Here is a 130231-nt window from a genome sequence, read left to right as displayed (position 1 = left end):
TATAATAAGAATAGACTTAGTTAGATTCATTTAGCCGGAATTTAGCTAAGTGCAACTAAACCTAAATTAATAGAACATTTTAGTGGGAGAAAAATGGTATATATGATATATCAATTTTTATTTTTGCTTTCACGTCCCTAAGAGTTCACACGTGAGATCCATACTCGGCTTTGTGTCGCCCTGGGCGCGGCCTCCTTTCGGAAAGTGTTTGTATGGGTCAATAACAAGGTGAATAGGGGAAATGTTCATAGTAAGTGGGAGAAGGACGCGTGTCAACGTATCCTACGGTCTCCTCCATTAGGTTGCACCGTGAGATTTCTATGATCCGCCTGCGTGTCGTCCTGGAGCGACCATCCCTTCGGAGGGTTTGATCATATAAGTCGGAACATCGCAAACTCCAGAAATGGATAGGATTTCTTAGGTTAATCTTCAACAGTTGTCTTTCCTAAACGGTAGCCTGTTGAAGCGTACCTCTGGGATCTGAAAATGGTAGGGTCACACTTACGGGATGAATTAAGTTAGTTAATGAATCCTTGATCGAACAACGATAGCTAAGAACTATAGGAATAAGAGTTATTCTGGTATTAGTAATTAGTTGAGATTGTCTCAATTCAGAAGAAGAGTAATTGATCACCCTTCGGTGATTTTTGTTCTAAACTTCTGAAGTATCGTTGCAAAAACTAAATCATTAGTTTTATTAGGGTTCTTTGATTGTTTGTTTTTGCTGAATTGATTGGATCGTTTTATGTAATGGGTTAAGACAAAGATAACTAATATGGTCAATCGTTTGCTATTTCAGCATGTCTTCCTCAATTATTGCATTGCTTAAAAAAGATCAATTAACCGGTGAAAATTATGCGACGTGGAAATCGAAACTGAATATGATTTTAGTTATCGTTGATCTAAGCTTCGTCTTAATGGAGGAATGTCCTCCTTTCCCCACTAAACATGCATCCCAAAGTGTTAGGGATGCATATGACCGTTGGACAAAGGCCAATGACAAGGCTCGCCTCCACATCTTGGCTAGTATGTCTGACATACTAAGCAAGAAACATGAGATCATGGTCACTGCACGTCAGATCATGGACTCTCTTAGAGAGATGTTTGGACAACCGTCCATTCAGATCAAACAAGAGGCAAATGTTGCCCATTCTAAGAGGAGGTTTGTACCTTCACCTTCTGGATCTGAGAAAATTCAAAAGAGGAAAGAAGGGAAAGGGAAAGGTCCTACTATTGCTGTTGAGGACAAAGGGAAGGCTAAGGTAGCCATCAAGAGGAAATGTTTTCACTGCAATGTTCATGAGCATTGGAAAACAAATTGCCCTAAGTACCTTGTTAAGAAGAAAGAAAAGGAAGGTAAATATGATTTACTTGTCTTGGAAACATGTTTAGTGGAAAATGACCAAAATGCCTGGATACTTGATTCAGGGGCCACTAACCATGTTTGTTCTTCTTTACAAGAAACTAGTTCCTTCAAGCAGCTTGAGGACAGTGAGATGACACTCAAGGTTGGAACGGGAGATGTCATTTCAGCTCGTGCAGTGGGAGATGCTAAGTTGTTTTTCGGAAATAAATTCATGTTTTTGGAAAACTTGTACATAGTTCCTAAAATTAAAAGGAACTTAGTTTCCGTTTCTTGTCTTATTGAACATATGTACTCAATTAATTTTTCTATGAATGAAGCGTTCATTTATAATAATGGTGTACATATTTGTTCAGCTAAGCTTGAAAACAACTTGTATGTATTAAGACCTAATGAAGCAAAAGCAGTTTTAAATCATGAGATGTTTAGAACTGCTAATACTCAAAATAAAAGGCAAAGAATTTCTCCAAATAACAATACCTATCTTTGGCATTTAAGATTAGGTCACATAAATCTCGATCGGATCGGGAGATTGGTAAAGAATGGACTTCTAAACAAGTTAAAAGATGTTTCATTACCTCCATGTGAATCTTGTCTTGAAGGTAAAATGACAAAGAGACCTTTTACTGGAAAAGGTTATAGAGCCAAAGAGCCTTTAGAACTTATACATTCAGACCTCTGTGGTCCGATGAATGTAAAAGCTAGAGGGGGTTTTGAATACTTCATCTCTTTTATAGATGATTATTCTAGGTATGGTTATTTATACTTAATGGAGCATAAGTCTGAAGCTCTTGAAAAGTTCAAGGAGTATAAGACTGAAGTTGAAAATCTATTAAGTAAAAAGATTAAAATACTTCGATCTGATCGAGGTGGAGAGTACATGGATTTGAGATTTCAGGACTATATGATAGAACATGGAATCCAATCCCAACTCTCAGCACCTGGTACACCTCAACAAAATGGTGTATCAGAGAGGAGAAATAGAACCTTGTTAGACATGGTTCGTTCAATGATGAGTTACGCTCAATTGCCTAGCTCGTTTTGGGGGTATGCAGTAGAGACTGCAGTTCATATCTTGAACAATGTTCCCTCGAAGAGTGTTTCTGAAACACCTTTCGAGCTATGGAGAGGACGTAAACCTAGTTTAAGTCATTTCAGAATTTGGGGTTGTCCAGCACACGTATTAGTGACAAATCCCAAGAAGTTGGAACCTCGTTCAAGGTTATGCCAATTTGTTGGTTACCCTAAAGAGACGAGAGGTGGTCTATTCTTTGATCCACAAGAAAATAGAGTGTTTGTATCGACAAATGCTACTTTCTTGGAAGAAGACCACATGAGAAATCATAAACCACGAAGCAAATTAGTATTAAGTGAAGCTACTGATAAATCAACAAGGGTTGTTGATGAAGTTGGTCCCTCATCAAGGGTTGATGAAACCACCACATCAGGTCAATCTCATCCTTCTCAATCGTTGAGAATGCCTCGACGCAGTGGGAGGGTTGTATCACAACCTAACCGCTATTTGGGTTTAACTGAAACTCAAGTTGTCATACCAGATGATGGTGTTGAGGATCCATTGTCCTATAAACAGGCAATGAATGATGTAGATAAGGACCAATGGGTCAAAGCCATGGACCTTGAAATGGAGTCTATGTACTTCAATTCAGTGTGGGAGCTTGTAGATCTACCTGAAGGGGTAAAACCTATAGGGTGCAAATGGATCTATAAGAGAAAGAGAGATTCAGCTGGGAAGGTACAGACCTTTAAAGCTAGACTTGTGGCAAAAGGGTATACCCAAAGGGAAGGGGTTGACTATGAGGAAACTTTCTCTCCTGTTGCTATGTTAAAGTCTATAAGGATTCTCTTGTCCATCGCCACATTTTATGATTATGAAATATGGCAAATGGATGTCAAGACTGCTTTTCTGAATGGAAATCTTGAAGAGAGTATCTTTATGTCTCAGCCCGAGGGGTTCATAACCCAAGGTCAAGAGCAAAAAGTTTGCAAGCTGAATCGATCCATTTATGGGTTGAAACAAGCATCAAGATCTTGGAACATTAGGTTTGATACTGCAATCAAATCCTATGGTTTTGACCAGAATGTTGATGAACCTTGTGTATATAAGAAAATCAACAAAGGAAAAGTAGCTTTCTTAGTACTTTATGTGGACGATATCCTCCTCATTGGGAATGATGTGGGTTACCTTACTGACGTTAAAGCTTGGCTAGCAGCCCAATTCCAAATGAAAGATTTAGGAGAGGCACAATATGTTCTTGGGATCCAAATCATAAGGGATCGTAAGAACAAAACGCTAGCACTGTCTCAAGCAACCTATATCGACAAATTGTTGGTTCGATATTCGATGCAGAACTCTAAGAAGGGTTTATTACCTTTCAGGCATGGAGTTCACTTGTCTAAGGAACAGAGTCCTAAGACACCTCAAGAAGTTGAGGATATGAGACGTATTCCCTATGCCTCAGCTGTGGGCAGCTTAATGTATGCTATGCTCTGCACTAGGCCAGACATTTGTTATGCAGTGGGAATAGTCAGTAGGTATCAGTCCAACCCAGGGTTAGACCATTGGACGGCGGTTAAAATTGTTCTCAAGTATCTTAGGAGAACGAGAGACTACATGCTTGTGTATGGAGCTAAGGATTTGATCCTTACAGGATACACTGATTCTGATTTCCAAACCGATAAGGATTCTAGGAAATCCACATCGGGATCAGTGTTCACCCTAAATGGGGGAGCTGTAGTATGGCGTAGCATCAAGCAAGGATGCATTGCAGACTCTACAATGGAGGCTGAATACGTCGCTGCTTGTGAAGCAGCAAAAGAAGCAGTTTGGCTTAGGAAGTTCCTACATGATTTGGAAGTTGTTCCAAATATGAACTTGCCCATCACTCTATATTGTGATAACAGTGGGGCAGTAGCCAATTCTAAAGAACCTCGCAGCCATAAACGAGGGAAACACATAGAGAGGAAGTATCATCTGATACGGGAGATTGTGCAACGAGGGGATGTGATCGTCACTAAGATCGCTTCGGAGCACAACATTGCTGATCCATTTACGAAGACTCTCACGGCTAAAGTGTTCGAGGGTCATCTAGAAAGTCTAGGTCTACGAGATATGTACATTAGGTAACCTAGGGCAAGTGGGAGATGTGTAATGGGTATGATGATGCCCTAGTTTATTGTATTTGTATATATACGTTTTATGTAATATACTTGTACATTTTACCATTTCCAATGTTTGAGGATTACTCTACTATGTACATCCCATAAGGACTAGAGTTTTAGTCCAAGTGGGAGTTTGTTGGGTTTTATGTCCTAAAACTCGTAGATAGTAAATATAATCAATTGACCGTCATTAATAAAGTATTTTATTATTTAATTTCAATAAGTGTTATTGATTATTTTATTAGTTTTGTCTTAATAACCCAAATCCAATAAACTAACATCCTAAGCTGTTTGATGAGTCTTGAACAGTATGTAGAGACATACAGGGATTAATGTTCAAGATCAGCTTAAAGAGTCTATAGTATAGGGTTAAGGTTGGGTACCTTATCCTGTTAACACTATGGATACGGCTCACTTTGTATTTGATACAGACACATTGATCAAATGCGTTCATGTATGTGACATGCGAGTGAGGGTATCCTATGCAATGAGTTTGCATAAGACTGGACCACGAAATAGTAATCACTAGATGTAACTCCGTTAACTAGTTGGATTGCTATTTCATTAGGATGACCTAGGTAACTTAGTCTTAATCCTGAGTGTATTATGAACTCCTGTTTGCGAGGGATTGTCCTTTGATTTATACGAGTGAGAGTGGCCAGATTGCCGACTCAATATTCTTATCATTTTGGGGACAATACCGAGTGGAGAGCTGGGAACATAATCACACAAGATGGAATTCACTCATTCCCACCTTTAGGGTAAGTAGATAAGTGTTCCCTTAAATGGTGTCTCCGAGACTTGAACAAAGGGCCCTACCCTCTCAATGGCACGAGAGAGGTTTCTGTTTAGTGGTTGGACCATAAACAGGTTGTTCATTAGAGGAGCACTGGTATTTAAGGACCAGAGGTAACCCAGGGGTAAAACGGTAATTTGACCCAGCTGGAGTTACGAACACTTGTGAAGGACTAACTTACTGGTATTGGTCTATATCCGTGGACACAGAAATATATCTACAGTGAGAAGAGTTCAGCTGTGAGTCTTTAGTGGAGTGTACACACAGTTAACGAATATTGATTAATGTGGTTAATGAGTTTAGCCAATTAATCTCATATCGTTGTAGCTTCTGATCTGTAGGTCCATTAGGTCCCCTTCCTAGCTCATAAAGAGTAATGAGATTTATTTATATTGGTTGTAATTTGAAATGTTCAAATTTACTTTGGGAATTAATATAATGTATATTGATACATTATAATATAAAGTTTATATTTTAATTAGACTTTATTATATAAATTTAATTTTGGATATGATTCAAAATTAAATTATGAGAGAATAAAATATTTGAATAAGTTCAAATATCAGTTTAATGTGAATTAGATTCATATTAAAACTATAAGTTAAAATTTAATGTGTATATGATACATATTAAAACTATAAGTTATGAGAGAAATTTATATTTGAATATGATTCAAATTATGGATTAAATTAAATATAACATATTTAATTTAGAAATTAATTAATTGGAGAATTAATTAATAGTTTTGTTTAATTTGATTTAATTAAATTTGATTTAATTAAATTAATTAAATTAAAACTATAGGTTATGTGAGAGATATTCATTTAAATATGATTTAAATGAAATATTAATTAAATATGATTTAATTATTTAATTATTTATTTAATTAATATAATTAATATAATTAATTAATTAATTAATATTAATTTAATATTAATTTATTAAATTAATAAGGAACGTGGGTGGTTTTCCCACGTTCCCAATTATTCTCTCTAACTTCCCTCTTCTTCCGACTGAAGAAGAGGGAATTTTTTGCGTAACAAATTTTCTCTAAAACGGGAGAGAGTTCTGCGAAGAAGTCTATCCATTCTCTCTAAAAAAAAATCTCTTCATTCCCTTATTCCAATTTTTGGTTCCCACAAACCATCTCAATCAGAGAATAGGAAGGTTTTCAAGTGGTGGTGCCCCAAAAATTTGGTGATTGGCAGATTCAGAGTCGTCAACGAGCGTAAGTTTTATTCTCTGTAATTTTTTAAAGCATGTTTAATCAATATTTTTTGCCAATGTATTGGTATTTTTAAGGTTCTAATTAAAATTGAGTTTCTGTATATTTTCCGCTGTAAAGGGTTTTCATCCTTTCAGCCCTCACCTATGCAAACTAAGGATAATACTGTTGGAACAAAAGTTCATAGTTAGCTCAAGATTAAGATTAAGCTACCTAGGTAATCATAATCGAAATAGTCAGTTTATATAGTCAACGTTGTTATAATTTAAATGTGACTATTCATGGTTCCAGTCTTATGCAAACTCTTTACCCTCTCCCATGTCCTTACATGAACGATTCAGGATCACATTGTTTGTACTAACTACATAGTAGGTTGCATCCATAATGTTCCCAAAATAAGACACCCAACCTTATTCATACACTATAGACCGTTTGAGCTATAAACTCCAACTTGATCCACATTTATGTCTCTACATAAAGTTCAAGTATACACTAAATGGCCTCGGGACCTTAGTTAATTGGATTCAAGATTATAGTATTCTATTTTCACTAATAAGTCCTCAATAACCACTTTATTGAATAGAATATAATTTTAACTACAAACTACAAGTTTTAGGACATAAATTCCAACAATAGTAGTATATGTTTGGTGTGTAAATTATTTTAGTTTGATAATGAAATAATAAAAATTGTAGTAAACAAGATGATGGAAAAACAAAGCACTAGAGACATGTAGCAACGGAATTTAAAGGATCATGCTTTACCCTATATGCATCTAAACGATTTAGAAGTTAACATGCATCTACTAAGCGATGAACTTAAACGAAAAGCCAAAAGGTAAACGATGTTCTTATCTTTGTAGTTCTGAACTTCTTTAATCCAACGCTTCTTTTCCTGAATATCACGAACAAGGACAACCACCAAGCTGACCTACTATGCTTAGGACCAAGAACAGAGTTGTGGGACTCGGTTATGCGAGAGAAATTTAGAGAGAGATGGGAGCGTATCGTCTAGGTTTTTTTTTTTTTATAGATTAACATCGTCTCTTTTTCATTTGGTAATGAGTAGTTTTTATATGAAATTTACGTGCAAATTGCATGTAAATTATTTCATATATAATCAACACCTAATCAAATCATTAACTCTTAATGAAATTAGTGTCTTTTAATTCATAATTGGCTACCACATCACCCACTAGCATTTAGTGTTTAAGAAATTAGTTAAAGGGGTATTTTTGTCATTTGACCAATCTTAAGTCAAAGTCAAACTTTGACTTTTCTTAGTCAAAAGTCAATTTTTTGACTTTTTACTATTTTACCCGTCTTGACTAATTCTAACCTCCCGAGTATGAATCCGCATTCATTTTTCTAAAATTCAAATCATATTTGAACATATATCCGGTCAAAGTTTTCTTTTCAAAACAAAAATCAACATGTTGACTTTTACAACTTTGACTGCTTTAAAACTTTCTAAGCTTCTAAATATGAATCTATATTCGTATTTATTTAAATCATATTTAAACACAAAACTTAAAGTTTATATCTTCCAACTTATATCTAATATATATTTGTCGGTTTCTCTCTCTTTTCTTAATTCGAACAATTCGAATTACTTCAACATACTTGTTCTTAGTTGAATCCATATGAGCTAGTAGGGGAACCTAATTGACCAATAGATCATGGGCTCCAACGATTCGAGATTAACTGGCTAAACTTTTTTAGACCAAAATTAATCAACATTCGTTAACTAAAGAGTCATTCTACTAAAAACTCTTAGTTGCACTCCCCTCACTATAGATATATTTCTGTCCACCTGATATAACCATGATGGGCAAGTCGATCCTTCACAGGTTGTTCGTAATCTCGGCTGGTTCAAAATACTGTTTTACCCCCGAGACTACATCTTGTTCCTTAAGACCCACTGATTCATTATTGAACAATTGGTTTAAGGTCCAACCTAATAAACCTGAATCCTTCTTGGGCCAATGAGAAGGTGGAGCCCCTTGTTCAAGACTTGGATTCAGTCCTTAAGGGAACAACCTATCTACTATCCCAGAAGTGGGTAGGAGTGAATTCCATCTTGCACCCTATGTCCCTAGCTATCCATTCGGTCTTACCCCTAAAATTGGAGGCTTATTGGGCCAGCGATGTTGAGCTACCCTCACCTATGCAGATCTAAAGATACTATCGAATGAACAGAAGTTCATAGTTAGCTCAAGATTAAGATCAAGTTACCTAGGTCATCATAAATGAAATAGTCAGTTTATAGTTTATGGTGTTATAACTAAAAGTGACAATTTCGTGGTTCCAGTCTTATGCAAACCATTTACATAGGACGCCCCCACTCCCATGTCTCTACATGAACGATTCAAGATTACATCGTTTGTACTAACTACAGAGTGAGCCACATCCACAGTGTTTAACCAGAATAAAGCGCCCAACCTTATTCATACACTATAGACCATTTGGGTTATTAACTTGAACTTAATCCATGTTTATGTCTCTACATATGACAAACTTAGTAAAATAGCCTCGGGACATTAATTTATTGGTTTTAAGATTATAGTATTCAATAATAAATTATATTGAATCAAATAACAAAGTACGAGTTTTAGGACACAAATTCCAACACAAGAAAATAGTGATGAATGTAAAATAGTAAAAATTATGGCAAATAATGGAGTTTTTAAATAGTGTTTACTATAGTTAATTTTGGACTTTTAAACAATACTTACACTAGCCAGACGTGATTATCATAATCGTAGTTAGTCTTTGCCTCACTCCTACTTGGTTAGATTTAAACTCTGTATTTTAAAAATTGTAAACAATTTAGTCACTAAACTTTAACGAGTAGTAATTTAGTTTGAAATTTGAAACGATTTATAATATAAGCAAGTTAGTATTGATAGGACATAGATTAAATCTTTACAAAGTTAAAAGTGTAGAGCTAAATCGCTATCAATAAAATTTTAAAGCTTATAATATAAATACTATATTAGTTTAGTTAAGTTCATGTTAGTATGAAACGCATGTATATATGTGGTTAATTTGACGTTAAAAAATAACAATTAGAAGTATTAAGAGATATTTTACTTTTTTCTTTTTTAACGAAAGAGATATAACAACACGTGGAATTCCACTATACGGACACACCTTTAGTTCAATGGGCCTCAATGGCTGGAAAATGAATGGAAAGACTCAAATTGTGAGTTAGTGGGCCTTGAAAATGGACCATGGGCCTTAATGGTGGCTTCTACCTAGTCCATAACAACCGCCTTCTTCAAGAAAGATCGCCGACGGCAAATTCAGAATAATTATCAAACACAATACTTTCAATTTAATACGTTTCTTTCAAACTATACAAAGCCCTAATTCCTGCAACCCTTATGACTTTTCAAAGCTACCACCAACACAATAATCTACTAATTTCTTCATCTTCATCATCATCATCATCTTCTTCTTTTTCTTCTTCTTCTTCTTCCCTCGACCTGCTAAGCATTCCCAGAAACTCAACATCATCGTTTCGTTTACCCTCTTGGCCGTTGGGATGAAGACGCGGTTCAACTGATTTCCTCCCATTTTGTTGGAATTTGGATTGGTTTATGACCCCAATCCCAACTCATTGTTGTTATTTGTTTTGGTTGACTTCCAGGTTGTTTTCTGATTTTTCTGCGAATTTTGAACTCGGTTTTCGTTTTGCAATGGCTACCGAGGCGACTGAAGCCACGACTAAGTTCCAAAGTCCGGATTTCCGTCCGGTACCGTCGCCTCCAGATTTCCATCCCGAGATTGTGGTGTCAGCTCATGATGGTCTTCGGTTCTGGCAGTTCATGATTGCCGGTTCAATCGCTGGTTCTGCTGAACATATGGCTATGTTCCCGATCGATACCGTCAAGACCCATATGCAAGCACTTGGTTCTTGTCCAATTAAATCTGTTGGAGTTCGACAAGCCCTTCGGTCAATTTTGAAATCAGAGGGACCTGCTGGGTTTTATCGTGGTATTGGTGCTATGGGTCTTGGAGCTGGACCAGCACATGCTGTGTATTTTACAGTTTACGAGAATTGTAAGAAGTTTTTCTCTGGTGGGGATCCTAATAATTCTCTTGCTCATGCTGCTTCTGGGGTCTGTGCAACGGTGGCGAGTGATGCTGTGTTCACACCGATGGATATGGTTAAACAGAGGCTGCAGTTGAGTAATAATCCCTACAAGGGAGTTTTGGATTGTATCAGAAAGGTTCTTAGAGATGAGGGGTTTAAAGCATTTTATGCATCATATAGAACTACGGTGTTGATGAATGCACCATTTACCGCTGTGCATTTTGCTACTTATGAAGCTGCAAAGAGAGGTTTGATGGAGGTTTCCCCAGAAAGTGTGAATGATGAACAGTGGATTGTTCATGCGACGGCTGGAGCTGTTGCTGGAGCTTCAGCTGCGTTTGTTACAACGCCGCTCGATGTGGTTAAGACTCAATTACAATGCCAGGTACCCCATTTAATGATTTGGTTGTAGCTTCTGCTAATTTTGCGAGAAGATTTTAAGAATAGGAGATAAAGTGTTTCTAGAGCAAGATTAAGGTCACGGACATCCCCTATAAAAATATATTTTAAATTTGAATGTACTTGTTGAGCCAAGGTTCCTTTTTGCTTGAGTGATTAGTAAAAAAGCGAAACTGCTAGTACCTGGCATCAAACTGTTATGTTAATAAACGTCCTTTTAAAAATGCTTATAATTAGAGGCCTCTAAGGGGCAGTCTCATTGGCTAAGGTTTTGTAGTCTCTTGAGTCTTGAGTTACAACTAACCAGAGGTTGCACGTTCAAATCCTCAAGTGAGCTGAACAAGGAAAGCCTTTGATGTCTCTAATTGATAGACCTTAAGCTAGGTGTTGACGAAAAGGGAAAGTGCTTAAAATTAAAATACTTTGCTCTTATTTTCAAAGCTTTGTGGAAATTATATTTTAATCATTTTTTGGTGGGATATTGCGAGTGTTCGGGCATATTTCTGTGCACCTAGACTTTTCTCATGTGGCGACCTTATTATAATTGGTTGCAAAAGTAACTTGTATAGATCCTAGGTAGTTGGCCATATCCCTTCTAAGTTCTCTGCATGACTTGTATTAAACACTAGACCAATCTATAAACATTTTGTTAAACAAATTATCAAGGGAACAAATTCCTCATTGTTCCCCTTCCAAATCCTCACCCTTCTAATTGTCCAAGAAACTCATCACAATTATTTTTTTGTGACCCCAACCTACACCGAGACCATATGATTTTTTTTTTGTTTGTTGAAAGGGTGCCCCATGAGCATGTATGTGAGAATTCTTTGAATGTCGTATGGTAGAGGCCAAAGGGGTTGACCAGCCAAAGGAGATGGTGATTTATTTCCTTCCGAAATTGATTAACATAATCACAGTGAAAGAAGAGATGGTTGCGGGTCTCATAATCTGAGAAGCAAAGGTGGCAGCATTGGGGCGAATGGGCAGTGTGTGCAGGTGGTGCCTCTGGATTTTATTGTTTGTGTTGATAGTGTTGTGTCCAATTTCCCACCAAAAGAATTTGACCTTTTTGGGTAGAAGTCAGTCCAAATTGCATTGAAGAGGGAAGAGTTTGTTTCCTGTCCATTTGTATCCAAATCCGTTGCCAATGATTTGGATGAAAAGTTCCCATTTTTGTCGAGGTTCCAAGTCCATTTGTCTCTAGAAGTAGTAGGAGTGACGGTAGAAAGAAGATCCATCAAAGCCAGCCAATCTTCAAATTCCCCCTCTTGTAAGTTTCTCCTATAAGAGATGTTCCATCCATGATTCTCTTCCCAAAAGTTGCTCAGAGTAGCCAATTTATCCGTAGTCAGATGTACAGGCGAGGAAATAGGGTAGAGAGGGGGGCATTACCAATCCGACAATCATTCCAAAAGGAGGTGTTATTTCCATTCCCCACATTGATTGTGATTCTATCCTTTATGAGATCAAGGTGTTAAAGGATGGGTCTCCATGGACCTTTGATTGTATCTGTGAAAGATGTATTGGGTCAATGGAAGTGAGAAATTGCACCATATTTGGCTATAATGATCTGTTTCCAGAAAGCATTTTCCTCATGGTGATATCACCGAGTCCACTTTGAAAGGAGTGCCTTGTTTTTGTGTTCAATGCTTTGAATTTCTTAACCCTCCGTGGGAATGAGGTTTAATAATCTTGTCCCATTTGATGTTGTGAGAGCCACCTTTCCACACCAATGACCTGTATAACTTTTCAATATTATATTAAATTTGTATTCACCTACTTACTTAAGCTTTTGGGTTGAATTGATGATTTAAGATGGTATTAGAGCAGGTGGCCTGTGGAGGTTCTGTGTTCAAACACTTGCAACATTATTTCCTTCCCCATTTAATATTGATTTCCATGTGTTGGGTCTTTCGTGACATTTCAAGCCCACAAGTGAGGAGGATTGTTAGATATTATATTACATTTGCCTTCACCTACTAGTTTAAGCTTTTGGGTTGAATTGGTGATTTAAGATACCTTATTCGTGCTTTCTTATGAACAATTTGGAAAGAAAGAAACAATATTTTCAAAGAAAAAGAAAGGTCATGTGATGCAATATGGGAACTTACTATCTACCTAGACATGACTTGGTGTAAATGTACTTCTCTTTTTTATGCATTCTATTTTACTTCTCTTATAACCAATTGGAGAAATATATTGCAACTCCTTTGGTCTTGGACTCTTGCCCCCTGTGTACTTTCATACATCTCATAAAAAAAAAAAAAAAAAATTCAAGACTAGGAGGTTGTCAGGGATGGATTGGGGAATCCATTTCCCAACCCCAACTCACCTTATCTATCTGTATGGATCTCTGAAGGTTTTATGAACTGAAGCTGATTGTGTACTAAGTTTCTACTTGCAATTGTTATCTTCAAAACCACAAAATCGTCGTGCTGAAATTTGTTTATATGCTCTACCTGAGTTTTTAGGTGTTCTGAGTTAAACAACATTCACTACTCTTATGTGTTCAATTATAGGAACTGCTGTATTCAGATATCAAACATCTTAACATTCACTGCCCTCAGCGTGTTCAATTTTGGATGTGTTAATTTAAATTATCTTGCTATAAACAATGTTATGGGGAGATTATAATTGAAATATGTTTGGATATATAAAACCTTTGTCTCGTATTTTGGATTCAATTGGACCATGTTTGCTTAGCACATTCTCTTAGGAATTTTCCGTTTCTCTTTTATTGAGTAGTGGACTTCTTTTATAGCTTCTGTCTTCCTGGTTTTCTCTTGGATAAGAACAACCCCTACATATGTGACTTCTTTTATAACAGATACATGCTTTTCTTACACCCAAAACAAAATATTGTTGTTTTCCTTCTTTACCTTCAAATGTTATGGAGGTATCTGTTTAATTGGTTAGTCATGGAAAACTTGAAAACTGCTAATATAGTAAACTCTGCTACGGAGTACATGTGAATTGAAAGGTGAATAGCAGTATATTTCTTTTTGTACCACCATAGAAAAGTTAAGATGCATTGTCGATACATGAACGTTCAAAGGATACGTGATCAGATGAAGTTTTGAATATCTCAAACACATGGAATGTATCGAAAATTGTATGCTAATTTATGTGCTGCCTCCCCTAGATCCATAGCTGAATGTATAAGTGAGAACCTAACCTTAATTTTCACATTTATGGATGACGCACAGGGTGTTTGTGGATGCGACAGATTCAAAAGTGGGTCAATCAGGGACGTAATTCGAACAATACTCAAGAAGGATGGATACAGAGGGCTAATGAGGGGATGGGTTCCAAGGATGCTCTTTCATGCCCCGGCTGCAGCTATTTGCTGGTCGACATACGAAGCATTAAAATCCTTCTTCCACGATCTCAATGGCGGCAGCAGCGACAACGGAACCTGAAAATAGGAAGCAGAGAGGAGGAGAGAAAATATTCTTTCTTTTTTGCATTAGTTGAAACAAAGAGACAGCTTTCTTTTTGGAGCTGCAGAGAATTTTGGCAGGAGGGATTGTCTCAAAAATAGAAAAAATGCACATGCTACCACTTGAAGTCAAAGGAGTACACACACCAAAGTTAAATTATAATTTGTATTCTACACGTTGGTGATGGGTTTTTAATAATGGTAATATATGAAATTTTGATCTGTTTCTCTTTACTTTGTTTTTATGGTTGTGTTGGCATTAGAACAATTGTACTACTGTTTTGTTTTAGAGTCGGCCTTCATTGATTTCATTTTTATTAGATATTAGATTCCTGATAGTTAGTGAAAACTAACTTCCATTAATGTTCCGATTAGATTTTTAAGTAAAACTGCAGAGATGATCTCCGATGGTAACTCCGATCTAGAGCAGAGCACACAAAAACACAGCCTAAGCTCCTTGTGAAAAGAGAGCATCACAAGAAGCTAAAATATGAACATTATTCACTGAAGAAATCAGTGGAATTACAACTAAAAAATTATAGCATTCCTTATCTTTTCAATGGACCATAAGGTGGTACTCACAAACAACACTTCGGATGTCAAGCCAATCCTCATCGCTGTCGTAGCTCTATTTTCTTACCCTCTTAAAAATCTGTCAATTTCTTCAAGTTCTCGGTACAAAATCCTTGTGAGTTGAAATTAAGAACCTTTTTGTTATGGTAATTTCTAATTATTTAGTATTAATTCGATAGGACAATGTTGATATATTTTGTAAATATTTTGATTTATTTTGTTATTTTTAGAAATGCTCCAATAAAGTTACTAAAATATTGATGGTGTTTGGACGATTCTTTTCAATTTTTCTGGTTCATATTTATTCTCAATTTTTCTGGTTCATATTTATTCTCTATTTCTCCCGGAAAACCCAAAAACTACCCCATAGAATCGCAGTCACATTCAGAAGACAACCCCCCCACCCCAACAGAAGCTTGAGAACTTTTTTTTCCTTCTAAACCCAACCAGAACACTACATCAAATTTTGCTTCAAAAAAAAAAAAAAAACCTTCCTATTTCGGCCAAGAGCCACGAAATCAAACACTACATCAAAAAAGAAACAGAATATCTCAAGTAATCCAAGAAAAATCAATAGAAAAAGAGACAATAAGACATTTAAATCATTAGCATTTGAAGATTGAAAGATGAGCAGCAAACAAGCAGAAACAAATTTCTTAGGTAGTCGTAGAAATTCTAAAATTATATACCTCAGAGAGAGAAAAAGGAAAAGGCAGAGTTTTGTTAATTATAATTTTTAACAATCACATAATCAATAAGCACCAGTGGTCTAGTGGTAGAATAGTACCCTGCCACGGTACAGACCCGGGTTCGATTCCCGGCTGGTGCAATTATTGTGAACCATGCTATGATGAAAAAATTAACGCTCTTCGTGATGGCTGGGTCTTTCACACCCGTCTGACTATATAAGACGATAATAAAGCGTTCCTGAGCTTTGGGTTTCTCTTTTTCTTTTCTTTTTTCTTTTTTTGTAATTTTTGAAAAATATTTTATGCAATTATACAATTATATAATATACTTATTATATGATATGAATTTGATAATTCTCTTTTTCACAGTTAGTTTGTTTGTTGGTCAAACCAACTAAAATGGAATAGTTTACACAAATATATTACGGAAATTGATGTTTTCTCTAATTTATTTTTCATTTTATGTTTTTGAGACGCCGCTTCTAAAACATTACCCTAAAATTCGATCCTATCTTGAGTTTTTTTTTATTAGATTGTATGTTCATTTGTTTTGTTGACCTGTTTTCTAAATGTTGTATGATATTCTTTTTTCTCCTTTTAAAAAGTCCTATAAATTTCTTGTTAGTTTCAATGAGTGGTTATAGTAATATTTTTTTTATCCATTAATTATCTACTACTTGAAAATTGTTCGAGGATTGAGTTGAAGGATGTGATATTTTTAGGTCTAATTGAAAATTTTAAACCGTAAATTTTCACAATCTAAACTTCTAAAAATTGGGTTGAATTGGTTGATGAATTAATTTGACAGTGCTATATACCTATCAAAAATATTTTGAAAAACAAAACTCTTTTAAGTTATAGTGGAAATGTAAATTAAAGCAAGCACAACATCAATTTGAAACTTGAGTATTGCAATCACTAATTTTAATAAAATCAAAATTTGGATAGGTTTGAAATTTTATGTTCTAAAACTCGTAGTTGTAATCCTATTCTATTCAATAAAGTCATTATTGAGAAATCGAATACTATAATCTTAAATCCAATAAACTAAGATCTCAAGGCTATTTTGAAGTAAAGTTGAACTTTATGTAGAAACATAAATATAGATTAAGTTCGAGTAAATAGCCTAAATAGTCTATAGTATATGAATAAAGATTGGGCGCCTTATTCAAAGATCTTATGGATGCGGCCCGCTTTGTAATTAATACAAACGATGTAATCCTGAATCGTTCATGTAGAGACATAAAATTAGGAGCATCTTATGTAAAAGGTTTACATAAGACAGAATCATGAAATAGTCACTTTTACGTTATAACGCCATTTACTGTTTAAAACAGACTATCTCAATTATTAATGACCTAGGTAACTTAATCTTAATCTTGAGCTAACTGTGAACTCCGGTTCACACGAGATTATCCTTAGATCTGCATAGGTGAAGGCAACTCATTAGCGTTGGCTCAATAAGCCTCCTATTTTAGAGGTAAGATCGGGTGGATAGTTGGAAACATATGGTGTAAGACGGAATTCACTCTTACCCGCTTTAGGGTTAGTAGATTGTTCCCTTAAAGACTGAATCCAAGTCTTGAACAAAGGGGCCCCACCCTCTCATTGGCCCGAGAGTGATTCGGCTTATAGGTTGAACCTTAAAACCAATTGTTCGATAGTGGATCAGTGAAACTTAAAGAAAAAGATGTAATCTTAGGGGTAAAACGGTACTTTTGTCTCATTTAAGCTTACGAACAACCTGTGAAGGATTAACTTACTAATCATGGTTATATCAAATGGACAGAAATATATAGTGAGGGGAGTGCAACTACGAGACTTTAGTGGAATGACCTGTTAGTTAACGAATATTGATTAGCTCGGTATAAAAAAATTTAGCCAGTTAATCTCGGATCGTTGGAGCCCATGATCTATAGGTTCATTACGTTTTCCTGCTAACTCATATGGAATAATCTTATAATAGTATGATGGAATGAGTTGAATTGTTTGAAATAGGAAAGGAGAGAGAAACCGACAAGTATATGTGATATCATCGTCAGTTTTTAGATTACTAATAGAGCTTTATGCTTAAATGGGATTTAAATATTAAAGATATAAATGTGGATTCATACTCGGAAACTCGAAAAAGATGGAAATAGTCAAAGTTGTAAAAAGTCAAAATGTTGATTTTTCACTTTTGAAAACTCAAACTTTGATCGTCAATATATTCAAATGTGATTTGAATCTTGATAAAATAAATGCGGATTCATGCTTGGAAGGTCAAAATTAGTCAAGACGGACAAAATTGTAAAAAGTTAAAATGTTGACTTTTTTGGTTTCAAAAGTCAAAGTTTGACTTTGACCAAATGACAATTTTACCCTTTGACCAAAGTTAGTGGAAAAATTTAATATTTATTTGAATAAACCCACTAACTATAGTGGGCTAGGTGTTCGCACACCATGAAGACATTAAGCCCACTAATGGTTAGTAGGTTATGTGTTGTTAGCCTATGTGTTTGCATGCACATGCAAGCATGTGAATTCTCTATAAATTGGGTTCTTGAGGCATTAAGGTTGGGGCTTGACATTTTTTCTAAAGAAAAAAATTAGGCTGCTGTCTTTTTTATAAATTTTTTTAAAAAATAAAAACCCAACCAATTTTTCCATATTTATTTTCCATATTCTTTCTCTCTGTCGGTTTCCTTCATCCAATAGGTCCCACAACCCAGTTCTGAGTCTGGAGGATAGTAGGTTAATCTTAGTGGTGGTTTATGTTGGAATTTATGTCCTAAAACTCATACTTTGTTATTTGATTCAATAAAATTTATTATTGAATGCTCTAATCTTAAAACCAATAAATTAAGGTCCCGAGGCTATTTTACTGAGTTTGTCAATACACTTGAACTTTATGTAGAGACATAAACTTGGATTAAGTTCGAGTTAATAGCTCAAATAGTCTATAGTGTATGAATAAAGTTGGGCACCTTATTCTGGAAAAACACTATGGATGTTGCCCGCTCCGTAGTTAGTACAAACGATGCAATCCTGAATCATTTATGTAGAAACATGGGAGTGGGACATCCTATGTAAATGGTTTGCATAAGACTGGAACCACGAAATAGTCACTTTTAGTTATAACGCCGTAAACTATATAAATTAACTATTTCAATTATGATGACCTAGGTAATTTGATCTTAATCCTGAGCTAACTATGAACTTCTGTTCATTTCGTATCCTTAGATCTGCATAGGTGAGGGCAGCTCATCATCGCTGGCCCAATAAGTCTCCCATTTCAGGGATAAGACCGAGTGGATAGCTAGGGACATAGGGTGCAAGACGGAATTCACTCCTATCCACTTCTAGGATAGTAGATAGGTTGTTCCCTTAAGGATTGAATCCAAGTTTTGAACAAGGGGCCCCACCTTCTCATTGGCCCGAGAAGGATTTAGGTTTATAGGTTGGACCTTAAACCAATTATTCAATAATGGATCAGTGGGTCTTAAGGAGCAAGATGTAATCTTGGGGGTAAAATCGTATTTCAGCTATATCAGGTGGACAGAAATATATCTATAGTGAGGGGAATGCAACTATGAGTTTTTAGTGGAATGACTCATTAGTTTACGAATGTTGATTAAGCTTGGTCTAAAAGAGTTTAGCCAATTAATCTTGAATCGTTGGAGCCCATGATCTATAGTTCCATTAGGTTCCCCTACTGGCTCATATGGATTCAACTAAGAACAATATGTTGGAATAATTCGAATTGTTCGAATTAAGAAAAGAGAGAGAAACCGACAAGTATATAAGATATAAGTCGGTAGATATAAACTTTAAGCTTTGTGTTTAAATATGATTTAAATAATTATGAATATAGATTCATATTTAAAAGCTTGGAAAGTTTTGAAACGGTCAAAGTTGTAAAAGTTAACATGTTGACTTTTGACTTTGAAAACAAAACTTTGACCGGATTTATATTCAAATATGATTTGAATTTTAGAAAAATGAATGTGGATTTATACTCGAGAGGTTAGAATTAGTCAAGACGGGTAAAATAGTAAAAAGTCAAAAGTTGACTTTTGACTAAGAAAAGTCAAAGTTTGACTTTGACTTAAATTGATCAAAATGACCAAATTGTTCTTTGACTAAATATATTTTCTACTAAACGTTAGTGGGAAATGTGGCAGATTGTAATGCAATTAGAAGCCATTAATTCCATTAATAGTTAATGGATTAATTAGGTGTTGAGTTTATACGAAATAAATTGCATGCAAATTGCATGTAATTTTTCTATTTATACTTCTCATTTCAGAATGAGAAATGATGATGATTCTCATATAAAAAAAAACTCTAAAGGATTCATCTACATCCTTCTTTCTCTCTAAAAGATTTCCTTCATAGAAACGAGTTCCACATCTCAGTTCTTAGTCATGAGATTAGTAGGTCAACTTAATGGTTGTCTTTTGCATGTGATCTTTAGGCAGACAAGAAGCTTTGGAGCAAAAGAAGAAGTTGAGAACTACAAAGGTAAGCTCATCGTTTACCTTTTTTCTCTCATCGTTTAGGTCTTTCATTTAGTAATTGCAAGTTAATTTCTAAATCGTTTAGATGCATATAGAGTAAAGCATGATCCTTTTCTTCCGCTGCTGCATGCTTTTTGATGTTTTTCCCTTCAGTTCAAGCATCAATCGGAGCTTCGAACATATGTTTTTCTTAAAAAACCTACATTTAATCTTATTTCGGTTTAGAGTTTATTGTTAATTAATTGCAATTATGGTAGAATTTCGGTCTTTCTTCCACCTTGCTCATTTAATCTCTATCACAATAAAATTAAGGATTTTTTTTCTTAAATATAACAAACCAGTAAAATATTTACACTGTATAGAAAAATTCTGAAAATGAAAAAATTTCATCGGCCTACAATGAAAAATATAAAAAATGCTTCAGTCAACACGCGATTAATCGGTTATACGCGTGCACGAGTAATCTTCTTCTAAACATCGTGTACTACAGTCATGATACACGATCGTGCAGTTCTTTTTTAATGATGGAGAAAAAGACTTCAAATTTAATAATAGTGTTGGCCATGCTAAACAATCGTATTAATAATAGAAAACGACAATGTTGATTATGGTAAGCAATCGTGTAGTCCAATATAAATGATCGTAAAAAACTTCAAATCTAATGATCGTGTTGACCATGTTAAATGATCGTGTTGACTATATTAAGTATCGTTTAGACCATATTAACACGATCATGTAGTTCTTTTTGAACGATAAGAAAAAAACTTCAAATTTAAATGATCATGTTGACCATGATAAATGAGTGTTGACAATGGTAAGCGATAATTTAGATCATGTCAAAATGATATTTAAACGATCTTGATATTCTTGAACATGAGGAAGATGAAGCAGCTTCAAAGATTTTTTGTCAAAAATGGTGAAGATGAAATAGAGGATTTAAATAGAAGAATAAATAGTTTGAAAATATAAGAAATAAAATTTGGTAGAGGAGATGAATAAATCTGGAAGAGAAGATAAATAGATTGCAAAGAAGAAGAAGAAATAGAAGTAACGAATCATCTGGGATATTGAAAGGAAAGTCTGACTCCAACCTTTGAAGGCCCTCGACTCACCCTATCAAAAGGAAAGTCATAAAGATTGCGGGAGCGCAAATCAAACGTAGTAGGATCAAATTTGGATGAAAATGGACATTAATGAACAAGGCCCAACTGTCTTCCACCTCCCCTATTATCATCATCCTGATTGATAAAGGATCAAAGATCATTGAATTCAGGGTTCAAAGATCATTGAATAAAGAGCTTTCTTTCGGGGATCGACGACATAGGGGGTTGTATTTGATCTTGAATAGGTCTTGTTTGTCCCTATAAAAATTATAAAAATATTTTACTTGACTTCATGGAATTTTGTTTTTTTATGTAGGTCGTAAATATTTTTTAATTTTATTATATATTTATGTAAATTATCTTTTGATCCATTCATATATTATATTATTAATCATATTTCAGTGGATTGGTTTGGGTTAGATGAGTTGGTTGAATTGAATAGATCAAAAAACCTAAGAACTCCAACCAAGTTAAAGGAAAAAAAGGAACTCAAACAAACTTAAAATTAGTTTTTCAACTCATCCCATAATGTATACTGACATGATTTTCCTCCTCCCAGTGGAAAAATCATTTCCTTTTTTGTTTTTTACCTGAATTGTTGAAATTGAAAATAAGTTCGATATAAAAATAAAAAAAAATTAGATATAAAAAATTGGAATGTAGTTATTTAAATAATTCAAAAATAGATTTATCAAATTAAATTACTAATATTTCCTTTCATAATCATTTTAGTTTTTAAAATTAAACATATAGACGTTAATTTTACTTCTAAATTTCATTTACTTTGTTTCAAAAATCAAGTTAAATTTTTAAAACTAAAAAAATGTATTTTCGAAAAACAGATTTTTGTTTCCATCCAAAAATTGAATCGTTATTGTATTTGAGAAATTAAGATGCAAAACATTGTAAAAAAATGGGGAGAATATAGCTAGATTTAGTTCTAAAAAAACCTAAAACCAAAAACCAAAATAGAAATGGTTAACTTTGGGAGAGAGATTTCTTTTTGTCTTTCACGTAGAAAGTACAATGAACCTAATTTTAAAACTTATGATGCAAGTTGGTTATTTAAGCTAGCTAGCTTTTCGAACTCTCGAGTCTCTTTTGAAACACCTACTAATATATCAACATAATTGGATGTAACAAATTAAGTAAAAGTCGCATACAACACTAAAGGCTAATCTATTACCAAAGTACTAAAAAACTTTCATTTCAATTAAGTTTTGGGTTAATGCCTATAGTACACTTGTTTATATGAATTGCCCACTTGGGATTTTGATCAATTTCTAAGTTATGTTTTGTTTCTATTAAAGTGATGTGTCAAACTTAAGTGGCATAGTTCCCCGCCACGATACAGACTTGGGTTTGATGATTCCTAGTTGGTGCAATTTTTTTTTTCATACTTATCTACTTATCTCATTAAGTGTCACCAATATAAAGTTTATGCACATCTTGAGCAGGATTTTTTTTTTTAAGATAATGAGTAAAGAAGAAAGGTGTTGATGTTGTATGCAACAAGAAGACAAAGGTGAATGACATCCACGAAAACAAATGGGATGCACTCAAATATTTATGTACCTCATAAATGTTAGCCTATGTATCGATTATGCTACAATTTATGTGTCTAGATTTCCTAAGGACAAGCAAAATTTATAGTAGATTTGGGACCATGCACCTTATGTCTTCTATATCAAATCAATTATGCATTCCACCTACCCATTTCTCTTTTGTTATCAAGATCATTTTCGAAGAAAATTATCATCATTTGAAACTTTAGACAATATGTCCATGCTTGAAAAGGCACTTGCATGTCCTTCACTCATTTCATTTCATGCTGCTGCTGCCACTTCTTTCTTTTTGTAACAAAGGATACAATAATGTTGCTAACAATCTTGTGGACATTCAAATCTCATATACTTTGGTCATTTAATAGTTGGTACTCAATCACTTCACGTTATGTCAGTTGAACTATATATGCTCATTTTAACTTTAAATAATATATATCTAGCCTGTGGATATACCCACAATTAATTTCAAGCCATGCAAGTTAAGCAAAGACTAAAATGATTGATAGTAACAAAATATAATTTGATGGTATACTTAGTTGATGCCTTTTCTCACTGACATGTGTAGTTGTTGTGAGAGTTGATAGTAACATTTGTTGATTGCTTGTTTTTTACCTCAGAAAAGTATACATAACTTAGACAACTAAATAATATCAACTCTAAAAAATTAAGCAATTTTGTTACTCTTTTACTCACCCTCACTTCTACTCCTTGGGAAAGGAAGATTGAAGATGACAGACACACATTTGAATCACACACAACTTGACAAAGTTGGACAAAGTTTGAGTTTGGTTCCCTTCTGTAGTTAAAAGTTTTTGGGAGTGTGTTAGGTTTTAGAATCTCAAAAGAATGGAAATTGAAGTTCCCAAATACCAAAAAAGTAGAAGAAAAAGTGGGGATTTGGTTGGTTTAGAATGTAGAAGAGAGGAGAGAAGAATTTTAGAATGAATTGAGTCTGGTGGAATTTAAGGACATATCTGACAAGCAAAAAAGTGGAGGATTCCCAATGAAAAGTGTGAGCTGTATTGTATAAGTTTTTAAGGTCACTTACCCCTTCTTGTTATTATTATTATTATTCAAACTTTACAACACGCTGTTTAAAGGGCACCCTGATCCGCATCTGTCGCTTCCATGTTTTCCCCTCTTTTCTTATTGTTACTACCCATCTCTTTCTAGTTCCTACTCCCTCATTCAATATCGGTCAATCTTTTGACATTTTCACGTGTTCTTGTATTTGACATCTACATTTTTATATTTTATAAAAATCTAATAAACATTAAAGTAACTAACAAAGTTTGATTAATGTAAATATTGTTAGGAGTGCATTCCAGAATTTTATAATGAAGGGTGAAAACCAAAGTACAACAAACCAACCTCTTCCATATTTTCGGCTGTAATCTTTGGTCCATGTTTTTATACTAATTTTAAAAGTTTTTAATAACATGAATTGATCATAAAATATAAAATCATATGATATTTATCACTAAGGTAAATAAAGCTTGCTATCATTAATACAATCGATAATAGAAATTATCATGGATCGAATGTTATCAATGATTCAAAGGTATCATTGTTAGCATGCTAATTCTATCTCTTTCCTTTATCAATTTATGCTAAAACAAACAACCACAATGTCTTTTCGTAGAAACGTTACCTTGATATCATCTATAGTATCTTATTAGGAATATCACTTATATTGACAATATCTTAATATTGTTTATCACTAATAATTAAATACTTTTAGTAGATGCTATCTATGACACCCTTCTACTGTTAATAACATCACTGATAGAAGATATCTGTGATATCAACCGATAGCATATTTATCAAATTGAAAGTTAGTATGCACTTCAGTAACTATCATTGATAGAAGCTATTGCTGATAGTTGTTGTGAATGATATCACTTAATAGTACTTCTCAAATTAAAAGCTGTCGTTGATAGCTGATATATCAATAATATCGATGATACCTAATATCAATGATAACTTTCAATTTTGAGAAAATTGAGAAGGAGCACTCGTAATGGTGACAAATAGAAAGTTAACACTGATAGTAACTATCAATGATATTCTTTAAATGTAACAAATGATAGCATGTTTCCCAAATTGAAAGTTAGTCTACACTTTAGTGACTATCAATGATATAGATGCTATTGTTGATAATCGCTATCAACGATATCAATTGAATAGCACATTTCTTGAATTAAAAGTTACCATTGATAGCTACTATTATTGAAAGCAATTATCAACGATAGCATTCAATTTTGAGAAAATCGAAAAGAAATACTTGTAATAGTGGCAAATAGAAAGTTGTCACTGATTGTAGCTATTAATGATAGTTTTCAACGTGTGAAAATTGGAAAAAAAAATATGTGAAACAATCATTTTTCAATTTGAAATCTATCAGTGATAGCTGATAGCTACTATCAGCAATAATTTTTAATTTGAGAAATTCGGGAAGAAGCGTCCAAAGTGGTGGCTCGATGTAGGTGTTTTAGTCTTTTACCTCATTTTTGTGCTATTTATGCAATTATTTTATCATCGTGCTAAATATACAATTGTTTTTGTTTTTGTTTTTGCTTTTTTTATTTATGCACCCAACCTCTTTGGTTTTTAATTTTTTTAAAATAGGCGTGTTTAGCAATTAATTCATTTTTTTAAAACAAGAATTGTTTTTTAAATTATGAAAGGAAACTAAGGATGAGAAAAAAAACTCTGTTTTTAAATTAGTTACCAACCATATATGATTTTTGTTTTTTATGAAAGGATTTCGAAAGAGAAAAAATACTGAAATAATAGTTACCAAATTAGGCCTCAAATTTTTTTTTTTAAAAAAACTTATGAAACACTTTTAGTCTCTAAACTTTAATGGAAGTAACAATTTAGTCTTAAACTTTGGTTTGTAACGATTTAATTCATGTACTTTCAAATTTGTAACATTTTAGTCCCTAACATAAATAATTAAAATTCATCAAAATTTGATGTCAATTTTTATCATAAAATTGTATTTTGTAGAATTCTCGAGTCCTTAATTAGTAGTTTATCGATTTATTTAAGCAAGAAATATCACTAAATTTTTCATCATCATTTCTACACAATAGGAACTAAATCGTTATGTTTTAGAGAGCTCAAAAGTAGTAAAGTTTAAGGATTAAATTGTTATAAAATTGAGATTTCGGGAACTATACGTTGGAAAAATTTGAGAATATCGATCAAAAGGTAATTATTGTGTCATGACGAACCACTGCTCTGAAAGCAATTTCGGTTGACTGTGGTGCTAATCGTGATGTTAGTTGCTCCTCAAGGTTAACGCAGCTTCCCAGTATAGACGTGCACTCGTCGGAACAGGGAATAGAAATAGAATTCAGGGCCTCTTGGTAAGTTTTAGGATCCTCATCTATTAAAAACAAATTCGTGAAGTTATAGTCAATTTCATCGCGCATTTCTACTATAAAGGTGTTTAGAAAATTTGGACCAAAACGTTTTTCAGTTCTCTGTCTTTTACTTCTCCTAGGTTCTAATTCACATCCTACGTTCGAAGTATTAACAGTTTCAGAAACATGTGTTTCACTAACAATTAAAGAGTTTTCAGGATCATGCATACTTCTAGATAGGCAAGGAACAGACAGAGATTGCTTTAACGGAAACACATGTTCAAAGAATTCTGCATCCTTAGATTCATTTATAGTTTTATCATTTAAACATATAAACTTATATGTAGCACTATTTTGAGCATAATCGATAAATATGCAGTCAAAGATTTTAGACCCTACCGTAGATTTCTTCAATGCAGGAAATGGTACCTTAGCCAAGCATCCTCAGACCTTCAAGTAGAAGAGATTTGGTGCATGTCATTTCCAGAGTTCGTAGGAAGTTTTGTCTAGTCTTTTGTGGGAAACCTTGTTAAGAACAAAACACGTAGACAAAATAGCTTCCCCCACATGTTATCAGATAGACCAGAGCTTAACAACATGACATTCATCATTTCTGTAAGTGTTATATTTTCCGTTCTACTATACCATTTTGTTGTAGTGAGTAAGGAGTAGTAAATTCATGAATAATACCATTTGAATCACAAAATTCTTTAAGAGTTTTATCAGAATACTCACCACCTTTATCTGATCTTAATCTCTTTACCTTTTTTCCTAATTGGTTTTCAGTTTCTGCCTTAAATTTTAAAAATGTACTACCAGCTTCATCTTTTTTTTTTCTTTATCAAGTAGATTTTAGTAAATCTAGAGAAATCATCAACAAAAGATACTTAGTAATTGTTATTACCTCTACTAGTAGTGTTTTTAAAAACGACTAGATCACAGTGAATTAATTCTAATAGATGAGTACTTATAGATTCAACTGGTTTGAAAGGTTTCTTATAGAACTTACTTTCTACACAAACAGGACATTTATCAGTTTCATGCGATTCAGAAGTATTAATAAGTCTTAAGTCTTTAAGCTTCCTAATTGATGCAAAGTTCACATGCCCTAGTCTACCATGCCATAAATCAATAGATTTAACTATGTAGGCAAAACTAGAAACATTGCATTCATGGAAACAGTATTAAGTACAAATAGACCATTGGACATATACCCCTTATCGACAAATTCTCCATTTTTGGTGAGGGCAACCTTGTCACCTTCTAGTGCAATCTTAAGACCTGCCCGATTCAACAGACTCCCAAAAACCAAGTTCCTATGTAGGGAAGAGACATACAAAACATTACTAAGAGATAAAGTTTTTCTAGATGTTAATTTTAAAATAACCTTTCCTTTCCCGATTACTTCTGCAGTAGCTGAGTTTTCCATGAATACGTATTCTCCTTCTGCAATATTTTCATAGTCATGGAGAAGTTCTCAATTGGTGCAAAAGTGTCTCGAGGCTCTAGTATCGAGAATCCAGTCAGTCTTGTTTTCTATCAAGTTGACCTCCACAACAGCTGTTATGACCTCGTCGCCTTGTTCTGCAAGATTGGCTTGAGGTCTTGGTTTCTGGTTTGGTCTCCCTTTCCTTTGGTTGAATTGGTATGACGTGTCATTTCTTTCAGCACACATAACAGACTAGCTTCTGCTTCTTGATTTCTCCCTCAAGAGCCTTAAATTGTCTCTTTTCTGAGTTTTTCCCATTATGCCCTTTATCCTGCTTCGTCCTGTCTCTGTTTACAGCAGAAGATTCAACTACATTAGCTTTAACTGAATTTAAATTTTTAGAGGCTAACTTATCTTTCAGTCTGTTGGCTTCTTTTGTACGCAGGTGATTGATTAGTTTCTGAAGTTTCAAATCCTTCTTCTTGTGCTTCAGGACGGAGGAAACTTCTCGAGCAGGACATTTGCTTGAACTATTTCACAAATCTTCATGCCTTCAGATAGAACATTCGCCACCAGGTTTTCGTACCCAAGTATTTGTTCCACAACTGACTTGTCGTCTGTCATCTGGAACTGCAGCCACTTTCCAACAACATATTATTTCCGTCCAGCATCATCTCCTTCATACCAAGATTCCAGGGTGCTCCAGATGTCCTTGGAAGATTTTTGAGTTACGAACAGGTCGAATATCGAGTCTGACATGTGGTTCAACAGATACCCATGAACAGTTTTATTGTCCTTTGCATACTTCTCAGGATCAATCACTTGGTCCTTCTTTACTTGTTTAGCGGCATTAGCAGACGGTCCCTGGATGATTATGGATCAAAAGGTGCTAGAGTGGTAGCTAGAGGATCAGACGACAAATCGGTGGTAAGAACATAGTCAACTTTTAGCTGCTCAAAAAAGATCAACAGGTTTTAGGACCAACGGTGGTAGTTCGTTCCGTCTAGTGGCTCTAGCTTGGATAATTCGGGTAGAACTTTGTTAGAGGTCTTGATTGACGTTGATTTGCTTTCAAATTGTTGGAAAATTTGAGAAAATCGATCAAAAGGTAATTACTGTGCCCGTGACGAACAACTGTGCTCATAACATCGAAGAAGAGAGAATTGGAAGAATGTTTTTAGTGTGTTGAAACCAAATGTGAATTCTGTCCAATTTATAGAGAGGCGCGCTTGTTACCTGGAAACAAAAGTGTAAGGGATAAAAAGGTAAATGACAAGGTTATACTATCACCACCAACTTAGTTTAAAGTTCTAATTGAAGATTTAAATATATATACCCACTTTCCAATTCGAAGATTAGCAATGCGGGACAAACAACATAACTTTGTTATTTGGGCCAAAGCCCACAAGTCATTTCTAACACAATCATTATTACAAACGAAAGTTTATGGACTAAATTGTTAAATTGTTACTTCTATGGAAGTTTAAGAACTAAAATTGATTTTCATATACAAAAAAAGGGATAATCGTGAAAATAGCAAATATGAGGATAAAAAAAAGAAAAATAACAAATTGTTATATTATTTTGATTTATGGCAAAACTAACTGCCATAAATATTTTTCCATTTTTTTGGCCCGAAATTACCCCTCCACTGATGACAATTGCCATATACAAATACAGTATATTTGTTGAGATCAAAAATCAAACAAAATATCACATATCACGAATACAGTGTATTTGTAAACACACTCACTTATGATAATTATTAACTAAATAAAAAAATTGTTATATTGTTCCAACAATCCTAAACATATGTCATTAGTTTCAACATCCCCTAATTATCACGATAAAAATCAACAAATTAACGAAAAATAACTTCAAATATTCAATTTTAATTTTTTATTTTCCGAATGATAGATTCAAAATTGAATCCCTTCTTAAAATCATGCCAAAGATAGTGCAATAATTAATTATTATGATAAAAATTAAGAAATTAACGAAAAATAAATTCAAATATTCAATTTTTTATTTTTATAATTATAGATTCAAAATTGAATCCCTCCTCAAAATCATGCCAAAGATAATGCAATAATGAATTATTAGGTTAAAAATTAAGAAATTAACGAAAAATAAATTCAAAGATTCAATTTTTTATTTTTCGAATTATAGATTCAAAATTGAATCTCCGCCGCTTTTAACCGATCATTTGTTCTTGTTCTAACCTCTTCCTTCTCCTTTTTCATCTTTATATTCTCTAAAATTTATAAGAACAATATATATTTATAAGCACACAACAAATCCCACTTAATCTTCCTAAAATAAAGAGCATATATGTTCACATTTTATGCCTTTTATTTTAGGAAGATTAAAATAAACAAATAAAATATAAAATATACATTCAATTGTATCTATAAATTTAACATTTAAGTGGAAAAAAAAATTTTAGTACTCTATTTTCAAAATAGAAGAACACACTAGTCAAGAGAAGAACATCGAAAACAGATGTAAAGAATGTTACAACATGGGACAAATCTAAAGAAGAAAATAGAATAACTCACCGATTTGAAAACAAACAGAAGATTAAAAATTGAAGGTATTGAAAACGGCGAAGCAAACCTGAAGATGAAAAACTTGAAGATTGAAGATTCAGATGAAGATTCGAAAACTCGAAATAATATAGCAAACCTGAAAAATAATGTTGAATTTGAAGCGGATTATCCTGAAGGGAAACAAAAGGAAACAAACGGTTGAATACAAACGTTTGCATACCTGAACGAAGGCCAAAAGAAAACGGTGGAAAGCGATCTTAAGAGTCAACCGAAATGGAGGAAAGAACGGAGATGGCCGCACGAACGAAAGTTTGAAGCAACAGAGATGTTAATTGAAGATTTGAAAGAACAAAGATATGAAGGAACAAAGATATGAAAGAAAGAAGATGGCACAAGAAAAATCTGGGGTTTTCAAAAGTGAAGAAGTAAATGCAGAAGATGTGAGGTGGTTGCATGCAGAAGATGTGGTATGTTGTAGTAGATGATTTATTTTCTTTTCGGGGAAGGGGGAAATTAGAATATTTAAGTGTGGGTGCATAGTTTGTATTAATTATAGGATATTTATGGATTCTGTTAGAATTGTATTTAGAAATCACATTTGTCAATTAGGTAGAAACGTTTAAGGCATTGTTCTCTCATTTATTATTTAAAAATTATTTATTTTGCTATTTTGTCAATTTAAAAATAAAATTATCATTTATCCAAAATAGACCCCTAATTTTACTATTCTCTAGTTAGCCTTAAAAAAAAATTAGATTGAATTGGATCAATATGAATTTTTAAGGAAAACGTTAAAAAAAAAAAAAAAAATCAATCCAAGTAAACTCAAAATTAAAACTAAATATAATCTAACCTTTAGAATTTAGTTAGTCTGGGAAGTCTGAGGTATTTAGATTTTCCTCAAGTCATTTGAATACAGTGTAATGTACTTCATAAGTAAATGTGATTTTGCAATTAAACTTACAATGTTAAATAACTTCACAAGCAGACAGAACACTATTCAATCAAGATTTTATTATTATTTGCTTGGAAGAAATCCTTCGAGCTTTATTAAAGATTTTTAAAAAAAAAACAACAAAAATTTCAAAGTCATTCCTCTATAAATTGAAATTAGTGACATTATATAAAAGTCAAATTAACACAATAAACCAACAATAATCCTAAAAACCTAAAATAATAATCTAGAGAGTTCCTGACAAAATAATTAATAAATCTCTTAATGCTTTCATTTCATTCACAAGTGGGAAAAATGGAAACTCTGAAAGAAATGGCTAAGAGATTGACATAATTGGAAACCATTAACAACAATATATGATGATGATTTAGGAAAAAAGATATTGTTCATTCTTATATATATAATATAAAGATATTATTCAATATTAGGTCCCATGCAACACTATAATATGAATGTAGAAACATTTTCTATAAGCATTTTTTTTTCGTGTAAAGGTATTCTACAAGGACCTACCTTGAGGAATCTCTACTTCAAGTGGAGATAGTGACAAAAAAAAAAAAAAAAAAACTTAACCCAAATAATGCATTATTTGATTCTGATTTTTTTACAATAAAATTATCATTAAGATATTCAAGGTGTTGAGTACTCAATTTTATAGATATATTTAATAAAAATATTTCATAAAATGTCAAGATCATATAGATATTTATGAACATATTTATAAATGGTAAATTTTATCTCTATGATTTGAAAAGTATTAAAATTTAAAGATTATATTGATAAAAAATTTAGTAATAATAAAAAAATATTTATGAGATTTTATCAAATAGTAAATTGTAAATTTTACAATTATAAGAATTAAATTTAAATGTGTAGTTAGACCTTGTGAAAAAATGATATAAATACATAGAATTTGTAAAAAGTATTTAAATTATCCTTTCTAAGAGATTAAACTTTTTTTTATTATTAATTTTTGGTTTAACGTTTATAAAATTTTATTATATTAAGTATATTTCTCTAGATATATTGAAAATGTCGTTTTATATTTCATCTTGTGATGGACTTTATGAAAATATGGGAATCTCTTGACATACCAATGAAAATGTAAAACAAGACATCGATATATATAAATCAAGATTATTATTAGATATATGATTAGTACATTATTAATTAGTTAAGAGAATTTTTTTTTTTTTTAAACAATGGCTTAGAAAATTCTATAAACATATATATGGAGATGGAATCAAAGACGTATATTATATATAGTCTTAATGTGGATATTTATATAATTAGGCTATATAAAGCTCATTCACTTTCTATTTCTTCTCATCTCTTCTCTTTCATTGGTTTGAACGGATGAAAAAGAGTAAAAAGAAAAGATAAAGAATGACATTTTGTGCTCTCTAGCTAGTGTTAGGCCACTATCAAACCCTCAAAGAGGAATGTGACACTTGATAAAGACCTATTTAACAAAGTGGGATTTATATTCATAATACCATTTTAACTTTGGTATATAAATATAATTTGTGTTCTTTCTTCCTACCCTCTCAACATTGAATTCAATGTAATAATTATTATCCATTATCGTTTTTTCTTTATTATAACCTAAATATTGTTGGAAAATGGATATATAAAAACTAAATAACACTCATCAATTGATTGCACTTCAACTATGAATACAACAATCACAATACATATACAATTGTATATGATATAGTATATATTGAAACTTTAAGAGTAAGTTAGCTGGATAGTATAAATAACAAGGTTTAGAAACTAAAACAACTAAAAAGATCTCAAGATCTTGACGTCAATGATAGTCAAAGAACTTTTTTCTTATAAGCATTGTCCTGAAGAAAATTATTCATACCATACGGTCGGGTTGCACAAGCTCTCAACAAAATACAATAACTAATTGGGATAGAACTGCAATTTCAAACTATCAGAATCAAATAGAACTCCGGTAATATATATCCACTCCCAATTGAACTTAAGATCAATAGAAAAGAAAAAAAAAATGAGAGAACTGATCTTCAAATTAAAATGAGATACAATAAATGAGAAAACAAATTGTTCTTTATATATAGTCTAATAACATAGTAGCTCTTCAAAATACAAAATAAATTCAAATAATATAAAATTGAAATATTTGTTAAATATAATTCAAATGAGTTGTTACCTGGTCAAATTCAAACAACACTCATCAAATGATGAACTACGAATTTAACTTTCATATGTGTAAAAATTGAAGATGAAACATCATCTATCTTTATAGTTTCAATCCAATTAATTTGAAAGTTTTAAAAACCAATTCATTCTAATCTAAATATTAAATACATCCGATATTCACTTTGCTTTCCCAACATTATAAATATTCGGTAACAATATTTTACCATTCAACGAATTTCTCCTTCCATCTCACTGAGTCTATGGAAAAATATATTTTGTAAGTTTTGAAATTGAAGGTATAAGTTAAAGAGATTAAAACGCTCTTGTTGATTCATATCAAATGCTTGATGAAGGTTATTGAATAACATACGTCATATCGAATCCTACTAATAATAGGTGGTGTTGTAGCACAATAAAAACTTCCATGTATTAGAACAATTGTCGACCACCACATGACCTATTGGTCTATTATTTGCCTATCAAAAAGCTATATCTCATCTCATTCTAGATTGTGTAGATTTAAACTTTAGTAATTTTTATATGATATATCTTTCTTAGAAGTCAATGTATAAAAATTCAAACCTACAATAATCCATAAGAACAATACTTGTGAGACAATTGAAAGAACGCTTGAGAATTGATCTATAACCCCAAATCTTTCGAAATATATGTTGAGTTTAATTGCTTACAGATGGCCCCAATTATACGTGTGTAATAATATATTACAGTTGAATATATGGATGTGATATCACAATAACAAAACTTGGATAATTGCTTCTAATCCACCCAATGAAATATAGATAAGTACAAAGCACTTTCAAAAAAAAAAACCTCTTTTTATTTAATTTTCTTTCTGATCTTTACTAAAGACTTAAATAATTTACTTATCTCTTTTATTCTTAATCTTTGATATGAATTTTTATATTTTTTTTTATGAGATTCTATCTCAAAATCAAAATCAATTGACAATATAAAAGTAGTCCATCTATCCTTTGTTTTCATAATGTAGGATTGTCAACATCTCAATATCCTTTGAGTAGTTGTAATTTTTCGAGTGATGTCTTTCGTTGAATAATCGTGACTTTTCGAGTGTAGGTGTGTCCATTTGAAAGACGGTAAATGTGATTTTTAGAATGCAATTAATCCTTGATGGAGCAATAGTACTGCTCTTCGAAATAGAATGCAATAGATAGATACATCTATTTGGGGTAGAATTGGTTACACATATTCAATTGGTAGGGTGTGAATTGATTCTTTCAATATATATGTGAGAGATGTCCGTGTAAAAGAAAAACAAAATAAATAATACTTATATTTTTCTACTTAAAAAATAATTTCATGAGATGGAAGGTTTAGAGAAAATGAAAGAAAAAAAAAAAGTTAAATTGAATGAAATTAGTATCTAAAACAACCAAACATGCATAATTTTTTTACTTTACAGTAGATGTACAATAAAAATTGGTTGCGAATAGAAAAAAAAAAAGAATTAAAACTATCTTCACTTCTAATGAAAGAAAATTACTGTATGACAGATTTTATTAATGGTATTTGGATAAATGATATAAATAATAAAGTTAGAAAAACTATTTACAAAAATATTATTATTTTCAAACTAATTAAAAAAATAATGCTAGTTTTTCATCTCTTTTTCGTGGTTGGTGTGTTTTTATCTCTCCTTCTTTAATTCCCTTCTTTTTCTCTTCCTCTCTCCTTAGGCCAGTCTTGAAGACTGCCCACTTCTCTTTTTTTCTTTTCATTTTTATATAATGTTTTATTTCTTTCTTTTATTTGAATTTTATTTTTCTTTTCTAAAATTTAAATTCTTATTTTTTTAAATTTAATATTAATTTATTTTTCTCTCACGATAAATTATGTTTATGTTAATTTTTCAAGTTATGAAAATTTATCACTATAATTCATTTGTTTTGTATTAATTAAAGGTCGTAAATTTTTAGTAATCAATTAAGATTGGAAAATAATTAAATATAAAGTATAATGTCTAATACAATAATTAAACAATTTTTATTCAATGAAAAAAACAATCAAAGTGTTCCACAATCGGGACGTCGCCAATTTTTAGCCGGTTATCGTCGTCGACTCTGTACCCTTTGTTGGCATCATCATTATCATAATTATCACTATTTGGAACAATTCCTAATAGTAGTTTTACAACTCCTACATATCAATGACCCAAGCATGTTCTAGATATATGCAACGATAACAAGGGGGACAGGAAGAACATATGCTATATGTATGATGTACCTATTGTACATGTACCAATTCAAAGAAGACGTGTTCGAGTGCAAGAGCCCGATGAATTGGAAGAAGTGGCTCTTGTGACACCAACACAAAGCGTATAAACACAAATACATACAAAGAATTAAATATATATACATTACTTTCACATTCAACTTTCTTCTTTTGTTATTTATATTCTACCAATAGTTTAAAAAAAAAAACCAAACTTTGAGAACTAAAAAAAAGTAGCTTTCAAATAATGTTTTTTTTTTTAATTTGGTTTTGAATTCAATCATTGTATCTAAGAAATATGCAAATCATTATAAGACACATAAACAAAATAGACTTAATTTTAAAAACAAAAACAAAAAACAAAATAGTTACCAAACGGATATTAGATATTAATAAATTATCACCATGAACATATGACGAGAGGATCTTAATTAAAGATGTCTCACAAAAGTAACAAATGGTATTAAAACATCCAAATAGACAATACCATAAGAAAGACACAAAATATATCATAAAGAATATTGACAGCTAGAATATATGCAAATTTATCTTACATCTAATCTAATCCATCAATCTAAAACCCTAATCAATGCTCTACAACGAGAAAAGAGAAATTGGTCATTCTATAGACAACCACTTTAGGTAATACTTAGCTATACAACTAATCAATGTGTTAGTTTTTTTTAGAACCGACTCATCATCTTCATAATGAATATTTGTACTACGAAGTGCCTGTAGCAGTACCCGAGCAACCAAATGAGCAACAACAACAAGATAATCAGAAAGGACTAGAGCAACGAAGGATACAAAATCGACGACAACAACCAACTAAAAATCGACGACGTTCCGATTGTGGAACACTTTAATTGTTTTTTCATTGAATGAAAATTGTTTAATTATTATATTAGACATTATACTTTATATTTAATTATTTTCCAATCTTAATTGATTACTAAAAATTTACGACTTTCAATTAATATAAAACAAATGAATTATAGTAGTAAATCTTCATAAATTGAAAAATTAACATAAACATAATTTGAAAAATTAAAAAACTTTCATCGAGGTATAAGTATTTTTTTTTTTTTTTTGTTAAAAATAGATTTATCGTGAAAGAAAAGGATAAATTAATACTACATTTAAAAAAATAAAAATTTAAATTTTAAAAAAGAAAAATGAAATTCAAATAAAAGAAAGAAATAAAACATTATATATATAAAAAAAAAAAAAAAAGAAAGAAGTGGGCGAGTTTAGGAGAGAGGGAGAGAAAAAAAAGAAAAGAAGTGAAAGAAGGAGAGATAAAAACACAACAACAAAAAAAGAGAGATGAAAAAAAGCATTATTTTTTTAATTAATTTGAAGATAACAATATTTTTGTAAATACTTTTTCTAACTGCATTATTTATATCATTTATCTGGTTTCATAAATGTATAATAAATTATATATAATAAAAAATATTATATCATATAAAAAATTAAATAAAACTAAACAATTTCACGTGAGTTACACTCGTTTCATAATTGGTTAATGAAAACAAATAAAACTAAACAATTTTATGTGCGTTGCACTCAGTTTTATAATTGGTTAATGGTACCATATATTGTAAAACGGTCTTCCATTTTATGATTAAGCTTCTTACACAAACAAATTATTCTTCTTTTTTTTTTCGTTAGATTAAACTATTCCACTTTCTTTCTCGAACTGTTGATGCTTCAACTTTCTTTTTATTCCAAAACTTTAATTCTCAAACATTTTCAATCTAGTTATAATTATACCTTTTCTCACTACCTTTTTTGTTTGCCTTTTCTATAACCTAAAAGAAATTAAAATCCTTTGCAATCTATTAAAAAAAAGCTCAAGTTTAAAGCTCCACTATCGTTTTCTTTAATAAATATATTCTCGTCTTAGGTCTTATATGAATGGTACGTATATTAACATATGAAAAATATTATTGGAATTGAAATTAATTAATTAATTAACTAATAATAAAAGGAGAATTAAATTAGAATAATATATAGTTTAATTATTAGGATGGTCATTGCAGTGCCAAGCATGATCATTGTACAACATTGGTTGTAAGTGAGATATGTGGATCCTATATAGCTATAATTATTATTAGTGAGATTTGTTTTATATAATATAGTTCTAATTGGCCCATACCTCTTACATTTTAAAATTTTGAAATAGTGAATTCTATGCTATTGGGTGGAACAAATGTGAAGGTTAATTATGTAAGGAAAAGACATGACCATGTATATATAATTGAAAGTGAATAAATAAATCTGTCCATTATAATATATGGTTTTTATGTGATTTAAACCATATGTTTAGTGTGTTTCTTAACTTATATTTTTTTATTTTATAAGGATTTAAATTTATGGATATATATATATATCTTATTTTATGTCAGTTGAACTATACTTATATTTATTTTTTATATATATTGGTTTAGTAGTGAACTTTAAGAAATTTTATTTTTTAGGATTTCTTTATTTAGAGAGGATGAATCTAAATATTGCTTTTAAAATTGAGTTGACGAACCATCTAATTAAAGGTGTGTTTTGGAGGGTTTTGAAATAGTATAATTTACTTATACATATAATGTTCAAATCTCAATCTTCCAAATGAGTTTAATACGTCCAAAATCAATTAATATGTAATCTTATACTTCTAAACATTAATTTTATACCATCAAAACTAATTTTGAACAATTACATACATATTTTACCAAAGATATATAGATTATTAAATGATTTTTTTTTGGAGAAATATCATAAATTTAATTAAAATGACCAAAATAAACAAAATTCTAACAAATTTAAACTAAAACGTAAAAAGTTCAAATCTAAAACTAAATAAAACATTTACTATATATATGTATCAACCATCATATTTAGTGGATACTTTGGAAATTAACATACGTTCTTTTAACCTACAGCTCAAAAGTAATTTAATATTAACTTTTACCCATTAAATGCATCTTTTTCCTACAATAATTCCTCATTTTTTTAATCATAAAATTGAAAAATACTTAGATGCATTCGGGTATCACTCATTTTTGTCCATTCCATCAAATCTTGTCATGTGACAAATGACAAGATTTGTCTTTGAAATGGTGATATTCGAGATGCACCAAATATTAACGATCAAAACTATTTTGATATAGGATTTAAAACATGTTTCATAGTTATTTTGAAATGACAAAAGTAATTTTAACTATGGTAGACTCATCACCCCTAAACATATCTTTTATAAACATAATTTATTCATGTCCATAGTTAATTGTGTGTTTTTTAAAAGTTGTTTATACGATTTGATTACAATACTTAAAGAAGCAATTTTCTAGTAATTAAACTATAGCTTATATCATTAATTACTTTTCAAGTTACCCAATTCATACTTTTCCATTCTAATTTGTAACCAAAATCGAAATCCTCAAAGATGACAAGTATACTAAAAATAGAATTAAAAATAATAATAACATATTTAAACCTAACTTAACAATCAAGAGTAATGATGTAACCTTTAATAAATTTGTTAAAAAGCTACCGAATAAAAAAAAAAAGTTTGGATTTCTAATTAAGGTAGCCGAAGTGGAGAGAGAGAGAGGAATAATAAAGTATTTATAATTTGAGATTGGAAAATTAGTAATTCTAGAACGTTGAATAAAGTAAAATTTGATTTATTTTTACATATAATAAAATGTTATAGGAGAATAAAACAAAAAAAAAAACACTAATAAATTTTTGTCTGTATATTAGTTGGTGGATCATCGGTACATAATGACATTTTACTATATACATGTATAGATTCTTTGAACAATTTTATCATTTAAAACAATTTAAGGTAAACTTTTACGTTTATTTTTATTTAATTTACAAATTTTATTCCGTGTTTAAACTTTTGATTTTGTGTTAAATAAAGATAAATTTGTTTCATTTTCTACTCCGACCTTTAATGTGCGTCCAATAAATTATTGGAGTCTCAATTATATATATAAAGTTTATAGATATTGGTATTAGACATAAAATTTAAAATATAAGGATAATATAATTAGATACAAAATTTGAAATATAAAGATACTGGTATAAGTTTGTGAGTCTAATACTTCAAATGTTAAACTTATAATTTGTTTGAAAAAAAATTTGTACGAATACAAATACTTTTATGTCTGGTTATCATAATTTAGATCGTCTTTTATTTTAATTTAATTTAACTAGTGAAAAAAAAAGGAGTGTAATGCAATTGATATTAAGATTATTAAGTAATGATGAATAATTTTGACAAATGAAAGAGATTCCAAAAAGCGTAACTCTCCATTAACGCATTGATGTTGGGTTAGTGAAGAGCATTCAATTGACATTTGGTGCCCATAAAGTCCTTTGACCCGCCATAAAGTTTCTTCCCCTTAATTATATATAATATATTTATTTATTATTCTTTCATCTAACCGTCACAAATCTGTCTCCCCTATATCCAACGGCTCACATTTCTCCTCCTCCTCCTCTCGTATTTGTATTACACCTCCACTTTTCCCCTTTTTGCTTCTCCCAATGCCCTCAACGAATCAATATCGTAGTCGGCAGCGTATTCCCACAACAATTCAAATTATTTAAACAACTTTCAAATATTAATATTATTTTAATTCATATACTACTTACCTCCTCAACTTTTCATTTAGTTCTCAAAGTTTTTATCTAGTTCATGTATTTTCTTTTTCAATTATCTAATCGATTCAGTATATATAATTTAAAGCTTGTAGTATTCAGTTTTTATTTTAAAAATTAATTTTACAATTTACTAAGATAAGCTAATTAAATATTTTTTACAAAATGTATAGTTTAAATTAATATCGAATTTTAAAGATTATTTTACGTTAGAAATTAAATTATTACAAATTTGATAATACAAAAACTAGAACTAGAATGTTACACGTTAAAATTTATGAACTAAATTGTCACACAATTTAAAGTAAGAGACTAAATCATGATAAAACTAAAGCAAAAGGCGACAATTTTTTTTTTCTCTTTAAATTTAGGATTTATTAAAAGGGTTCTAAAAATTTGAATAAGTTCCCATTTAAAATTTGTTATACTTTTCTTTACCAATTCAGATTGTGAAACCAAACTTGTTAATTCAGAATGCACAATTCAGAATAAATCAGAGAATAATAAAAGAACAAGAACGCAGCGATATATAGTGGTTCGACCAATTTGGTCTACATCCACTTTGAGAACCAGTTTGGAGGATTTTATTTCGAGCAAATGTGAGGAACAATTACAGAAATTTACAATTCAACAATCTGTAATTAAGAGACAAACTCAAAATATACCATCAACCAAGAATGAGAGACCCGCTGTATTGAACCCCAGAAAGACAACACTGACCGTTTACCACTGCCTGTAAACCGACGCTGCTCGTCGGAATAAAACCAGAAAACCGACGCTGAAGAGACCCGAGAGTTTGCCCACGTCGTCAACCCGACGCTGTCTACCGGAATGAACCCGAAAAACCGACCAACGGCGCTGAAAGAATCGAAAGGACCGACGCCGTAGACCGCCGAAACCACGCGAAGAACTGACGCTGACTCGTCACGGTGAAGGCCGACCTGTTGTCGGAAAAGTCACGCCGCCGAAGTCCTTCCGCCGTGCCTGTGCAGATCAATCTTCCGCCGTCACTCTCTCTCTCTCTCTTTCTGTATATCAAAAACGGCTGCCCCTTTTTCTTGTCTTCTTCTTTTTGTTCTTTTCTTGTTAACCTAAAAGAAAAGAAAAAAATTGATATAATTTCAATTATGCCATTAGGCATAATTACCCATCTGCCCTCAATGTTTAATAGAAAGAAAAAAAAAAACCCCATTATTTAACCTCTTAAATAATTTGTCAATTTTCACAAATCTCCCTCTTGACAAACTATTTAAGGCACCAAACTGATTCTTCAAACTCCCTATCATCCAGATTTAACATTCAGCTCATCTAATAGGTATTTAAACCTATGAGCTGAAAGAGCTTTAGTTAGCATGTCTGACAAATTCTCAACTGTATGAACTTTGACCAGTTCCACGTCTTTCTGAGCAATGACGTTTCTTATGTAATGAAATTTGACATCGATATGCTTAGATCGTTCATGATGAGAAGGATTCTTCGCAAGATGAATAGCACTCTGGCTATCACAATGAATGATAGGAATAAACTCCTGCGATAACAACTCACCAACAATTCTTTTCAACCATACTGCTTCCTTAACTGCTTCACCAAGAGAAATATATTCTGACTCCGTAGTCGACAAAGCAACAACTGGCTGTAGGTTAACTTTCCAACTGACAACATTACCATATAAACGAAAAATGTGACCTGATAAGGACCTTCTTTTATCAAGGTCTGCAGCATAGTCAGCGTCTGTGAAACCTTCTAACAGTGTTGATTTATCACAATCCCTGCTATAACACAATGATACACTGGCACTACCTTTCAAATATCGTAATACCCATTTAACAGCTTTCCAATGTTCCTTCCCAGGATTTGACATAAATCTACTGATCATACTCATAGCATAACCCAAGTCAGGTCTAGTACAAATCATCAGATACATAATACTCCCAACAGCATTACAATATGGAATATTAGACATCTCTATCCTTTCTTGTTTAGTAACAGGACATTGTGACGAAGAAAGTCTAAAGTGAGATGCTAAAGGTGTTGAAACTGCCTTGCTACCAGACATATTATACTTTTCAAGCAGTTTGATCACATAACTCTCCTGCGAGATGGTTAACAAACCTTTCTCTTTATCTCTCTTTACATCCATGCCTAGAATTCTCTTTAGTTCACCTAAATCTTTCATTTCAAACTCATTACTCAACTGTTTCTTGAGTTCACATATTTCAGCATAATCCTTAGACACTAGTATCATATCATCTACATACAACAGTAGATAGATGTACGTACCTTTTTGAGATTGTTTCCAGTAAACACAAGCATCATATGAGTTTCTGTGGAATCCCTGCTTTAGAATGAAAGTATCAAACCTGATGTACCACTGTCTTGGGGATTGTTTTAATCCATAGAGGGACTTGTGAAGTCGACAAACCATGTCTTCCTTACCCTTCACCTCATAGCCCTTAGGTTGAGCCATGTAGATCACTTCCTCCAATTCTCCATGAAGAAATGCTGTGGTGACGTCCATCTGTTCAATAAACATGTCAAAGTGAACAGCAATAGATAAAATTAATCTGATAGACGAATGCCTCACCACTGGAGAGAAAATCTCATGAAAATCAACTCCCTCCTTCTGAGTGTAGCCCTTGGCTACCAACCTAGCCTTATATCTAGGCTTACTGTTACCTCCTGTACCTGGCTTAATTTTGTAAATCCATTTTGATTGAATAAGTTTCTGATTAGGAGGCTTTGGAACCAATGACCATGTCTGATTCTTATGCAAAGAGAACAATTCTTCTTCCATGGCATCCTTCCATTGTTTCTTTGAATCAGATACAATTGCCTCTTCAAAGGTAAGAGGCTCTGCTTCAATACTGTCAGCTGCACAAGTGAGAGCATAAGCAACTAAGTCAGCATAACCATACCTTATAGGTGCATGTCTTTCCCTCTGAACTCTGTCACGGGTAAGCTGATAATTCTGTAGGTCATTGTTACTTGAGCTTTCTTCAATAAAAGCTCCCTCATCAATCAAAATCCTCTCCTGTTGAGATTGGATACCATCAAATTCAGACTGTTGTGTATCCTCTATTTCTGAAACCAGTGGCGGCTGATTATCTAAGTCAATTGATGGTCGTACTTCTGAAGCAATTCTAACTTCTGTCACAACATGATCACCCGTCTGTTGTTTCTGCTGCTCTTTAACACAGTAAGGCATTTCAGTCTCATTAAAGGTTACATCTCTACTGATAATGCATTTATTCATCCCTTTTTCAATGCACCAAAGTTTATAACCTTTGACACCCTGAGGATACCCAATAAACATGCATTTCAGTGCCCTCTTGTTCAATTTTCCATCTTTAACATGAGCATAAGCTGTGCATCCAAACACTCTAAGATGTTCTAAACTTGGAGCCTTACCTGTCCAGACCTCCTGAGGAGTCTTTAAGTTTAAAGCGGTAGAAGGACTCCTATTAATGAGATAACACGCTGTTTGGGCAGCTTCTCCCCAAAATTTCAATGGTAAAGAAGCATTAGTCAAGAGACACCTTGTACGTTCCATGATAGTTCTGTTAAACCTTTCAGCCAAACCATTTTGTTGTGGAGTGTATGTAACAGTAAAGTGCCTCGTGATTCCCTCAGATTTGCAAAACTTGTTGAATTTGTTATTTACAAACTCTAAGCCATTATCTGTCCTCAGATACTTAACCTTCCTACCTGTTTGGTTCTCAACCTGCTTCTTCCATTCAAGGAATTTTCCAAAGGCTTCATCCTTTTGTTTCAATGGATAAATCCATACTTTTCTTGAGAAATCATCAATGATAGAGATAAAGTATCTCGAACCTCCCATAGAGACCTCTTTCGTAGGACCCCACAAATCTGAGTGAACATAATCCAAAATACCTTTGGTTGTGTGCTTCCCTTTCCCAAACTTTACTCTGGTAGACTTTCCCATTATACAGTGTTCACAAAATGGGAGTTCAACATTCTTAACTCCTCCTAGCAAACCTTGTTGGGATAGAGCTTGTAAGCCTCTTTCACTCACATGAGCTAGCCTTTTATGCCATAACATAGACATATCTGTAATTTTACCTGACGCGATAGCAGCACTGCCTGAAACTGTAGTACCTTCCAACACATATAGACCATGTCTTAAAGTTCCCCTCAGTTTAACTAGAGAACCTTTGGTAACTTTCATAACTCCATTTTCAGATTTTATGGTACAACCTGATCTATCTAATTCCCCAAGGGATATTAGATTACGTTTAAGTTTTGGAACATACCGCACATTGGTAAGAATTCTTACCATCCCATCATGTGTTGCAATTTGCACTGAACCAGTTCCTTTTACATCGCATGTACCATTGTCACCCAATAAGACCTTTCCCCCATCAACTTTCTGAAAGTTAGTCAGAAAATCCCGATGAGGAGTCATATGAAAGGTACACCCTGAATCCATGATCCAAGCATCCTGTATATCTCTGTGAGACACCATCAAAACCTCTGCAGACTCATACCCAGTCTCTGCTGAATCATACCCATCAGTGATCTCTGCTGAATTATACCCATCAGTAACATTCGCTTCACTGGTTGATGCTTCTCTGCTCTTATTCAAAGGGCAATTTTTCTTAAAGTGTCCTTCTTTATGACAAAGGAAACACTTTCTAGATTTTCCCTTGGATTTTGATCTGAAACTCCTCTCTTTACCTTTCCAGCTCTTTTTCTCACTCCTCCCTCTGGCCATTAGTAACTCGCCATCTTTGCGTTCTTTCTTGATCTCGAGATTTCTAGTTTTCAAGGCATCCAACACTATACTCATGGTCAATGAATCCCGACCATATTTAATAGCAGCCTTAACCTCTCGATATGTTTCTGGTAGTGAATTTAAAAGAATCACTGCTTGATTCTCATCCGACATCTTTTCACCAATGTTATTGAGATCAACTACAATCTTCTGAAATTCATCCAGATTCTCTTCTAAACTTTTACTTTGGTCCATTTTATATCCAAAGAACTTCTCCTTTATATATATTTTATTTGGCAATGACTTGGTCAAATAAAGGCTCTCCAGCTTTTTCCACAACTCCCCTGTAGTAGTAGCCTCATCCACTAGCCTAAGAACTTCATCTGACAGATACAGAAGAATAGTCGAATAGGCCATTTCATCCATATCTCTTTTTTCACTTTCTGTAATATTATCTGGAAGTCTCTCTTCATCTAAGATCTTTGCTACTTTATGTTGAACCAAAATAGCTCTAATCTTTTTTCTCCAAAGAGCAAAATCTCCATGTCCATTAAACTTAGACACTTCAAATCGTGTAGAAGCCATCTTTACAGAAAAGAAATTTAACCAAGATATGCCAACTTCGAACTACTACTCAAAACCCAAATTTCCTTTTGGATCGAACGGAGCTCTGATACCACTTGTTATACTTTTCTTTACCAATTCAGATTGTGAAACCAAACTTGTTAATTCAGAATGCACAATTCAGAATAAATCAGAGAATAATAAAAGAACAAGAACGCAGCGATATATAGTGGTTCGACCAATTTGGTCTACATCCACTTTGAGAACCAGTTTGGAGGATTTTATTTCGAGCAAATGTGAGGAACAATTACAGAAATTTACAATTCAACAATCTGTAATTAAGAGACAAACTCAAAATATACCATCAACCAAGAATGAGAGACCCGCTGTATTGAACCCCAGAAAGACAACACTGACCGTTTACCACTGCCTGTAAACCGACGCTGCTCGTCGGAATAAAACCAGAAAACCGACGCTGAAGAGACCCGAGAGTTTGCCCACGTCGTCAACCCGACGCTGTCTACCGGAATGAACCCGAAAAACCGACCAACGGCGCTGAAAGAATCGAAAGGACCGACGCCGTAGACCGCCGAAACCACGCGAAGAACTGACGCTGACTCGTCACGGTGAAGGCCGACCTGTTGTCGGAAAAGTCACGCCGCCGAAGTCCTTCCGCCGCGCCTGTGCAGATCAATCTTCCGCCGTCACTCTCTCTCTCTCTCTTTCTGTATATCAAAAACGGCTGCCCCTTTTTCTTGTCTTCTTCTTTTTGTTCTTTTCTTGTTAACCTAAAAGAAAAGAAAAAAATTGATATAATTTCAATTATGCCATTAGGCATAATTACCCATCTGCCCTCAATGTTTAATAGAAAGAAAAAAAAAAACCCCATTATTTAACCTCTTAAATAATTTGTCAATTTTCACAAAATTGTTTTAAAAATTTATTTGACGTTATTATTTTAAATTTTGGATTTGATATTTTGGACCGTCTTTGCACCCACTATTATTATTATTGTTGTTGTTATTAATATTAATAATAATTGAAATGGTATGAACTCTACAACTATCAACTAACTGGCTAAAATTATTTGTTTTTTGTTCTTATAAATATGGCTCATCCCTTTGCTCTTTTCTTTCATAGCTCCTTTTGGGGTTTCATCTCGGGCGCCGATCCAATGCTTCCCCAGCCGGCACCGGAGAATCTGTAAAGCTCAGGAGGGATAGCGCCACCAAATATAAGAAAGATTACCCGAATATATTCATTTTCGTCGCCCTGCTTTCCGGCGCTATCTATCCTGAGTTTCATGGCTTCTTCTTGCTCTTTTTCTAAATATATATCTCCTTTTTTAACTTCGTCGTTTCTCCTATCCCAGGTATTTAATTTGTCTTCTTCTTTTTTCCTCTTTTTTCTATTACTTCTTCTATGGCTGTAAAATAATATATGGAATTATATATAATATATATTTCTTTAAAACCATCGAAATTATATTTTGAACTGACTACTTTATGGGGGAAGATGTGTTGGGTAAATTTGAGAGCTTGTTTTTCTTTATTTATTTTATTTCTGTTTTCTTTTCCAGCATTGACTGGAAATATATTTTCAGGCCATTTTTGTTCAGGTTTAGATGACTGTAAGTTGCTAATTTTTAGACATTAAGATGGGAAAAAACTGGGGAGAAAAATACAATTTTTTTTTTCTCTAAAAACGGGTGAAGAAAAATGGAAGTTTCTTTTGTTTTCTTTTAATGTAGGCCATTAGAGAGGACACGTGTAGGGTTGGATGGGAACGAAGGATTGATGTTCAAACATTAGGGCATAGGGGGAAGTAGTGTGTCAAGGGGACATATTAACATAAATTTTGCAGTAAAAATAGAATAAATTAAATTAAGAACCCTATAATCTTCTAATTAAGTTTGTAGTAATTTAATGTAATGCTGATATAATATATATATATATATATATGTTTATTAAATTTGATCTATTTGTCAAATATAGGTTTTTTGCCCTCTTTTTTAGGGTTTTGAATAGTGTAAAATATAGACACTCATTATTTTGTTGGAAGCAATTAAAAGAAATAATATATAAAGTTGGATTTAATTAGTAAGGAATAAAAGGGAAATTAGGAAGTTTGGACATTTAATCATATATATAGAGTGAGAATTTGCCAATTATTAGAACATAATAAAAAATTGAAAAGAAATATAACACAAGATGGGATTGACTTGTACAAAATGAATAAAAAATGTAGCACTAAGAAAGAGAGACCAAATATGAAGAAGAAGAAGAAGAAGAAGGTGCCTGATCAATAAATAGAGTTGTCCCAAAGGGGTAAGATTGCCTTATATATAATAATAATAATAATAAATAAATAAATAATATAAGCATTGGTTTATCTTTCTTTTTTTATTATTATTATTATTTTATTTTTTATTTTTTTTATTTTTTTGGGATTTTGGATTAGAGTAGGAAAAGGAGGTTATTCTTTTATTAGGTGGGATGAGATTAGCATTTATTCCTAAAAAATTTAATAGTTAATATTGATAAGGAAATTTGGTGCTAACATCGTAGAGGAGAAACTTGCACTGTATGGTACTACTTAGTTACACTAGCACTCCAACGACTTTAAGTCATTAATAGTTTAGAGAGTTAGAGAAATAAAGAATGTTGGATGTATTTCAATGTATATCTCCAAATCACGAGCTCCTCTCTTAACTTTATTACATAGAAATAAGTATTTCTTTTTGTAAGAATCATTCACTAATTAAATTATTGGATAATCAATCAATTTGTTACTAACCGTTAAGAATTGTTTGATTTGCTTCCCAAACATATGCAAAAGTAAAACACTTTGGCATAATTTTTATTTTCACAGAGTGACCTTAGCTCCTATCAAGCTTCATATGGATGACTTAATTGGCCAGCCTCCATACTTATAGATTATGTTTTCTGATCTCATGACTGACCTATAGTGAATCAATCTTTTTGGAGTCTACAAAAATTTCCTTTTTTTTCAGGTTATCACTAAGCATTTGATTTTTATGGCTCTTGTGGATCATATCATACGAATTTATTAAATTAGACACTAAACTTGGTTAATTATTATATCCTTTATTCAATTTTTACTAATTTTAATTATAGTAATAAGTCAATGTAAAAGTCTGTGTAAATTGACTGGCCATCTCAATTGTATCAAATAAGAAAAGTTCAATCAATGGACAAATGTGTCAAAACTAAGAAACTTTAACAAAAGTGAGGTTTAATATTGTTTTTCTTTGAAATCTTAGGCATAATTGTGTATTATAATGTTTATAATTAAATTGAAAATTTATATTTATTCAAATTAATTTAATTAGACGTGTACAATTAATAATTCTAAATTTCTTTTTTCAACCAAAAAAATATTTGTGGAAATTATGTATAATATATATTACTCTCTTGCATGTACATTTGGATTCACTGTGAGTAAAATGAAAAAGAAGAATATCACTAAGTATGAATTTTTTTTTTTTTGTTTTATTTATTATTCTAACTCATTTATTCTTATATCACACCTTTTGAAATAGTTATTAATAGAATATTAATATTAGAAATAAACGAACTTCTTGAATAAGTGATATTTTTGTATACACTTCAGATGTTTTGCATTTATATGATCTATACAATGTATATACACAATTTATCAGAAAAATTTCAAAGATTGTTCTTAATGAGTGAAGTAAAACCCTCAGTATAATTTGATTTTCAAAAGAATAATATTATTAATAATAAATTTATAATCCAAAGAAAAAAAATTAGATCAATAATTTTCCTCAAAAAAAATATACCAATAACATAATTAATAATAAACTAATTTTCCCAAAATTTAAAAAATTAGAAAATTATAGTATAATAGATGGATCATATTTGATATTACACAATGTGATTCCGTGGCAGACTAAGAACTTTATGTTAGAGCATAAGTTGGCTTAAACTACAACTTCCATCTTTGAACTTCTCGTTTTATATTTATTTGGTACTTGCATTTTGAATCTAATCGATTCTTAAAATGAATTTTGATATATGCAATTTATTTGTGTGTTTAATAAGTCTTCATTATCTTCCGTATTTAAAATAATAATAATAGTAATAATAATAATAATAATAATAATAATGCATTTATCTTATATAAAATTGAAAATTTGAAATTTTAATTAAATATAAAGATAAATTTTATGTTTAAAATAGCCAACTTAAGTTGGAAGGACCTATTAGTATTAGATATGATATATTGAGGGGAATTATAATCTTTTGGCAAAAAAAATCTGTTGTTCAAGGTTTTTGTGGGTAGATTGTTTCGCTTGCCATAAGAGAAATTATAGGTTGCAGCTTGTTTTCAAATAGTTGCGAACTGTTCATAAATGGATTGCACGTTTAAGTATTGATGGTCAAATCACTACTTAAATTCTATATTGGTGAACTAATTGACAAGAATCCTTTATTAAATTATATAACTGTTTTGTTCTTTAACATGTTTGGTCTCCAAGTTTGATATAGTCATATTTGTAATTTTTGTTATAATATTAATATTTTGATTGGGATTATAGTAAATTGATCAACTTATTTATAAATATAGTAAAATATATATTAAAAAAAAAAAGACATTGTCAAACCATTAGATTTTAAATAATTTCTCTAAATGGAGGCTTGATTTCCAAAATTAAATTCTAATAACATTATTTAACGTGTCATTTCCAAAAGGAGCATTATAATAATGTCGACAAATTAATATCAAGCAAACCCATCAAAATTAATTATAACAGTTATTTAATTTGTTTTTCTTACAGTAAATAAAGTTAATTTAGATGTGTTCAGGTTTTTCTATTTACATTTATATAATTAAAAAAATTATCAAAAATATAACCTTTCATAAAATATTTATAGTTTGATAAATGCTGTATTTTAGTGATTTTATTCTAGATGGTCGAACGTTTTTTATTTAAAAAACCCCTTATAATTATATAACTAATATGGATTGCATTCCATTTTAAACATTAATTTGAATTTATTTATTTTTATAATCTTAATTACACAATTAACTACCATTACTTTAAAAAATGAAGATTTCTGATAAACTATTTCATGGAGTACTTTAAATCCGACTTATATAATTTAATATAATATACATTTGTGACTCACAATAAATAATATCATCCAAAGAAAATTTTCAGTAGAAATAAATCACTTAATAAATTTAATTTAATATGTTGAATATTTATAGCGAAATATAGTGAAAATTTAATGCATTTTGAAATATAAAAATTGAATTTAAACTATCAAATTAGGATGTTGTTTTATGTACAAATATAACATGTATGTAAGTTATCTTTGTTGTTTATTCAATTTCAATGAGTTAGGTTTGATTTTAGTCAAATAATAATAAAATTGAGTTAAATTTGACAAATGTCTCAACTTTTGTATTTATTTGATTTAATTTTATATTTTAGATAGTAACTAAGTTGATAGCCTATAATTAAATAGTAACTTGTTCCTTCATTTGTAGAATCGGGTTCCAAAATCGAAAAGTTATCTCCATTCATTATATTCATTTTATCTCTCTCTTTCTTTTGTTCTTGTGTTGAGTTGAGAGCAAATATCCAAGAGTTCTATTAGATTCGAGTAGTTCAAGGTTGTAAGTTTACTTAAGTTAGTCATTGTATCCCACCGTGATTATTGCAGTGTGGTTGTAATCTCGTGCAAAGCGAATAATTGTCTTTAGAACAGTGCTTATCAAAAGCGTACATCAACTACAATTTGAGGCATTGTAAAGGTTTTGAAGTTCTTTCAAGTATTTGTTTGTTTTCATATATCTAAAGTCTTATTACATCGTCTCACTTAAGTGTATGTTTGTATTCAATTGAGTTGTTTAGTTCATTATATTCAACCTTTTTCCCAAAAAAATATAAATATATTTTAAAAGGTTAAATTAATTAGATACACAGACAATTATAATATACATTTTTTAGAGAAAAAAAAAAACTTGTACTAACCATCCTTAGGTTAGAGTTTCATTTTCATTGTAAAAAAAAATAACTGAAAAGGAAATGAAGATCAACGAGAATAAGATAAAATTGACATATATTTGCATGAAATACATTCTTTCAATATTGGATGATAGAAATTAATTATTCTCATATAAAATATGATAAAAACTCTATGTTATATGGTCAATATAAAAGACTATTTCAGTTGACATGAGATACAAATTCGTTCCCAGTTAAAATGCTGCCACAAGAAGTAAAATAGTTCTTTAGTAAATTTTAATTTTAAAAAACTAATTATGATATTCGATAAATCAGTACTAAATTTGTAAATCATTTTAGTTATTTTATATATCATATTATATTTTATCATTTATTATCGCATATATTTATTTGAAAGTATATGTCTTTTGAATTGCAACTAAGTTTTTTCATCTAAATAATTTGATAATTTTTTAAACATAATTGTAACATGAAATTTGAAGCAAATTAATTAATATGGATCGATAAATTAAGGATGAACACGAAAATGTACTAAATTTTTAGGGGGCGTTTGGGCGGCGAATTAACACTGTGGGATTAGGGTTACTTAACCCTAACCCGCGTTTGGTAATCGGGTTATGGAAACCCTAGTTTTAAGGTTTCCATAAACCCGATTTTATCTCTTCCCCTTCCAAATTAAATCTACCGAAAACCCTTCTTCAACCCGTGTTTACGCTCTCCTCAATCGTCTTCAACTTCTCTTCGATTCTCTGCTCTCACTTTGATTCTCTTCTTCTTTCAATTCCGATTTCGTTTCTTATTCTCCCTATTCTCTTCCATTTTCAATTTGCGTCGATTCTTTGAACAGAAGTTCGGCCGGTATGATTAAATAAATCTGATTTTTCTTTTCGTTCTCCTCTGTCTTCCTTTCCTTTCTTCCTTCCTTCAGTTCTTCAGGTTTGCTTCTAATTTCTCTTGAATTTGTTTGTTAAACGTTCTTCGTCACCCTCTATTTCTGCCAATTTTGGTTGACGGGTGTTATTTTGCAGTAGAAATACGAGGAGAATTTTGTGTTTTAGGGTTTTTTTTTAATTAAAAAGTTACTTTACGTTTACTAGGATGGAGTTCAATTGTTGTTACTGCTTTATTGTTTATTCTATATTTATGGTGAGTTCTCATTCCTCTTCTACTCGATTTATTCTATTTTGTTTCTCTTTTGAATATGTTATTTTCCATGTTTGTTTCTCCCGAATTGTATGAATGCTTAGTTTAATGTATTTAGGTGTATGTTAAGCTCAGGGGTTTTTTACTTTATACTCTCTTAAATGATGGATTTGTATTTTGGTAGAATAATTGATACATTTCAATCCTTTGTTTACATTTAAAGGTATGGTTGTCTTTTTGGGTTGTGTTTTTCGATTTAATTTTTCTTTGAAGGAATGTTTGATGATTGAGAATCATGTGAACGATATTTTGGGAGATGGGTATTGTAAGAAATTAGTGGCAGACTATGTTTTATAACGTGGGTTGAGAATAAAGGGGATTCTTGTTTCATTCTCCAATTTTTAAATAAAAAGTTGGAGCCCTGCAGTGAAATTTGAATGGAATTATGCACAAAAAACGTCAAACATTGAAGTTATTCACATTCAAACACATGCTGGCGCTTATTGATTTCGGAGAATTGCAAACAAATGGAATGTTCTTAATTATGTTTAGGCTTTCCAAGTGTAGAAGATACCGTTTGCTGATTTTGTTGTTTTGCTATACTCCCTTTCTTATTAATTTAATGTTAGTTTTTGTTTCAATGTCTGTGGCCTTGAAAAGGCGTATCGGGTTGTTAACTCTAGAGTTGTTGAAATGGGATGTTTTGTTTTTGTATCTACAAGTTCTTTAAAACGATATTGATTTACTGAAATCCTCTTGCTGAGTTAAAGAAGAGGGAGCACAAACTCAAGCGTCTTGTGCAATCACCCAACTCCTTCATGGTATTCTTTTTCTTCTATTTCCTTTCCATGTCATTTCTTGTGACTGTTCAAATTTTGCACATCAATCTAGTGTCGTATCACCAAGTTCTCTTTGTTCAGTAGTTAATGTTTCTGTTTTTTTGTCTTAATTTCTATAATATTATGAGATCCTTACAATACTGCTTTAATTGTCATATGTTGACAATTTGAAGGACGTCAAGTGCCAAGGATGTTTCAACATGTAAGTTCCATCACTTATCACTAGTTTGATATATTTGCAACTCTTTTGGATTCTACTTGAAGATGATGTGGATTGAAATTTCTGATGATAATTGTTTTTGTCAACAAAATGCAGTACCACTGTCTTCAGCCACTCTCAAATTGTTGTGGTATGCGGTAACTGTCAAACAGTCTTATCCCAGCCAACAGAAGGACGTGCTAGACTCACCGAGTCGTGTTCTTTTAGGAGAAAGGGTGATTGATGATGCGGTGGATGGCTTCCTTCCTTCCTTCAATAGGCCAACTTAGTTTTTTCTTTTTTTAAACTGTGGATAATATCTTGATATATCAAAAGCAAGTGGGAGGTTATCATAGAAATACCCATCTGGTCGCTGTGTGTACTGAACTTTTAACTGCATTTAGTAAAAGCTTAACTTTCTTTTATCCACTCTTTATTGTGCACTATTTTAATTTGCATGAGAATCTATCAATGGTCAACTGTATGCGTATGTTTTCTGTTTTTTCCTTCTACGTTTAAAAATGTTTAGGCGAATAGTAATAATTCGAACATTATGGCGTTCAACTGCTACATAAGAAGTAAAAACAAATGTACGACGCTATCGCTAATTACAAATATACGCAATAAGTAGTTTGTAATTGTAAACAATGACTTTGAATAAAATTGCTACAATTTGTTAACAAATTATTTCGAAATTTGTCAATTGTTTTTAATAATTTAATAACATTACACATAGAAAAGAACAATATGCAATAAGAGGGGTTCGACGTATTTAAAAAATTAATAAGTAAAAAAAATTAATATTTATAACCCTACGCAAATAACGCTTCTCCCAAACATATCTTATCATAGACTCCCCATAAACCTACCCACATAATCCTTCCCTCAAACACATCTTATTCATAATCCTATAATAACCCTTTCCACATAACTCTTCCCTCAAACACCTCTTATCATAAAACTATATTTCTTAACTCTTCCCCCAAGCAAGGGTTATGATAAAACTAGGTTTATTATAACACTAGTTTTATCATAATACTAACTCTTTCATAATTCAATCCTTCCCCTAAATGCACTATTAGGAATTATGCAAAAACTTCAATCTTAAAAATGAGAGGTTTGATATCTTATTTCACAACTGTTGTACTAAGAAAAGATCATCAACTAAAGAGCTACGCTTCCTTTATTACTCACTTAATCACTACATGCATGGATCCCAAATAGACTGAAACAGATACGAGAAAAGTAATTTATAAATAGTTAATATTTGTAAAAAAAAAGTACTATTTAGTAAATTACAAATGTAGCCTCAAAACCTTTACATTGGTATCAAAGACCTTGTGTTTTTGTTTCATTCAAAATGTTTTATACCTAACATAAATAGTTATTTATTCTTATAAATTTATAATGGAAGTAAAAGTAATTTAACGTTGGAGAATATGGGAGAAGTATATTATATTTATGTATAGGTGAGTAATTAAAAGTATAAAGTAAAGAAAAGAAAGTTGGTGGTGGGTAAAAATTGAATTTGAGTAATAGTGGGGTTAAATTTCATTAAATTTTTGGAGGCACATTTAATTAATTTCTGGCACGTATCAGCCGCCTTCTTTTCAGGCCAACGGTCTGGCCCATGGGCCCATTGCACTCTTCAAACTTCGATGGGCCCTATTACCTATTTTGTGGGCCGTTCATCCTTAACTAGGTTTAGTGAAATTGAGACTATGTCCAAAAATGTTTAGTTTTTAATGAAAAGATGTCTCATCGGTCAGTAGTCATTTATTTTGTGTCTGCCCACTCCTACTCCTTGATCATAATTGGAAGGTTTTATGGAAGGTATAGATAGATAAGGCATCTCTAAAAACTCTCTTTTCAAATTTCAAACAACGGGTCACTAAGAAAAAATAACAAAGAGAAAGTTCTTTAATGACAATGGAAAGAAGAGACATAACTTATAAACTATTTGTGATCATTACTCTTTCTTTAAATTGGTTATTTTTTAAAATACTAATTTACGAAACAAAGGAACTCTATATATTTGAACATGTATAGCTAATTGGTAAAAAAATATTATTTGACCTTGATTCTTATTGGGTTTACATTAATGCCATTTAACTTCCAGCTCTTCCTTGCAATTACAAGGGTAACATGTAGACCTTGTTTTTGGTATGAGCTTTAGTTGGTATTTCTATATATTTTTTTAAAAATAATTAACCATTTCAATGTTTATTTCCTACCATTTTTTCATTGATAGAGTTTATAAAAGCGCAAAACATGATTTATTTTAAAAAAATATTATTTATGTTAGGAAAATTTATCGACATCTAATAAAACCTATAAAATTAGTCATTTTTTAAATATTTCAGGTTTGTCTTTCTATCTTTTTTTTTCTTTCTCGCGATAAAATCGTATTCTTCATTATGCGATTTCTTTCTTCGTCTTTCTTCTTTTCTGCGACTTTTTTTCATAATCCTTCTTATTTTTCAATTTTTTTACGTCGTTAAATCTTTCCATCATCTTTCTTCTTTTTTGATTTTGGGATTTCATTCAATGTCTTTTTTTTTTTTATTCTTTTTTACGTCGTTTAATATTTTTTTCGTCTTTCTTCTTTTCTTTTTTTTTTTTTGCATCGTTTGAATTTTAATAACCAAATCTAAACGACCGTGTAAAAAAATAGCAAATCTTATAAAAAATCTTGAAAAAAATCATTAAACAATCGTGTAAAAAAATAAATCATCAACAAATCTAAATAATCGTGTACCAAAAGAATTTTAAAAATCATTTACCAAAATCTAAAAAATCGTTTAGCCAAATTTAAACGATCGTGTAATAAATCTAAACGATCTTATACAAAAATAAATGATTTTATAGCAAAAGAATTTTAAAAAATCCTTTAGTCAAATCTAAAAGTCCGATCAAATCTAAATGATCGTGTAACCAAATTTAAACCTAACCAAATTAAACGATCGTGTAACAAAATTAAACGGTATAATTGAAAAAATAAATTGGAGCCATATCTAAATGATCGTGTACCAAACAATAGTCAAATCCAAATCTAAACGATCGTGTAACCAATTTTAAACGTAACCAAATTAAACGATCGTGTAACAAAATTAAACGACGGAATTGAAAAATAAATTGTAGCATATCTAATCGTGTACTAAACAATAGCCAAATCTAAATGATCGCAAATATATTGCGCGTGTTGTTGACGGCATAGTTGATGGAGTATTTTTCATATTTTATACAGAGAGCCTCTAGATTTTTTCCATTTTTTGAATTGTTCTAAATACTTCGCCACTTTTTTATATTTTTGAGAATACCCATTTATGTTTTACAAAATTATACAATTGTTATTTGTAATACATATCGGTATTTCTAAATGTTTTGTTTTTATTTGATATAATTATGTATTTTTAGTCCCATATAATTCGAGGATTTAAAATTTAAAATTAAAAAATTTGATACAATAAAAACATAATAACATAAAATAGTACATAAATTCTCTAGAAATTAAATAGGCTCAAACTATAAATTTCATAAAATAAATAGGTTAATAAATTTATAAATATTTTATAAAAATTATTGTAAATGTGGAAAAAGTTTAAAAGTTGTAAAAGTTCAGATTTATGAAATAATATATATTGTCATATTTTATAATAGATAAATAAAAAATTTTGTTATATTTTAGGAGCAATGAAGTTTATTTTATTATATTTAATAAATATTAAACTTTACAATTTTGTTAGAGTTAAACTCGATATAATCTCTAATGTTTAAATTTAAATAGGTTTTGTGAATTTGACATAAACTTTTTTGTGTTGTAAAGTGAGTTTCGTTCAGCTGCATCGATTGTTACTAACAAAAATTAAATTGAATTTTATTTAATACCAACCCATTTTAGAACGGTGTAGTAATAGCGGTTTAACTCCACGGTAGACTTTGGCACTCGGCCGCCGTAGGCGTAACTTTCCAGTTTAAATAACGCCGGTCGCCGGAGTTGAGAAAACTGAACATTCACCGGAACTCTATCGACTCAAATTCCGCCACTCTTCTTCTTCTCCGAGTCGTAGGGTTTGGAACTTCCTCTCTTTCGCTCATTTCAGTTTAGTTCTCACACTTTACATTACGGTCGAATACATACATACATACCTGTATTCGTAACACTGCTCAAAATCTAATTATGCGAAACATAGGGTTTTTTTTTTTCTTGCTGCGACTCTACTTTTGTGATTTCTTATTGTATTATTTCTTATGAGAATTCTCTACCTGTTTCATTGCTCTAATTTTAAATCGATTCGTCTTTTCCATTCAAGGATCTGAGTGTGCGATTGTAACTAGCGATGGATGATGATTCTACGAATCCATTCCGACGTATGTCTAGCCGTACTCGGAAGGTTGCTCCTAAGATGGTTGCTGCCCTAGCCAGCAGCGACAACCGTACGCAGGTTTGTTTGGTGAACTAGATTTTGCTTCTTTGTTGTGAGTTATTGGTGCTGTAATTGATTAGTTTAAGGCTGTACTCTATATTTACGATGTACGTTTTTAATCTTGGTTTTTCTGCTCTTCAGGCAGCACTTGCTCGTCTCGAAGCATTGGAAAATGACAATGCGGGAATGGAAGTAGTCGAAAACATTGACGATGAGGATGCTTCTCTCGATGATGATGATCAAGGTTATTCATTCATCTTTTTTCCACTTTGGCCTTTTTCTTGTAGGGTGCTCTCTTCAATTACATCCATCAAATGTTAGACATCTAATATTTTCTCATTTTTTTTCTGTTGTACTGCTTACTCCAATCATCTAATTCAATGTGAAAGCAAGCCAGAATTGCTTTTGGTCCTTCGATTTTTGTTATTTATTAATCCTATAGACTTTGGTGTATGCTCGAGAAAACTTCCATCTTCTCCATCCTTAGAAATTCTGTGAAAAAAAAGGCCAAGATGGCCAGCATCAAAACTCAGATATCGCATTGGCCATGGAGTTTTTAGTACTCGTTAATTGCCCGAATTTCTGCAATGGTACCTGGATTACTAATCAGCGACTAAGGGTGAGATATTCCAGGTTCATTCCTATGTATTTTTCTAGGGATTTTACAGTTCCTGAGTGTTGGGGTGATAATGGAGAAGGATGCAAGCTGCATTCGGCAATGCAGCTTTCAGAACTAGAATTTGGTGATTGGGTTAAGCTTTCTGTTAAAACTCTTCCCCTGCACTCAGAAAAACCCAACAACAATGTAGAAACTGCCTGTAGCTTTTTATTTATATAACCAATAGAGTTCACAAGAAAAGATCAAACAGAAATGAAGATCATAGCAACAAGCTGAGAAATAAGGAAAAACAACAGCAAAGGTTCTCCAGCAATTCGAGAAGCTGGCGTTCTCCCTAAAAGCTTCCGCAGCAGCTTTTCATACCAAAAACAAGATGCCTCACCAATCCCTAAAAACATTCCTTAAATACCTTCTTTCCCTTGGTGGGACCTACCCCCCAAATATTCTTTTCATTTACTTTTCTCATTTATTTTTCTGGGCCAAGCTGTCTTCTTGGACATTCTTTTTTCTTTCCTTACGCTTGTAGGTGTGTATGATAGGGGGTCTAACAATACCGTCGGGCTCGATACTCACCTTGTCCTCAAGGTGAAGTGAAGGATATTGCTGGTTCATAGCGTAAACGGACTCCCACATCGCTTCACTGACATGTAGTCCCTTCCATTTCACTAACCATTCGTTAGCTCCCATTTCACTGTTCCAGCGGACACCCAATACTGCTTCAGGTTCAACTTGCAGCTCAAATTCTTCAATCAATGCTGGTGCAAGTGCTGTACTTGCTGTGTTTTTCCCAATTTCAATTTCAGCTGTGAAATATGAAACACATTGTGTATCATTGCCTCGGGTGGGAGGTCCAAACGGTAAGCTACTTCCCCAATCTCTTCAATTATGCGATATGGCCCATAGAACTTTGGAGCTAGCTTCTCACAACATTTCCTCGCTAAAGACTGCTGTCTATAAGGTCGCAATTTCAAATAAACCTTGTCTCCTACTTGGAATTTCAATTCACGGTGGTGGAGATCAGCTTGCTTTTTCATCTTATTTTGGGCCGTCAATAGATTCTCCTTCAAGGCACTAATCACCAAGTCTCTCCTTCAGCAATTGCTCGACACTATTGTTATTAGTTTTCCTGTCACCATATAGAACCAGTGGAGGTGGTTGGCGGCCATAAACTATTTGGAATGGGTTTGTTCTTGCTGATGAGTGAAAAGTGATGTTGTACCATAATTCCACCCATGGTGTACACTTGTGCCACTTTGTTGGCTGTTCGTTGCAAAAGCAACGTAAATAAGTTTCGAGGCAACGGTTTACCCGCTCAGTCTGTCCATCTGTTTGAGGATGAAAGGTTGTACTCCTCTTCACCGATGTTCCTATGGCTGTAAATAATTCCTTTCAAAAGTGACTCAAGAAAATCTTGTTGCGGTCAATGACAATTGAGTTCGGTATTCCATGCTTACTAATGATCTCTTCAACGAATTTTTCAGCCACTTGTTTCGCGGTGAATGGGTGTTTCAAGGTAATGAAGTGCGCCATTTTACTCAACCGATCAACTACGACCATGATACTATCAAAACCCCCCACCTTAGGTAACCCCTCTATGAAATCCATGGTCCAGTCTTCAAGGATTAGGTTGGCAATGGTAATGGTTGTAATAGTCCAGCAGGGGAGAGTGCTTCAGTTTTATTCCTTTGACATATTTCGCACTGTTCAACATAATTTTTTACATCATTCTTCATGCCAACCCAATGTATTTCTCCATTCATACGCTTGTAGGTTCTGAGAAAACCCAAATAGCCCCCCAACACCAAGTCATGGAAAGTATGAAGCTACGCAGGAATAAGAGAAGAGTTCTTGGACAACACTAACCGCCCTTTGTAGAGTAATATGCCCGACACCCATTAGTAGTTGGCTTTCCCTTCTGGATTTTCCTTTAGAATTTTAATTATCTCCTCTAGTTCTTCATCTCTTTCCACCTCTGCCATCACCATTTCAACATCCAGCAACCTGGGGGACCTTAAAGTATTTAATTCAGCGGAATGGTTCACTCGAGATAAGGCGTCTGCGGTTTTGTTCTACAATCCGGGTTGATACAAAATTTCAAAATCATACCTCAGTAATTTAGTTAACCATCTCTAAAATTAGGGCTAGACCTCCCTTTGTTCAACCAAAAAGCCTTCTGATCTGAAAGTACTGTAAATTTCCTTTCCAACAAGTAATGTCACCATTTCTGAACAGCCATCACCACTGCCATCAGTTTCCTTTCATAAATGGGTTTTGCTTGTGCTTAAGGGGATAATTTCTGGTTGAAATATGCTATCGGCCTGCTGTTCTGAGATAAAATTGCCCCCAAACCTATCCCTGAAGCGTCTATTTCAATGGTGAAAGGTAGGGAAAAATCCGGAAGTGCTAGAACAAGTACTGAGATCATTGCTTGTTTTAGTGATTCAGAGGCTTCTGTGGCATCATCACTCCAGTGGAATCCATTTTTCTGCAGTTACATGGTCAGTGGAGCTGCAATATTCCTATAGTCCTTGACGAATCTCCAATAATACCCCGTTAGACCGAGAAATCCCCTCAATTTAGAAATATTATTCAGTTGGAGCCAATTTACCATTGCTTTTACCTTCTCACCATCAGCTTCTACTCCTTTTTCTGATATCCAATAGCCCAAATAATTGAATCGAGAATGTCCGATTACGCATTTCTTTTCGTTAGCAAACAACTGATTGTCTTTCATCACATTAAACACTACTCCCAAATGCCTTTCATGTTCCGTGATGTCCTTGTTGTAAACCAATATGTCATCGTAGAAGACTAGCACAAACCGCCTTAGGAAGGGTCTGAAAATTTGGTTCATGAGAGATTGAAAGGTTGTCGGAGCGTTGGTCAATCCGAAGGACATAACCAAGAATTCTTATTGTCCTTTGTGGGTGCGAAACGTCGTTTTCTCAATGTCCTCCTTCATTTGAATTTGATAGTAACCCGAGCACAAATCCAATTTCGAAAAAACCTCAGCACTGTGTGACTCATCCAGTAGTTCTTCGATTACAGAATGGGAAATTTATCGACAATAGTTACCTGATTCAACTTACAATAATCAACGCAGAATCGCCACCCTCCATCTCGTTTCTTTACTAGTAAAATTGGATTGGAATACGGACTTTGACTTGGACTGATATTTCCCGCTTGAAGCATTTCCGGTACCAACTTTTCTATCTCCTCCTTCTGTATGTATCCATACTTGTAGGGACGAACATTTATGGGCTTCTGTCCGTCTAGAGTCAATATTCGATGATCCACGATTCTTCTCGAAGGTAACCCATTCGGCATCTCAAATAAGCTCATGTACCTTTTCAACAAATTAATAATCATTGGCAATTTCGATTCCTCCCCTTCTTCCTCTCTTTCGTTGTCCTCGATGTCTACATCGATTTTAACGTTATGGAATTCCAGCAAAAATCCCTGATCCTCTTCTTCCCACGTTTTGGAGATCGTTTTTTAGAACACTCTGTCATTGTGAGTGACAGGTCCCCTTTTAATACCACTTGCGCCTTTCCTGCCATGAACATCATTGTCATCGAAGGCTAGTGAATCCCCATAGATCCGGTAGTGCTCAACCATTGCATACCCAGAACCAAATCAATTCTGCCCAATTCAATCACTAAGAAATCTACCATGATTGTTAATTCCGGAAGTTTAACCTCAACTCTCTTGCATATCCCTTTCCCTTCCAACACGGTTCGATCGCCGATGGTTACTTTGAATTTATTTTTCCCTTCCAACTGTAAGTTTAACTCCTCAACTACTCCTTGATGGATGAAGTTGTGTGTTGCGCCGCTGTCGATGTGAATTATTACCTCTCTACCTCTCACTGTGCCTCGCAACTTCATTGTACCCTTCAAAGTGAAACCCAAAATAGTCTGAAGCGAAATTTCGGTCTCTCCCTTGACTTCTAAGGTTTCGAACTCCACCACTTATGGCTCAACTTCTTCCTTTTCGTTCGCGCCTTCCAATTCTTCTTCTTCATTCGCGATAAAGAACATGAGCTCACAGTTCACTTTAACCTTGCATCGGTGCCCTGCCGAATATTTGTCGTTACACTAGAAGCACAACCCCTTGTCCAGCCTTGCTCGGAACTCACTGTTCGATAAACACTTCATCGATGGCTCTCCCTTCACGTAGTTTCCTTTTATCGGGATTGAAATCTGTTTCACCGCAAAATCATTGCGTTTTCACTTATTTTTTTTTTCCATATTTACCGTTGCTTGTTTTCCACTATGTGCTTGGGCCTTCGCCACAACTGGCCCACGACCTCTCCATTCATTTAGGCCAATTTTATGGCCAGATCACGATCACTCACTATTTGGGCTCCACGCAATATGCGTATGATCTGTCTTGCTTAATCCGTATGAGATGGGTCCCCAAACTACCTTCACCGGGAGCCTTGAAGTGTTCGAACATCCTCCTCTTGAGGTCTTCCCACGATAACACCTTCTTCCGATTATTACTCCAGCGGAACCAATCCACCTCGTCCTGACCAAAACTGACGACGGCTACCTTCACTTCTCCTTATCAGCCAACTCATTGATGTCGAAATAGTGTTCGGCCCTATAAACCCATGATTCCAGATTCTCTCCATTGAAGACAAGTATCGTTTCTTGTATTTACTTTTGTCTGATGAATCTCCGGCGAAACTCGATGTCATGTCTGTCTCTTCGATTTTTCCCTTCCCTTTCAGTCCAGATCCATCCGAGGCACACGATTCTTCCCTATGTTTAGCATGACTACTCTCCTTAACTTCTTCAACAGATTCTCTATGCTCTTAAGTAAACTGAGCATCATTTCCTTCAACTCCTTGATTTCCTTCTCATTCGTTTCCAATCTATCCTCCCACTCTTTCTGTGCCATAGCTCGTGTCTTCTCCAGGATGTTTGTGGCTCTGATACCATTTTGTTAAGACTCTTCCTCTACACTCAGAAAAACCCAACAACAATGAAGATCATAGCAACAAGCTGAGAAATAAGGAAAAACAACAGCAAAGGTTCTCCAGCAATTTGAGAAGCTGGTGTTCTCCCAAAAAGCCTCCACAGCAGCTTTTCATACCAAAAACGAGATGGCTCACCAATCCCTAAAAACATTCCTTAAATACCTCCTTTTCCCTGGTGGGACCTACCCCCCAAATATTCTTTTCATTTACGTTTCTCATTTATTTTTCTGGGCCGAGCTGTCTTCTTGGACATTCTTTTCTCTTTCCTTACGCTTGTAGGTGTGTATGATAAGGGGTTTAACACTTTTTTTCTGCAAATTCTTGCCCACCTACTTGGCAAGAAGATAGGTGGAGAAATAATTTACAAGACTCTGGTGATATGTTTCAGCTGATATTAATTCTTAATTCTTGGACAAGTTTCAGCTGATATTCGCTTTTCTTATTAGTCTGAACTGGTGAGTTTTGTGTACGATTGGTGCTGAAAAGACCAAGATCATGTTTTTCCAAGGGGTGGATAATTATGTGGCACGGGAGTGTGGTTTGAGTTTGTGTCTTTCTCAAAATTCCTACGACAATATCACCAAGCCAACTGTTGTGTAGTCATCCTATTTGGTGAAAAGCCAAGTTGGTGTGGGCTAATTGATGTCAACGCTATCCCATAGGATTTTGGGAAGGAATAATCCATAGGACTTTCAGAGGGAAGTGTCATAATTTTGAGGAGATTTGATATTTCATCAGTTTTTGTCTCCGCAAACTCCAATCAAATTATTTGAAGCTGTTCTCTCTTTCTTGTCGAACCCAGTTGCTGTTGTTTGTAGGCTGTACATGCTTCAAATTCGGTTGATATATCATCTCTTTCATCCCTCCTTTTTTACTCTTGTGTTTAGTTTCGTATAGAGAAACCACTTCAAAATGAAATTAATTTCCAAGGAATAATAGAACCTGTCAACTTCAATTCTGTTTTTTTTGCGTCCACAATATACTTGCATTGATTCAAACAGATTGAATTATACTCTTCTATACCTTAGAGTGTTGTTTGGTATTTAGCGTCAGTAATCTTGACCCCCTTTATAACCACAATGCAGCATACATAAAGCGGCAATCAAAGGGCACTAAACGGAAAACTAGACAAGCAAAAGCACTTGAAGCTAAGAAAGCTCCCAAGACTTTCATGGAGCTTCTGCACGAGGTTTGTACCAAAGCTCTTCTACTTCGTGGCCTTACTACATTGCAATAAAAGAAGTTTGTTTTGATGTTGAGCTACAATAAAAACAGGCAAATTTGGAGTCATTGCCTCCACATGTTCCATCATACTTCAAGGCGGCCGTTGGACCTCCAAGCTCTACCTCACGCCGGCATTTTTGCACAGTTTGTGGTTTTGCTGCGAGCTACACGTGCATAAGGTGTGGAATCCGATTTTGTTCATCTCGTTGTCAGAATATACATAACGACACTCGTTGTTTGAAATTTGTTGCCTAATAGGTTGATAGTGATAGGCGGGTGGATAAAATCACCCAAATTTTGTAGGTTATATTGTACTCACTACTCAAATCTCTGTAAATTACAATGTAGTCTTAATACTCATTTTTTTCTCACGGCTGGGCCTAACTCCTAACAGTTTCCCAATGTTCTATTAAAATGAAAAGTTGGGAACAAAAATCTGAATTCTTCTTTTCAATATCCATCTTTGATTCTAATTATCATTTTAAAACAGAAACAGAAACTTTGCAACATTTTACAAGTCTTCCAAAAATAGATATGAAAATTTCGAATGAAAGCCGATTTCATTGCGATCTTTACTTGAACGTCTTCGAGTACTAAAGCTTCATAAATGTATTCTTTCTAAAAGATGAATTTTGCCAATAGCATCATCAACTACTCCCTTCTTCGGGGGACTTTCTTGATTGCTAAAATTTGATGACCCCATGAAATTTAATTATTATTATAAAGCTCAAGAAGGGTACTCTTCCCCAACATGTTGCGTTATCTATATTCTTCCGCAACAATATCTAGATGAAACAAGCAGCTGAAGGTAACCGCTTATGAGAAATTATTCGACGTTGTCGCAATTTGACTTTCAAATGTGTACCATTGAATGTGGGAGAAAAGCAGATTACTTCAGATTTATATCCAATGGTTATGGACCAATTTTAGGTAAACATAACAAAAAAAAAAAAAAAAAGGCGTATTTGGTCCAGTGTAGCCAATGACTTTCTTCTTGATATATTAGCTCCTCTTCTTTCTCTTCCTTGACCAATGCTTCGACGGGTGAGGGTAGGCTGCAGATTGAATATGGAAAGAAGTGCTTAGATATTCGACCAATGTCAAGCAACCCTCAACTTCTGAGAAGGCCACTCTCTTCGAACATTCTAATCACTTTCATGCTTCAAATGCAAATTCGCGTTCAAGTTTTGTTTAAGAATTCATGGTTGGCTAACTTTTGTTTGTTTGGTCACGATGATTCATAGCCACCTGCTTTCAAATTGTTCCAGACGCATTATTTGGTAATATTAAGAACTAAAATATAATTTTAGGAATTCAGATAATAACCTTTGCTCAGTCCAGTCATTGGCATTTTGCAATCTTTTTCTATACAAAATTAGTAACGGATATCCTGCTTCCGATCTCTTACGAGCTGAAACCAAAACCAATTGACAAACAAATTGAAACTTACAAAATTAAGCTTCGAATCTCAAAATCTGTACCAAAAAGCTATCAATCAAATCTAAAACTCCCCTCAAATATAAAGCAAGAAAAAATTGTTTATTTGGTTTCAGCTCCTATCAAACTGGATGATCGACAGAAATTCTTTGTACCAGCAGTCAATTACATCAACCACCTGCTTGTTGTTGCTGAGCAAAATCTTGAATGGAAAACATAATTCAACTCATCGTTCAATATTCTTCCGGGGACGAAAATTTTGGCTGAATGCAACCAGAGAGATGTGGCATTGATCGGAAATGGTCACCACCTTCAGACTTGAGATATTTGTTGTTTCAATTTCTGAAGTGATTTGAATTTTGATTCACAAATTTTTATAAACTCATTTAACATTACATGTTTTCCCGTAATTAGCTTCCTTGCAACGTCTACAGTATTCCAAGACTTCAATGTTTCGGTAATCCTATGACCAAGTTCTGTACTGTTCATGGACGATGTCAAATTTTCGAGCGTGCGGAAAACTTGTCCAGGCCCATCATTTTTTCCATTGTTTTGAATTGATGAAAGTATGGCTTCTAATTTACCTTCCTCCGATTGGTTGACAAGCCCTTTTAACCACTCCAGCAAGACCTCTAGAGTAGTACACAAAGATTGTGTCGAATCCCGTACTGCGAGAAATAGAGGAGAAGAGAATAGCTCAGCAGCTGATCCTGTTTTCTTCTTTCTTTTACCAGATGGAAGAGAAGATCGAACGCAGGCCTGGAGTACAAGGCCATGCCAAGCTAATGGCTCCGAGACCACCTGCACAAGGGTGCGCATACTATTGTCGTAAGGAGTGAAGATTATGGATTCCAAGGATCCAACTGCTTCCGAGATGTACTTTTCCAGAAGAGAATTGACAATATGCCAGGTACGAGACTGATATCCATCAGCGTTTTTTCCTCCTAGCTCATCAGAACACAAGGTCCATGCATTTAGAAACACAGCAAAATTAAACCATTCAACCAAATTGTGGCCAAAATCCTGCAAAATGGAATTCACAAAATGATTAATACGAAATTAACAAAACAAGCAACATCCATCAGCCCATGACAAGATGCATACTTTAGGCATTAACGCCTAATGCTTCTAAACCTGAAGTGAAGACTCAGAAAAATTAAAGACGTGATATGCTTATTAAAATTTAACATCTTACATAAACTTAACTCTACAACCCAAATATTAACAAAACAAGCAATCAAAAACCAAGAGTCACATAAGCCATCAACTTGAATATTTGCAGATAAGTTGTTGTTTTCATCAACGTCTCAGCGTACACAAAGCAGGCTTAGTAGCTCAAGAACTACCTTACAAAATTATATTGGTGCAACTATGAATTCTCCAACTATGAATTCTCATGTCTAACGGCAAACAGGAACATACCTTGTAGGAACTTAGTCCGTTGGAAACTGCTGTAACCAGTTCAACTGCATCCTCAAAAGTAGAATCCAACATTTTTGCATAGCTCTCAAGCAGAAGTTTTAGCTCAGTGGAGATTTTAAGATCAGATAGGGAACCATCGATCTCAAAGTTCTCCTTGATTGAGGTTGAAACACTCTGAATAGAAAGGTAAAGCAAGCGAGGAAGAAGGGATCTCCTCTCCACATTTCTCCTAACACCGACTTCCAGATTTCGGTTCTACATCAGTTTATAAAAGTGAGAAAAAGTCATAATTATGGTCTATGGTATACGTTCATTTTTGTTAGTTTCACATGTTCTTAAAGTTAGAGATGCAGAACAAGGATAGGGGAAGAAAGCAAAAGAAAACCAAAAAGCTGGAGAAAAACAAGTTGGGGCAAGAATTTCCCAGCACAAGTCAGTCGAGATAATCAAACAAAGGAATACCAATAAAGAAACATGGGAGTTCCTTACCAAGTTCTCTTTTGGACAATAGAAAATTCCTTCATAAGGACCTGAGAACAAATAATACCAGTCACCACAATCCAAGAAAATACTATAAGACACAAAAACAGAATATACAATTCTGATGTCATCAGAAAGGAAATAAAAAATTAGAAAAAATAAAAATAAAAAGATCAGTGGGATTGCTTCTAAAATACGTTTTACAAAATTATGAGATTAAGATGGAACATAAATATTCAAGCCTAACGGAATATTGTGTTGCTTCTCCGGGAATCACAACCTGTAATCAAATTTCAGATTATAACAGCCAACAAGCCTTTATTCCTGAATCAACCAAATTTACCGATGAACCTATCCCCAGAAATTTACCATCAAATTATGCACCGTGTTATATTCTAAGAAAGGGACAAAACTACAGTATAGTGCTCATTAGCCTATTGACATGTCTAAACTTAAATAAAAGATAAAAAAATATCAACCTAAGAGATAGTTTTTTTCTGATGTTGGAGTCCACCACGGACGAGACTCAAAATCTTCATTGAATTTCAGAGGTTTAGAGGGGATCTCCTTAGAAAGCTCAACCAAGTGAATCCCGGATTTCAGGTTCTCAAGAGTGGCCTAAAAGAAAGATGAAATCTTTAATCGTAACTCTCAAACACATTAAGACTAAATAAATTTTATATATAAGATGGCATGACTCGTGGAAGCACTACCTCCTCTTCTTCAATGCTATGTGCATGTTGCTTTAACTGTAAAACTGCTTCTTCAACTCTTGCAACTAGATATTGACTAGAGTGTTGCAACCGTTCTTTAAATTGAACAAATTCAATAACCTGAAGTACACAATAGAGAGAGATCTTTACATAACAGACACTAATACTGGATGAAGCGAAGACGAAGCATACAATGACTATTTATATTTTGTACTATGTGCAAAGGCCACGACCAAGAGCAAGACAGCAAGGTTCCAAAAGAAAAATCAGTTTAAATCAATTTTATCCCACAAACTTGGGAATTGAGTGAATGTCAAAACAGATCATCATAATAGATTCTATTTAGTTTTATTTCCTTACATACATTGTACTATTAAGTGTACAGTGTACCATTGGTGACATTTCTTATCTGCACAAGCTGACAAGAGAAGGTTCAAAATGCCAAAAAATAATAGCATCTAGCTCAAAGAAAATATAGGAAAACACCAAAAACATTGCAACAAGTACATTCTTAAGCATGCAAAACACAGGGAAAGCACATTGTACTAATATACTTGAGTAAATATCAATAGAGAAAACTGCCGTAGGTCTCGCTTGCCAAGTTTTTGCAATAAAATCAATGTGAGTTTTACTTACTTTTGAATAACTTCTATGGCGATACGCAACAAATGTAAGCTCAGCAGACTCCCTGAAGTGGTCATCCATAAACTTCAAGTAGTCCTTCAAAAGATTGCTTAGATCTACCCAAAGAGGAGATGCTAACATTTGGGGTAACATGTGGTGGGAAACAGTTTCCACCAGAATATTTTTTACATCCAACAATTTATACCTAGAAGAAGAAATACGGTCAACTCTCTACCTAGCATAGCTAAACAAAGAGGAACTGGATATATATATGTATAAAAAAAAAAAGCACTGTATTATTGTATGCACTGTTTAAAAGAGGTTTTTCCTCTTAACGAGGTGAGGGGAGGTGTAAGCCTCAGTTTTAATTAGAAACTTTCCGCAAGTTGTAGATGTGAATGGATTCGTGTATTGCAAAACATTATAATTACGTAGAAGTTTTTAACATCACTATTCTCATCACTGAGGATTCACTTGTTGCATGAACTTGGCTTCAATGCTTTAAAGTCTAAGTTGCAAAAATATTAATAGTTCAAAAATTATCAACTCAAAACTTTATATTTTTGAAAAAGAGGTAAATTAATCTTATTTTCTGGTCAATATACAAGCCGAGGAAACTTAAGGTCTAGTGCATTTTCACACATGCAAGTCTCCTCCATGTTGGACCAAAAAGTCTCCTCAATGTGCTTTCCTCACAAATGCAAGTCTCCTCCATGAGGAAAGGCATAAGCCTCAATCCTTCTAAACTATTAATCAGATGATTATAACTTGGTAACAAATGTGATACTGACCATTCAAAAGCAGACGAAAGGGCACCTAAATAGGAATACACGTGCAACAATAAGATCTTGTACTGCCAAACATATCTGCCAAAAATGAGAATTAGATTTACAATTAGATAAGAGAACTAGAATCTGCCAATACATCAGCTCATACTGTGTGTGAGAGAGTGTGTGTGATATGAACCGACCAAGCATCAAATTATTAATTAGATTTTATTTAATAATTGCGATGTAATTTTAATGTTTCCCGATTTGATCTTTTGTGATAACATTTAAGTAGGATAAATTTAATATTTTCACAATGCATTAGGGTTTTATTGGGAGGCTATTTAAGCCTTGCCTTTAGATTGTTTCAAAGTAATTTTTTGGACAATTGATGTTTAGGGTATTTTCAATTAATAAAAGTATTCTGATAGATGACAGAGCCTCACCACCACCTTCTGCAATTCGCAGGGTTGCATGTCAAAACATTTAGGTAAGTCTGATCACCTTACTTGTGGAGTGTTCGAACTTGGGAGAGGAATTAGTTATCCTTATCTCTTGGTTTTCAGTCAAAAGGTAATTTATTTCTAATCCATTCCCTTGGGTTGTTGTCAAATTGATTTGAGGGTTTTAGAATTTGATATTAGGGATACACCAATTGGGTTTCTAATTTTCAAATCCTAGAGTTTTCATATAGGAGAGAGGGAGAGAGAAAGCCCATAAGAATGCATAATCATTATCCTAGTAATTGTAATTGTAAGTAATACCCATGCGTAGGGCCAGTGTTAGTATTAACTTCAATATGGGTCCTTTCCTTGTTGCCCTGACGTGTTACTTACATATTAAAATGAAAACATTCCCCTTAGATTTCTTTCAACTGTGGCAGCTGGTTCATAGTGCACTTTAGAACCCAACCCTAACAATTATTTTATTGGACAAAAACAATATTTGGATGTATGGTTTATCAATTTTAAAAAACATAAATACAGTTATAATATGCCTGATACTTATTAGGAAGCCATATCAATGGTGAAGGCAAATGCATATATATCTTCACAGAATGATTCAACTTGTTGCCTCTCATGGAAACCTTCATTGTGGTCGTTCGTACATATATACATATGCATCCATGTGTGTATGTATGAATGAATATAACAATAGATTTTCAGGGAAATCTCTTATTGTGATAGATTTTTGGATTCGGCTCTTACTAATGCTTTGATTAGTATAAATTTGGGTCCTATAATCTTCTTTTGCACACTATAGTCTATCTTTTTTTCTTCTCCATTGAAGAGATTTCTTGTAATCACCTATAAGTGCGTGGGTTTTCCCTTTTTCATTCATTCAATGAAATGTTTCTTTATTCCAAAAAAAAAATGTATGTATGAATGAATGAATTATGATAAAAGCTTTATTAGTAGATTCAAATAATAAGAATATCAAACCTTCTGATGGTCAAGCCCCACTCCAACACCAGAATAGCCTCTATAATGTAGCCACATTTTTGTGTACGCCAAAAGAGCTACACCATTGTAAAACCAATATGTATTAACAATATAGAATATAGTAAACACAATAGAGTAGCTCAACTAAAAGGGTTGATGGCATGGTGATAAATGGTAAGTGGCCATGGGGTTCCCTTGGGCCACCTTACCAAAATTAAAAGGGTCGAAGAAATTATTTCTAAAAATTTCTGTTGAGCATAAAGTGGCTGGCGAGATTCTAGGTATCCAAAGTACGAAAACGAAAAAAAAAAAAAAAAAAAAGAGTACTCTTATTTAGAAAAGAAAGCTGATCCATATCTTTGATAAATTATATTAGTTTTGCACAATATATTGGTAATTATCCGATATCACTTCATACATTACTAAATAATATGAACATATAAACAAACCTCAACCAGCAGATTGCATATCAGTGATAAAAGCTCTTCCCCATGCATACTTTCTTGAGGATCTAAATCTTTTGAAAGTGGGAGGTTTTCACAGTAGATCTCTGCCATCTGTACTACACAACGCTCAAGTTCTGGGGATGAAAAGCATTATATGTCAATTTTTTTGACATAAAATACAACTCCATGATAAAGTTTGCATCAGAAACATGTTACGTGACATACGAAATGGGCCAGATTTTCAAGCGATTCAACATTCTACTACCGTAAAGTACTTCGGATTCATTGAAGAAATGACATGATATTAGACAAATTAAAGCTAACAACTTCTCTCAAGTCTTTTTATGAATTATCTTTTCATAATTCTACATTGTTAGTGTACCACTGTAGCTCCTAGTGCATTGCTTGTAGGCCTCATCATATAAATACATAACACAGAGATCACAAGAATCAATGGATTGAAATCAGAGGACGCACCAGAGACTGGAAGATGGAACATATTTCCACTCAGAACTTGAAGTTTTAAAAGTGTTATTGACTGCCCGAGAGCCTTAGTTGAGATGATAGACGTGGAGGGAGTGATGTTCTTTAACTTCTCAAGTAATTCAGTCTTCTTATCAGGAGCCAACACCTCAAGGAACATTCCAACATCAGAAGGGAAGCAGGCTAGGTGACCAAATCTGAGAACAGATACAAAACATCATTTGTACATGAATAAAAACCATGATATCATTCATGGATGGAATTAAAAAATAATCGGTAATCCTATGAACTCCTTTTACTCTCTGTGAGTGTGAGCCCCATCACTGGGTAATTTATAAGCTCTCTCGATAAAAGTGCCGTTTCTTAACTCCCCCCCCCCCCCCCAAAAAAAAAAAAAAAAGAAGAAGAAAAAAATCCTATAACCTCATGAGTAATTTTGACTAAATGGTTGAAATTTCACTATCCCTAGGTTGGTTAACTTTTTCCTTCACGAGTCATGACACATAAAAAGCAATATTTTGCCATTTAAGTTATTGATATCGTTCCCACAAAAGCAGTTTTTTATTCTTTCTTTCTTTCTTTTTTTCCTGAAACAATGATTAAAGAACAGCCTCAAGGTCAAGGAGTCAAACTCGCATACTTGCTTGAACTGAACAGAGGACGTCAAATTTAGAATTATAATATCAGTTGCAAACTTGCAATATATAAGATTGAAGATCATGTTAAATTCTTTATATCTTAAAAGGATCTAAAAATAAGTTGTAACAAAAAGCAGCCCCCCATCAAGAGAGATGCAGTCAAGTTGAACAAAGACCTAATAAACACACAAAAAATGAAAAGAAAAAAAAAACCTAAAAAAAAAACAATAGAATTTGAAATTTGAACTCTGGAAGTCAAATGTAAAATGTACCTGACATAATAATCAGTAAGAGCCCCCAAGAACTTTTCATCATCACCCTTGCCATGCATGTGCTTTCTCCGTTCAATTTCAAGATTGGCCAAGAATGGACCCCTTAATAATTTATTGTTACTATCTTCTTGTAATCTTTGTATAAAAGCCGATGCAATTGATATACGGGAGTCAAACTGCATCACCAAATTTGATAAATCGAATCAGAAAGAAAGTAGAGCTGCCTACTCTTAAAGCAACATCAATACAATAAGCAGAGAACTTCAGAGAGTAGATAAAGTACCAATTCGTCCGCCAAAGGTGAAATCTTGCAAAGCACCTTTTTTGGTGGATGAATTGAATCGACACCCTGCTCAGTGCACCAGTTACTATCATCCTCCAGCAGACAGCCGAGATAGTGTAGGAAGCACTCCCAATCATCAGGGCTGTCAAACAGACGAGTAATCATTATGGGTGGTAAATGTAAGTAACAGCAATATATCTATAAAAAAAAATTCAGTACAGCAATATCGTGGTAAACCAACACTAGCATTCGTATATGCGGATAGGTACATACAAAAGAATAAACCTGGTTAGGGTTGGGAGGTGTTAACTGAGAATTTAGCACCACGTTTAGAATGCTATGATGGTCTGACAATAATTGGCATCAAATATACTTAAAATGATTAGGACAATAATTGGATGACCAATGAAAAGCAAAATAATTGCTATCCAAAAATAGAGACAAAAGGAAGAACACAAGGTCTCCATGGAAACCCTAGTACCGGAAGAAAAAACACGATATAGATGTTTATGATCTTATGATGATAATAAAGGTACAAGGGAGAAATATTTATAGGCAACACGAGGCTAATTAAAATAATAAAAATTAGGGCAAAGTAAATCTAAACTACCCCTGGGCTTTCAACATGACCGAAACCCACTATCTCTAGCACTCCCCCTCAGTTGGGACGTAAATGTCAAAAAAACCCAACTTGATAACACATGAATCAAAGTTTTGTCTGAGGAGCCCTTTTGTGAGTATATTAGCAATCTGTTGACTCGAGGATATGTAAGGAATGCAGATACTACCACTATCCAATCACTCTTTGATAAAGTATCTGTCAATCTCCATATGTTTGGTTCTGTCATGTGGGACCAAGTTATTGACAAGGCTGCTTTGTAATCGAAGAATAGTCTCATAAGCACCTCATGGTCTTGACAAAGATCAAACAACACCTTCTAGAGCCAGATTTCTTTATAAAATCTCAAACTCATAGCCTTGTATTCGGCTTTAGCACGGTTTCAAACCACAACTCCATGCTTCTTACTTCTTCAACTAACAAGATTGTCCCACACAAATGACAAAAGTGCAGCATAGATTTTCTATCAACAATAGATCCTACCCTGTCAGAGTCAGTATAGGCCTCAAATAAATCTTTTGTCAGTCTTCCTAAACCTCAACCCTTTTCTAGAAGTTGCTTTTAAATACCACATAATTATGTTGATTACCTTCATGTGGTCTTCATAAGGAGCCTATATGACCTGACTGACAATACTTACAGCATAGGAGATGTCAAGCCTAGTGTGAGACAGTGTTGATATTTCTATTTATCAACAGGAAACCTATCACCTGAATTTCCAAGTTTGGCATTGAAATCAATGGCCATATCAGCAGGACGACATCTCATTATACCTATCTCAACTAATAAATCAAGGGTGTACACTTTCTCTAGAACACACTGATGTCCTCTCTGAATCTAGCAACCTCCATCCCAAGGAAGTATTTCAGATTCCCCAAGTCTTTAATTTCAAACTCATCCCCCATCTTTCTTCTTAGTTGGATGATCTCAACGGTGTCATCCCCAGATAGCACGACAATATCATCAACCTAGATAATCAATACTGTAATTTTGCCAGTCTTGGAGATTTTTGTGAACAAAGTGTGATCGAAGTGCCCTTGATTGTATCCCTAAGACTTGATGAAAGTTGTAAACCCGTCAAACCAAGCTTTGGGTGATTTACTAGTACAAAGACTTCTGAAGCTTGCAAGCCTGATCATCAAACTGAGCTTCAAATCCTGGAGGAGGACTCATATACACTTCCTCTTCTAAATCTTCATTCAAGAAGGCATTCTTAACATCAAGTTGATGGGGTCAGTCTTTATTTACAACAACTGACAACAAGACTCTAAGAAGGTGTTTGGCCCACGAGTTTGGCATTTGACCATGTTTGAACACTTAGAATACAATTACTGAGATTGAGAAACCAAACCTATGAATTTGGAATATGTTCTTTTTTATTGAATGTCATATGTTTTATAAAAAATTTCACTTGAACATCTTATCAATGATCATTGATGACCATTGGCAACAAACATTAGCCAACGATCAACCATGATCACTGATCATGATCGATCGACGGTCACAACGACCGATCGTCTTAACCATTGATTATCAATCATCTTGATCGTTGGTGACCTATAACTTTAGTGTTTTCAAGTGAAGATCTTGATTGACGACGACCGATCATTATCGTTAATTATCGACGTCATGTCGATTAACAAACAGTTGTAGTGATGGTAAATGACCAATAGCCATGACCCTTGGTGACCGATTGTCGTGATGGTCAGCAACCAACCAATCGTCTTAAACATTGGCGACCATTGATCGTCTTCACATTGATCGTCTTCACCATTGATCGACGACCGTCTTCACCAAGACTTCCTACACTCTTTCCCGTGAGTTTAAAAAGTAAACACTATTCAAACCCATGGATTACCTTTTTTTCTAATTCAATCTAGAAAATTTGTTAGCCAACTCCGAACACCACCCTGGTGACCTTTATCAACAAACCACTGGGGTCATTTATGAAAACGCCACCAACTTTGACAACTACTGCAAACCTTGAAAGATTAAGAAAAATGCAGTTTTGAAAAACTTATTTTTAGAGTCATTTCAAATACACCTTTGATTTAATCACAATAATATTTTTTAAAATACACATTTTTTCATTGTTTTATTTTCTTTTCTTCTAAATTTTTTTTAATAATTATTATTATTAGATCATCCTTTTAGATTATCTCTTTCCTTTTCTTTGTTTAAAATTAATTTTTCCTTCATTTTAAGAGATTTGTTTATTTTGTTATATTTTTCTAGGTGAAAATTGATGACCTATCTATCGTGATCTATTCTCAAGTATAAATCAAATATCAACAAATCAGTAATATAGATGAAATTGTAAATATATATCACATACACCATAGTTTCTTTTTAGTTTAACAACATTTTTCATTTTTTTTGTTAGTCAATTTAATAAGACTTATTTGGATTGACTTAAGAAAAAAAATGTTTTTAAAAAAACTCAATTTTATTTATACTCTTTTGATAAAAGTGGTTTAAAAATACATTGATAAGAAGGCAACTATAACTATGGCTAAATGTAACTCTACCTGACTTTCGCTTTTGAAGGATCCTTTTGGTTGTGCTTATTTTGAAACCTACTAGACCCTTTTTAATATTGCTTAACTGGAACTTTCGTAAACCCCATTTGAGTATGAGACTTGTTATATTTTGTAAATGGTTTGTAATATTTCTAATTAGACTATTCAGGTTAATGCAATTGTAATCAAAATTATTGTTATTAAATGTTAAAATTTCTCATTTTTACACTATTGACATGAAAATCAACATAGTTAAGAAATTGAATTAGAGGTACAAAATAAGGAAAAAAATCAATTAAAAATTTGATGCATGAAAAATTTAAGATGTACAATTAAAAAAAATAAAAATAAATAGATTAACCAAATCCAGGAATTCAAAACCAACACCCCAAACACAAGCATCAGAAATTCAGATTTCCAAATCTTGCACCCTAAACACAGACGTTTGTAATTTTCAGGCATCAAAACCCCATCAAATAAGCCCACAAGCTTTTAATTCCCATACATTTGATTGTGAACCTACGCACCAAACCCCTAACAGTGTTTAACTTTGCAAAAAGGGAAAAAGTCTCAAAATAGTCAACCACATAGGTCTGAATGAACCCTTTTGCAACTATCCTGGCCTTATGTCTGTCAAGGGTACCATCTGCTTCGTACTTGAGTGCAAACACTCATTTTCATCCCACAATCTTGTGTCCCTTGGGGAGTGTGCAGAGATCCAAGGTCTTGTTCTTTTCCAGGGCTCTCATTTCTTCCATGACAACAATCTTCCACTCAAAGCACTCTAAGGCAAGGTGGATATTCTTGGGTATTGTAATAGAGTTAAGGCTGGCAATGAAGGCTCCGAACTAGGGTAAAAGATTCTCGTACAAAACATAATTAGAGATGGAGTGTTTTGTATAGGACCTGGTACCTTTCCTTAGTGCAATAGAGATCAATGGATGGATCATACTTATTGATGTTTCCTGAATGATCTAGCTTGGTTATATTTTCAGTAATTTTTGCAATGACCTCATTTTCATCAATCTTGTCCTCTCTATCTTTGATGACTTCTCAACACTGCCCTTTTCAACCATATTTTCATGGACAATTGTCTCAAATCCATCATTCTCATTTACCTTAATGTGGACTCCATCTCAGACCTTCACTGATCTTGTTATTAATATGTGAGTTAATAGAATTAGTCATATCTTGATCTCGTAAAAGTTCAGAATTTTGGACCAGAGACGACTGAATAGCAGGAGACCCAACTTCCTTTATGAGATTCCTCCTATTGTATGTTTTTCCGAGAACTTGATTCATAGGTTAGACTATACTGTGGGGAATTAGGTCAAGTAAGGTAACCACGATAGGTCAGGTAGACTTCAAAGGAACCACATAGTTAGACTCTTCACTCTCACTCACACTCTCCCCCTGAAGTAGGCCAACGGAAAAGAAAGGACGATCTTCAAGAAAGGTGACATCCATGGTAACCGTGAAACTTTTTTAGCCCCGATGATGCAAAGAATACCCAACAAACATGCAAGCTTGTGTACGAGGAGAGAATTTAGTTTGGTCAGGGTCATAGTTATTAACATAGATTTGTGCACCCGAACACTCGAAGTGGAACATCAGAGATGAGATAGGTGGAGGGGTAGGATTCCTTGAGACAGTCTAAGGGTGTTTGGAGGTGTAGGACATGGGAATGCATTCGGTTGAAGAGATGAGTCGCAGTGAGAATGGCATCGCCTCATAGATTAGAAGGAAGGGAAGTAGACAACATAAGAGAACGAGCAACTTCCAAAAGGTGATGGTTCTTTCGCTAGGCAACTCCATCTTTTTTGGGGGTGTAAGCACAGAAACGTTGGTGAATAATTCCTTTGACGACAGAAACTCGTTAAGGGTGTCGTTTTGAAACTTTCGTAGGATTGCAATATTTGTATTGGATTGCGTTTCTACAATGTGATAGAAATCCTAGAATGTGGAAGTGATTTTGGATTTGACGGAGATAAGGAAAAGTCAAGTAAGACGGGTATGGTCATAAATCCAACTTAGGGTTCGGACCAGCAAGAAAAACATAAATCTTGTCAACCTCCTCAATCTTTGAGTACTGTATGCAGCATGCCATTGTTGGGACAATGCCAAATAATTTTTCTACATAGCTATGCCATCGCTCAACAACTCCATTTTTCTTTAGTTAGATTCATCGTCCCATGTTTGTGTTTGTGAACCTGTTTTTGCATAGTGTAAAAACGAAAGGCATTTTGACGCTTGCAATACAATTTTTTGGCCATGTCCCAAACATCCTTAACAATTACAACATACAGTAAGAGCTTGCCGATCTGTGGTTCCATACTGTTAATCAATAAGGACAGAATAAGATAATCCTCCCCTTTCCAGTACCATTCCTGAGGGTCTCCTGGTGGAAGACGAGGTATCTCACCTGTCAGAAAGCCAAACTTGTGGTGTCCTTCAAGAATCATTTTGATAGACTGGGACCACAAAAACTACTTTTGGCCATTCAGCTTTTCCCCTGAAAAATATCCTATAGACCGTGCCATTATATTAGGCATATAAGAAAAGGATAAAGAGGGGAACGATGTTACCAAATTCTTAGAATATATCAATGGGGTTGTATGAAGGCCAAGACTAGGGTTGGTAGAAGTGGGCTCCTAATGTTGCTTCAATCGCTACAATTTGTTGCCCAAGCATGTCCAATTGTTGTTGGGATATTCCCAGAGAGGAAGCCTGTACGTGAGGATTTGACTGTGTCGAAGACTCACCACCTCAAAAGTTGAATGGATTGACGATGGCGAGTGTAGAAGCAAAGGTGGCGCATGAGGATTGATGGCGGCGCATGCAAGATATGCAATATCTGATTGCGATTGGATTTGGTCTGGTTGTAGCACATGTGCCTCCCATGCGACTGAGGAAGGAGGCTGGCTGGAGAGTTGCAGCTGAAGGGTGGTGGTGGCTGGACCTCTTGCGGCGGAAGGTAGAGGGAGTTCAGAAAAACCAGTAACCCGACCAACCCAGATTACCTAACCCAAACCATAAGGATTGGGTTAAATTTTGTGTTGGGTTAGAACATTGGAGGAAGAAAAAAAGTTAAGCCGAGTAGTGCAAGTAAGGGGTCGGGTTGATTCGGCCCAACCCGATTATGTATATAATATAACTAAGAACTAAAAATTAAGAGAAAACCTCCTTTTGAATGGAGGTTGTAGACTTGGAATTTGAATGTATAACATATATATGTCACCTTACACCTTGAATGACAATTTGTTCACCTTGCATATATTGAAAAACAATATGAAAAATTGTCTAAATTGTAAGAGAAAAAAAACCAACCTGTCAACCCAAATTTTTTGGGTTGGGTTAGTTTGACCATTGCATATTCAACCAATAGGGTTCATTCTTTGCCAACCCGAATACTTTGGGTTGGTCCATATTTTCCTCTAACCCGGTCCAACCCGGCTTATGTACAACCCTAGCTGGAGGAGGAAGTTCGCCAAAGTGCTACGACGGAAGAGAAGGGTTGGTCTGCAGGTTCTATATGTGGCGAAATAGATCCTTCATAGTGAAGTTGATCCGAGCATCGACGGCAATGACAACAACAGCACTGATCCTAGTGGTTGTCTCCCCCGTTTGAGTTCCATCAAGTGTCAAGTCGTCTAGGATTTCATTGATATCTCGCTTTGATACCATATCGGAAAATCAAGACGAAGAAAGAACACAAGGTCTACGTGGAAACTCTGGTACAGGGAGAAAAACCGCGGCATAGATGTTTCTTATTACCACGATATAGTTGTTTCTTATTATTTTCTGAAGATAATAAAGGTACAAAGGGTAAATATTTATAGGCAACCCGAGCCTAATTAAAATAATAAAAAATTAGAATTTAAACTACCATTGAACTTCCAACATGATCCAAGCCCACTATTTCTAACAATTGTCATACTTAGATGAGATTTAGTAGTATAGTATATTACGATGAGGATTAATAAAATCAGATAACATAAGGGTTCTACAATCTAGGACATGACAAAACTAAACCACACAATAAGTAAGACCAAGAGATGGGAGAAACACATGAATAGACCAATTTTGGTGTCTACAAACTATCATCTTCATCATCGAATATTTCCATAATCAGATTTTATCCAACACGCAAAGCTTTAAGTTCAAACAACAACAAAAGAAGTGAAAACACAAAACAAAACTCCGTTTTTCATTTTTGGGATCTATGAACTACCATCACCACAGTATTTCCCTTATTAGGTTTGATCAAAACATGCTGATTTGGAAGCATACCGTAACTCTAAGATTTTTTGAAATATATTGGCAGCATCTGCAAAATCACCTGCCCGAGCAAGAAGCCTCCCCTGTCAACTTGAAGCCAAAGTGCACTAATACAAATGAGCTCATTACTTTATATTCATTACCTACTTGCATAGATTGCTAATCTTAAGATAATAAGGGGTTTCCTTGATTGAATAATGGGGAAAAAGACACTGTGGTGGTTGGTGAGCTGCATTCACTTCATAAACCTTACCGCTTCAACGAAAACCAAGATCAAGACACATACGTAAATACATCACAGGGAAAGGGGGGAAAGGGGGGCAAATCAAAATGTGTCAAAATGTATTCCCGTATTTCTTCATCACCATCTTCTTGCAATGAATATAAGGGGAACATAGAAAAAAAAATACCAGACTCCCATCTATTGTAGCGAATGTATATTCTGCAATACTAGACTAAGCATAATCAGCCACAATCAATTTTTTTTAAGTGAGTTATCAAATTAAACAAAAAGTTGCCATATTACTGACTAACACTGAATAGAACTTATAATCATACAAAACATTTTCTTTGGAAGTGAAAATAACTGCTTGAGACCCTTGTCTACAACTGATTCATTTTTTTCTTTTTTTTTCTTTTGTGGGGTGGGGTGGGGGGTAGGACTACAACAGATAGTTAACTGGTAGTATTGTTCTCATATTATTTTGTTGCTTAAGGAGGTTGATGGAGAAAAGCTTTAGAAAATACCTGTATGCGAAGTCTATCAACTTCAACCGTTAATAACGAACCCAATTTCCCAGTGAGAACTTCCAAGGCATCTCCATACTTGGCTTGTTGTTCCAATATTGAAATGTAGACCATAATAGCTACAAGGATGAATGAGCATTAATATGGATGTAAATCACTTTTGACTGTAAAGAAGGAACTTCCGTGCTAGCTATTAGTATTACACAAGAATGGGAAAAAAAATATATTGCACCTTCAGGTTCGTGTAAGCTATGGGAGGCAATATGCTTTTTGAGTAAACCCTCAGCTAATAACAACAGCTTTTCGCCACCATTACCACAAAGCACCTGCAGGAATTTCAGTAACTGCAGCATAAGTAAATTGCTTACAGATGCCATAATCAAGATCTAAGAAAGCCATAATCAAGATCTAAGAAAGCCATAATCAAGATCTAAGGATCAACTTCGCTTACTTGAGCGAATGATCGTGTTAATCTCAATGTAGTAACTGTAGAACAATCTATTTTTTTTTATGAAAACAACAACTATCAGTAAAAATGAAAGAATACAATGGGATACAAAAATAGTCAGCCCAACAAAACCACCCCATTAAAAAAAGGGGGACCAACTAAGTAAAATATTGACTATGGAATATTTACAAAAGTTCTTTGAAATCGAAGCCAAAGAGACAAAATCTCAATATGCCCCTCTCTCTACCCCGAAACACCCTAGGATAGAAGATTATATTGACTGAAACAAAGTGTGAACACTTTAATACAGCAGTCAATAGTATACCTCATATGTTTTAACTATAACAACTAACAAGGTTTTTAATGTCACAAAATTGCAATGCTTCAAGAAGTCAACACACTCAGTATTCTTGGGGCTTTGACAAAAGAATCAGTAGAGTACTGATCCGTGAATTAACCTGGAAGCTCCAGCGTCCAAGAAACTAAAGTTTTAAGCCAGCTCCCAGGAAAAATAATCCGTGATAAGGAATGTGGGTTGAAGTATATGACCCCACCTAATGTGAAGCGATGAATTTCTAATTTCCTTTCTATTTCCTCAGTAAGAATAATCATATGCAATAGTCTGATCATGTATTCCACAGCCATGTACGTGTAAAATATCCTAAATCTTCCAAATGTACCCCCCGACAACATATCTCTACAATTTGTTCGTGAATTTGTCCAGAATTCATTCACACTTTCTGGTTTTCTGCCCCTTATTTATTAGTGTCATTTCTATTTTATAAGGAATAAGGATTAGGCTTTTTCTATTTTATTGAATAGAAGTAACAAACAGCCAGTAGAACCTGCAATTGGATGCTACAAACTGCCCAAAGCAAAAATCTTTCTTCACCTCCAAGTTTATACATCTTGATGGCCGTCTGTGAAAGTAGAGAAGGAAAAGGTAAAATCAATTTTAGAAAAAGAACAACAAACTTAATATGAGCGAAAGGAGCACTCTGGTTGTTCAAGCATCAATAAAAAAAATGATGTCGACAAATAAACCAACATACAAATAAACTTTGGGGTTTGGAAAAGGTTGCAAGTGTGGGACAAGAACCTGCTGCTGTTTAACAAACGAATACTCGCGAAGATAGCAGTTGAAAAGCCCCGTCATCAGGTCAAGGTGATTTGGAAATTTTCCACATGCATATTCATAACAGCTAGTTGCCAAGTCCACTGATTGCACGTAGAACAATGAGATAACTCACAGTGAAGAACATGAAACCATGGATATACATCAACTGAATTAGGTGAATTCTACTAACTGTGGTCAAGTCGCTGGAAAACAATTTGTAACGTGCTCAGAGTAAGATCATCCATCAGGATAGAATCATTAGTATACAATAGCTCTTTGGCACTTAAACAGACAGATAACGCTTCCTCGGCCTTTCCCATTCTTTCCAAAACCATCGCTTTAAGTGCCTGAAAAAATAAATTCAAGTAGCTCCATTACCTTCGAACCTACTCGATAACAAAAGATTCATCCATGGCCTCACATTCTATATTTCTAGTGCAGTAAGGAGTCCAATCAAGGAAACCTACAATCTCCTACATACTAAAGAACCTTAACAAGAATACTTAAAGAAGCAGCCTAAAATTCTTATCAGAGTGTTCATTTCTCGTATTGTGGCAGCAGAAATAGTAGAAATAAGTAGCTTCCTAAGCTGTAGACGTAATCCAACGTACGTATTGAAACAATGCTAGTTACAGGCAGAAATGGAAACAAAAAGAAGGATAAAACCGCTGAATATGCTTAGAGCTATCGAGAAATGTCAAACAAGAAGAAAGCAAGAAATAACCATTAAGATACAAAGAAGTTAAAATCAGAGGGATTCAGAATCAGGTACAGAAAAAGAAGGGTTGTATTTCGTTACCAGAGCGTAAGGCGCATTCGGATACTTAGAAAGAAGAGTTGTTACAGCTTTGAGAGCATTCTTAAACTGCCTTGAATCTATAGCGTCCCATATCGGACGGACACGCCGCTCCGGCAACCCGCCGGCCAAACCGAACTTGGAGGCCATTGAGAAAGGCGCGAAGAAAGGGGAATGCGATGATCTACAGCGGAAATTGAGTGGAGTAAGGGAATCTTGTTTGTTGTTGCAGCAGAATTGAGTTGAAACTTGGAAGTTGGAGAAGAATCGAGCAGGGGTTGGTTAATGGTAAACCTATTTTGAGCGTTTGGATTTGGAAGTAGAGTTTTAAGAAGAGTGGCGCCGCGCCGATAGAATAAAATTATTCCAACAAAACGATATACCTCTCGGTATCCATTGGCCGCTCCAATTTGGTTTGTTGGGTCACCCTTAACCATACCCGACCCGCCAAACCTTGGCCCATCTATAGTTTCCTTTCCTATTGATCTTGGAGATGTGAAATACACACTTTCGTCTTTGATTTTAAATCAATTACTTCTCTTCTACCCATGTTTGTAACCTTAGAATTTGGTTGCAAATATCGTTTTGAAAACATACCTCTAATCATTCTATTGTTTCTTCCAACTCATCCCATCCCATTTAATTGACCATGCACTCGACGTGCACAAATAAAAAGTAAATAAATCAATTAATCTAAAATATCATAAAATAGTATTGGGCCGTATGGAAGTTTTTTTATTTCTTACCAAAGAAATTGTGTTGCGATGATGGTATTAGACAAATACGGGAAGAGGTAGCAAAACATAAAGTGAATATTATTGTTCGGAATGAAATCTTGGAAATTGGAGAAGTATGGAGATATACTACTAAAATAGGGTAAGAAAAGCAAAATAAAACGAATGTTTATAAAGAGCAACAAAGTTATATTTTTATTCTTCCACAAGTATCCAAACAAAAGCATTAGTTTTTTAGATTTTTTTAGTATGTGTTTCTTCTTATAAATTATGTAAATTCATTCAAAAATTCAAAATTAAGGATGTTTTAACATTTTGCTCTATTCAACAAAATAAGAGAAAATATATGAAAGTTGGTTAAAACAGAATTGTATAAATAGAGATATGATAAAAAGACAACATTAACGCTTGTGCAACAAAAGTTAATCATATACGGATTAATATAATTTTATTTTAGCTAAATACGTTTTTCGTATTTTCTTTCAACCACATGTTTTTAAATCAAAAAGCATTGTAGAAATCTTGGTGGGCTCAATTAGTTTAAACTTTTTTTTTTTTTCATTTTGAGGTATAATTTTGAATCAAGAATGTATGTTTTTGATTGTGTATGAAAATGATATTAAGAAAAGTATGAGAATAAATCATTCTTATATTTCATTTATAAAATTGATCAAGAAAACTCTATAAAGATTTAATACATTAATTATTGACTAATAATAAACCTAATTGAAAAAAAAATTAATTATTTAACAATCAAATAACAAAATCAATTAAATTATTAACTACCTATGTTTGTAAAATGAGTAATATGAAAGGATAAATTTGATGGATTTATATAATTAGGATGTATTATCAATCAAATAATTAATAAATTCTAATTAATTAATGAAAAACTAATTATAAGATTATTAAGAAATATTAATGATAATGATGACTAACTAACCATCAATATAATAAATTAATTAATAGTATTAATGGACTAGTTTTTTTACCGTTTATTTAAAAATAAATATAAGTATATATGTATATATAAACTAACTTATTAAATTAAAATAAAAAGTAAGTATATATTAAATTGTTAAATTTAATTTTGATGAATTATTTTAAAATAATTAATTTTAATAATATATAAAGTAAAAAAATAAAAAAAAATATTAAAAGAGAAAAGAGAAAAAAGAAAATCGATCGTTTTAAACTAATATAGTTAATAGGTATAAATGATATATGAGAACTAAACTACAAAATTTTGTACATAATAGAATAGTGTCATATGCCTCATTCCCATCCCAATTCCCTTGCAAGAATGTGAGATAACTTTATTCATCGATCCATTTCATCATGTCATGCAACATTGACAAGTTTCGTTGATTACAAAGAAAGACAAAAGCCCAGTCAATTAGAACTTGAAACAAAAACTGCACCTATTATGGTTAGCTCTATAAATATATTGAAGAAAAGAAGAAATCCAGCAGATCAGGGAGATAGCAAACTCTAGTTTTCTAAATCAGAAGTAAACTCCTGCAATTCTAATTTAGACGATCGGCAAATTGCTTGAGAAGCGATTCGGTGATGAACTTGTAAGCTGCTTCAGTGGGATGAATGCTATCCCAAAACATAAATTTTGATGGGTTTTCACATATTGTACTTGTTTTACTGTTACACAGAGGTCCTGCTTCTGCCATCCCGGTACCACAGCAGCCTACGTTAACGTGCTCAAACCCTGTTCGACAAAATGCCCCAATGAGAAAATTCAGGTAAACATGTGATTCGATTAAATGATTTATTGGCTTACCGTAATTGTGAGGATTATTGACCATGTCGATGAGGGGAGTGTAAATGTCAGCATATAGAATTGTGCTTCCAGGAAGCTGTGGCTGTAAATTGCTCAGCAGATGTGCAAGCTTCTGATTGTAGGCTTTGGAATCTGAGTTTTGTTCTTCCAAACATTTTCGATCTAGGGGGTTTTGAAATGCTATGCTCTCTTGAATGGGAAGGCAACCAACTGGAGGAAGCCCAGCTACCACCATAGTGCGACATCCAAGTTGGTAAATTTCCTGTCCAATTTTCGAACAAAAGATCAGTTAAAAAGTGTCCTATATTCATGGGTTTGGTGGTACAAATTATAAAGAAACGTGTTTAAACTAACAATCTAACCTTTTTCTTCGTCTATGAAGCACAAACACTTCATTTTGGGCAAAGTGTTCATATCAAACACATACATGTCCGGACATGCTTCGGGAACGTGTCCGACAAGCAAATTTCTGTGTCCTATTATTTTATTTATTTATTTAATTTCATATATGTGGGATATATTTAGGATACCAACTTTTCATGTAGACTCAAGTTTAAAACTCAAATCAATAATATGTTAAATTTAAGGGAACCCCATTTCTTTTAACCAAAAAAAGAAAATTAAGTTAGAAACCTAAACATTTGATCTCCTCTAATTATTAATCAACTTGGCATTTTATGATATTTTAAGTGGAGTGCAGTTAGTATTTTAAGCTAAATTTATATACATGCTAAAAAAGCAACAATAGAAAAGTCGTGTCCATGTTTGTGCATCCTAGTTCTTCATTATTATGTCAAATATTGATTTAGAACTATGGAGAGTGCATATTATATAGCTTACCTTGATCAAGCTTTGTAGTCTGTCCTGTAGAAAATCTTGGTAACCACTAATATTATACTGTAGCTGCCTCGTGGGAAGGTCGTAGAAATTGATGTTTACGTCATTGGTTCCTGCACTAATAATAACCAAAGCACTATTAAGGATCTTCCTACTTTCATCCACGCCTACAATCCCTTGAAGCCTTCGGATGTAATTCTTGAACATATCAATTTGCTTCATCACAGGAATTACATTGGATACAGAGGCTGTGAGTTCGTCGAAGCCCGAGCCAGCAGATGCAAAACTGACTCCGGTTTTCACATTGTCGTCCGACAATTTAGTATCTAAAAATGGAGGAACAAGCTCTTTTATCCCTAACTTAGAGGCCACCATATCAGGAATGAGTTTTCCATCGCTGAACCTTCCGGTAGCAACATGGCCAGGAAAATCTGCGCCATATGGAGAGTAATTGGCCTTAAAAATTGTGGAAATGAAGTTGTTATTTCCCGTATCTACTGTGGAATCACCAAATATGAGAATAGAGGGAAATGATCGAGTAATTTTTGGCTCTAAAGCAGTGCATGGTTTGCTAAGAAATAGCAGCCAAATCATGTGGAGTGATAGAGCAGCAATATGGTAAGTTGCTCTTGCCATTATTGGTGTTCTTCAAGTTCTTGTGTTTGATATATTCATGTTTGCACATTGGTTGATGTATTTATAGTGTTTGAAGGACATAAGACTAAGCTCATTATGATTTTTACAAAGAAGCTTTTGAAACGAATTAATTCTTTTACTAAAAGGCTGAGTTATTGAATAACTGCTAACCATTTATGGGATTTTAAAGCCAATGTTTGAACGTAGGTTATTGGTTGAAGCAGTTATGTTTATTTGGATTTTATGTTTTTTTTTCACTACTGATTTGATTTTATTTGTTAATTCTACGTTGCTAGCTCTAAATATTTCATTCGACGTGGACAGTGTTTTTTTTCCTGTTTAGGTTGCACCAATCTCTCAACACCAAAACATTGTCAACAAAGCCTTATTTCATTATGACTTTCATACACACCTTTTAAGTGATTTAAGATGGATATAGAAGATAAGGTGCGTAGAACTAGGATGTTCTTAAAATATTGTTTTCATCTCGCACCCATGTCAGAACTTTCAAACTTAAAATATCTAATTCCAAATTAATTTTACGTTCTAGGTGATGTTTTTGTGGTTTTGTACTTGTTTTAAAGTGTTTGTTACTTTAGTGTGATGTATCTTACACCCAGCTCACAACTTTCGAATATAAAATAATTACTTACGACCCTAAATCAATTTTATACTTGATTTAGATGATCTTAGGTAGTTTTATTGTCTATGTTTAGGTTTTATTCATCTCGAAATTTCAAAACTCGAAATACTCAACTCCAAATCTATTATATACTTGTTTTAGGTGATTTAGGATGACTTTACACATGTTTTACGGGGTATTTCAAATTTGTACATTGCGAGGTACTTACGAAATATTAGGGTTTGTGAGATTAAAAAAATGGCAATAACAAACTTCATCGAACACGTTGTCAAATCACCTAAAACAAGTATAAAATTAATTTAGAGTTGGGTATTTCAAATTTAGACATTGCAACATATTTGCAAAATTAAAAATATAGCTTAAAGAACTCCTCGAACACGTTATAAAATCACCTTAAATCTCATAAAAAAATTATATAATTGATTTGAGGTTAGGTTTTCAAGTTTGGACATTGTTAGAATTTGCTAGATGTGTATGCAAAGATGCATGCGAGATGTTTGTGAGATTGAAAATATAGCTAAAAAAAATTCATCAAACATGTTACAAAATCACCTAAAACAAGTATACAATTAATTTGGAGTTGAGTATTTTAAGTTTGAATGACGCGAGATTTTGTGTGATGGGTGCGAGATTAAAAAAATAGCTAAAAATCTCCGTCAAACATGTTGTAAAATCACCTAAACCAAGTATAAAATTAATTTGGAGTTAGTATTTCTAATTTGGACATTGTGAGATATTTGTGAGATGTGTGCGAGATACAAAAACTGTAACTAAAAAAATCCCTAAAGCATGTGTAGAAATACCTTAAATAACTTTAAACAAGTATATGATTGATTTGGGATCGAACATTTGAAATTTAAAAGTTATGAAATGTTTGCAAGATATAAAAACAGTAGCTAAAAACTCCATAAAACATGCGTAGAAGCAACCTTAAATCACATAAATCAAATATATGACCGATTTGAACATTTGAAATTTGAGAGTTTTAGGAAATGTTTGCGAGATAAAGTAACTAAGAACTTCCTAAAACATGTGTAGAAGCACCATAAATTACATCAAACAAGTATATAATTGATTTGGAATTAAACACGTGAAGTTTGAAAATTGTAAGGTGATTGCGAGATGAACTAAAGTATTAAAAAATTTTCTAAAAATATAAGTTAAACAAACGCTAATAGCTTGAAACAATAATAAAATTGATTTTGAGATAGATATATGAGATTTATATGTTTCACCACAAGAAAAAACATGTAAAAGAGCCTATTTCTCTTAATTTCCCAACTAAAATTGGAGTTTGATAACCTAAAAGTTCTACTAAAGACAGACACGTTTATGGATTATGTCCACCATCTTATCTTATTTCACGCAATTAGAAAAACACATGCGATGCAACTATTTCCCTTCAATTTGAACTTCGAGCTCTCAATCTATAGACTATGACTGAAAAGAAATATTGCGAATACAATGAAGAACAAATTAAATAAAAACATTTAAGCCTTTAGAGCCCAGAACACTGAGCTCAAAATCCTTCACTTGATCCGATTCAATTCAACCTATCGGAAAATTGGTTGAGAAGCGACTCTGTGACAAACTTGTAGGTTGCTTCACTCGGATGTATGCTATCCCAAAACATATATTTTGATGGGTCTTCACACGTTGGAATTACTTTATTACATAGAGGTCCTGCTTCAACCAATCCAGTTCCACAGCAACCAATGTTCGTCTGCTCAAAACCTGTTCGACCAATTGCCCCAATCAAATTTCAGGTTAATTGAATCGATTTTCTTTTCATAACTTGAGATTTTCCTTAAATTTTTTTACTAGCTTACCATATTTTTTAGGATTATTGATCATGTCCATGAGAGGAGTGTAAATGTCAGCATACAAAAGAGTGCTTCCTGGGAGTTGTGGTTGTAAACTACCTAACAACTTTGAAAGTTTCTGATTGTAGGCTTCGGCATCTTTGTTTTGGTATTCCAAACATCTTCGATTTAGAGGAATCGGGGATGATATGGTCTCTTGAATGGGAAGACAACCAATTGGAGGGAGGCCAGCAACCACTATAGTGCGACATCCAAGCTGGTAAATTTCCTGTCATTGTAAGACAGAGTTAAACAAGTGTTTTTTTCAAGTAGGAAGTAGTTGATAAGTTTATTAGAAAAAATCCAACTATGAAGGTTATAAAGCATTTCAAGAATAGGATAATCCTATTCTTGAAAAGCTTACCAAACTGAGGATGTGGAACTTATTATTGAAGCATGATTGATTATTGTGTCTAAGGCAAAGTTATAAACAATATTATATTATCTTTCAACTTTCCCGAACTATTTTAAGTCATTGTCATACCATTTTAAAGCCATGTGATGTCCAACTTGTAAAGAATTTCTAGTTTTAAAATGTTAATGTGAGGTCAAATATAAAGTTGCAACTTTTGAAAAAATAAAGATATTTTTGAAACCAACAACGGGTATTTTTTTTTATAAGTAGAATTTATTGATTAAGATTAATGAATGGATATTGTATATCATTTACCTTGATCAAGCTTTGTAGCCTATTCTGTAGAAATTCTTGGTAACCGCTAATATTGTATTGCAATTGCCTGGTTGGGATATCGTAGAAATTGTAGGTTAAGTCATTGGTTCCTACACTAATGACGGTCAAAGCACTGCCAATAATCCTCTTACTTTCATCTACACCTACAATTCTTTGAAGCCTTTGAATGTAATTCTTGAACATGTCAATTTGTTTCATCGTAGGAATGACTTTGGATATAGCAGCTGTCAGATCATCGACTCCCGTACCGGCAGATGCAAAACTGACTCCTGTTTTGACATCATCATCCGACAGTTTAGGATCCAAAAATGGAGGAACGAGCTCCTTTATCCCCAACTTAGATGCCACCATGTCAGGAATGAGTTTTCCATCACTAAACCTTCCGGTGGCAACATGACCAGGGAAGTCTTTTCCATATGGCCAGTAATTAGCCTTGAAAATAGTGGGGATGAAGTTGTTATTCCCAGTATCAACTGTCGAATCACCGAATATGAGAATGGCGGGAAAAGATCGAGAAGTTTTAGGTGCTAGCGCACTGCATGGTTTGCTAAGTAATAGCAACCAAATTATGTGGATCGATAGAGCAGTAATGAGGTAATTAGCTCGTGCCATTACAGGTATTGTTCAAAACTCTTGTGGTTCTTTGGTATTCATCTTTGCCAAATTTGTGCATGAATTTATAGGGGCTGATGAACGTTACACAAATCATGTTAGTGTTTTTGCATTTATTTTACAAAAAGAAACTGTTCCAAGGAAGAAGGCTTTGTATTTTGATGAGTTATTGTACATAGAGAGAGTGAATTGTTTATGCCTTTATCACCTCCAAAACGCCAAGAATTGAAAGCCAAGTGTTTGAATGAACGTATGAAAGTAATTGGCAGGAATAATTATGCTTACTCTTGTTTTATATCTTAATTTCCTAAACAATTTTTTTCTAAAAAAACTGACTCCTCTTGTTAGTCTCTTATGGGGTTGTAATTTTTATCGAATGCTCTGACAAAGTTTTTGTTATTATCTTTTGCAGTGTTGAAAAAAATTGAACTTCTAATCTCTTAGACCAAATTTCTAGCTAGATGGTTGGACTCAGAGTGAGTTTACCGCAGGTTAAGGGAGACTTGAGCTCCATTCAATTTCAATGTGATTTTATAAGTATAAAACAAAGTCAAATTAATAATTAAAATGGATGTTTGGCTTAGAGCTAGAGGGTAGGATGTTCTGAACATAATGTCCTAGGATGCACTTTTCTCATGTGCTCCCCATCTCTCCACCATTTTTGTATGGTGGAGAGATTGAAAGTACTTGAGATGATACATCCAAGTTTTTTTTGATCGTTTTTTAGCTTTTAAAATACAGATGTTTGATTTATTGAGCATGCAATTCTTTTAAATTCTTTTCTTGTTTTGTTATATTATGTTGTTGATCATATGCATATTTCTTAAAGTTTATGCCCCAGACATTTTAAAATTTATGTTATCCATAAGACACGATTAGTTCTTACAATATGTACGGTGAAAAATTGAACCTTAAACTTAAAGTTATCGTATATAGTTCATACTTGATGTTAGAATCTATATTCATTTTGGTCTTTATAACACAAAACTGAAAGTTGGTTTTTAAATTTTTAATTAATGTTTTTTACTCATTTCAATATTTTTATTAAGATTTTAATTATGCTCTGGAGAGAAGAAAATCTAGATCACCACAATTATTTCTACTACTATAATTTTTTGCGGAGAGAAGCTATGCCAAAAGAAATTATAAATCAATGGGAAAAAAACACATTAATCAATTGAACAGTTTACATAAAATATGAATTAATTTGTGCAGTTTTCCTTTGAAAAAAAAATGAAGATACCCTAGGATAAAAGAAAATTATTGTAAATGATAAAACTAATAAAAATATTTTAAAAAATATAGCAAAATCTTATATTTTATCAATGACAAACATAATAGATATTGTCAAAAGTCTATCAATTTCTATTAATGTTTTTAAGCCTTCTAATATATCATCTGATTATTGCATATATAAAGCAATCAATTAGCTACTGGGGCATAAATATCAACGATCTCTCACTTACACTAAAGCTTATCTTTGCATGATTTTAAGTAATAATGGTGGTTTAAATATAGATTATTTTATTAATCTTCTTTTTTCATGCTCTTTTTGAACTTGCTAATTTGTTATTCAATGTTTCTTATTAAATTCAAATTACTTATTTCAAATATATATATATATATATATATATATATATATATATATATATATATATATATATATATATATATATATATATATATATAACGTTGCATTAATCGTGTTTAAAAAGTCTTTTAAACCAAAACATGTTCATTTGATTAAATAACATTAATTAAATTACAATTTTTATTAATATTAGTTTGATATCTATAATTGGATGTTCATTTGATTAAAAAAATAAAGCACAAACTAACATGATTTTGAGAGTGTCACACGTGTATGATATTTTATAAAACATCAAATTACCATATTTTATAAAACATCATATTACCATGTTCCTTTTTTAACTTTCAAAATAACTATATTATTATTTTTATTGGTTAAATCTCAATCAAAATAAGTCTAATTGTCCTAATCTCGATCCTTAATAATTTGAAAATTAAAATTAGTTTTAATATTATATCTTAATCTATTTTTGAAATTTAAGTTTTTAACTCACAGTCAATCTTTTTATTGGTTTTTCCCTTATTCTATTCTGATTTTAAGAAATTAAAGTCTTTCCCAATTCTGTCTACATTTTATTAATTAAATAATTTAAATAATTTAAAAAAAAATCAGCTAAAATATTCCCTGTTGTGCTTCAACCACGAGTCTTTAAAAATGCAAGATGTAGGCATGAAAACCGAAGATTAAAGATGGAAGATGGAAATGAGTGTTTGCGTAATCCAAGACGAAATTGTAACTTGAAGATGAAATTGTACTTTCATACTAAACCTTCAAATGGAACGGTAAACCTCCAAAAGGATAGAGATTAGAGTTTGCCTACTTTAAGGTAGAAAGATTAGGGATTTTCCACTTGAAGAAGATGAAAATGGAACTATAATTTAGAAACTTCACGATGAATAATGAAAGATGGAGAATCGAAAAAGAAAATGGAAAACGAAAAAGAATACCAATTCTGAAAAATAAAGATGAAGGGTTCTAAATTTGATTAGACAAGTTGTAAGGGTAGTTATGTTTCAGAATTTATTAAAATGTAATTATGTTTTATTAGCCTTTAGAAGGTAGTTGCATTCTCCGTATATAAGAGTATTTTGGGTTTTTGCAAATTCCTCTCTATTGTATTTTTTATTTGTTTTACCATTTTGAAAGAAAAAAAACAAACAGTTTAACCTTGACTCAAACACCAAGTCGAAGGCGCAACTTCCAACAAACAGACCTTCTTTCATTCTACCAATCCGACTTATGTACCGCTATTGTGAGGCAAATGAAGTCCTTGGACCAACAAGAAATTGAGTTCACAATTACAAATTTGTCAACTCCTCGACTCAAACACCGGGTTAGAGGACCTTCTAAGTTCAACACATCTTAGTTTTTTCGTTTGGAAGCGGGTAAAGGTTGACCAAAATATACCGTCAAGAATCAACTGCAAGCAGAAGAACATAGAGAACTTAGTTGAGCATCTGTCTTTCCTTCTTCTCTAAAAGATCTGAAAGGGGCAGAACCCAATATACAAGCTCGTTCCGCTGCTATCTAGCATTCATGCCCGCGTTTGACTGTCGTTTGAATGCACATACAATTAGGGTCACTTCACCATTGACTTACAAATAAATTATGTAAAGGCGGAGAGCAGATTCTAGATTGTATCAGTAGCATTGGCTCAACTGAGCTTCCGGAAAAATCTCAATGATTTCTTCTTTGCAAGAGACATACCTGTGGTTGGCCCTTGGTTGCAACTTTCCCATGCAAACAAATGATCCCCTACCATCATCCCCAATATTTCAGAACCTCGTCTTCCAGATTTCAACTGATATTAACACGAATAAAGATCAGAAACAATACCTGAGCCTGACCAAATAAGCAAATAAATTGTTGAGCAAACAACAGGTACAACCGGGAGCATCCATGACGTGCAAAAAGCATGAATTATGATATCCAGCAACAGGAACTAAATGAATGCAAATCTCAGTGACTAGTGGCAAATACAGGGGATACTAAGGCATCATTTGATAATCATTTAGTCTTTTGAATTTTATGTTCATTTTCTCCCGAATTCCATACCATGTTTTTCACTTTCCTTAATGAAACATTTGAGTTCTTACTAAAAATCTAAAAACAAAAACAAATTTTCAAAAACTACTTTATTTTAGTTTTTGGAAGCATTAGTAGAAAGTGGACTACACAACATGTAGATTTAAGGGTGAAAGAAGAGTTAGAAACTTAATTTTCAAAATAAAATAATTATTAAACAGGACCTAAACATTTTACTAAAAGATGGTTATCTACTCAAAATTTAGAATTAAAAACATATTAAAAAAAAAAACCCAAAAAGAGAACCACTAGTTCCAAAGAATGGCAGCTCTAACCAACGAAGACAATTTTAATAGGCAACCATGATAGTGTAAAATAAAATAGTAAAGAAGAAAATTTAATTGAAAACTTACTTTCTGCAGTGCAGAACAATGAATGGCACAAATATTGAAGGTAAGAGAAAAAAGTGTTTGATGCTGCCTTCATATTGTTAGCCACGGCACAAATTCGTATCTAGATGGAATATACTATATGTTAATATATATTCCATCTCAAAACCAATTGACAATTAAAAGAGCAACTCATATATCTTATATAGATTACGAGTACCTTTCATTTTTCCTCGAACATATGTCACATGGAATGACGGTCTCATGAATGATGTTCTGATATAATTTTGGCAAGCTCTCAGCGAGAACACATTGCTGAGGAGTGAGTAATACGTAACCTGAAACAACAAATTGTTAAACAGGGTATTACAATTAGAGAAATTCTGTGCCAGAAACATCACAAGGCACAGATGAATCCCATGATTCTTTTAATCATCATGAAAAGGTTAATCCACAACGAGCTGACTCAAACCATTTCTTCAAAAAATCGTATTGAAAAAGAATTGGACTGCGAGGTCTTAAAAAGACATCTGAACTCTTAGTCAAATTCCAAAAACAAAAGCTACTTTCTTTGGTCATAAAAAAATTGGCTAGGGTTTACCAAATGGGTAACTAGCCAAAGAGATTCATAGGTGAATGCAACGATTGTAGGTTAAAAAAAATTGATGATTGATCATTGTTCATTCAACCAAGGAAAAATGTTCAACTATCCTATGCAGGAAATGATGGTTCTTCAATTGATTTAGATTAAAAGAAATAAAGAAATTCAAACCTTTTTGTTTTTCCAATTCTCCGGCTTGCAAGAGGATCAACTGTATGAAAATAAATGGCACAAGTTTTGCATCAACGCCAAGCTGTGAAGAGTCTAAATTGTTGGAATCTGAAAGTAACATCGAAGCTGTCGTTCATGGCTAGCAATGATAAATGGCCAAGAAAAAAATAACTTGATTACCATAATCTATACCATCTAAAGTTTTCTATTTTTTCTTTAGAGCATCGAGTCTACGATAGTATGCCCTCTTTTTAATCTTCGTTATCCTCTTCGCCTTCCCTGACTCGATAAGTTGTTTTACTTTTTCAAGCTTCTCTTTCCTACCTTCTAAATCCGCTTCTATGACCTTATCTCTCTTTTCATCAGGGAGTAAAGCCAATCTAGAGAATTTCTTAGGCCTCACAAATCCCAATCTTCCAGTTATGTCCTTGAATGCAGGAACAAGACCTCGTCTTATGAAGCATCCATCGATGACCTTCATCGAATTAAATTCTGGGAGAGCTGGGGCATCTTTCAACTCAAGGTCCAAACAAAAAGAGGAGTCTTTTAGCCACATCCTGAGAGAGTGAGCTTTTGCTATAAGAAGACCGCTACGAGTTCTACAAGGTAGAAAAGGAGAACCCATCTCCCATAGACATACTTTCAGTGTGCTATTGAGTGAAATCATGTTATATTCTGCTGTTCCAGTGATCAGAACAACTGATTTTGGAGATTCTGGAAAACCTTGCAATGATGCATCCTGCAATAACATGGTAGACATTATAAAGTGTTCATTAAATAAATTTAATTGAGTTGGCATAACATGGCAAATACCTAGAAGGCCGTTGCATAAATTTTGTCAAAAAAAAAAAAAAAAAAAAAAGAAAGAAAGAAGCGTCTAATTTACACCCTTAGCCCTAATTTAACACCACATCCCACTTGGCCTGTCTATTCCAAAGTCCATTCAGCCCATTACGCTTCAACATTCTACGATGTCAATAACAATTACTTGTGCAAGTATATAGAAGCATAATGACTAAATTTATTTTTTTGGATCAGAATAGAATAAATTTATTATTTAGATTACAATGACTAATAAGAATTGGAATACAATACATTTAAAGTTGAAATTCCCACCACCCTCTTCCTCCACCTCATATGCACTTCGTATATTCACTTAATGGAAAAAATAGTTTGAATCCGATCCCAAATAAGTTTAAGTGATCATGATCACACTAGTGTATATAAAAGGTCTAGAATTATAAAAAGTCTTTTTCTGAACTATTGGAAAGGTCGAAATATCAGTAACTCTATATCGTAAATTCATAAAATTAAATAAAACAAAGGCAAAATTGCAATTCAGCTAACAGTTTCAATTGACGTAGAGGTAGCTTAATGTGGAAATTATTTGCCACGGCATAGTAAAAGAACTAGCCTGCATATGGTCAAGCCATAAAGTCAGAGCAACAAGGGCTGAACCAGCAGACAGCTTTCTAAAATCAGCACCCCAGTCCTTGTCAGCTACCCTGCATTATTAGACTAGAACATAAGAAGGTAACATATAATGATATAAGTAACAAACCAATTATACCAATCTCACAATATGGCTACAATAAGGCTAAAAACCTAATATGAAGTAAGGGTTCACATTCACTCATCTAAACACCATGGTCACCCATGATTGGGCTAGTGGCGCCTAAAGTCACCACATGACATTGTAACTCCAACCCAGGAAGAGGCATTGATTGTCAAGTGCAAAAGCCAACCAGAGTGCAAAAGTCTCAATCCATCGACATAATGACACTTTTTCGAATCTTGGAACAAATGAATAACTAGTTGTACACAGTAGAAAAAGGTTTAGTAGTAATATAAATTCTTAGAATCCATCCATCTTTGCAGGGGAGCCACCACCAACAGCAGGCTGCCTCAAATCGATCGGCCCACTTGACTTTTTTGATGACGAATGCACTCCAAGCCATTATAATAGATGCTATACTTATTAATAAACTGCCCATTTTCACAGTTACAAGGTTTTATATCCATGGGTATCCAAGCTAGCTTTACACGTACCTCAACTAATCTCACTGGACAATCTCTTTGACCCTACAACATTTAGGTGTCAAGGAAATTTGTAGGAAATTAATTCCTAGGTAGGTCGCTTCCATGGATTGAACCTTGACCTCTTAGTCATTTATTAAGACTATGTTTCTTTTTTACCACTAGGTCAATCCATGAAGGTTAAGGACATAGAAATGGTGGACAAACTATAAAAATATCCTTTCTGTCTCATAATTACATGTGTACACCACCTTTCCCAACTTATTTACCCTATTGGCTCCTACTTTTCTCCAAGAATAAGTAAATAGTATAGATTCAATCAATTTGGTTGAGCAATTCTGTAAAGTGATATACAGGAAAATTCAGATTTTAGCTTGAATGGTGACAATAGTAGATTTGGTCCATTTGGAGGAAAAGCTGAATTTCTCAGAACAACTTATTTGTAGGCATAATAAATGTGATAGAAAAAAAAAAAACTGGAACAAATTAGTATATACCTGAATATATCCTGTCGGTATATAGATCTCTTGATTGCCAACTGAAAAACCCATGATGCAGTTGCTCGAAGTTCAAATGCCCACAGCAGATCCTCTAAAGCATTGACGAAGTTAAATGCTGCATCATCATCTTCCAAAGCTCCAAGTTTCTCTAGAAACTGGTCAACCTCCAGAATCAGTGTCCCCGACTTTTGTGTCAAGAGCCTACAAGAGAAGCTCACCTTGAAATGGTTATTAACGAGAAATACTTGACAGCATTATATTAAAAGAGACCTGAAACATTGTCTTGCTTTAACAATAGAAAGATCACTGAGTACCTGATTGGAAGATCGAATCCTGTATCTTGCAATGCATTTAAAATGATAATGGCTTCACTTGAACTTTCAGACAAACTTGCGGCCCTTATAAAGCACGTCCATATTCTATAATCGGGCTCTATACCATCTGCTTTCATTGCCATCAGTTTCTGGATTCCACCGCTGTAATCTCTGTTTCTGAGATAGGCATCAATTACTGAACTATATGGTAATGTATCAAGATCCATGCCAGTAGCTTTCAGATCATTGAGAACCTTTTCAGCTTCCTTAGGGTGGCCAGAACTGCCATAGGAAACCATTAACAAGTGCATAGTGGCAACAGTGGGATCTATTCCAGACTCTTTCATCATGACAAGTAAGCTTTCCGCTTTCAAATGATTTCCTGTATTTCTGAACATCTTCATCATTACATGATAAAAAAACCGGTCTAATTTATATCCACTTCCTCTCAACTCTTCAAAAAGCTCCTCTGCTTCTTCAACTAGCTGCCTTTTAGATAGTGCTGAAATCAGACTTTTATAGGTGTCCAGAACAGGCTCCATACCCCGCCTTTTCATTTCATGCATCAGTGACAAACCCTCTTCCGGTCTACAATCTCTACAATACATTATAATTAAAGAGTTATAAGTATCCTCATCTGGTGTCAGTCCAGTTTCTAGTATTAAATGGTACACTCTAGAAGCATTTTTGAAATCCTCAACTCCTACATACAGCTTGATGACAGAATTCAATATGAACAGATCAGGTTTAAATCCAGCCTCCTCCATTTCTGATAGCATGGCCTCAACATCCCTAACTCTTTTTCCCTTGCATAACAAAGCAATCATGCTTCTATAAAGATGCATCGTTGGAAGATAACCTGCAGCTTTCATTCCATGATAAATTTTCTTAACCTCAAATATGTTTCCATCTCGAGCAAATGCATCAAGCATCAAAAGAACAGAACTTTTGCTTATCTTAAAGCCCATATCTTGCAACTCCTGAACTACAATATAAAGCTCCTTCAATCGGTTATCAGCAATTAATGCTTGCAATAAACCATTAATGGAAATCACTGTGGGAGAAGGACCATCGCGCATCATGGTATTAAAAACAGCCCTTGCTCGTTCGTAGCAACCACATTTCGCGTAAGCTTGTATTAATGCATTCCAAATCTTCCTATCAACGGCAGCTAGTTTTAGCCTCATGTTTCCAACCAAACTTTCAGCTTTCTGCCAAAGTTTTAGTTCCCCAAATGAATCAATAATTTCAACATAAGTAGAGACATCATCTACTACAATCCCTTCAAGCTCTGCACGTTCAAGCAAATAATGGGCTATTTCAGGATAGCCTCGTTTACAGTACATAAGTATCATGACTTGGTACAGATTGTCAGAAATTTTGACACCATAGAACATCATGTCAGAAAAAATGTGAGATGCTGTATCAAAGAGTTCCTTTTCCTGGCATCCTTGAATCAAACATTCATACATTAAGGAACTTGTGCCATACGAACCAAACACTCTTTTCATATTGCCATATTCCACTAAAGCGGCATCTATTTGCTTAGTCTTACAAAGTACAACTATCAGTGATTCAGTAACCAGCTGATTGGAATTTGAAGTCTTCTCCTTCAAAAATTCTAGTAATTCACAAGCTTCCAAGTGCCTGCCAGACAAACTATACGTACTCAAAATAGATAATAAATTCTCATTGTCTAGGTCATAACCAGTCTCAATGGCCACTCTCAACATTTTAGCGGCATGACCATAGCATTCCCCCTTTATAAGAACCGAAGAAATAGCTTGAGGATTCATACCACATTCCTCTTGCATGTCTCTTATTACTTTGTCAATGTCATCCAATTTGTTCTCTTTCACAAGGTTCCGAAGCATAACCTCATAGAGGATACCATCTGGAGTTAGACCATCACACACCATTTCCTTGTACAACAACATTGCCTTCTTTGTCTCATTGAACCTAAGAAAGAGATCAATCATAACCGAGTATGCCAAATAATCGGGTCTAATCCCAGACCTAAGCATACAATCAAATATCTTCTCGGCTTCTACTGGCTTCCCGACTTTGCCATACCCACATATTAAAGCACTATATGTTCTTAAAGTGGGTTTGACTCCAGAATCCAACATCTCAGTCATTATGTTTGCAGCTTCTTCTATTTTACTAGATTTTCCAAGTGAATCAATAAGAATAGTGTATGTAACTTCATCAGGGATTCGGCCTGACAATTTCATATCTCTATAAAGCTGGAAAGCCAGGTCATGTTGCTCCTGTTTCCCATACATGTGGATAATCGTATTGTATGTCATCTCATCTTTACCAAACCCATTGCTTACCATTTCTTCACAAATCTCCTTTACCTTCTCTACATTCCCTTCTCTAGCAAAAGCATATAATAGTGAATTATATGTCACTGCATCAGGAAAGAACCCTTTGGACTCTAGTTCCATAAAGAGTTGCTCAGCCCTGCTAGCCAGCCCACACCTCCCATAAACTGATATCATAGCATTGTAAGTCCATAAATCAGGTAGACAATTATGTCTCTCCATATCATTATATACTTTCATTGCTTCTTCAAGATTCGATTCACGAGAACAAGCACTAATTAAAGTATTATACGTTATTATATCGGGTCTAACACCTGACTTCCTAACCTCATTTAGAAATTGAAGAGATAAATTCGGTGTCATGGGTCCTGACTTCATACGTGCATTTATTAATGTGTTGAAACTCACAAGATCAGGCTCACACCCTCTCTTACGCATCAAATCAAGTAACTCCTGAACCAGAACAAACCGACCATTTCGCGCATATACGCCCATCATAGCATTATAAACTTGGACAGTATTGCCAATGGCAGGCTCAGACCTTGTGAAAATTTCTACTGCCAACGTTTCTTGATTGGCCTTTCCAAGCACTGCCAAGATGGTAGCCAACATCCGAGCATTGGGTGAATACCAGTGTCTCAAATTCAACCATTCATAAACCTCCAAAGCCCTTTGCCAATTCGAACGCCCCACCCATTTCACTACGAAGCAAAAGTCAGTGGGTGTCATTTGAACTTTCCTATCATCTAACACATCAGCCACAAATTCATCAGGTTTCAATGCTAAAATTCTATCAGTCAAAAATTGCACTCTCTCCCTCCAATCTTTGGCTCTCTTAAGTGCCAATTTGTTCATCTTTTTTACTCGTGTCTTGCTAGGCCTCCCTAGAACCTCTTGAGTTTCATCACTCACCATTCTCGAAGATTCTAACTCATCTTCTTCTACAGAACTCCCATCCCTAATTTCGGAAGTCTGGGTTCTTGGAGAGACCTCCGATTCATCGACCATGTGGGTCTGCGAAGAAGGAGGAGGAGCCGTGAAATGGGTTTGAGACGGTAACTGAAAACTCTCGGTTAGTTTTAAGTTGGGCCATCTAACAGAAGGAGAAGCTCTACTATAGCGAAATTTCTGAGACGTATTTGTGTGGATTTCAATATGTTGCTCAATGGAAGAAGACGAAGAAGAAGTGGGTTTACATACCTTGGAAGAAGAAGTGAAAGCCAACGGAAGCACAGCTGAACATGCCATGGCAATGGCAAAGAAAATGCTAAATGCTACCAATAAAGATAAACTGTCATACACATTAAATATTTTCATTGTTTCTTTTCTTTTTCTCTTTGCGGAAAATAATTTTATGGAAATTAGTGTCGATATAATTTAAAATCACTTCTTTTTATATTTTATTTTTTGATACTAAACAAAATAAATTAAGTCATCCACATCTCAATTCTAATATAACATTCCAAATTACGGAGATGTCCAGTTTTCGATTATACACCTTAAAAAACTTATTATTATTATAACACATACATTTTTACTATTTCTTTTTAAGATTGGCATGTGATTTTTTAATCATAAAATTGAATGCATCTTTCTCATACATATTTTTCCAATTTGAAACATAATGTTGTTAAACTTTTATTTCTTATGTTTATGAATAGTGGCATAGATAAATGGCATGCATGCATAATAAACCTTCACTTTCAACTCCACATTGATGCCACCATGATTAACCTTTTTTTTTTTTTTTTTTTTTTTTTACATTTTCTGCCCATCCATTCCACAAGTGTTTGTGTTGAGCTCACCATGATTAACCTAAGTTATTAAGGTAAGGTAGTTTGTTTTTATATTTGTAAAGAGAAAAATAACAACAAACACCATAGTTTAATGTATATTTTATTATGGGATAATTTTGATCTCTTAACAAATTAAGGATTAAAGAAGTAAAATGTCTAATACAATGTACAACGCCCAACAAAAATATGAAACAAAGCGAGGGGTTGAGCCAAACCATTTGAGCCTTGATCAAGTCCTCTCGAGTAGGTGGTTCAAGTAATCCCTAATCCTCCTCAAAGATAGATTAGAAAACATATTCCTAAAGAGACAAGGAGATAACTGTTTACAAAAAGGACCATGAAAAATCTATAAAGGACAATAAGTTCTGACTATTTGAGTAAATTATCTCATTCTTTGGTTATTCTTTAACCTAGGTAGAGTGAATGTGACATTTATCCCCTAATGTTAACACAATTCTTTTTTGCATGATTATTCCTCTCTCTTGACAAACAAATTTACTATTGTTGCCTAAGGTGATTTTTTGTCATCAACGAAGTTTTAAAATAAATATGAAAAATTCAAATGGATATCTCAATTGAATAGTCACACAAAAAGTTAAACAAACAAAATAGATGCTCACTAAGATTTCCAAAGAAATTTAAATCGTTGAAATGAACTTTGTTCTTATATTAACTTATGTTTAGTGAGCCGATCTTTAATACATAATCCTTTGATGCTTTCTCTCGAAAACTAAATTTATCTTAAGTATTGTGGTTTGTTCTAAACATTGATTTGTCTCAAGGGCTTATGAAGCTTGTTCTCAAATGCAAAGTTCTCCTAAATGTTTTTTTTAAAGTTTTTTCTCAATATTGATTTGTCACAAAAGCACAGTAGCTTTTCTTAAAGCTGTAGTTCTCGATTTGGAAGCCATTTGATTTTTGAAGTTCTTGATTTGGAAGCCATTTGATTTTTGAAGTTTTTTTTTTTTTTTTTTATCTTCAAAGACGTTTAATTCTTAAGATTTCACGGAGTGCTCTGATCTTCTGATTTTTTTTAAAGCTTTAGCCTTTAAATCTTTAGGAATGCAAACCCCAAACCGAAAGCTAACTTGTGAACTTCAAAGCTTGAAGAGTTTTGATCTTCAAAACTTAAAAGCTTTCAAGCTTCCATTTTCAAAAGTTGAGGTTTAGATCTCTTGTCTTCCAAACTTGGCAACCCGGGGGTCTTTATTTTCAGAGTTTCAATTCTTCCAATTCCCTTTCAGTTGAAGAGTAAAACCTCTGCTTATAGACTTTTCATAGGGGGTGTTTGGCCCATGGATTTGGAATTAGGGGGTTTGACATTTGAAACTAAATCCATGTTTGGTCCATTGGAATAAAATTCATGGGATTAATAAACCAAACCCATGAGTTTGGAATATATATATATATATATATATATATATATATATATATATATATATATATATACATACGTTAATTATCGATATCGTGCCTGTTGTTATGATGGTCAATGACCAATAGCCATGACCCTTGGCGACCGATTATCATAATGATCGATGACCAACCAATTGTCTTAATTAAACATTTGTGACGTTTGACCATCTTCACCAAGACTTTTTATACTGTTTTCCATGAGTTTGAATAGTAAACATTATTCAAGTAGATTACCTTTTTTTTTCTAATTCAATCTAGAAAATTCGTCGGCCGACTCCAAACACCACCCTCGGTGTTCATTGTTGATCAACTATTGGGTGTCATTTCTGATCACTCCGTTGGCGAACTTCCGACCACTAACTCTAGCAACTACCTCAAACATTATTGAAAAATTAATAAAAATAAATTTTTGAAATTTTTTTCTTTGAGTCATTTTCCAACTACGTCTTTGATTTAATCACAATAACATTTTTTAAATATACATATTTTTCATTCTTCTATTTTCTTTTCTTTTTTGTTTTTTTAATTATTATTATTATTAGATCATCTTTTTAATTATCTATTCTCTCTTTTTCGTTTAAAACTAATATTTCCTCCATTTTAGGAGATTTTGTTTATTTTTCCTAGGTAAAAATTGATTAACTATCTATTGTGATCTCAAGTATATATAAATCAAATATTAATATATCGGTAATATGGTAGAAATTTTAAATATATATTACAATGATTTATTTTTAGTTTAATAACATTTTTCATCTTTTTTATTGGTCAATTTAACTAGAAGACTTATAACTTATTGGACTGACTTAAGAGAGAAGTGTATAAAAATAACTCATTTTTATTTTAACTCTTTTGATAAAAGTGGTTTAAGATACGTTGCATATGCATCATAGGAAGCCAACGTAACCATAACTATAGCTAAAGGTAACTCCACTTAACTTTTACTTTTGCATGATCTTTTTTGTTATGCTTATTTTCAAACCTATTAGATCACTTTTAATGTTACTTAACTGAAAGTTTCGTAAATACCATTCAACTTATTATATTTTATGAATGGTTTGATAATTATACTATTTATGTTAATGCAATGGTAATCAATAAATTATTGTTATTAAATATTAAAATTTTTTATTTTTATATTATTTTCATGAAAAATAAAATAGAGTTAAAAGAAATTGAATATGGGTTATGAAGAAAGAAAAAATCAATTAAAATTTTGATACATAGAAGGTATAATTCACAAAAATCAAACTTGGGCTTAGGTCCAACTGCTTTGTTGGCACAATTTTCTTCATGAGCTCGATTTGACTCTTGAATTGGACCTTGGCCCCCAACAATCTAATTTGGCCCAGCCCGATTACCAATTTAGGCTCAAATAATCAAAGGTAATTAGAATGGATAGCAATTTTTAGAATAATTATTAACTACGTAGCAATATTTTAAAAAAATTGTAAATATAGCGAAATCTATCGGTGATAGGTTTCTATCGTTGATAGACTCCTATGGTTTATCAGTGATAGACCAACATTTGATCTATCAGTGATAGACTCCTATCATTGATAGATTTTGATAAATTTTGCTATATTTGCAATTTTTTTAAAATGTTGTTATATACTTAATTATTTTGAATAATATTTGTTTAGTTGTTAATTTACATTAATTAATATTCTAGATTACTTAATTAATTGTCTCACGGTTACTTAAAAGAACTTTTTGAAACAGAAATTCAATAAGAAATTATTTAAAATGACACACTTTTTAAATTTGTTACTTTTGAGAAAAATAGTATTAAAAATTTTAAAAGTACGCTACTTTAATAAAAAACAAAAACTATTTTGTTTTGAACAATTTTCCAAACCTTAGTTTTGGAAGAGTCTTTAAATTTAAGATAAATTTCTTTTGTTTGGCCATAGACTTAGCATGATACCTTCAACCATGGCATCAAAAATACAATAGACGACAAAATGGACCCACTAAGCTTTAAGTTTGCATGATTAACGTAGATTTTCCTTGAATATTGATGGAAGAGTTTGCTTCAAACCGTAGATGTCAACATATTTGTTTCATGTGTGAACTTCCGGCAGAAAAAAAAATTTATTTAAGAAAAACAGGATTTCAAATCTTTCTTTTCTCTTTACATTCTGAAGAATGAACGGCTTTTAGTTCTTGATAATTGTACCCGCAGTTACTAGCCATAAACTCAACCAAGGAAACATGTAAAAAACCATATAACACAATAGAGTTTGGTAACCCAGTTTGATGACTCAACATCTATATCTGAGGGTCTTAGACCCTATTGTTGAATACACAACTGGAGGTACAACACTCTACTCATTAATCAACGTGCTAACCTAGAACTGACTTATCAGAACTCAATATGTACAAACATAGTAATCATAACTAATGAAGGAATATCTCCCCCTTAATCCCAACTACTAGTAATGTATTCAACTCAAGTTATGATCGAGTTGTTTCATCTTCTATATATTTTTGTAGTACACACTCTCTCTCTCTCTTCTTTCACTTAGTCAACATGACGAAAAGCTTACCGTTAACTTTTATACACCTTTCTTTTTCTTTCTTGGTTAGTAAAATCTCACAGAGAATTTGTACACTTTTAAGGAATTGCAATCATAATAACATGAAGAAACTTGTGAGTAAATCTTAATCGATTCCATAGATTTTCACAACGACCAAATATTTATTTAACTAAAGTGATAAAAGACAAAATAAAGGAAGTAAGACCAGTTACTAACACATTCAAATTGAAATTACTTCTCTTATTTAAGCTGAAACTAAAAGTTAGAAACCAGCTAGAATTGAATTCTTTTCCCAATGTTTTGATTCTAACGAATATCATTAACTTTGTATCCAACTCATTTGAAGAATACAATTCATCCCATTTCACTAGTGCCGAAATAGCCAATAATCCAAAATGACAACACAACACAAGCCATCATACCCCCTAGAGGTGTTGCTTAGCTGCAGATCCTCTAGTTTCGTCTCTAATATCTCCTTGACCCATCCTCTTTGATTTAGATTGTGGGGGTTCAATGTACTTTTGATGTAGGCCAGAAAGAAGAGGCTTCCCACTGGGTTGGGCTAGGAGAGTTGCCACTTCCTCACTCTCCTTAGCTCTTGGAGAGAGAGAGGTGTGAAAGCTCTTTCTTTTAAGTCAGGAAGACATTCCACCACTTTGACTGATGCGGATGGAGATGCAGTTTCCTTGTTGTGAAAGAAGTAATGCCGTTTAAATGAGCATAATTCCATTGAAATGTATTATTAATTTCGAGGTTAGAGGTTGGATCTGTCTACTCTAACATTGTAATCAAAGAAAATGTGGAAGTAATATTCATTAACTTGTCGTACCAGAAGCCTAATTATCTCCAACAGGTGGTACTAAACAAATTAATAAAAGCTCTCTTAAACGTGGATTCCCCTAATCCTCGGATACTTACAGTATGTACACTACGCTGTTCCTATCATAGTGGTTCAAGTCATAATTATCGTACACCTATAACACCAGAAAAATCCTTTTCTGCATTAATCAAAGGAAAGAAAATCTGACCCAAGCTTGCATATGCCTCAACTCAACTGTCTAAAAGTTCAAATATTGCCACTTCCTAACAAATCATCTTCAATTATTGTTTTGTTTCTGTTTCAGATTTACTTCATAATCATGTCAAAAATGGAAGTTATCATCTTGTGATAGTACTTTTTCTTTTCCTTCATCAGACTTCCATGATCATCCAAATTAGAAACTCCAATGCTTTTAATCTCTGGTTTTTATATTCTATAATTGACTTAAAAGAAAAATTAGAAGGAAAAGAAAAAAAATTACAGAGCTTCTAACTGATGTATTATAATTTAGAAGTGACATTCAACTAAACGTCTAGATGACGATGATCTTCATTATTTTAATAGTTTCTCAATAATGTAGCCAAGCAAAATCCCTATCCAACTGATATAAATGCATAAACTTTGACAACAAGAGTTTACACAAAAAACAAAACAAAAAAAAATTCAAACATACCAACCTGCTATGGCAGCGGCTAACTTCATTCCTCTGACAGTGTATATGACTTGGCTGCTTCTTAGCAAAGCATGCAATGCTGTAGAGCCTAAAACTTCTCGATCTTTTCCTGCCATTCTCGTATTTGGTGATTCTACAATTGACCCAGGTAATAACAACTACATTCTCACCTTGTTCAGAGCTAATTTTCATCCATATGGCAGAGATTTCCCTGGCCAGATTCCCACAGGAAGGTTCTCCAATGGGAAACTCGTTCCTGATCTCCTGGCATCAAGATTAGGGATAAAGGAGCTTGTTCCAGCTTTTTTAGATCCCAATCTATCTGATGATGACCTGAGAACCGGTGTCAGTTTTGGGTCAGCAGGGTCAGGTTATGATGATCTTACTACTACTATATCTGGTGTCATTCCAGTTCTAAAGCAGATTGATCTTTTTGAGAATTACATTAAAAAACTAAAAAGAATTGTGGGTGAAGAGGAGGCTAAAAAGATTCTCGGTGATGGTTTGACTGTTGTAAGTGCAGGAACTAATGACTTCATTTTTAATTTCTATGACATTCCTAGAAGGTCATTGGAGTACAATATCAATGGTTACCAAGCCTTTGTGCAGAATAGGCTACAAAGTTTTATCCAGGTACCGCAACTGATGCAAATTTTTAAGTGCAATTATATTCATGATAGTGCAAAATTTTAGTAAGTTCATAGTCTCTACCAAATTTTAGTAAGTTCATAGTCTACCAAAATTTAAGGGCATACCACACGTTGCATTACCGGGGCATATCTAAAGTTAACATCAATTATAAGAACTTACATTCAATTAGAATTTTATTGATGGTATGAAATCACAAAAAGGCTTAAAAAGCCGTGAGAGATAACAAATAGCAGTTCCATTGTGATATGAGAGAAGTAAAGTTGTAATCACATCCAGTATAAGCATTTATCATACCCATTTGAATTCATAAAATTTTCACCTTTCTAAATTATTTTTGGAGAAAATATAACTTCACACAAATAGATATAAGTTTCTAATTATTCTTTATGACAGACCTATCAGTAGACTTGACATCTTTCTTCAATATAAGCAGATTAAACAATCAATATAAATAAGAAAAATTTACACTTTTGGTCATTCAAGTCTGAAATTAGTAGTATTTTGGTCATTGAGTTTCAACTTCAACATTTTAACCCCCAAGTTTGATTTTTTAGCCTTTTAGTACCGACGGCCGATTTTCCATTATGATGGGACCAAAATGTTATCAAAATTAAACAAAAAGGCTAAAGTGTGTAATGAACTTTCATTCCAGTTTACCAAGCATAGGAATAAAACAGGTTGCACATGATAAATATTAGGCTAAGCCAAAACAAAAAGTAAATAGGAGGGCGGTATGTAGTTAAGCAACTGAGTATTTATTGGGAGATTGGATAGGGATTGTATCAACTCGGATGTCGCAACATGATTGTAGCAGGACTTCCTCCAATTGGTTGCATACCTGTTCAAGAGACTCTAGCATTCCAGGATCCTAAAGATCGAAAATGTATTCAAAATCAAAATTCAGATTCCCAAAATTACAATATCAACCTCACTAAGTTATTGCACGACTTGCAAGAACTACTTCCTGGAAGCAAAATTCACTACATTGACATTTACAATCCAATGATCGATATGATCAATAATCCACAAAAATACGGTAAGTAATGGAACTACGCTACCTTACCTGACCCAAACTTCCTGTTTATCATTATCATTAGTAAACTTCACCTAGTTTTGTTTGACGCATTTCACCGAACAGGTTTCATACAAACGACAAAAGGTTGTTGCGGGACCGGTTTGGGGGAAACAGGAGCTTTGTGTAATCCGAAGACACCAACATGTGAGGAGCCTAAGAAATACTTGTTTTGGGATAGTGTTCATCCTACTGAATCAGCCTACAGTTTCATTTGCGACAACATTGTCAAGCAACTAGGGTCGTATTTGATTCAGAATCCATCTTCCCCCTAAGCCGTTTATGTAAATAGTTCAAACATTACCCACTAAGGCATCGAATAGTTGAAATTTGAAAAATGTTGTTTGAGATTTGCTAGTTCTTATGAAAATAATGTTGTTCTTAATTCATAAACAGTATAATATCAATGAAAATTTGTAAAAAGGAAGAGGTCGAGATCAGTTATAGGGAAGTAAATGCATAATTCTTTGACAAAACGAGATGCTCAATTGCTTGATCACAAATTTTCATCCAGTCTATCACCCGCCAATTTCGCCGAAAAAAGATTCTCAATTCTTGTTTCTTTGCTAACGACATGCCTAGGAGAAACACAAGCGTGCTACTTACAAAACTTAAGCTAACTACCACTATGTAGCACAACAAGTGGTTAGGAGTGGCTTTCTCTCGCCTCACCTGGTGACACTTTCTAGCTTAACCAGAGGAGGGAAAACTTAAACCATAAACTATTAGACTTAGTGAGTGACAAGAATTTTGAAATACAATTTCGTACGATAAAAACTTTCTTATTTTAAAAAACGTCTTAATGCTTTATTACAGTGTAAACAATACAATAATTACATTAGCCTTTGCTTATTGCTGACATCTAGATATTCAACTTCCTTGATGTAAGGACTACTCTGATGATTACAACTTCGTCATCAGCATCCCTATGGACCCTCATTTAATACCAGTTGCTTGGGAGATTGATTTGAATGTGACTACCAAGCGGACCACTCAACGTATGGTAACTTCTACTCTTATGTGCATCTAATAGCTAGCTTTCGATTAGGAATAAGGCTAATAGTTTTGTATACACACAAGCATCAAAACAATATAACTTCATAAACATAACATACTTCAATTGGTCATGTTCTTTTATATTTATGTTTGAGATTACAATATAAGCGTATCTAACAACATGGCAATATAACAAGACTTTCATGGTAAAAACATTTTTCAAAACCTCGCCTTTTATTTTGAAGGGTCATTCACACAACTAAGCCTTTCTTTTTTCTTTTCTCTCCTTATCGTATATCTCTTCCTTCCTCTTGTTGCCTGGTTCAATAATGAAGTTTCACTTTTTACTCTTGTGATAGAATTTCCTTTTTTCTAAACACTTAAATTAATCCTTCCTCAAACCTATTTATACTTCCCTCAAATTAGTTTAGTTAGCATCACACTCCATATTCTCGACAACTCCTACTTGGTGCGTAACACATGTTAGTCTTAAACCATGCTTAACTTAAACTTAACCCATGTTTAGCCAATTAATCAGACTCCTCCTCGCCTAGCTCGTCACATGATAATTGGTTAAGTGCTCGTGATGAAAATTAGACATGCATAACGGAAAATGGGTCGAAATTCTACTATAATTGCTAAGATTAACATGCAACTCTAAGTTAATACAAAAAGAAGGGTTTTAAAAAAAACCTTTGTAGCTTTGATTTCTTGAAATACTACACACGTCCTCGACCCGAACCACCACTAGAATTGACTTACTATCATCCAAACTTAGAACCAAGTTGTAGGACCCATTGGATGAAAGAATCAGGAGAGAGAAAAAGATGGAAATAAAGTGAAATTGGCTTGGAAGTTGAGAAATTTGAATAGGAAAATTTTATGAATAAAAAGAAAATTTCACCCTAAAACTCAAAATAATCCAAAAAAATTTATATTAAAATGAAATGGCTATTTTATAGAGAATTCACATGCAATTTGCATGTTTGTGCAATATCATAGCCCAACAACTCAAAATCCATTTTCTCTAGTGGACTTTTTGTCTTAATCAAATGGAAATACCTAGCCCATTAGAGTTAGTGGAATAATCCAACAAAATGTTGAATTTTTTCACTAACTTTGATCAAAGGGCAAAATGGTCATTTGGTCAAAGTCAAAATTGACTTTTTAAACAAAAAGTCAATATTTTGACTTTTTATCATTTTGTCCGTCTTGACTAACTTCGACCTCCTGAGCATGAATTCACATTCATTTTCTCGAAATTCAAATCATATTTGAATATATTGTCGATCAAAGTTTGACTTTTCAAAGTTTTGACTTTTTACAACTTTGACTGTTTTCATCATTTTCGGGCTTTCGAGTATGAATCCACATTCATATTTTAATATTTACATCACATTTAAACATAAAGATTCATCTCTAATATGATAACCAACGACTATATCACATATACTTGTCGGTTTCTCTCTCTTCACCTAATTCGAACAATTTGACTCATTCCATCATACTGTTCTAAGTTTATTCTATATGAACTAGCAGGGGAACCTAATGGACCTATAGATCATGGGCTCTAATGACTTGAGATTAACTGACTAAACTCTTTCGGACCGAACTAATCAACATTCATTAACTAATGGGACCAGGGACGAGAGATGGCCCCCTGCCTTGACTAAACTCTATTGCCAACCCCTAGTAGGCGAGAGATAACTTCACAAATTTCTCTCTGCTTCTATGCTATTGTACTTTGTAAACGATTTATATTTAGGTGATAAGTATGGATTGCCTCCAAATGGAGGCCAAAATAAAAAAATGGACCAATTTTTAAGAGTGAATGAAAATTGGCCTCCTACTTGCATAAACATCTTGTGAATTTACTAATTCGTCCCTAAAACGTCCCATTTGCATGCTTGATTCTTGATACTAGCTACTAGCTACTCAATGCTCGATGCTCGGTACTCGTCGTTCCTCGTTCCTCGATGCTCTATGTTTTATGCTTCATATTATATGTGTTATGTTATATACTAGATACTTGATACTCGATCCTTGATACTTGATGTTTGATGCTCAATGCTCAATACTTGATGCTCTATGTTTTATTTATGTTATACATGTTTACCACTCGATACTCGATTTTTAAGAAAACACCCACACTAAAAAAAAGAAAGAGTAGAAATCCTAAAAAAACGAAAGAAGAAATATAGAAAGAAGTATAAAAACGAAAGAAGAATGCAAAAAATAAAGCGCAAAGAAAATAATAGTTAAAGAAGAAAAAGGAAGAAGAAGAAGAAAAAAAATGAAAAAAAGAATAGAAAACAGTTACAAAACAAAGAAAAGAGAAGAAGAAAGCATTTGGGCGGCGGATTAATACTGTGGGGACCCTAACCCGCGTTTGGTACTAGGGTTATGGAAACCCTAGTTTTAGGGTTTTCATAAACCCGATTTTGCCCTTTCTCCAACTCGTGTTTACATTCCTTCAACCCGTGTTTGCGTTTCTTCTTCTTCCTTGCGTTTCTTCTTCAATCGCCATTTCTTTAGTCTGCCTCTCCATTCCTTGCGTTTCTTCTTCTTCTTTCTTCTCCTTCTTCTCCATGGTTCTCTTCGATTCCATGTTTGCTTTTCTTCTTCTTTCTTGCGTTTTTTCTTCAATCGCTGAATCTTACCTGCGTTTCTTCTTCTTTCTTCTTCTTTTTCTCCATGTTTCTCTTCCATTTCTCTTCAATCGCCGAATCTTACTTGCGTTTCTCTTCGATTCAGAGTTGATGTCGAATAGTATGCCTCTCCATTCCCCATTCCGTGTTTGTTGATGCCTCTCCATTCCCCATTTCGTGTTTGTTGAATATTTTGGATTGGAAATGTGGTTTCATTTCAAGAACGGAACAGAGGAAGAAGGAGAGAGAGAAATGAACATGTGATCTCCTAGAGAAAGCCTCAATTTGCCGATGTGGTTGGGGATAGACATAGATCCGCGAAACCGATGGAATGGAATTGGGAAACCGATGGAATGGAATTAGGAAATTGGGAAACCGATGGAATGGAATTGGGAAATTGGGAAACCGGTGGAATGGAATTGGGAAATTGACGATTCTTAGTGAATTTAGTGCACAATAGTAGCTAAATGCTACCCTTGTCCAGATTCATTCATTTCTTCTTCTGTATTGCCCCTTCTATCAATTTTCTCTCTTCTGGTTGTCTTTCTTTTTTTCTCTTATGGGTGTTTGCTTTTCTGGTATTGTTTTTCTCATCCAGATATTGTTTCAATTTTTCTTTTTTTCTTAATTTTGTTCTTGTTTGTTGGTTATTTGTTGTTAATATCACGATTGTTTGCTAATGTACATTTCTGCTTGAACCTTTCTTTCCATGTCATTTGTCTATTTGGATTAAAATCAAGTTATTCAATTGTGGTAGTTATGAATTCATTAACATGGTAACTCAGATCAATTGTGGCAAATGAAACTTGCAGTAATATTTTTGTTCATGGTCTTTGATTTCAATGTGCATTTTGCCTTATTTTCTTAGTCTTGGCTGCTGTGCTCTGTTATTTTGGCTGAAGAGAGAAATGGACTAACAATTGTGGAAGGTAGTACACATTCTTCATTCATCTAAAAGTTTTCTTAGAAATGGACTAAGAATTGTGGAAGTTAGTACACATTCTTCTTCATCTAAAAGTTTTCTTAATTTTAAGTTTAGATTGTATAAAAATAATAGAAAGATGTGAAAAAAAAAACTGAAAAATGTGAAAAGGCAGGAAGAGGAAGAGGATGATTTGTATGTTGGAAGTGTGTAAAATCTTGGGGCGAGTAGTTAAAAAAAATATATGTGAATTTCTACATGAATCTCAATTTTTTTTTTCTTTTGTAATTTTCCTTTCACAAATTTGATTACGAGAAATTTCTGTAACTGTACATCAATTGCTTGATAGAAGAATCATCAACGTTAATGCAATCCAATGGTCACCAATTTTGTAATTTCAAGTAGGATTTCAATTAAATTAATCGTAATAGATCTTAGGTCACTCATCTGCCATATGGTCAAAAATATAACTTTTAATAAAAATTTAATAAAATATTTAAAATCAAAGGTAATAAATTTTATATTTTAATATTTTTATTATGTATAAATAGCTTGTCAATTTTTTCTATTTTCGAAAATTCAAATTCAATCTAATTATACACAAAATATAGTAAAAAATATTTTACTACATAAAAAAAAATTATTGACCTAACCCATATAATACTTTCCCAAATAAATTTTATTATAAATTTCACATAAACCTACCCACCTAATCCTTCCCCCAAACACATCTTATCATAAAATCTTCATAAAACTATCCACCCAACCCTACCCCAAACACATCTTATCATAAAACTACATTTCTAAACTCTTCCCCCAAACAAGGGTTATGATAAAACTAGATTTAACATAACACTAGTTTTATCATAACACTAACCCTTCCCTAAATCAACCCTTCCCCCATAGTCCATATATTTTTGATTTTATAATAATTTAGTTCTTTGTGTTTATTATTATTTTATGATATAGACTTTGTATTGTTACACGTCATCTTATCTAAAGTTAAATTACATAGGTAAGATTTGAACCTAGGATAGAAGGGAGTTAAAGATAGAATAACCATTAAGCTACTTATAAATAGTAAAAATTGAATAGTTTTTTTATATATATTATATAAAAACGATAAAGTTGAGAAAAGCTCAGCCCCTAGATCTATACTAAATCTGCCGGTGATCATTATTATTAGTTGCTCGCTAAGGTAACACAATACCTACATTTAGATGTGCACTCATCGGATGGAGGGTTAGAATAAAAATAATAGAAAAAACTTGTTTATAATCATTTGGTAGCTGTCTGGTTTTGTAAAGAGGAAGAAGAACAAGAAGATGAACGGAATGTCAAACAAAAAAGATAGCTATTTCTTTGTTTAGGGCAAGTATTTGGTTGCCCAAGCCCGCCCAAAGACTCTTTACTTCCACTAACTTCACTTTTGCAAGTCCCTAATTATGCTCTCACACATTTATATCCTCTAATTACTCCTGAATTCTTCAATTAAGACAAATAAAAGATGAAAGCTCTTCATGCGACTAGACTATCTTATGGGTCATGGCACTGTTGTATACATGTGTGGGTCATTCCCAAAATTTCCTCACGAATGACCTACTAGAATTAAAAAAATGATAGAAAGATAGTAGTGATTCCAAGCAATGGAATGATGTTAAATTTAAGCATCAACTCAAATTACAAGAGGGATAAAATCATACTTCAAGTGCTATTTAGGCCATGCACATAATGATGAGTGTAGAGTATGCCTTAGGAAACATGTCTCTTATCGGCTTCAGTGTTAGTGAGAGATTGCTAAGATTTATGCCCTAAAGCCTCGTAGCTAATTGATTATTTAATATAATAACTGATTATATTAGATATATAATAATCAGTTATCCATTGCGAAAAATCAAAATGGTATTTCATGAGACTTGAAACATTAATTGAGATTGATAGACTTTTGTTAATATCTATCATAATGTTTATCATTGATAAAATATGAAATTTTGTTATATTATAATCGCATAAGATGACTATTTTTTAGAAAACTTTTGTTTAGGAAATTAAGATATAAAACCAAAGCATAACTATTCCAGCCAAATATACTTTCATATGTTCATTCAAACACTTGACTTTCAATTCCTGGCGTTTTGGAGGTGATAAAGGCATAGACAGTTCACCCTCTATATATACAATAACCCATCAAAATGCAAAGCGTACTTCCTTGGAATGGTTTCATTTTGTACACTAAATGCAAAAACACTAACGTGATTTTGTGTAACATTCATCAACTCCCTATAAATTCATGCACAAATTTGATGAATTCCAAAGAACCACAAGAGTTTTGAACAATACCTGCAATGGCACGAGCTAATTACCTCATTGCTGCTCTATCAATCCACATAATTTTGGCTGCTATTTCTTAGCAAACCATGTACTGCTCTTGCACCTAAAACTTCTCGATATTTTCCCGCCATTCTCATATTCGGTGATTCGACGGTTGATACTGGGAATAACAACTTCATCCTCACTATTTTCAAGGCTAATTACCGGCCATACGGAAAAGACTTCCCTGATCATGTTGCCACTGGAAGGTTCAGCGATGGAAAACTCATTCCTGACATGGTGGCATCGAAGTTGGGGATAAAGGAGCTTGTTCCTCCATTTCTAGATCCTGAACTGTCGGATGATGATGTCAATATAGGGGTCAGTTTTGCATCCGCTGGTACGAGAGTTGATGATCTGACAGCTGCTATATCCAAAGTCATTCCTGCGATGAAACAGATTGATATGTTTAAGAATTACATTCAAAGGCTTCAAAGAATTGTGGGCGTGGATGAAGTTAAGAGGATTATTGGCAGTGCTTTGACTGTCATTAACCTACAATTTCTACGATATCCCAACTAGGCAATTGCAATACAATATTAGCGGTTACCAAGAATTTCTACAAAATAGGCTACAAAGCTTGATCAAGGTAAATGATATACAATATCCACTCATTAATCTTAACCAATAAATTATACTTATAAAAAGAATACCCCGTTATTGGTTAAAAAAATATCTTTATTTTTTCAAAAGTTGTAACATTATATTACCTCACATTAACATTTCAAAACTAGAAATTCTTTACAAGTTGGGCATCACGGGGTTTCAAAACGGTATGACAGTGACTTAAAACAAATTTTTTTATGTTCATACTATTTCAGGTTCTGATTTTCATTGAGTAGTTTTAAAACGTTCATGAAAGTTCAAAGATAATATAGTAACTTGTGAAAATGTAAAGGGGAGTTGTTTATAATTTAGCCTTAGACACAATAATCAATCGTGCTCCAATAGTAAGTTCCACATCTTCAGTTTGGTAAGCTTTTCAAGAATAGGATTATCCTATTCTTGAAAATCTTAGCTTTAATTCTATTCTTGAAAAGCTCTATAACCTTCAAAGTTAGGATTTTTTCCAATAAACTTATCAACTACTTCCTACTTGAAAAAAACACTTGTTTAACTCTGTTTTACAATGAACAGGAATTTTACCAGATTGGATGTTGCACTATAGTTGGTTGTCTTCCCATTCAAGAGACCATATCATCCCCGATTCCTCTAAATCGAAGATGTTTGGAATACCAAAACAAAGATGCCGAAGCCTACAATCAGAAACTTTCGAAGTTGTTAGGTAGTTTACAACCACAACTCCCAGGAAGCACTCTTTTGTATGCTGACATTTACACTCCTCTCAAGGACATGATCAATAATCCGCACAAATATGGTAAGCTAGTAAAAATATTTAAGGAAAATTTCAAGTTATGAAAAGAAAATCAATTCAGTTAATCTGAAATTTGATTGGGGCATTTGGTCGAACAGGTTTTGAGGAGACGAAAATTGGTTGCTGTGGAACTGGATTGGCTGAAGCAGGGTCTCTATGTAATAAAGTAATTCCAACGTGTGAAGACCCATCAAAATATATTTTTTGGGATAGCATACATCCGAGTGAGGCAACCTACAAGTTCATCACAGAGTCGCTTCTCAACCAATTTTCGAATAGGTTGAATTGAATTGGAAGTGAAGGATTTTGAGCTCAGTTCTGGGCTCTAAAGGCTTAAAAAATATATATATATATATATATATATATATATTTAATTTGTTCTTCGTTGTATTCGGAATATTTCTTTTAAATTACTCATAATCTATAGATTGAGAGCTTGAAGTTCAAATTGAAGGGAAATAGTTGCATTGCATGTGTTCTTCTAATTGATAAGATGGTGGACATTATCAAAATAGTTATGGGTTTTAGCTACTATACCATTTAGGGTGACTTATTACAAATTAGACTTGCCAATTTTTTTATAAATATCTATGCTTCAATTTTAGAGTTCAAAAGACTAAATTATCCATATTTATTATTAATAATATATTAAAAGAATAGAAAAATAAAATATGAAAAGTGGATCTTTATATGTAATTAAGATTTATATTTATTAGATAACTTAAGATTTGCATTTCGTAGATATCCTATATAAATATATGTGATATTAATTCTGTTATGGTAATATTATAATCAAAATTATGACTTAATTATTTTTCTTTTGGTGAATTTGTTCAAAAAAAATTCCTCAGTCCAATCTCTCTCTTCGTCCATTCTTTTTTATTCTTCTCATCTAAGTGCATATTCGTTTCATATTATTAATTATGTGTATGAAACTATGAAATATAGTATGTTGGTGAAATTTTTCGGTAAATTTTTCCAATAAAGAAAATTTATAGTGAATTGAGTATATATGCTACGTAATTTACAGTATATACTCCTATTTACAGTCAGTCAAATATATATATATCACGTCATTTTCTTTCGTTTTTCATATATTCCACGTAATTTAGTAATTTTTTTTTATAAATACTTATTATATTTCATCAAATTTGCATTGATTTTCATATATTGAAATTAATTTGTAAAATCTTACCATGATTGAAACTGTTTTTGATTTAAATAAATCATTATATACCTTTGTATATTTAACACAATATATTAGATAACAATGCATGTGTGCATATTTTACATTATATTTTAATTTTATAACAAATTTTATATTATGTGAAACTACAAATTAATATCAATACAACTAGCTAAAAGGGTTGCTAATGATCATATTTTATATATGTTGTAAAATATATGATATATTATGTGTCTGCTGTTTAACAATATATTCTGTGTGATATGCTTATTGCTTAATGATATTTAATATGTACTGTAACTATATGAAATATTATGTCTGTTGTTTAATTATATATTATGTGTATGATGCTTAATGCTTAATGATATATGATATATATTGTAAACTATATGATATTTTTTATGTTGTACGTTCGAAGAGTGCACCATTGATCTTAAAAAGAAATAAATTGTCAAAAGTCTAGAAACTTAAAAAAGAAATTCATTAACAGCACAATAGTATTAAATAAGAAAGAGAAAAGAAGTTCATTATATAATGCATACTATATTACATAATTTAAGAAAGAAAATTAATAACATGAAACAATTAGTTGAAGGAGATGACCATCGTTATATACAACAATTTTGGTCATACTTGACAAGAAGTAATAAAACTATATGTGTTGTTGCTTCCATATTATTTTAAATATACACGTGTATATTATATAAGTCACAACACAAAATTGTTTTAAATATGCAATGGTATATAAAAATAATGAAATAAATATGCACAGGAAGGAATAGTTAAAAATACAATAAAAATATAAAGCAATTTTATCCATACATGATAATAAAATAATATAAATATATATGTCAATGCTAATGTAATATTCAATATATGAAAGAGTATATATTGATCGATGCACAAAATTATAATATATATGCAATGATGTATAATAATAACTGCACAATACTATTTAAATAAGAAAGGGAAAATACGTTGATTATATATTGTATATTATATTTTCCAGTTTAAGAAACAAAATTAATAACATAAAAAAATTAGTTGAAGGAGATGACTGGAATATACATTCACTGTACTTTTTATTCACCGAAAACTTCAACAAAAAACCAAACCGGAACTATATATGGCAAAATTTACATAAACATGAAGAAGAAAGAAATATGCACTCACTGGATATACTTGAAGAAGATGAGCGGAATAAGAAAAATAGGACAGAGAGATAGATCGGAAAGATAGGACGACTAAACTGATTGGTGAAAGACGCCGAAAAAGTGGAAGAAGAACGTGAAATTAGGATGTCGAATGAAATTTAATAAAGATAAATTCATTCATTTTGTAGAAATTATTTAATATATTTTTATCATATTTGACTCAATTTTCTATCGTATTAAATTTGAATCTCTAATTAATGATATTCTATTATTAAATAAAAATAAAAATAAAAATTATTTATTACATTACTTAGATAAGTTATAAAATAGATAATATGGTATAATATATATATATATATATATATATATATATATATATATATATATTTGAAAATAAATATTATTTATAATTGATGTGAATGATAAAATGGTTATTAGATGTAGTTAATTAAGAAAATAAATAAAATTGATTTCTCTAAATATTTCCATAATTATCTTACATAAGAATGTCGGTGTTTAGTACAACTATTGGGTTATCAAACTCCAATTATAGTTGGGAAATTAATAGAAGTAGGCTCTTTTTAGTTTTGATGTTATTTTCTGGTAAAACATTTTAACCTCCGACTACAACTCAAAATCATTTTATAATTGTTTCAAGTGACTTACGATTATTTAACACATATTTTAGCAAGTTTTTTTTAATACTTTTTTTTTCATCTCGCAATCGCCTTACAATTTCCCAACTTCAAATATTTAATTCCAAATCAATTATATACTTGTAATTTAATGTAATTTAAGATGCTTCTCTACACATGTTTTAGGAAGTTCTTAGCTACTGTTTTCTTTATTTTCTTTTATTTTATTTTGCAAACATTTCGTAACTTTCAAATTTCAAATGCACAATCTCAAATTGTAGGTCATATATTTGTTTTATGTGATTTAAGGTGCCTCTACACATGTTTTAGAAGAGTTTTTAGAAATTGTTTTTGTATCTCACAAACATCTCGAAACTTTTAAACTTCAAATGCTCAATCCCAAATTAATCATATACCTCTTTAACATGATTTAAGGTACTTCTACACATGTTTTAGGCATTTTTTTAGTGACTACTTTTATATCTTGTACACATCTTACAAATATTTCACTCCAAATTTGAAATACTAAACTCCAAATTAATAGTATACTTGTTTTAGATGACTTGGGGTGATTTTATAACATATTCGATGGAGCTTTTTTAGCTACTTTTAATCTCCCAAACATCTCGGTGTTGGTGTGAAAAATAATCCTAAATGATACGAAAAAAGTGAAAAAGAATCCTAAATGATATAAAAAAAAGTGAAAAATAAAACTCCAAAACACCAACTATACACTCAAGAAAACATGCGAAAAATAATCCTAAATGATCACTTAAAACAATTATAGAATGGAATTGGTGTTGGGTATTTTAAGTTTGGAAGTGGCAAGATAGCTTGCAAGATGTCTATGATATGAAAAAAGTGCCTAAAAAAATTAAGCCTAAACACGAGTAAAGCCACCCAAGATCACCTAAAAAATCTCACACGCATCTTCACACACACATCTTTCAAATATTTGACCATGTAACTTGAAAACCTAACTAGCTTCAAATCAATTATATATTTGTTTTGTGTGGTTTGAGGTGATTTTATGACATGTTCGATGAGTTTTTTAAGCTATATTTTTAATCTCACAAATGTCTTGCAATTGTCCAATTTTGAAATACTCAACTCCAAATTAATTCTATACTTGTTTAGTCATGTTTGTTGAAGTTTGCTATAGTTGTTTTTTTAATCTTGCAAACATCTAACACATATTTCATAAATATCTCGCAATGTTTAAGTTTGAAATACCGTCCCATAAAATATGTGTAAAATCACCCAAAATCACCTAAAATAAGTATAAAATTGATTTGGCAGAGTTTACTATTTTGTGTTTTAAAATTGCAAGATATTTGCACGAGATGTAAAATAATACCTAAAAACTCCATAAAAAAAATGTGTAAATCACCCAAATCACCTAAACAAGTATATAATGATTTGGAGTCTAGTATTTCAATTTTGAAATTGTGAGATGTTTACAAGATAGAAAAACGCTAACTACAAAACTCCATAAAACATATGAAAAATAATCCTAAATGATCACCTAAAATAATTTATAGAATGAAATTGGTGTTGGGTATTTCAAGTTTGAAAGTTGCAAGATGCTTGTCAAGTATCTACGATATGAAAAAAATGCCTAAAAATTAATTCTAAACATGAGAAAAATCAATACCGATCACCTAAAATAAGTATAAAATTGATTTAGAGTTAGTAACTATTTCATATTTGGAAGCTGTGAGCTGGGTGCGATGTTGAGTTATACAATAACTCAGCCTTTTGGTAAAAGAATTATCATTCGTTTCAACAGTTTCTTTGTAAAAATCATAACAAGCTTAATCTTATGCCTTCAAACACTATAAATACATCAACCAATGTGCAAACATGAATATATCAAACACAAGAACTTGAAGAACATCAAGAATAATGGCGAGAGCAACTTACCATATTGCTGCTCTATCACTCCACATAATTTGACTGCTATTTCTTAGCAAACCATGCACTGCTTTAGAGCCAAAAATTACTCGATCATTTCCCTCCATTCTCATATTTGGTGATTCCACAGTAGATACCGGAAATAACTTCATTTCCACAAATTTTAAGGCCAATTACTATCCATATGGCACAAATTTTCCGGGCCATGTTGCTACTGGAAGGTTCAATGATGGAAAACTCATTCCGATACGGTGGCCTCTAAGTTAGGGATAAAGGAGCTTTTCCTCCATTCCTGATACGTGGCTTCTAGGATAGCAGCGAAACTAACTCGTATATGGGGTTTTGCCCCGACCCTTTTCAGTTCTTTTAGAGAAGAAGGAAAGATAATGTTCAACTCATTAGTTTGTATAGAATAATTGTATACTTTCTTGTATATCGGTATTTCATTGATAATAATCAAAGATTACAGTCCTATATATACCCAAATTAAAATCCATTAAAGGAAAGAATATATAAAAATAATATTTCCCAAAAATATTATAATTATGTCAATACAACTTAAGCTGATCTATATGTTCTTCGGCTTGCAGTTGATTCTTGGCGGTATATTTTGGTCAACCTTTGCCTGCTTCTAAACGTAAAAACTAAAATGTGTTGAACTTAGAAGGTCTTCTCACCCCGTGTTTGGAGTCAAGGAGTTGAAAAATGTGAAGTGGTGAACTCAATTTCTTGTTGGTCCAAAGACTTTAGGGGCCTCACTAGAGGTATACATGAGACGAATTGGACCGGATTGAAGATAAATATTTATGGATCAATCCAAGGTCCTCGAGTTGGCAAAAATTAAACTTTATCGGTTCAATGTGCAAGAGTCACCCAACCCAATCCAAAATTTTCAAGTTTGGTTGGGTTTGGTCATCGACTTGATTTTTTGGCAAACTAGAAGAATAGTAATTTACAACTTGTCATTGGAAAAAATAGAAAAACTGTATTTTTTTAAATGGAAAAATGAATAAAAAATACAATAAATAGAAAAGATCAAAATGTCCTTATATACATAGAATGACAATTACTTTCTAAAGCTAAAAAAACATAATTACATTTTAATTAATTGTGAACTATAGTTACCTCTACATACTTGTTAGATCAAATTCATAACCCTTTGTGTTCATTTTCTAGAACTCTTGCAATCATCCTCATTTTCCATTTTTCTTTTTCGATTCTCCATCTATCCTTATCCATTGCAAAGTACTCACCAAGTTCTAGTTCCATTCCCATTTTCTTCAACTGGGCAAACCCTAATCTCTCCACCCTCTCCCTTTCGCAAGTTTACAGTTCCATTTGAAGTTTCAGTATGAAAATGCGTTTTCATCTTCAAGTTACAGTTCCATCTTGAAGCATGCAAACCTTAATCTCCATCTTCAATCTTCGATCTTCAAGCCTATGTCGTACATTTTCAAACACTTGTGCGGTTGAAGCACAAAAACCATCACTCGAACAAAGGTACAAAAGTTGCATATTCTTTGTCTCTTAAGGGATATTTTTGGCCGATTTTTTTTCTCAAAATCATTTATATTATTTCATTAATAAAATGTAGACGGGATTTGGGGAGATTTTAATTTCTCAAAATAATGAGGAAAAACAAATCAATAAAGAGATTGACTATGAGCTAAAAATTCATTCAAAAATAAATTAAGGTCTAATATGAAAACTAATTTTAATTCCAAATTATTAAGGGTTGGAATCAAGACAATTAGGGTTATTTTGAAATAAAACTAAGGTTGAGATTCAACCAATAAAAAATAGTAATATTGTAATTTTTAAATTTAAAAAATGAATAAAGTTGTTAAATTATGATCTATTAGGAAGAGAATATGATAGAGGTTGTATACATAATTAACACGTCAAAATTAAATACAGACTCATAGATGCATAACACAAATTAAAATTACAAACTCATAATTGCATAACACAAATTAATTACACTTGGGTGACTTCTGATAAGAGCTCAAATATTGAAATAATTACAATCCGTAAATGTGGGTATTTTGGTGTTTTATAAAATACCATGCATGTGTGACATTCTAGAAATCATGTTAGTTGGTACTTTATTCTTCAGTCAGATGAACATACAACTATAGACGTCAAACCAATATCGATAGAAATTATAATTTAATTAATGTTATTCAGTCAAATGAAAATATTTTGGTTTAAAAGTCTTTCTAACCACAATTAATGCATCGTTTTTTTTTTTTAATTTTAATTCCTTTCCAATGAATTAATGGTACTGAACTAATTATATATATATATCTTATAAATGAAAAACCTTAACGGAAAGTGCAAAAAAGATACTCAAGCTCAATGAAGATTAGATTTATACATGCCCTTAAATTGTATCGGAGATTTGATGAATAAAATGGAACATGATCGACAACAATAGAAATATTCATCAGAGAAGGAATAAAAAGTAAATGACAACAACCACAACACATCTTTGTCTTTGACAATGTAAGTCGAGAAATTAAATATTCAAAAGAGGAGAAAAGTTTTTATTGAATTAGATAAACAAGCTGGTTGAAAGATGTGTTTAAGACGGTAATTTTCATCTCATCTACCATAGAACGACAAAACTCTTAAAAGTTTAGTGCTCATGATAGGAAATTAGTTTAATCTAACAGGATGAAGATATTTTGACTATTATTTTAATAATTAAAATTTCAAAAATAAAATAAGATCTAATATGACATTTTATTTTGAAATAAAACCAAGGAATGAGATTTAGCTAATAAAAATAATAATTTGGTCATTTTTGAAATTAGTAAAATTGAATAAAAGTTAGTCAATATCCTTAACCAATTGGTTGAGTCCCCAGATATCAGGAGGTTATGACACTACTGTTATATCTCCAATACGACCAAATAATTACAGTTCAGGCGGATGTGGATATTTTTTGTATTTTAAAATACCATACACATGTTATAAGTGTCAGCTAAAAATAAAAATAAAAAATGATTTTGCCATTTTTCAAAATGACCCCTATAAACATTGTTATATTCTTTATTATCCCTTGGTTTGTTTTTCATAATTTAGAATTTTGTTTGGTGAACAAAACGTAATATTTATGTAAAGGACCTGAATATGTTACCTCAATTTCAAAAAAAATTTATAATCAAACAAATTGATAACAAGTAAAGTCCAATTGTTTCCCTCAAATACATCAAATTTAAATTTATGTAAAATCCAAATCTACATTTAAATTAGTTCAAAATAGAAATACAATACATTCAGAAGCATTCTATGCAAAGTTTAAGTCTATATTCAAATTCGATCAATAATAATAATTATTATAGTATCGGGTTGGGTTGGCTTGGCTTGACCACTTTACTAAATCCTATGACAAAACCCGAAATATATATTTTCTAAATTTTGCAAACAAAAATAAAAAACTAATGTAACCTAATCCTTACAGTTTGGGTTGAAATCTGGATTGATTGAGTTATCGGATTTTTTTGAACACTCCGTAACCCTAACCCTCACAACCAAAGAAATAAAAGTTTTAGGGATTTAACTTAATGTACTAACCATATTTCACAAATATCTTTGTAATATATTTCATATCTATTTTTTAATTTATCCTTAGTACTTATTCATTCTCATATTAAAAACATTTAATTTTAATAAAAAAAATCAACAGGAAATTCAATTAAATATTAAAAAAATTGAATTAACAATTAATACAATATATATTATACGTTTGAATTAATATTTGAGATTAATGAATATTATTTTATTCTTTTGACTTATGTAATATATGATCCATTCAATTTAAGAATTCAATTATGCTTTTAACTTTGGATTTTACAATTTGTCAAACTCTATTCTTAGAGGTAAATATTTTTCAAATGATTAGATATACATGTGACAAAGTTATATATATATATATATATATATATATATATATATATAAGTATAAATGAGAATATAAAAATAAAATTATAATTGATATAGGCTATATATTACCTAACAACCTTAAATCGATAATTGTTCTAAACATGTTTAAAATAATATTTTATATATTTGAAATAATGCTATTACTACTTAAAATAAGTATTTTATATAAAATCTTTACATTGTGAACTTCGGACTTCCCAACTCAACTTCTTGTCTAAAATGCATTAACAAATTTAGATATACAGATGTGCTCAAATGATCTCCCATTCCAAAACATTCACTTTGGGTTTGGGTTTATTTTGTTGTTTACATAATAGGAGCAACTAAATAAGCAGCAAACTAAATATTTTAGTTTGGATAAATAAAAAAATAATTATAAAGATGGAGAAATAAACAAATTAATTAAAAAAATAATAATCGACAAAAATTACCCTACTTAAAGTAAAAATTGAATGTTCAAATAAAGTCTCACAAAAATTAAAAACTCACACACATACACTATAATAAAACACAAATCAAGGTAAGTAACTAATGCATCCGTCATGCCTCTCAAATCAACCCTAATTGATAGATTAGGATATACCAATACACAACTCAAGATTCTATCCTTATTCGTGCGTGAATCAAGAAGAAATCCTCGTCTTTTTTTTTTTTTTTTCTCTTCAGCTTCTCTCCACCTTCAACCTATTCCACCCAAAAAAACGATCATGTGCATAAAACTCTCTGGTCGAAATCTGTGAATACGTGTGAAGCTCTCCACCGTTTGTTCATTAGAAATCTTCAAGGTGGAGGAAAAATCCTTCGATCCAAATCCTTGAACTTGTGAAACTTTTCATTGTCCGCTCGTTCAAAATTTTCGCAGTGGAAGAAGAAATCGTCAGGTTGAAATCCTTGAAAACCTTAAAGACTATGGAGGACGAATAAAACCTTGAAAATGAATGACAGAATCTCCAAACTTCCTCAAGGTAAAAAATGTCCGTATTCAAGTAAAGAAGGTGTTGGGTCTTCACCATCACGTGGCTAGCTAGTTTAAAAACTAGGGTTTAAATCTATAATATACCAATTTAGAAATATTTTGTAACGTTACTAATAAATAATAATTTACAGAACATGAAAGAGAAAGTTGTTGTTACTAAAAAAGAATGCAAATTAAACAATAGAGAGAAAAAAGGATGAAAATGATATTAGTGACACATTTCACTCAATGGATGGAAGAGATATGTAAGAGTGAGCTTCATTCCCTAATATATCAAAATATCTTATTTCAAAATATATTTCAAATCTAAATAACTTTATTGGAAAATTTCTTAAAAACGAATCAGATATTACAAAAATGGCAGCAAATCACACCTTTTGTATTTTGAATTATACAATATCTAATCCATCATACATGAATTACTATGTATCCAACAACATGATACATGGATTATAGGGTTTAGTTATCTTGATATTTTAACCAAAATAATTTTATTACTTTTTTTTTTTTTTATATAAAGGTTGGTTAATGAGATATTTTTGAAAAAAATTGAAACAAATTAAATCTTCAACTTGGTAAATAAAAAGAAAATAAAGAAACACATCTTTTTATATATATATATATATATATATATATATATATATATATATATATATATATATTATAAAAGTTGGTTAATGAGATATTTTGATAATTAAAAAAATAAAACAAATCAAATAGTTAATGAGTTATTTGGTTAAATAAAATCAAATCTAATATAAAATAAACAATTCAAA

At 32.8% G+C, this 130231-nt stretch overlaps 7 protein-coding genes, 2 non-coding genes and 2 pseudogenes across 16 annotated transcripts; 7 read left to right on the top strand and 4 right to left on the bottom strand.

Annotated features, from left to right (window-relative positions):
• Window positions 1–9858: 9858 nt before the first annotated feature.
• LOC103501881 (uncharacterized) lies at window positions 9859–14734 on the top strand. The gene is made up of 2 exons (XM_008465616.3): window positions 9859–11047; window positions 14268–14734. Exons 1-2 carry the CDS (start codon window positions 10166–10168, stop codon window positions 14478–14480), a joined length of 1095 nt encoding a protein of 364 aa, XP_008463838.2. The 5' UTR covers window positions 9859–10165; the 3' UTR covers window positions 14481–14734.
• Window positions 14735–15915: 1181 nt separating this feature from the next.
• Window positions 15916–16008, top strand: LOC127144086 (small nucleolar RNA snoR114). Its single transcript, XR_007815710.1, has one exon. It is a non-coding gene; the product is annotated as a small nucleolar RNA snoR114 (small nucleolar RNA).
• Window positions 16009–46812: 30804 nt separating this feature from the next.
• On the top strand, window positions 46813–46928 carry MIR390A (microRNA MIR390a). Its single transcript, NR_120751.1, has one exon. It is a non-coding gene; the product is annotated as a microRNA MIR390a (primary transcript).
• Window positions 46929–52803: 5875 nt separating this feature from the next.
• LOC107992035 (uncharacterized) lies at window positions 52804–54245 on the top strand (annotated as a pseudogene).
• A 3408-nt stretch (window positions 54246–57653) lies between these two features.
• On the top strand, window positions 57654–65441 carry LOC103501880 (SWR1 complex subunit 6). 4 transcript variants are annotated; one of them, XM_008465613.3, is made up of 5 exons: window positions 57654–57918; window positions 58130–58261; window positions 58385–58487; window positions 64932–65035; window positions 65122–65441. In XM_008465613.3, exons 2-5 carry the CDS (start codon window positions 58157–58159, stop codon window positions 65323–65325), a joined length of 516 nt encoding a protein of 171 aa, XP_008463835.1. In that variant the 5' UTR covers window positions 57654–57918; window positions 58130–58156; the 3' UTR covers window positions 65326–65441. The 4 variants fall into 4 exon arrangements, with proteins under 4 accessions (XP_008463835.1, XP_008463837.1, XP_008463836.1 ...); XM_008465615.2 differs by having other exon boundaries at window positions 57695–57882; XM_008465614.3 differs by having other exon boundaries at window positions 57697–57887.
• Window positions 65442–66346: 905 nt separating this feature from the next.
• LOC103501879 (N-terminal acetyltransferase B complex auxiliary subunit NAA25) lies at window positions 66347–85016 on the bottom strand. Its single transcript, XM_051091666.1, has 19 exons — window positions 84605–85016; window positions 83996–84152; window positions 83788–83906; window positions 83534–83608; window positions 82473–82566; window positions 82241–82359; window positions 81506–81576; window positions 74078–74219; window positions 73795–73970; window positions 72879–73081; window positions 72405–72535; window positions 71956–72032; window positions 70538–70612; window positions 69759–69951; window positions 69123–69242; window positions 68889–69027; window positions 68419–68459; window positions 67930–68184; window positions 66347–67530 (listed from the first exon to the last, which is right to left on the bottom strand). The coding sequence occupies exons 1-19, from the start codon at window positions 84749–84751 to the stop codon at window positions 66820–66822; spliced, it is 3045 nt and encodes a 1014-aa protein (XP_050947623.1). The 5' UTR covers window positions 84752–85016; the 3' UTR covers window positions 66347–66819.
• A 1845-nt stretch (window positions 85017–86861) lies between these two features.
• Window positions 86862–88721, bottom strand: LOC103501878 (GDSL esterase/lipase At2g30310-like). The gene is made up of 2 exons (XM_051079282.1): window positions 87968–88721; window positions 86862–87389 (listed from the first exon to the last, which is right to left on the bottom strand). Exons 1-2 carry the CDS (start codon window positions 88598–88600, stop codon window positions 86862–86864), a joined length of 1161 nt encoding a protein of 386 aa, XP_050935239.1. The 5' UTR covers window positions 88601–88721.
• A 2065-nt stretch (window positions 88722–90786) lies between these two features.
• Window positions 90787–92686, bottom strand: LOC103501877 (GDSL esterase/lipase At2g30310-like). Its single transcript, XM_008465606.3, has 3 exons — window positions 91776–92686; window positions 91073–91334; window positions 90787–90977 (listed from the first exon to the last, which is right to left on the bottom strand). The coding sequence occupies exons 1-3, from the start codon at window positions 92406–92408 to the stop codon at window positions 90787–90789; spliced, it is 1086 nt and encodes a 361-aa protein (XP_008463828.2). The 5' UTR covers window positions 92409–92686.
• Window positions 92687–95092: 2406 nt separating this feature from the next.
• Window positions 95093–103677, bottom strand: LOC103501875 (pentatricopeptide repeat-containing protein At3g18110, chloroplastic). Of its 5 annotated transcripts, none has more exons than XM_051091665.1 (9): window positions 100037–103677; window positions 99720–99923; window positions 98600–98690; window positions 97186–97924; window positions 96634–96751; window positions 96438–96537; window positions 95836–95941; window positions 95707–95754; window positions 95093–95549 (listed from the first exon to the last, which is right to left on the bottom strand). In XM_051091665.1, exons 1-4 carry the CDS (start codon window positions 103609–103611, stop codon window positions 97391–97393), a joined length of 4404 nt encoding a protein of 1467 aa, XP_050947622.1. In that variant the 5' UTR covers window positions 103612–103677; the 3' UTR covers window positions 95093–95549; window positions 95707–95754; window positions 95836–95941; window positions 96438–96537; window positions 96634–96751; window positions 97186–97390. The 5 variants fall into 5 exon arrangements, with proteins under 5 accessions (XP_050947622.1, XP_050947621.1, XP_050947620.1 ...); XM_051091664.1 differs by lacking the exon at window positions 95836–95941 and having other exon boundaries at window positions 95707–95800; window positions 97186–97293; window positions 97366–97924; XM_051091663.1 differs by having other exon boundaries at window positions 95707–95841; window positions 97186–97293; window positions 97378–97924.
• A 5856-nt stretch (window positions 103678–109533) lies between these two features.
• Window positions 109534–111807, top strand: LOC103501965 (GDSL esterase/lipase At1g06990). The gene is made up of 3 exons (XM_008465750.3): window positions 109534–110241; window positions 111034–111295; window positions 111398–111807. The coding sequence occupies exons 1-3, from the start codon at window positions 109618–109620 to the stop codon at window positions 111604–111606; spliced, it is 1095 nt and encodes a 364-aa protein (XP_008463972.2). The 5' UTR covers window positions 109534–109617; the 3' UTR covers window positions 111607–111807.
• A 3499-nt stretch (window positions 111808–115306) lies between these two features.
• Window positions 115307–119931, top strand: LOC127143971 (GDSL esterase/lipase At2g30310-like; annotated as a pseudogene).
• Window positions 119932–130231: the final 10300 nt, after the last annotated feature.

The sequence above is a fragment of the Cucumis melo genome, chromosome 11 (assembly GCF_025177605.1).
Source record: "Cucumis melo cultivar AY chromosome 11, USDA_Cmelo_AY_1.0, whole genome shotgun sequence".
Lineage (NCBI taxonomy): Eukaryota > Viridiplantae > Streptophyta > Magnoliopsida > Cucurbitales > Cucurbitaceae > Cucumis > Cucumis melo.
Note: the sequence above shows the minus strand (reverse complement) of the source record. Positions and strands in the feature narration are given on the sequence as shown.

Excerpts from the sequence above, each read along its gene's own strand:
- LOC103501881 (XM_008465616.3), top strand. The coding sequence starts at position 10,166 with ATGACCCCAATCCCAACTCATTGTTGTTATTTGTTTTGGTTGACTTCC. Across the intron at positions 11,048-14,267 it reads AGACTCAATTACAATGCCAG|GGTGTTTGTGGATGCGACAG; the intron begins GTACCCCATTTA and ends GATGACGCACAG.
- LOC103501880 (XM_008465613.3), top strand. The coding sequence starts at position 58,157 with ATGGATGATGATTCTACGAATCCATTCCGACGTATGTCTAGCCGTACT. Across the intron at positions 58,488-64,931 it reads TCTCGATGATGATGATCAAG|CATACATAAAGCGGCAATCA; the intron begins GTTATTCATTCA and ends ACCACAATGCAG. Across the intron at positions 65,036-65,121 it reads TCATGGAGCTTCTGCACGAG|GCAAATTTGGAGTCATTGCC; the intron begins GTTTGTACCAAA and ends CAATAAAAACAG.
- LOC103501879 (XM_051091666.1), bottom strand. The coding sequence starts at position 84,751 with ATGGCCTCCAAGTTCGGTTTGGCCGGCGGGTTGCCGGAGCGGCGTGTC. Across the intron at positions 82,567-83,533 it reads TTTGTAGCATCCAATTGCAG|GTGCTTTGTGGTAATGGTGG; the intron begins GTTCTACTGGCT and ends AAATTCCTGCAG. Across the intron at positions 70,613-71,955 it reads TGGGGCTTGACCATCAGAAG|ATATGTTTGGCAGTACAAGA; the intron begins GTTTGATATTCT and ends CATTTTTGGCAG.
- LOC103501878 (XM_051079282.1), bottom strand. The coding sequence starts at position 88,600 with ATGGCAAGAGCAACTTACCATATTGCTGCTCTATCACTCCACATGATT. Across the intron at positions 87,390-87,967 it reads GACTACAAAGCTTGATCAAG|GAAATTTACCAACTTGGATG; the intron begins GTAAGCTATATA and ends AAAATTGGACAG.
- LOC103501877 (XM_008465606.3), bottom strand. The coding sequence starts at position 92,408 with ATGGCACGAGCTAATTACCTCATTACTGCTCTATCGATCCACATAATT. Across the intron at positions 91,335-91,775 it reads GGCTACAAAGCTTGATCAAG|GAAATTTACCAGCTTGGATG; the intron begins GTAAATGATATA and ends TTACAATGACAG. Across the intron at positions 90,978-91,072 it reads CAATAATCCTAAAAAATATG|GTTTTGAGCAGACGAACATT; the intron begins GTAAGCTAGTAA and ends TTGGTCGAACAG.
- LOC103501875 (XM_051091665.1), bottom strand. The coding sequence starts at position 103,611 with ATGGCATGTTCAGCTGTGCTTCCGTTGGCTTTCACTTCTTCTTCCAAG. Across the intron at positions 98,691-99,719 it reads TACCGACAGGATATATTCAG|GGTAGCTGACAAGGACTGGG; the intron begins GTATATACTAAT and ends CTAATAATGCAG. Across the intron at positions 97,925-98,599 it reads TATGGCTTGACCATATGCAG|GATGCATCATTGCAAGGTTT; the intron begins GCTAGTTCTTTT and ends ATGTTATTGCAG.
- LOC103501965 (XM_008465750.3), top strand. The coding sequence starts at position 109,618 with ATGGCAGCGGCTAACTTCATTCCTCTGACAGTGTATATGACTTGGCTG. Across the intron at positions 110,242-111,033 it reads GGCTACAAAGTTTTATCCAG|GGATTGTATCAACTCGGATG; the intron begins GTACCGCAACTG and ends GAGATTGGATAG. Across the intron at positions 111,296-111,397 it reads CAATAATCCACAAAAATACG|GTTTCATACAAACGACAAAA; the intron begins GTAAGTAATGGA and ends TTCACCGAACAG.